Source organism: Myotis daubentonii, chromosome 2 (assembly GCF_963259705.1).
Source record: "Myotis daubentonii chromosome 2, mMyoDau2.1, whole genome shotgun sequence".
Classification (NCBI taxonomy): Eukaryota; Metazoa; Chordata; class Mammalia; order Chiroptera; family Vespertilionidae; genus Myotis; species Myotis daubentonii.
This window is the reverse complement of record NC_081841.1, coordinates 2376100-2480497: the sequence shown is the minus strand read 5'-3', so window position 1 is coordinate 2480497 and position 104398 is coordinate 2376100. Positions and strand designations below refer to the sequence as shown.

At 48.5% G+C, this 104398-nt stretch overlaps 3 protein-coding genes, 1 non-coding gene and 1 pseudogene across 8 annotated transcripts; 3 read left to right on the top strand and 2 right to left on the bottom strand.

Moving 5' to 3' along the window:
• Positions 1-1185: 1185 nt before the first annotated feature.
• On the top strand, positions 1186-28584 carry FAM118A (family with sequence similarity 118 member A). 5 transcript variants are annotated; one of them, XM_059681389.1, is made up of 9 exons: positions 1186-1210; positions 10405-10460; positions 11110-11362; positions 14542-14763; positions 17685-17813; positions 18768-19053; positions 20458-20487; positions 21229-21306; positions 25796-28584. In XM_059681389.1, exons 2-9 carry the CDS (start codon positions 10414-10416, stop codon positions 25813-25815), a joined length of 1065 nt encoding a protein of 354 aa, XP_059537372.1. In that variant the 5' UTR covers positions 1186-1210; positions 10405-10413; the 3' UTR covers positions 25816-28584. The 5 variants fall into 5 exon arrangements, with proteins under 5 accessions (XP_059537372.1, XP_059537373.1, XP_059537371.1 ...); XM_059681390.1 differs by having other exon boundaries at positions 1189-1210; positions 11107-11362; positions 14575-14763; XM_059681388.1 differs by having other exon boundaries at positions 1191-1210; positions 11107-11362.
• A 276-nt stretch (positions 28585-28860) lies between these two features.
• SMC1B (structural maintenance of chromosomes 1B) lies at positions 28861-89383 on the bottom strand. Its single transcript, XM_059681395.1, has 25 exons — positions 89275-89383; positions 87229-87417; positions 83237-83349; positions 82945-83148; positions 79841-80079; positions 78305-78560; positions 77247-77387; positions 71361-71443; positions 70586-70793; positions 68229-68414; positions 66622-66801; positions 61985-62131; positions 60558-60695; positions 60150-60266; positions 58529-58635; positions 50651-50792; positions 49643-49788; positions 43507-43660; positions 38513-38611; positions 36643-36799; positions 36014-36168; positions 34851-35002; positions 32634-32703; positions 30109-30219; positions 28861-28962 (listed from the first exon to the last, which is right to left on the bottom strand). Exons 1-25 carry the CDS (start codon positions 89381-89383, stop codon positions 28861-28863), a joined length of 3705 nt encoding a protein of 1234 aa, XP_059537378.1.
• Positions 76338-76444, bottom strand: LOC132228858 (U6 spliceosomal RNA). The gene has a single exon (XR_009451469.1). It is a non-coding gene; the product is annotated as a U6 spliceosomal RNA (small nuclear RNA).
• LOC132228841 (U4 spliceosomal RNA) lies at positions 76747-76900 on the top strand (annotated as a pseudogene).
• Positions 89384-89699: 316 nt separating the features above from the next.
• Positions 89700-103295, top strand: RIBC2 (RIB43A domain with coiled-coils 2). The gene is made up of 7 exons (XM_059680891.1): positions 89700-89832; positions 90605-90686; positions 92034-92378; positions 97703-97821; positions 100018-100245; positions 101720-101886; positions 103173-103295. The coding sequence occupies exons 1-7, from the start codon at positions 89719-89721 to the stop codon at positions 103249-103251; spliced, it is 1134 nt and encodes a 377-aa protein (XP_059536874.1). The 5' UTR covers positions 89700-89718; the 3' UTR covers positions 103252-103295.
• The last annotated feature ends 1103 nt before the right edge of the window (positions 103296-104398 follow it).

Sequence of the window (104398 nt, the reverse complement as noted above, 5' to 3'; positions counted from 1 at the left end):
ACGCCGACACCTACACCCTAGCATTCAGCAGCGTGTGACACACCCCCAGGCCAGTGCCCAGCGGGCCCTTATCTCCTCTGAGAATGCTCAAGGCGGCCAAGTGGCAGAGCCTCTCTCTCAGTAACTTTCCACAACCTGAGAGAAGCTTCCTCTCACTGGGACATGGGGGAGGGGCATTGTCCCTAGGGCGCCCCTTCTGCTGGCCTTGTCCTCCGTGGGCTGAGTTTTCGGGTGGAGGGGTGAGCCTTCCAGCCTGTGCTGGGGCTGAACTGATTAACCTCCAGCTCCACCACCTGGGATGTCCCGCCCGGGGCCCCAGTGCACCTGGCCTGGCCTCTGCCAGCACCTACCCCACAGGGCCATGCTTTCCGAGGTCCCTGCTGGGCCATGTCCCCTGCCGGTCTGGGTGCCGGCACTCAGCACGGAGCGGGTGATCATGAACTAAACTGTATTGCGTTTCAATCTTGCATCCAGGGCATGGCGAGCTGTATGCAGTGGTGGTTAAGTGTGGGGGCTGGGCACGGCACTGCCTGGGCAGCCTGGCAGGGCCTCAGTCTCCTTCTGTCAAGTTAGAATAAGGATGGCACCTTCCTCAGAGGGTTGTTCCCAGGACTAAATGAAGGAACACGTGCCAAGTGCAAAGGGAAGAGCCTGGCCCCACACAGGAAGCCCTGTTCTGCCTTGTGCATTCCGGAGCCACTGGCCCCCTCAGTGTCCTGGGCTCCAGGCCCCCCAAAGTTTACAGGCTGCTGAAACTGCCCAGCACAGCTCCCCTCACAAATGAGGGGGCGTCCGTGTGAGCTGGGGGATGTTAACAGCCAATTTATAAACGGGGCCGGGAAATGTGCTCAGGAGAGCGGAAACAATCCCGAGCTCTGCTGGCTGGGGCGGGCCAGGGCAGGAGGGCGGCCCAGGAACGCTGGGCAGAGGAAGTGGCTTTTGATCCTGAACAGGAAGGGCTGTTCCAGTGGCGGAGAAAGGGAGGAGGAGGCGACGGGGATGATAGGATCACTAGGGCACACTGACCCACGTGCCCGCCCGGTGCCAAGCCGGCTCATGTAGACCTCTCAGCCACCCCAGGAGGCGGGAGCTCGGGCACAGATGGGCGGGGCGACAGGTCAGAGGGCCTGACCCCATTATGAGCTTCGGAGGAAGAGTATTTGTGGACGAGGGCTGCACACTAGGAGGACACCCCGGCATTCATAAACAGGTGGGCACCCATCCTGCCCCGTTCTTGCTTCGGGGGACGCAGGTGTGGACTTGACGGACAAGACCCGGCTCTCACCGGAAGGGAGAGAGAAAACGAGTGTCCTGCATCCGGAGATAAGAACTCTGCAAGGAAGGAGCACGGGCTGCGGGAGGGGATCGGCGGTTCGAGGAGGGCAGGGGTCTTCGGGCAGCAGGGCGGCTCGGGTGCAGGAGGGCGGCGCGGGATGCTGCAGAGGGGCGCTCCCCATAGCAGCTGATGCCCGCCACGTCCCTGCCAGGCGCCCCCTTCTTTGCAGCTGAGGAGCCCCATTTGCACTGCCAGTGGAGGACGTGGGGCGCCCACGCAGGTTCAGAGGGCGGGGCCTCTTCGCCCGCGGGACCCACCTGCGCCTGTGCCCGAGGGAGCGGGGCCTCCCACGGGGGCGGGGCCGGCGGCTCGGGGCGGGGCGCGCGTTCTGGCCCCGCCCCCCGCAGGACCGTTGCTTTGGGGGCGGAACCTTCGCGTGGCGGGGGCGGGCGCGCGGGGGAAGGCTTTGTGGCGGCGCCGAGGCCCGCATCGTGGGAGTCGCAGCTCAGGGCGGCGCGGCGTCCGCTCCGCTGCCTCCCGGGTGCGCGCGCAGCCCCCGCCGCGCAGCCGCCCCCGCGGCCCCGCCCAGCGCCAGGCGTGCGGCCGCCGGGACCGCGGAGACCGGACCGCTGAGTTGGAGGCGGCGGCGGGGGCGCGATCTCCGACCTGCGTCCAGGCGGCGCCGCAGGTGAGAGGCGGGCGAGGCGCCCGTCGGGCTCCCTGACACTCCCGGGGTCCCCGGCCACCTCCGCGACCCCGGCGGACTCCGGTTCCCAACAGCCCCGCTCCCCTCCCCCGGGACACCCAGCCCCCAGCCTCCTCGGGGCCCGCCCCGGCTTCCTGGCCTGCCGGTCCCCGGCCACTCCGGCGCCTGCCGCTCTCAGGACTCCTCGCACCCCAGACCCGTAAGGCTTTTCCCCGGGACGACTTCCCACCACCGCAGGGCCCGGGGTCCCCCAGGACCCCCTTCCGGATGCGCTCAGGACCCCGAGACAGGCCTCCTCAGAACCCCCTGGACCGCGGGGGCCTGGGTGCCGCCCGTCCTGAGCGCCCGGCTCGCCCCCGCCCCCCACCTGCCCCAGGTTCCGGCCCGTGGGGCGCCCTCTCCACTCCGGCGGGTCCCAGGGCGGGTTTCTCAGCCCGAGGCCCCGGAGCGTGGGCGTGTGTGAGCAGCCGCGGGCGTTGTGAATTCCCGATGATAAAATACAGGCGGAGGCGCTAATAGGCCACCCGGTGACCCTTGGTTACCCCAGGAGCAGGGGCCGGGCTCCCCGCGCCCACATTCGCATCCGTGTTGACTGTTGCGGCGGCCGGAGCGGGGCGGTGTTTAACTTTTAATGCTCCTTGGCGTTGAGGAGCCGACGGGGCGGGGGAGGAAGCAGGTGAGGGACTGGCAGGTGAGGGTGCCTGGGGCTTGCCTTCATCTTTCCCTCCTGGCACTAACATTGTTTCAATGCCCGATGGTTCCCAGGACTTGGCGCTGGACTTAGAGGCGACTCAGTCCCTGCTCAGGGCCCCCTTGGGGGAGGGCGGGGAGGGGGAGGAAGCAAATAGGTAGTTTTTATATGATGATGACAGTGTAGCGGCCTGAACTCAGGGGGGAGGGGTGGGTTCTCAGAAGGCTGGCTGTTCAGGAGGAAGTGACAGGTAAGGGGCGGGCTGATGCCTGAAGGTTGCCAGGGCCATGCCAGGCCGAGGGGACAGGGTGGCACGGCAGGGAGGCAGCTACAAAGCAACCGGGTTTGGAAACCAAGAGGTATGTCTGGAGCATAGATCCATCCTGGGGCGAGGTGGCTGGAGCCATATGGTCTCCCGTATGGAAAGAGGTTCTCAGGGTGGAGTTAGAGGGGCTTTTAAAGGGCGGGGGAGGGGCAGCTTTGTTCCCGAGGCCCCCATGCCCTTGGATTTAAATATATTTTATTGATTTTTTTACAGAGAGGAAGGGAGAGGGATAGAGAGTTAGAAACATCGATCAGCTGCCTCCTGCACACCCCCTACTGGGGATGTGCCGGCAACCCAGGTACATGCCCTTGACCAGAATCGAACCTGGGACCCTTCAGTCCGAAGGCCAACGCTCTATCCACTGAGCCAAACCGGCCAGGGCGGCCCTTTCTGGAATAATGGCCTCTACCATCCCCTGAGCCAGTGACATTCCCTGGGCAGGGAAGGGAGAGGAGCTGGTCGGTGGAGGGGGTGAGGGAAGTGTTTCGAGGAGAGACCACAATGGGAGAAACTGGGAATCTGGCCCAGTGCAGGGTTTGAGGCGGGCGAGGGAGTCAAGACCAGAGCATGGAACCTTCTGGAAGCCTGGAAGGGCTTACGGTTTAAGGGAGGCCGTGGGAGGGTTTAGGGGGGAGTGAAGATGGTATTTGTGTTGTTGTTAATCCTCAACCAAGGATATTTTTCCATTGATTTTTAGAGAGAGTGCAAGGGAGGGGGAGAGACAGACAGAAACATCGATGTGAGAGAGAGACATCCATTGGTTGCCTCCTGCATGCGCCCCAACCAGGGCCGGGATCGAGCCTGCAACCGAGTTACGTGCCCTTGACTGGAAATGAACCCGGGACCCTTCAGTCCGCAGGCCGACCCTCTCTCCACTGAGCCAAGTAGGCTAGGGCGGCATTTGTGGTTTTGGACACTCACTGTCCGGGCGCAGGAGGACGGTTGGAGGGAGCAGGACCACGGAGAGGCGGCAGTGACCTGGGCAGGGCGCTGGCAGTGGGGCCTGGGCTTCCTCCGGCACAGCTACGCTTCAAGTCCAGACCCCCAGATGGGTGAGCTCTCTCCTGCCCGAGCCTGCGGAGTTCTGGGCATGGCCGCCGGAGCTTTCACCCTCGTGGTCTTCATGCCAAAGGGCAGGTGGTCCCCCAGGGCCGCCTCAGGGTGACCATCGGGTGTCCCAGGGAGCCCAGCACCCACACAGGAGGTGCAGGCGCCGCAGGGCTGGATGAGAGGCTGGTGCTCAGAAGCAGCAGGACCCTGAGGGTGTGGCCGGCGGGTCTGAGGGCGATGGAAAGCCCTTGGAAGGCAGACCTGCAGCGCGTCCGTCTGAAACGTCGCTCTGGAGGCAACGTGGGGCCAGAGGGCTGGAGGGACAGCTGGGGGGCCCGGAGCAGTGGCCGGGGGTGTGGCAGGGAGCCTTAGGAAGACAAAGCCGCAGGATGAGGTGGAAGTCTGGACTCGGGAGGGAGGGGGAGGCCAGGAGGGTGCTCACGGGAGACTGAGCTGATCAGGGGTCGGGCCTGCGCTCCTCGCGGCTTTCACGCGTGTAGAATGTGACTAGCGTGGCCGGGGAGCAGAATTTTCAAATGCAGAGGGTTTGGTGGGAAGCAGGCGGTTCTCGGCTTGTTCTTTTAATTGTCATCTCTTTTCTGCCTCCCACAGTCCTGTGAGGTGAAAGTATTATTCCTTTTGTGCAGATGAAAGAAGCAGGTCCGATGGTAGAGTGAGGGGTGTCGGGTCGGAGACCCCACTTCCTGCCCCCAGGAGCCTGAGGGTCTTGCCAGGAGCGAGCAGTCCGGAGGGCAGCCTTGCTCCCGCCCAGCCCCCCTGAGGTGTTCCCTCCTAAGGCCCGTGACAAACGCCAAGAGCAAACAAAACTGTCCGACTCCTCGACCTCTGACATCTTCCCACCGGCTTCTCTCAGGTTGTGGAACATGAATGGGTTAGGGCCTAACCGTTCGGCAGCAGGTGGAACTGCGGATCACCCCCACTGCGGGCGTGTTACTTTAGGGTGCGTGTTCCCGAGCAGTGGTGGAAGGTTCGGTGGTAAAGGCAGAAGCTAGGGCCGTGGGTGAGGTGTCGGAGGCACCGTGGACCAGGGAATGAGCGCCCAGCACAGTGCAAGTGACGGAACAGGAGTGAGTGGCCCCTAGTTCCGGGGGGACCTTGACCAAGTCACTGCCTCGGAACCTCAGTGTTCCTTCTGTAAGAGGCATTTGGCATCGCATGGTCTCCAGGATCCCTCCAGCTCCAGGAGGCTGTCCCTTTAAGTTGAGTCGGAGGTTTGCTTTCTAGAATCTAGACTCGAGCATCGCTGGTTTCCCGTGGGACGGATGAGTGCTGGCCTCTGAATTGTTGTGTTTGACCATTATTGGCTTATCGCTAGGAACACGTCTATTTGAATTATGCAACGTGTCGGAACTGATGGACAAACTGTAAAGCAGTTAATGATTTATCGGTTGGCAGGGTTCCCAGTAAAATGCCAAGTGTTTTGTGTGCCAGTCTGAGCTGCACCGACATCAGGAGGAAACGTGCGTGGCTGTTTCCGCAGCGGTTGGCCTCCGAGAGGGTTGAGTGGTGCGGCCAGGAGAGCGGTGGCAGAGGCCACTCCTAGGGTATGGAGAGGGTGGCTGGGAGGCCAGGCGTGTAAAATGCTCAGGACTTTCCCTTCACCCCAGTCAGGGCGCCAAGTGCCATCATTAATGTTGCTTTTTGAACTAAACTGTGACCTTTACATTTTTTATTCATAATTTTGTTATTTTCTTGGTTTGAGCATTTATGCCCAAGCAGCTCTGGAGGCACTGGTTTCAAGAAGCAAGTGAGCACATTGTGATTATTACAAAGTGAACATTCTCTCCGCCCGCATCGTAATTCATTGACTCAATAAAAGTGATTGGTTTAGTAGCATGTGTTCAAATTAAGGCTTTGTGTTTTCTGTAAATTGAAGGAGTTACATTTTATCAGAACTGTGGTTAAATTTTTTAAAAATTCATTTTCCACCTCCATTTATTCCCCCTATATCCTTTTGCACCCCTCCTCCCCCCACAAGTGGGTGCATTAACACGCAGTTCTAGTGACTGCGTGGGAAAGTGAGCGGCAGCGAGGGAGAGCGCTGGCTGCTGAGGCGGCCGCAGGAGCAGGTCAGCATTTATATGCAGCTCTGCGTCTGCCCCACAGCGCGCCAGTGGTGTGTGCAGCGGGCTTTCCATGTGACAGATTTGGAAACTGAGGTTCAGAGCGGCCTCCCGCGGGGAAGTGGCGGGGTTTCCTCGCCTCCAGACCTGTGCTCTTCCCCGTGGGGCCTGCGCTGCTTCCAGTGGAGAGGTTGCCGTCCCTGGCAGTTCTGGAAGCTTCCTGTGGTCCCTCTGCACCTGTTTCCCGCGCAGGTGCACCTACTCATGCTCATCGAACTCCCCTGAAACCATAACCACATCACAGGGGACGCTGGTGGTCGCAGGTGTGCTTGTCAGACGCACGTGAAGAGTTGCTCTTGTTGCCGTGATTTCTGCTCCTGTGGCCCCTCCCGAGTCGGAACCAGAGCGCCTCGAGGGCAGTTGTGGGGATACAACCAGAGGAATGGGGGGCATGGTGTGAGGGACCTGCAGTGTCAGTGTTTGGGGGGGCTGGGAAGTGCCTGCTCCATGGCTCCCAGGCTTCCAGACCTGCCAGGTGGTCCGAGTACAGTTGATGGGTTTTGGCCCCTTTAAAGACATTCCAGTCCTCAGGAAGGACACCGGTTACATGGATTACACTTAAACTGGTATCTCCAAGTCTCGGGTCTGCTGGGAGTAGCACATTTATACTACGTAGCAGTCCCTCATTTCTGATGTGGGTCACTATTGTTTTCTTGACACTTTTGTCTTCCTTCTCATCCTTCTAATCGTCATGGCTGTGGAGACGGGGGTGGCGAGTGCATCCGACACCCCCCAGGGCCTTAGCTGGTTGTAGGTTCTGTCCCTGGCTGGGGGGGGGTGGGGGGGGGCTGGGCTGTCAGCTCTGGTGCTGGGGCTCACCACTGGCTCACCCTCCCAGGAGGGCAGAGTTCCAGAGTGCAGGCTCTGGAGTCAGAGCTTATCAAACTCTTCGTTGTGCTGGTGGTGTTAATCCTCACCGAGGATATTTTTCCATTTTTAGAGAGAGTGAAAGGGAGGGGGGGAGGGAGGGAGAAACATTGATGTGAGAGAGACACATTGATTGGTTGCCTCCTGCATGCGCTCTGAACAGGCCTGGGAACAAACTTGCAACCCAGGCATGTGCCCTTGATTGGGAATCGAACCCACGGCCCTTCAGTGCCCAGGCTGACACCAGGGCAAAGCACTTATCAAACGCTTGCTTGCTTGCTGATATCCCATCGGCCAAAGAAGTCATATGACCAAGCCTAGAGTCAGTGGGTGAGGGGCCTATATAAGGGTATGGTTACCAGGGGGCGCAGTGGTGAGAGGGGAGGTCTTTAACAGGCTAGCACAGCGGGGTAGGGAGTGGAGGGCGGGGCTTGTTTTGCCAGCTGTAAATGACAGCTGGTGTTTGTAGTTTACTCTCTTATGCATCAGGACTCAGTTTGATGAGCATTTATTTAGTGCTGGATGCTGGGAATTCAAAGAATAAGGCAATCTCCGGATCCCGGAAGCTAGTTCATAAAATACTCCTAATCTCACAAGTGAAGCAGAAAGCGTCCTGCTAAGACTCACTTGGGCTTTTAGGTAACACGGGCAGGAGCCGCTCACGCGGGTCTGTGCCCGGGCCCATGCTGATGCGAGAAAGCGCCGCTGGGTCCTTGGGAAGAACTGGGCTGCTATGATGACTTGGCGTTGGCCCTGCAAGCTGTGGTGACAACGGAATCACCAAGGAAACCAAAAGATGCAGCTTCTGAAAGTCCCTGGAGGCGTTTGTTATGTTATCTGGAACCCGACTGGCCTAGAAGAGCTGGATGGGAGCACACTCGGCTCGCTGTGCGTCCAGAACTTCTAGGGTCCTGTGCTCGGGGCTTTGGGTGTCTCCTGCTTGGCCTTGTGTGCAAACGAGAGGTTTGGAGTGCTTTCTGGGGCGCGGAGATGCGGCTCTGGGATTGTGCTGCTGGAGAACAGGAAATGAGGTAATGTCTTGTAAGGTCCTGTTGCACGGACTTAAATGCCTAAATATGGGCAGCCGAGCCCTCACTGCAGGCGGAGCGGAGTGGAGCTGCGGGATAATCGGTGCTTCCAGGCGGCCCCTCAGCTGCCGGGAGAGTCCGTGCGAGCCCGGGAAGGTTCCGTGTGAGGCTGGGCCGGCTCCAGCCTTCAGCTCAGGCCCAGGGAGAGGTTGGAGCCCTTCCCCAGCAACCAGCTGGCGAAGCTCGCCGCAGAGCGAGAACTTGTTCTTTCGGGAAACTCTGAAATTACTTGATGAGGAGTTAAGGCCAGCCCATAAAAGTTTCCATTGTTCGTACCTTTTTGCAGATGTGTACGTGCAGTGTTCAGTTTTTCAGTGTGTCGCTATAACCATGGATATATGGAGGATCAAAAGCAGTTGAACAATAATTAAAAGAATTAGAGATTTTTATTTTTTAATTAATCAATTAATTTTTTTTAAATCAATCACCTGAAGGAAGATATATATATATATATATATATATATATATATATACACACACACATATATATGTATTTTTTTTTTACTGATTTTAGAGAGGGGAGGGAGGAGAGAAACATTGATGTGAGAAAGAAACATCTAGTGGTTGCCTCCCATACGTACCCTGACTCTGGATCAAATCTACAACCTAAGTATGTGCTCTGACCGAGAGTCAAAACCCATGTGACCCCTGGTGGGAGCGGGTGGCTAGGGCCCCGCACCTGCCTGGCTGCTACCGGGCAGCTGGCTGGCACCAGTGAGCCGTTTTCATTGCTGGGAACGGGTTCCTCACCCTGGGAGGGAGTCGCAGACGCCTGTTGGGGAAGCTCGGAGTCCTGCCCCTGGTGACACCTAGTGACGGTACAGGTACCCTCAGGGGGCACTTGCAGGCTCCGTGTGCTCTGAAGCGTAATGTGCTTAGAAACGGATCTTTGAAGATTGTTTTAGGTGACCTGATTCTAACTGAGGGAAAACAGATGACCCCCCTCCCCCCCCCCCCCCCCCCGTGCTGGTTAGGATACTGCGGAGAGGCGCTTACATACCCCGCTGCCCGCCGTCTGGAAAACAGCTTGGTGGCGCGAGCTGGCGTGTTTCACAGGCTCACGTCCTGTAACTCAGCAGTCCTGCCTCTCGGGAACTCCCCATGCATCCCTTCAAAAGGTGGGGACACTTCGTGCACAGGGTGGTGGCTAGAGTGTCAGGCAGCGTCCTGCATGAGGGTTGGAGGCTGGGGATGCAGATAAAGGAAATGAGGGCATGTCAGGGAGGCAGGGTTCCAGGGATGTGGCCGTACACTTACACCTATGCATCATGCTCCTAACATACAGGAAGTGCTGTGGTTCTAACGCATGGAAAGAGGAGGGTGTGAACAGTGGTCTCAGTGAGCGTGCAGTTAAAGTGCAATGTGTGGCGGGAACATGTACCTGTAATAACAGCTGTTGCTCGTGGTGGGATTCAGGGCTTTTTTTAGACGTTATTTTTCTGTATATTTTCTTGTTTCTGGTAAATAGTTCTGGAATTAGGGGGGATGGGATTCTGGGAAAATGATAGAACGTGGAGATAGTTTGGCAATGGCGACCTCGCTGGTTAAGGTCTTGTTTTGTGTAAGTGGAGAATTGACTGTTTATTGATTTCAGAGTGAGGAAGGGAGAGAGAGAGAGTGACAGACAGACAGACATTGATGTGAGAGAGAAACATCGATTGGTTGCCTCCCTTATGCGCCCCATCCGGAGATCAAATTTGCAACCCAGGTGTGTATGTGCCCTGTCTGGGAATTGAACCCGCTACCTTGTGGTGTATGGGATGGCACCCCAACCCTCTGAGCCATCCGGCCAGGGCTTGCCCTCTGACTGCGATGATGTCTTTGGACTGGATGTCAGTATGGCCACGGGGAGGCCTGGCATCTGGGAACTTGGTGAGGGTCGCGAGCCCCGGCAGATGCGGTGCCGGTGCCGGTGCCCGTGCCGGTGCGGGGAGCACACAGCTCCCGCCTGCACTGCGCTGCGCCTCGCTGGCTCTTCCTCCCGTGGAAGCTCTTCGGGAACAAGCCCTGGGGGGCAGCGTGAGGACCCAGCACCCCTCCCCAGGCGCTGCAGGCCGGCCCGCGTTCCCGTCCGGAGCAGAGGCCGGAGCCGCAGCCCGGGGGAGGGACGGTGGCGCAGGAGCCGCTGAGGCTTCTCAGGGGCCCAGTGTAAGCGAACGCCCGGGACCCCTGCTCATCCCCCTTCCCTCTTCCCCGCACTCACCACACAGCTCCATCTGGGAAATGGAAGTCGCTTCTGACTGACTTCTCTCTTCAGGGTTCACAGATGGATTCACTGGAAAAGACAACACACAGAAGTGAACGAAAGTCCAGGTAAATCAAGTGAACGCCACTGGTGCAGGTTGGTAGCTCTGTCACCCACAGCGGCGAGAGGGAGGGGAGAAGCTGGGTCTGACGGAGTCGCAGGGGCTGGTAAGCCTCCGCGTCAGCATCAGCAGTGCCCCGGGACGGGACGGGACCAGGACCTGGTCTCCCAGGAGCAGCAGGGTCAGGGGGCCCCGGCTCAGACGCTGTGACCGCGGGGGGCAGTCTGCCCTAGACCCAGGTTACGCCAGGGCGGAGGCGCTGCTCTTGCAAAGCGCGGGGATAGGTAAGTGGCAGAAAACCAGCGTTTGCCAGGATTTTCTGTCATGGGAAGCAGGGATCATTTCGCCGCCGTCATTGTTCCGAGCTCTTTGCGGCTTCGGAGAATTACATGGCTGTGCTTGTTGTTGAGAGGGCACATCACTTACCTGTGCGCCTAACCCTGGGACTCGAACAAGGTGCTGCTGCCCCACGTCCCCTGTGGGGTAAGGATGGAGCGTGCGGGACAGACGGAGAACACGGTGCTCCTGCTGCAGCAGCGGGGACGGGCGGCGTGCGTGTGCGTGTGCGTGTGCGCGTGCGTCCCCGAATGCGCTGCTTCTGTTGGGGCGCCGCCCTTTCACGCGGACTTTCCTTCTCTCCCTCCGGTTTTAAGCAGAAAGTTTTTAAAAAGCCTCATCCAGAAACAGCCGCAGGAGCTGCTGCTGGTGATCGGCACGGGCGTGAGCGCGGCCGCGGCCCCCGGCATCCCCGCCCTCTGCTCCTGGCGGAGCTGCCTGGAGGCCGTCATCGAGACCGCAGAGCAGCTGGACGTGCTGCACCCCGGGGACGCCGCCCAGTTCCGCAGGAAGGTGACGAAGGACCGGGACCTGCTGGTCGTTGCCCACGATCTGATCCGGAAGATGTCACCGGTGAGTGCTGCTCCGGTGTCCCGGGGTCACTTGGCTCTGGGCCAGGTGGTGAGTCTAGGTCTCACGTTCAGTGTCTACGAGCCTAGCGCCTACGTGTGTCTTGCTCAGAAGCGTCAGGCTGAGGAGCCGGGAATCTTCCCCTCCCTCAGAATCCCGCTCGAAGCAGTGACAGCCGGGGGCTCCTGACACAGCCCTGTTCCGTGGAGCCTGCCTGTGGGCTGTCGGGTGTCGTCTGGCTGCGCTGGGTCGAGCCTTGTGGTTTCCTGTCACTCAGTGAGGGGTTGCCTTGAGGTGCGCTTTGGGCCGGGGCTGGCCAGCCGCATCTCTGCAGTGACAGTGGTTCCTAGAAGCACTTCAAGGTGGGAGCAGTGCTGGCTCGTCTGCAGGTGGACGTGACCTGGTGGAGAGAAGCACTTGGTGCTGCAAGAGGTTGTGGCTGAGTGATGCCTGGAGTCGGGGTCGGTGCAGGAGTGGGGTCACCCTGCACAGGTGTGTGGCAGGTCACCATCACACGGGCCAGCTGCAGCGCAGGCGCAGACCTGGGAAGCAGACAGTGCAGGGCCAGGACAGGTCCTCTCCTCACTCGGTCTTTACTGGAGAAGCACAGCTGTCGTCTGGGAACTGGGTCAGGAGGAGGAAGGGGAGGAGGAGGAGAATGAGGCCCAGCACAGGAGCAAGTGGGGAAGGTTGGCCTTGGGAGCGTTTAGGCTGCCGTGGAAGGAGACCCCGCCACGGGCTTACGTGGGATTACACTTCGTTTCTCACATAGAAACCTGCAGGTAGCCCGACTGCGGAGCCCAGCTCCTTTTCCTGCTGCGCCAACAGGGACCACTTCCGTTTCCACCATGTTGGCTAGTGTCACGCGGCCACACCCATTTTTCCAGGGTCTGGGCAGCGTTCCCATTGGTGTCTGTGCTGGATGTGGGTGTTCTGTGATGAGCAGCGAGGTCCCAGGGCGGGTGGCCCTCCTGCTGCCTTTCTGTACGTGCAGCTCCATGGGCCCAGTGCTTGCACAGAGACTGGCCCGAGAAGCCCAGCGTGGTTCCTCGCTGGTCCTTTAGGGCCAGATGCCCGGCCTGTTGTGGGCAGAAGGGGGAGGGGTCAGTGGACTGAGAGGTGGCAGGGCTGCTGGGCAGACCTGCCCATCCAGGGGAGGGTGTGCACTTAAGGCGAGGCCAGGTGGGCTGCCACTTGTTTAGTCCGGGAGGTGAGCTTCAGTCTACTCTTCTCTTTACTTTTGAAAACTTGATAAAAAAGAGTTGTTGCCAGGCGAGTTCAGCAGGCTGAGAGCAGGCGAGGGCGGTGAGGAGCTGGGAGTCGGGGCTGGGATTTGCCAGGGAATTAGTTCCAGCAAAGCCAGGGCAGGGGGGCTGGAAGCTCCTCAAGGTAGTGGTTGTGGGATCTAAGCTGCTCCTGGGAGAAGCCTGGCAGCGAGGGAGGAAGGGACCAGGCCAGTGGGGGCAGCTGCCTGGCTGCAGGTCGGATGGGGTGGACGTCCTGGGAGCTGCCGGGGCTAGAGAGCGGGGCAGGTGGAGGGAGAGGCTGAGCAGAGGTTCTGGAAAGAGTAACGGTGAGGTTTGGGAGGTGGCCATGGTGGGATGGGACCAGCTCATGGCAGGAGAGAGATGGGGGCATGCCGAGACCTTGGTGCAGTAGGATCCCTCGGCACAAGCAGAAGGAAGTACAGTGGGGAGGCGACAGTGACCGGGAGCCACCCACACCCTCTGGATCAGGGAGTGGGAGAGCCAGTTTTCAGGTGGGCAAGGTGGTGAGGATGGAGGTGTGGGGCGTACTGAGGGCAGACCCCCCAGGAACAGTGGGAGGGTTTTCAGAATTGGGGTGGGGGTCAGAAAGGGGAGTGCCCAGATGTGCTGTGCCAGCACGGCCAAGGGTGAGCCTGAGGAGAGGCAGTGAAGGATTAAAGAAGAAAACAGAATACAGCTGGGGCTCGGTGGGTCTCCTGTGCTTGGATGAAGACACAGAAAAAAACCGAGCCTCCAAGCCGAGGCTTTATTTTATAGTCAGAGCACACAAAGCAAACACGGGAAGTGGTCAGCATGTTTACAATGTTGTTGTGCGTTTCACCTTGTTTTGGCAGCACTTGCTGCACCTCCCACAGCCCATTAGCTACCTGGGAAGGAACTAGGGAGGGCTGTAAGGTTAAGCTTACTTGTGCTAAGAGGGCTCTGCCCTCCAAGCTGGGACTTGTTTGTGGCCCTGACTTAGGTCAATCTGAGGCTTGACCCTATAGCCGCTCCCTACACCCGGAGCCACGGCCTAGGTGATGATCTGAGAGCCTGGTGACAGCTGACATCAGCGGGCTCGGAGGGCCGGGACAGAGGTGAATTCTGAGGGACAGCGGAAGCAGAGGCGATGGAGAGGCAGAGGGTGGGCGAGGGGGTCCGTGCCAATGCACAGCCCTGCTCCGTTGCCCATGGCTGCCCTGTGCAGGTGGCTGGCGAGGGCGCTCTTCCTGGGAGTGCATCCTCTTGGCTTCCGCCCCTGCTGAGCTGACCCTTCCCAGCGCAGCTCTTCCCAGGAGCCGTCTGTTTTCCTGTCGCCAGTTGCTTACTTCTCCTCCCACACCCGTCCCATGGGCTCCACTGCGGCAGCTCTTATCACGGCCACATGCATTCTCATCCTGCGGATCCTCCGCCGTGTGTGCCATTGAGACACACCATTCCCTAGACCCCAACGAAGGGAACACCCGTTGTGGGCAGCTCTCGGAGGGAAGGTCTTTCCCGTGGTCTTCAAGGCCCCACCTTGTCTGGTGCTGGGTCACCTCTGGCCGCACCTGCTGACAGCCCCTCACTCCTCTCCTGTGCAGCGGCTCCTTGCTCACCTTTGGACCCACCTGTGGTCTACCTTGGTGCCTGCACTTGTTCCCGCCTCCGGGGATACTCTCTCCAGAGGCCCCACTGCCAAATGCCCCTCATCACAGAGGCCCCCCTGCCTGCGACCCACCTACCCTGTGCCCCAGCAGCAGCTGCCCCTTTCCTCTTCTCCGCGTCACTTTCCCCAAAGCACTTAGCACCATTGATGTATCATGTGTTTGTAATTAACTGCGAGGTCAGGGTCCCCTTCCTCCTCCCTTCCCTCCCTCGCACCCAGAGTATTGCCGGGTGGGGCTCATGTTGCCGAGAGGTGATGTGGTTGTAACTCCGTCCACCTTTCTGTAGCGGACGGGCGACACCAAGCCCAACTTCTTCCAGGACTGCCTGATGGAGATCTTCGACAACCTGGAGCAGCACCTCCAGCACCCACAGGTGCTGCAGTCCATCCTCAGCCTGATGGACCGGGGCACCATGGTGCTGACCACCAACTACGACAACCTGCTGGAGATCTTCGGGCAGCAGCAGAACAGGCCCATGGAGTCCCTGGACCTGAAGGACAAGACCAAGGTGCAGGCTGAGGGTCCGGGCAGGAGTGGGCGGGCGGGAAAAGGCTGGGGGTAGGTGTGAGGTCCGTCTGCGAGAGGCCCTCAGCTGTCCGCTCCTGTCCACGGCGAGACACAGCCCCGCTTGGTCCGGACTGTGCGCCCGTCCCTTCGCAGGCAGCCGAGTGCAGGCCTTCGCCCTCCCTCCCCGGAGCTGCTCGGGGCTGCTCTTGTCTCTGCCTTCTGTCCTGCTGACCTGGGGTTTCTCTTCTGCGTTCATTCATTGATCGTAGGAAGTCGCTAAGGAAAGCAGAAGCATGCAGTCCTAGTGCTATGAGCTTTGGTTAATTTGTTTTTAAAAAACGCCACAAGGTGGGATTGCAATATATAGAAGTTATTATCCTAATCCCCTTTCCCCCCCAAATATTTTACTGTAAGCATTTTTCTGTCTTTGGCTTTCTAAATTTTTTAAATTAATTTTTTGCCTCTGAGATCATATTTCTTTGGGGCATGATCTCGCCATGGCTGCTGCTCTATATCCTTGGCTCTGGGGGTTCCGCTCAGCGAGTCTGCAGGTGGCTCTCCAGGCTGATGGTTGTAGAATTTAGTTGTAATTTATATGTGGTTGTGGGAGGAGGCGAGCAGTGTTTATCTACTCTGCCATCCTGACCAGAACTCCATTAAGCTGTTTTTAAAAGCATGACTTTAAAGGACAGTATAATTGTAAAACTAAAGTATAATTGTTACCTTTCCTCTCTTACTATTAGCATATTTTCACACTGATAAATAATGCTGCAATGAAAATCCTTATACTTCTATGCCTCTCTGTTTATTTCTTAGCATAAGTCCCTAGAAGAGGTTCGGGGTCAAAGGGTATGACCTTTTTTTGTTAATCCTCACCTGAGGGTATTTTTGATACTGTTTTTCAGAAAGAGTGTAAGGGAGGGAGGAGAGAGGGTGGGGAGAGACAGAGAGAGAAACACCGATATGAGGGGGACCCATCGACTGGTTGCCTCCCCCATGCACCCGGTCCAGGGGGTAGGGAGGGACCTGCCACCCAGGTATGTACCCTTGGTTGGGACTCGAACCCAAGACCCTTGGGTGCACCGCCGCCACTCTAACCACTGAACACGCTGGCCACGGCAGGGTGTGACTCTGTTAAAGATGGTGATATAGATTACTAAATGGTTTTCCAGCAAGGCTGCCCGTTTCTAGTCCCACCAGCTCCCTGTGGAGTGTAGGCAGGTCTCGCTTTACTGCGCTGGGCACGTTTGCGTTTTTACCAGTTGAAGGCAGGACCCCCCACCAGCAGAAAGAGGACGGCTCGCTTGTTGTGGCGCTCGCTTTACCGCGGCGCTGCGGAACCAAGCCCACAAAATGTCCGAGGGACGCCTGGTTCCCTTTCTCATGTCTTGCCAATACTAGTTATACTCAAAAACAAAATCCAGTACATTTCACCCACAGGACGGGTGAGCATTTGGCTTTTTTTTTTTTTTTTTTTAAATATATTTTATTGATTTTTTACAGAGAGGAAGGGAGAGGGATAGAGAGTTAGAAACATCGATGAGAGAGAAACATCGATCAGCTGCCTCCTGCACCCCCCCCACTGGGGATGTGCCCGCAACCAAGGCACATGCCCTTGACCGGAATCGAACCTGGGACCCTTGAGTCCGCAGGCCGATGCTCTATCCACTGAGCCAAACCGGTCAGGGCAACATTTGGCATTTTTGTTTTCCTTTTCACTCAGGTGGAGTGTAGCTTCATTGAGTGACTTCTCTTCTGGCAGCCGTGTCCTTTGGTGTGTGCTCACAAGTGTACTGGTCTGACTGGGAGCCAGTATTGCTGCTGTGTGGTCTGGTTCGCTTCATGGGGGACGGCCTGGGCCCCTCCACACGCAGGAAGCTAGAGGTCGCGACTCAGTCAGGCCTGAGTTGGCTGAGAGCGCGGCTCGCACCCGAGAGCTTCGCTTTGGGAGCCTTTCTCCCCAGCTGGGCCGAGACAGCAGCCGGGCGGCCGGGCACACGGGCCTGGGCACAGGCTGTCCGCCCCGCGCGGTGCAGCACAGCCTCCCGGTGCCCTTGCCCCTCTGGACAGACCACCTGCTGCGTCCCAGCCACCTGGTCCCACCGGGAGGCCTGCTCGCTGTGTAAAGGTGTCTCTGGGATAAATGAGATGGCAGGTGGCGGAGATGTGGCTGCCCATCTGCTTGTTCTGGGTCAGAGCTGTTACTGTCCGTCTGTCTGTCTGGGTTGTCAGTGGGGCCTGCTGCGGAGAAAGCCCTGGCATAGGCGGGAACGGACACGCCGCGTCTGTGAAGGACCGTTGCGCTGGACGTTGGGCGGACATCACGTAGGGCTCTTCCAGTGGTTTTCCCGTTCGCTTCTCTCTGGGTGGGCACGTCAGATGCCCAGCAGCCCCTGAAACGTCCCAGGGAACAAGGAAGCGAGGTCCTCCCGCCCCGGGTCCCTGGTCAGTCCCAGCGGCCATGGTGATCGCAGGCGTGGAGGGTGTTTTCCACCCGTCTCTGCCTCCAGAGCCTTCCTGATGCGATGGGACAGGAGTGACTGCGCCAGCAGCAGAGTTACTCTAGGCCTTAAAGGTATAAGCCAGTGGTCAGCAAACGGCGGCTCGCAAGCCACATGCGGCTCTTTGGCCCCTTGAGTGTGGCTCTTCCACAAAATGCCACGTGCGGGCACGCACATACAGTGCAATTGAAACTTCGTGGCCCATGCGCAGAAGACGGTATTTTGTGGAAGAGCCACACTCAAGGGGCCAAAGAGCCGCATGTGGCTCGTGAGCCGCAGTTTGCCGACCACTGGTATAGCAGTGCAGACACCTCACTCTTTCCAAGTAGGTGTGAAAGACCACGAATCCAGGTTAGGGGTTTCCCTCACGCCGTTTCCGGTGACACCAGCATCCTCCCTCTGTCGCTCCGATGTCTGGCAGGTCCTCCAGTGGGCACGAGGGCACATCAAGTATGGAGTGCTCCACATCCACGGCCTCTACACGGACCCCTGTGGGATGGTCCTGGACCCCTCGGGATACAAGGATGTCACGCAAGACCCGGAAGTGATGGTACGGCCCATGGGACTCTGCTGGCAGCCGCCTAGTTTCCAGACCTCCAGGCAGTCCTGCCCTTCGGGACCTCAGGCTGCGGGGACGGGCCTGCCTCCCGCCCTGTGTGGTCCGGGGCCCGGGCCTGCCATGCGCACAGGTGCTCAGAGGGCGCTTGGCGAGGGCTCCTTACAGCGGGTCCATCCTGACTCCGCCCCCAGCTGTCCTGTGCCGGCTCAGGGGCGCAGTTGAATTTCTTCCGGTTGATGTGCAGACCCTCAGGGTCTGTGATGCTGTTCTCTGGCCACGGCTCTCTCTGTCCATCTGCTCCTCCCTCTCTCCCTCTCTCCCTCTCTCCCTTTCTTCCTTTCATTTAAATATATATTTTTTGATTTCAGAGAGGAAGGGAGAGGGAGAGATAGAAACATCAGTGAGAGAGAAGCATTGATCGGCTGCCTCCTACACATCCCACACTGGGATCGGGCCCCACTGCAGGCCCGAGTGACTCCACGCAGTCTTTCTTTCCCTGTGCCCACTCCCCTGGGTCGCTGTCACTGGTCCCTCCTCAGCATTGCTGCCCTCACTCCCCAAACCCTATTCTCCTGACGCCAGCCTCCTGCCCCCCCAACGTTTCTGTCTATGATCCACTGAGACACGTTAATTCCAGGGTGTGGCATGTGCAGTTCTGAATGGCAACATTTCATGTCCTTATTTTGTGTTTTAAAATTGTATACGATTTTAGAAAATTTGCACTGAGTGGGCACTCAGCTCAGAATCGGTGGGCAGGGTGGGCTGCAGGCTGTGCTGACGTCGGTTCCTGTAACCTGGACGCTGCCTGGGGCCTGGAGACAGGCTGCCTCTGCCCGTTGCTCAGTGGCCCTGGGGCAGGCAGCCCGGAGCGGATGATTAGGAGCGCAGTGTGGGCCGCGTCCTGCTGAGCGCCAGCCGAGCGGCTCACGCCCCACTGTCTCCCAGGAGGTGTTCCAGAGCCTGTACCGCACCAGGTCCTTCCTGTTCGTGGGCTGCGGGGAGACCCTGCGCGACCAGATCTTCCAGGCGCTCTTCCTGTACTCGGTGCCCAACAAGGTGGACCTGGAGCACTACATGGTGGTGCTCAAGGAGAGCGAGGACCACTTCTTCAAGCACCAGGCCGACATGCTGCTGCACGGCATCAAGGTCGTGTCCTACGGGGCCTGCTTCGACCACTTCCCGGGGTACGTGCAGGACCTGGCCACGCAGATCTGCCGGCAGCGGAGCCCAGGTACGCAGCCTTCACTCTCCGCGTAAAACCACAGGCCCGCCAGCGTTTCCTTTTTTTTTTTTTTAGATATAATCTACACACCACAGAATAAAACGGAGATGTTTTTTGAGCTCTTATTTTACATACCATTAAATTCACCAGCTTTTAGTTATTTCCCCAAACTGTCCCCGTGTACTTTAATCATGGAGGACCGGGTGACAGTGCAGTCTGCGGGGCCGACAGCTGTGCGTGGAACCGCACACATCGGCTCAGGTGCAGAGGCCACGCTTCAAGGAGCTGCCCGGGACGGAAAGCACGGCCGGCACATGCTGCACGCCTGTCCTTCACAGAACGGCAGGCAGAGGGCGCCCAGGACGGCGGCTTCATTCAGATCCTGCCTTTCTGAGCTCGTTAACTGCCTCTCCTTGGCCCTTCTCCTGGGAGGTGCTCACCTGCTGGAGTGACCGAGGTTGCAGAGCGACTCCTACCTTGGTCAGCTCGACACAGGGCAGCTGCCGGCTTGGAGTCTTATAAATCATGGATGACGCGACTGGAAGAGTCTGTATCGGCTGTCCTTGAAGAGTAACAGGAGACGCAGGCCCCCACACGGCCTTGGGCGCAGCACGGGGACGGTGGCAGATGGGACCAGCTGTGAGGACTAGAGTCACTGAGACCATGGCGCCCTCCAGTACCTGAGTTCCCCCACCAGCCCTTTCTGTAAATAGCAAAGTGGGCCGCTTGAGGGTGTTGCCATTGTGCCCTGAGTCGAGCTGACCGATGGAAGAGCCGGTTTCTTACCGAGGAGCAGGGAGCTGCGCTGTGGCCCGTGGCCGTGAAGTTCACATGTGTGACCCTATTCCTGTTTACTCACGGTCCCCAGTGCGGCCAGCAGCTGATTATAGGTGTGGGCTGAGCTCAGAAGTGAACGATGTGCCTGGCTGCGGCCCAGGTGCTTTGAAGCTGGAATGGGGTCCTGGACTCAGCCGGGGAACCGTCCCCCTCCGGTGTCCCTGAGCAGGGCTCTGGTGGCTCTGGAGAGGGATGGCGTTCTCGCCACCTCTGCCCCTGACCGCCACCTCTCGCCTCCGCACACACAGGCCCCGGGCCCCGGGCACCAGGACCTGATGTGAGCCTGCATGCGCTCGGCTCCCGGAGCGCTGGGGGCCTTGCAATCTGTGCCTCGGGGACATCTGTACCTGGTTTGTGAGGTGCCTCTCCTGGCTGGGGAGGGTGGCACACGGTGAGGACAGGAACAGTGACCGCGGTGCCACCCCTGCCCCCTGCATCATGTGTGGTCCCTGCGAGGTGGAGAGCAAGGACCCTAACCAGCCTGGGGCTGACGGTGGTCACGGGCAGCAGCCTCACCGCCCCTGCAGCTGGAGGGGCGCACGTGCCTCCGTCTCTGACCGTTTTCCTTTCTTCCAGATGCCGACAGAGTGGACAGCACCACGCTGGGTAAGGCGCATCTTGGTTTTGCCGACACGTTCCATTGCCTTCCTGCTGCTATTTGTAAATCATAGACACGTCCTCACATTAAACACGGGCCTGAGAGGACACAGTAGTGCCGGGACAGGCCTGCCACCGGGAAGGGGCGACAGCGCCCCCCTCCGCCGGGAGCACAGTGTAGTGGAACACAGCCCGAGGACACTCCTGTCCCCCAGCCCGGCTCGGCATCAGCTGAGGGGTGGTCATGGCCCGTCCCCTTCAGAAGTTTAACTGCAAAGGTTCTAAGCTTTAGGAAATGTTCTATTTAACAAGTGTCCGAAATGCAAATGCTTTTTCTACTGCTCCACTCTGCCTGCCTCTGTCTATACACGAGGCTGCCCGCGGCCTCCTGGGGTGAGTGGGGCTCTGGCCTGCACGCTGGGCAGTTTGTGGGTCAGAAGAGGCTCAGCTGGGAGCGGGGCCTCCATGTGCAGCCCCCGCCTCCCTACCGCTGGGCTCAGCGGCCCAGACACGGATCTTCCGAGCGGTGGGCTCAGTTCAGGAAGAAAGCGGTTCGGGATCACAGCAGCTCAGGAATGACAGAGGGACATCTGTGTGCTCAGCTTCACGCTCCCCCGAGTCTGTGCGGGACACGCTGTGTGTGTCTCCCTTCCACGGCCTCCAGGGCCGCCTCCTGAGCCCCTGGCTGAGCGGGCGTGGCCTCCGTGGAGGGCGTGGAGCAGCAGCTTTCTAACCAGCGTCTCCTCGCAGGGAGCGGGTGCCAGGACTGCGCCAAGAGGAAGCTGGAGGAGAACGGAATTGAAGCTTCTAAGCAGCTCCGGCCCTCAGGTACCCAGGCTTCCTGTGGGCCCCAGGGGGCCTGCCTGTGGGTGCGGCCGGCGCTGCTGCTCACTGCCCTTGTCCGGGAGGAGGGAAGAGAGATGCCTGTCACTCCAACTGCCCGAGGGACCCACTCCAGACACTTCTGTTCATTTACATTAACGTGTTGCTGAAAAAAATACGTAGAGAACGTGAGGTCAGCAGTGAATGTTCACACGTATCCCATCCGGTTCCAGACGCAGAGCAGTGTTGGGAACCCCCCCCCCCTTTTCAGTCACCCCACCACCACCCAAGGGTGACTGCTGTCTTAGGCGCCCAGGTTTCCCGTCGAAGAGGGTCTGGTGCAGGGGTGGGCAAACTTTTTGACTCGAGGGCCACAATGGGTTCTTAAACTGGACCGGAGGCCGGAACAAAAGCATGGATGGAGTGTTTGTGTGAACTAATATAAATTCAAAGTAAACATCATTACATAAAAGGGTACGGTCTTTTTTTTTTTTTAGTTTTATTCATTTCAAACGGGCCAGATCCAGCGGGCCGTAGTTTGCCCACGGCTGGTCTGGTGCTGAATTCCATGAGGGTGTTTTTCTGGATTCTTATGTATGCCCTGCTCCATTTCCCCGTCTCTTCATTCTGGAACAATCTGTGGCTTCCTTGGTTATGCCCGTCTTCTTCCCCCTCTTGGATTCACACTGCTGATTTCTTTCTTTCTTTTTTTTTTTTTTAAATTAAATCTTTATTGTTCAGATTATTACATTTGTTCCTCTTCTTTCCCCCATAACTCCCCTCCTTCCAGTTCCCACCCCACCCTCCGCCCTCACTCCCCACCCACTGTCCTCATCCATAGGTGCACGATTTTTGTCCAGTCTCTTCCCGCATCTCCCACACCCCTTTCCCCCCCAAGAATAGTCAGTCGATTCCGTCTATGTCCCTGATTCTATTATAACCCCCAGATCATTCTGTTCATCAGATTATTTATTCACTTGATTTTTAGATTCACTTGTTGATAGATGTGTATTTGTTGTTCATAATTTGTATCTTTACCTTTTTCTTCTTCTTTCTCTTCTTAAAGGATACCTTTCAGCATTTCATATAATACTGGTTTGGTGGTGGTGAACTCCTTTAGCTTTTCCTTATCTGTGAAGCTCTTTATCTGACCTTCAGTTCTGAATGATAGCTTCGCTGGATAAAGTAATCTTGGTTGTAGGTTCTTGGCATTCATCACTTTGAATATTTCTTGCCACTCCCTTCTGGCCTGCAAAGTTTCTGTTGCGAAATCAGCTGACAGTCGTATGGGTACTCCCTTGTAGGTAACTGAGTTTCTTTCTCTTGCTGTTTTTAAGATTCTCTCTTTGTCTTTTGCTTTTGGCATTTTAATTATGATGTGTCTTGGTGTGGTCCTCTTTGGATTCCTATTGTTTGGGGTTCTCTGCACTTCCTGGACTTGTAAGTCTATTTCTTTCACCAGGTAGGGGAAGTTTTCTGTCATTATTTCTTCAAATAGGTTTTCAGTATTTTGCCCTCTCTCTTCTTCTAGTACCCCTATAATTCTGATGTTGGTACGCTTGAAGTTGTCCCAGAGGCTCCTTACACTATCTTCATATTTTCGGATTCTTTTTTCATTTTGCTTTTCCGGTTGGGTGTTTTTTGCTTCTTCGCATTTCAAATCTTTGACTTGATTCTTGCGCTCCTCTGGTCTGCTGTTGGGAGTCTGTATAATATTCTTTATTTCAGTCAATGTATGCTTAATTTCTAGTTGGTCCTTTATCACAACCTCGAGGGTCTCACTAGATTTCTTGAGGATCGCACTACATTTATCGGCGGTTTCTAGGAAGTTCTTGGAAAACCTTAAAAGTGTGGTTTTGAACTCTATATCCCGTAGTTTGCTTTCCTCCATGTCTGTCATTTGTGACCTGTTTCTTTGTCTCGGCATTTTTTATGCTTCCCTGTGTTGATAAAGTGGTTTTCTGTGCTAAGTGTCTTCTAGGGCCCGGTGGCTCAGCCTCCCGTTACCTGAGGTAGACACTCTTGTTGCACCCCTTTGTGGGCTTTGTGCACAGTCTTGTTGTAGTTAAGCTTTGATTGTTGTAGGTAACACTGGGAGGATTTGACCTCCAGGCCAATTGGCTGTGAGAATCAGCTGTGTCTACGGTGGGAGAACTTCTGTGCTGAAGACACCCTTATGGGGCAAGACTTGCTTCAGTGGGGCTTTGGTGCTCACTGAGTCTGCCCCCTGAGTATGTCCCTTATGGATCTGCGGAGTTATAATTGGATGGCCCCACTCTGACCACTGGGAACACTGGCTCTTGGATCTAAGGAGGTGCTAATCTAGCCTTTGCCTGAGGCTACCCTGCAGAAGCCAGTTGTAAAGCAATGCAAGTTGCCCTGGGGCCTTGGGCAGCTGCAGTTTGTTAAGTAATTTTCAGATTACAAAGGGCCAGGCCTTTCATATGCAAAAGTTTCCATGCACATGCACAGCTTGGGCGGGGTGGAGCCCCAGGGGATCAACTGGGAGGGCGGAGCAAGCAGTATGGCTGCTCTCAGTCCTGTCCTCAGAGGCCCCGGCAATCGCTGTGTGTGCCTCTGAGAGAAAGCTGCCCTGGAGTTCTAACCGATGCCAGACAGTCCCGTTTCTCCCGTATGAGTCTGGGTCCCCAGAGACTTGCCCGGAACTGGAGCTCAGAGCCTGAGACTCCCTCCCGATTGAAAAAGACAATCGTGACCTCAGCCGCCAGCCCTCTCCGCATGCACCTCCGCACCTTTGTATTTCACTTCCGCACCGCACCTCCTCTGAGTCTCGGGATGCTTTTCTCTTTCCTTCTAGTTGTAGAATTTCCACTCAGCCAGCCTTCCTGTGGTTCTGGATGTTGTCCGTTCCGTCTTTTAGTTGTATTTTTGAAGTGGTTGTGCGAGGCAGCAATCTCCGGTGTTTACCTATGCTGCCATCTTGGTTCTCTCCCACTGCTGATTTCTACTGTCCACTCCTGTAACGTCTTCGTTTTCATTTTGTCTCCATTTTTTTAAAATCTTTCTGCGAGATTTCCACAGTTACCTTCTAGCCTCTGGGTTCAGTGATTCTGACAGCGTGGTGGCTAGTTTCCAGGTGCTCTTGTGTTCTGAGTTGTTCTGCCTCAGCATCTGTTAATTTAGGACTGTGATACCATCTCAGGTCTCTAAGAAAGCAGAGGCTTCCTTCGGTACCTGACTCGCTCCATCTCTGAAAACCCCATTGGTGCGAGGGTTTTCAGGTAACAGTTTATTTCTTATTACTTCATAAGGAATTTCAGTAAAACACTCTAAACACCACACAGTAACCCACAGGAACTTCTGGAGCTCCACAGCATGTGCCCTGTCAGTTGCCTATTTATTTCACATTTAAACTCCCCCCGGGTATGTTTGAGCCACACTGCGACACTGCATTTCCTTCTACAACACAGGGACCACGTACTGTTGAATAGTCTGTTGTAGATGTAAAGGCTCATACTGATGCAAATGAGGAAGTCACCAAGCACGGCAGTTGTTGACATTGGCTGCTTGCAGGGTGGGTGGTGGCCCGAGGTAGGACTGGTGGCTGGAGAGTGGACGGTCTTCTGTCCCTTGGGGGGTGGAGGAGAGCGGGCGCTGGGGACCTCGTGGAGGACAGTAGCGGCTCCCATGGCCTCTCCTCGATTTGGTACACATTCAGGGCACTTAGTAGAACGTCACTGTGCGGCCGCTAGAGGGAGCGTTCCTCCGTGATAGCATTTTGGATAAATTCTTTGTGGTCTTATGGGTTGTGAATTCAGCTCGTGGAGACTGAATAAAATCAAACAAGACTAGTGTCTTCAAGTTGTGTCCTTGTGGCCAGTGTTCCTTTCCTGCGGCGTCTTCAGGGCCGCAGATGTGAGAGAGGCTGGCCCAGAGGTGGTCTCGCCGGACCGTGGGTTTCTGCTGCTGTTGTGAACACACAGCCTTTCTCGCGTAGGGGGCACTCGGAGCGGGGTGCTGCAGGCGGCAGGCTTTCTGCTGGTGGACAGGGTGTGAGCTGGCAGCGTCCACAGCCTGCTTCTCCCAGCAGCTTCTGCCCGGCAGGCCTTGGTCTCTTTCTTGCAGGAAGCTGGCCTGTCCTGCGTGCGGGTGAGTCCCAGGTTCATCTTCGCGCTGCGGGCCATCCTGCGCAGGCGGGAGAGCTGAGGGGGAGCTGTGGGCTCCCCTTGCCACAGCCGCCTCCGTCTGCACTTGACCAGGCGCCATCACATGTGCTGACACCGCCTCTGCCCCTACGGAGGGAGGAGCACCCACGTTCACGGGCCGTTTCCACGGCTCTTACAAAGCCCAGTGCCCCCGGGGTGCTTCCAGCACAAAGCCATTTCTGGACAGTGGCTACTGCTCCCAGCATGGAGGCATTTTCTGAGTCTTCAGCACATGAGAAAAACAAAGTTTTCTGGAATAGAAATCCTAAGGCAAATACTTTTTCGAGCTGAACCTCACATCTTGTATTCCTTTCTTTTTGTTTAAACAGATGATGCTGGCGCATCTTGAAATCTTTAAAACCGACAAATCTGCAACTTGAAAACCAGCCTTCTGTGACCACAGTGCCGTAGCGGACGATGAGGAATGTTCGAAGACTCGCACGGACCTCTCACTTCTAACCGTCATGTACCCCACGAGAGCCCTGTGGGGTGTGGCTGCGGAGTAGGGGGGACAGTCCCACTGTGTGTCTAACTGCTCGGGGTGAAGTGCACACCTCAGGTATCCTCCGTGAGGACTGGCGGACAACTACCTCAGGGCCCGATGGCGGGAAGGGAGGGGCCTGGTGCCCCGGGCTCCCCGACACACCCGTGGTCAGGTGGGCTTCCTAATAAAGGGGACAGTGGAGACTACAAGCAACAGTAGTTGCCAAAGAGAAAAGAAACTAGACTCTTAAATTTTATAATTTTTATGCGGAAACATGTTACCATAGAAAAAACTTTTAAGGTATGTTTGTTACGTTGTTAGTAAAGAATGTTCGAGGTGTTGAATCTGCCAGTGAGAGTGATGCGTCTTTTAAAAGAATGGCTGGATCAGTAGGGCTTCTTTGGAATGCCGTAATTGTAGTAACTTAGTTCCAAAGAACGGCTGGTCCGTCCCTGAGGCGTTAGAGCATCCTCACGAAGAACCAGAGGCCTCTTCTTTTTTAGAGAGAGAGGGAGGCAGGGAGAAGCATCGATTGGTTGCCTTCCATTAGTATGTTTAATAGGGATTAACCCTCAACCTTCTGCACAGGATGGTGCTCTAACCCACTGAGCCGCCGGAGAGGGCAGAGGGCCTTTCCAGTGGTGCAGTGCAGGGCGGTGCAAGTCCGCCTTGAGGCTGATAACTGAGAAGTTACAAGTGGAGCAGAGCAGGTTTTAAACTTGCAGTTAGAGTATCAATCCCAAGCTTTCCAAGTCTCTCACCTCCCAACGTTCTCTGCCATGGCACCTGACGGGGCAGTGTGAGGCAGGCAGGCCTGGGGAAGGGGCTGCCGCACCTGTGTCTTGCTTCCCCACTGGCAGGTGCTCAGCTGCCGGCAGTGCTGGGGCAGAGGGCGCAGAGGGTGTGGTGGGTGGTTGCTCTGTGACTGTGGCAAAGGCCCTGCTCAGTCCGCTTTAGAGGCTGCCTACTTCCATGTGACACTTCTTGCCAAGCATGGACACTCCCCACTGGTGGCGCCGGAACTCCCACAGGCACAAAGAACTAGAAATGTTAGGTTGGGACGTGTACGTAGAGATGAGCTGGACCTGCTAAGACCTTTGTCTGCTTTCAAAAGCATGAAAATCAAATCCTTTATGCTACTCTGGTTATAAAACTTTCACTTCAACTCTGTGTGCTCAACTTTTCTCCAGTTATGACAAGGCTTGTTTTAATTTATTCAATGAGGATTTTTACCATGAGTTGCCACTCAACTGTGAAATCAAGTGATAACTTGAATGTATTTAGTGTTTGAAAAGCAAACATTAGACATTGTTTTTTTAAGGACTCACAAAGTGCAATCAGGGATGAATGTGTGAAGGTTGGGCAGACATGGGAGAGTGACGTGGAAGGAGGGAAGCCTGGAAAAGCGAGGCAGGGCCCCGCTCAGGACCAGCTCCAAGTGCTACTCCGAGTGCCACGCTGGGGCGGAGGCCTTGCCGTGAGGAGTGAGCCTGTCTGTAGTCAGTTCTGCCGTAACCCTTATGTAAAATGCAGACTTAAAACAACATGACTGATGAATGAGGAACAATTTGCGCACACCTGCTTTGTGTATGTAAGGCTCTGTCCGTGGGAAACTAGGTCATCTACCCTTCCACCACTGGACCCGACGATGCCCACTACACAAGCCGACTTCTGGGCATTTTCAAGATAAAGTGCCATGTGTGCTACAATATTTGTGTGGTTCTTAACTATGTAATATGTGTAAACTAGCTGTTATCTGGTTCCTATTTTGTTCTTGGAGTGTGGTGTTCCAACTCGTGTCCTGTTGCGTGGTGGTTTGCATAGAAGGTGGTTTCAGGAACGCGAGGATGCTGCCTGAGGACCTGCCGCCTGAGTCCAAGTTATGAGAATGGGCAGCCCAGGAAGAGGAAGGGGCCACAGCTCTGATGGCACTGAAGGGACATGACAGTGTTAAGCTGATGTCTTTGAAGGCAGGAAAGTCGGAGATTGAGGTGCTATTGCCGGCACTGAAACAAGGAACACAGGGAGACCGAGTGGTCTCTGTTCTCCAGTTCACAGAGCTGTGAGCAGGGAGCAAGGCTGTGACTTCACGTCTGGCACAGTGCGTCCTGTTTATATGCGACGTGAGTGTAGTTTGAAAGCGAGTCCGCTACTTCAGGAGCTACTCCTTGGTGGCACCTGGGCCCACGCAGTCTCCACTAGACCAGTAGCACCTCCGCATGCTCCATTCTGTCCTGAGATGGACTGTCTTTCCCACCTGGAACAATGCACTGAAATGGCAAAGTCAGTTGTTACTTGGGAAAGTCTGCTCATTTCCTTCTGAACAGAAATTACATTTAGAAAATGCAGATTGCATTGAAGTGGACTTAATTCAGTTTCACCTTAAAATTTTTGTTTATGAAACTGTAATTTGGAAACATTTGAAATTAGAGTATTTTTATTGATATTTTCATACATCAGTTCCTCTGAAATAATTTCTCAAAACCCAGGTTCAACACCCTATAACTAGGGTATTCAGAAACCAAGACTATCCTTTAAACATTCCTTAAGTGGACAAGGCAAGACCAGAGGGAAGAGGATGTAGAATTCAAAATTTTTCTGGCTGGGCTTCAAAATGGAACCTGAAACTATGGTTAACAAAATTGTACCTTTTTTTTTTTAAATCGTTCAAAGCTAACTCTTCCAGGAAACTTTCCCTACAGGAGCGGGGCCTAAACACGCCTAACAGAAGTGAGCAGCAGCTCCTTTGCTGGTAACGGTTCAGCTTTCTCAGACGGCACACAGGCTGGCTGCCTCCAGAAGTTGGTTACTCAACAGTTTGAACACTAGAGTGAGAATTGAACAGTGATGACCTGACCACAGCTATCTCTCCGCTCTGAGAGCCGGCAGCTGCGCCGGGGCACTCGGACCCTAGCGGGACTCTCGCTGTCTCCTGCTGCCTTCTTCGCCTTCAGTGTCTGGATACTGAGAAAGATCTAAAGTCAGAACTCGGCTGAACATGTAGTCATCGTGCTGAAATGAAGAGCAGACAGCTAAGTTAGTCCTTCTACGAAGGAAAAGGTGCTATTAAGCCTAAAACAAGAGCCAGTAGTGAATTTGGACTTGCATTTGAAAGGAAACGTATGGTATGGCCACCTCATAAGGTATCAGTGGCTTGCATTTACATCAGCTTTATTAGCTCATTTCTGTATTACCTGGACAGGGTATCAGGATGTGCCACGCCAAAATATGGCTCTGGCATGTGGGCTGTTGGAGCTACTGAGATGCAGGAAAAGCTCTAAACACTGGCCACAAGTCCTGCTTTTCTAAATTCACACCTTCCCTACTCTAACGACTGCTGTCAATGAAAGGCACCTATGTGATCTGCAGAGCACACGTGGCTTGGTCACCATGCTTTCCTGGTCACCTGTCACCTCTGCTCCCCCTCCCCCTGCTCCTTTCCGCACTTCAGCCTGAGACTGGAGAGGAGCCCAAGTTCTAGCTACCCCTTTGGGTTACTCAGCCATGATGCTCCTGCTTGCTTTTCTGTCTTGCCAGTCTGATTTCCAGGCCCAGCCAGAGCCGCTGAGGTGGGCAGACTGTTTAGATTGTTTTCCTCCCTTACCCTGTGTGAGAATTTTCATTTCTCTACTGCAGCACATCTCCAGTGGTCCCCTAACAATTTGTAGGTACAGGAAGGGAAATTTTTATCTTAGCATCTCATTGTCCAAAAACGGAACGATCAGAAATCCTCCATTACCTCGAGTATTTTGAATAGCTTAAGAAAGATTTGTTCACTTCTAAAAGTTACTATACAACTTGGAACTTTCAGTCAATTTCTTTGCTTTTCCCTCTGGTATTTTTGGAAGATAAATGGTTCCTTATTAGTTCTACCACAATACATTTGCTTTTGCCTAAAACATTCAAACATTACAGAAATAGGAATACAGTATTACAGCTTACTTTGTGTAAATATGCTGTTATTTTATAAAGAAAATTCTGTAATTTTCAATTTGCCTTTTCAGATCTTAAATCTTTGTACTGTCACAGAAAAATACCTGAAGTTACTTTTAATCTTATTTAATTAAAAAATAATGTAAGCCTGTAGTTATCACTGCAGAAACCCAGCAGTATCTCCAGTCTCCAGGAAGAAAGGACGGGAAGGGTGCTCATCTTTACCTCTGGGTAGATGCCGATCAGGGCGTCAGCCTTGGCATAGAACTCCTCCTTGAGGGAGATGATTATCATCTGAAACTGTTCTTGAGTCTGCTCTTTGATGTAACTTGCTACCTGGTAGGAAGGAAAAAGCACACATTTCACCAGTGATCCTGCAGGTCTGTTTGCCCGTTTAGGTGACAGGAACTTACTTGCTTCCCTGGTAATTTGGTAAACCCACTCCAACCACAGAAATAGCTCAAAGTCTAAAATAAGAGGTTAGGAAAGATACCTCTAAACCTATGATCTAAAACTTTAAGAATATTTTTAAGGATAAAACTCTGCCTTATCTACAATATGGTATAAAGCAAGCCTTTATTAACAGTATAAGAACTACCACTCAGATATTTTATGAGGGTGAAGAAGGGCTGGTATTTAAACTTCCAACTTCCTATTTTGCCAACTCAAAGCCTGAAAGAGGGAAACCATGGCAATGACGTATTCATGACCCAGTCATGTGGGGAGAGGTGGTTTCTTCAGGAAGGTCAGTTCCCAGGACCGAGCAGAACAGGATAGTCTGCACAGAAATGGGTGTTAGTGAGCACCTGCTCAGAGCCTGGAGGGTGGTGACCTAGGACCCAAGCCACAGCTCACTGAGACGCTTCCAGCTCCCGCTCTCCCTGCCTGGAGGGGGCTTCTCCGTGTGCCCTGGTCCCGGCTGCACCCGCGATGCTAAGGACGATACTAAGGACGCAGCACCGGAGGCAGGAATGGCGAGCTTCAGGGAGGAGTGAGTCACTAGGGAGCTGAACCCTGAGGGGGGAAACTGCTTTTGACTCAGAGAAGGAACTCCCACTTGAGGGGCACAGTAGTCATCCGATGCAGGACTGAGTCCCAGGATACTGGCTGGATAGAAGAGGAGGGAGGGTGCAAAGACGCAGGGCGTGCGTTTTGCCTGCGAAGTTGCCTGGGTAAGGGTTGGGCAGCCTGATCACAAGCAGCGGTGGAGCTGCTGCTTAGCTGTTCATACTACAAAACTGCCCCGAGTGCGCAGTGGGGTGCCAGGAGCGCACACCCCTAAGGGAAACTGGGAGCAAAGAGGCTTTTAATACACAGGATAGGTGGTGACAGGTCTTATGTTAGACCTAGTACCTGGGGATACCATGAATACATCTGAATTCTGCAAGAAGATACGGACATCCTAATGCCACTGAGAAGATGCAGCCCACCAAAGTAAGGTGTCCCCTCACCCCCGGAACAGAAGAGGGGACACAAAGTGCCCAAATGCATTAAAGGGGCGATTTCTCCCAAATGAGTCAGGCCTGGGGTCCAGGTAGCTGATGCGGACTGGTTGGCCTTCGGACTGGTTGGCATTCGAGGTGTTCTGTGTTCCTAGCATTCTCTCCGACAGTCTGGCAGGGCACAGCATGTGGCTCTTGCCTGTCCTCCACAAGGTCCAGGGACCAGTGTATGGGTCTGAAGTTGTGCTGTTCTATGTCCACTGTGACATGTCCAGAGAGCAGGCTCCCAGAGAGGTGGGTTAGACGAGTGTCCCTTGGGAATGCTGAGAGGCAACCTTCATGCCACTCGAAGGTGCCTCAGACTGTAGCTCCTGGAAGTCCTAACTCCCAAGCCTTCCAGACTCGGAAGAGAAGTCGGGGAGGTCAGCTTCAGAGACTCAGAACCTGAGTGGCACCCCAAGATCAGATGCATCTCTCAAAGGGGGACTCTCTAAGGACTAAGGTGTAAACCAGTTTACAAATGAATAATGAGAAACACATCGGTCGGCAGGACCAGGGCAGCCTCCTGGTCCATCAGCAGCTGTAAATGCAAAGCCCAGACATTTCTGGAGGAAAAACACGCCTGGAAGGAGAAGCAGGAGTCTCGTCATCTACCAGAAGTGGGTTTTCTCTGCAGGAAGGAGTCTGCGGGCCAGAGGGACCCGTCCCCTGGGGTGTGATGGGTCCTGCCAGTATTTGCCTCTGTCCTTCGGCCATGCGTCCATGGTTGAACCACTCTCATGTCAAGAAGTGTGGCCTGAGAGCCTCTCCAGGTGGCTGTGTGTCTGCACTGGTCATCAAGGCTGACCTCAGACTGGACTCTCAAGAGCTAGCTGTTCCCTTAGTTCCCTCGTTGTCTTAAATACTGAAAACATGATTCTGCACAAGTGCAGCCACTGGATAAATGTTCATAAATATAATGGGGGGGGGGGTACAGTTTTGAACTTCAATTCTGAAATTTTAGTTAGAGATGTTAGTTTTGGACTATATTAAACTGATTTGGTCCTGTTTGCCATGGGACCTATTAGTGACTCTAAGGTCCCAACCTCTAGATCAGGAGAGGCCTGCACCGCAATCTTCCCTCAACTCCATGCAGATTCCCCAACTCTGAGGCTCCCCTACGTCTTGAATGGAACTCCCCTGAACCATGTTGCTTGTAGATACTGAATTTGAATTTGATTTCTAACCAACAGTTACCAAACAATTTTTGCTCAGGGTACACTGAATTCCAGGCGTCCTGTTGGAAATTAAATGCAGAAAGAAACTCACTTTGCCGATGTTCGTATTGTCCAGGGCTGCATCCACTTCATCCAGAACGAAGAATGGAGCAGGCCGGAAACTGGAAGAAATGAGAGGTTACCACTTCCCATTTGTTTACAAAGACTCGGAGGAGAGGATTAACCAGATGCAGATACATCCTCTTGGATGCTGGTGTCTAGGTCACCAATGAGCTGCACATTGCTAAATCCAATGGTCAATTCTCAGGCCGTGTTCCAAGGGTCCTTTGCAGGTAGTACCTGGGGTGGTGCTCCGGCCTGTTCCTCTGATGTCAAGGGTGACAGGGTCTCTCCCTCCCCCCTCCCCTTTACTCACTGCCCCTTCCCAGTCTGGCCTGCGAACTCCTAGTCTCTCTATTGAACACTGCTGGTGCCCGTGCCCAGGGGGCTCAGTGCTCAGTGCTCCTCTATCTAATTAGCTCCCTGGGTGGTTTCACCTGATCCCAAGGTTGTGACTCCACGTGTGGATGGCTCCCACACTTCTGAGAGTTCTGATCTCCTGAACCAGTGGTTCTCAGCCTTGGCTGCACATTAGAATCACCTGGGAATCTTTTTAAAATCCTGACTTCTGGGCCTCATCCTCCAGAAATTCTGTTTCTTTGTTATGGGGTGAGGCCACATTAGTAACAAAGAAACAGAATTTCTGAAGGATGAGGCCCAGAAGTCAGGATTTTAAAAAGATTCCCAGGTGACTCTAATGTGCAGCCAAGGTTGAGAACCACGAACTCTCACTGCACACATTTAACAGCTTCCTCAGCGATTCACACGGTGTCTGATAAACAGCTCAAACTCATCCAAAATCAAACGCCTCACCTGCCTGTCCAAACCGAATCCCTCTGTGGTGTCCCTGTCCTCAGTTAATGGCAGCTGTTTCACTCCAGCTGACTAGGCCAGAACCCTTGGAGCCATCCTGACTCCTCCATGCCCCATGCTTGTCTCTGATGACCCTTCTGCTCTCACCCTGGTCCAACACTAGTTCCCTAACATGCCTGACACTGCTGCACAGTCTCTCCTCCAGAGGCCAGGCTCACTCTGGCCATACAGGGCCTTTGCACTTGCTGATTGTTATGTCTACATTCTTGCTCCCCTAATTCCTTTGTATTTTTGCTCAATTGTTACCTTCTCAAAGAGGCCTTCCCGGATGACTCTCTTTAATATTGCAAACCCTTCCCTACTACTATCTCCATTCCTTGCTTTAATTTTTCTCCCTATAGCATTTGCTATTTGTCATAGTCTCACATTAGAGAATTCATTTGTTAATACACCTTATTTATCAACTGTCTTCCCGCCTAGAATGAAGTTATCTTTGAGATGGATTTTGCTTTGTTCTCTGCTCTATGCTTATCTGTTGAATAAGTGGGTGGTGGTGGTGGGGGGGTGATACCTAGAAATCATCTTATTCTGGCAAGATTTACTCAACACAAGCTCCCAGTTAGACCCTGCTCGGCTTTCCCTAAGCCCCCTGCACTAATGGCATTTCTTTCCTGTAACGGCCTATTCCTCTTCCTTCTTGAGATCAATAAAAACCAGCTGCAGAACTTCCATGCCATTCTTCTTGACATGAGACAGAGGCAGCATCGTCTCCTGAGATCTTCGCCTCGTGCTCTGGATGCTGAAAGTTAATTGCCTTCATGTTGGCTAACTTTTCCTTGATTGATTTTATGAACAGTGCCACCATCAGTGGAAATGAGAGGTGAAACATTTTTTTCAGAAGAAACACTTTGCTTAACATTCTTTACTAAACAGCAGATCTCCAAATGTGGACCAGGAAAATAATATACAAGTTGGGTGTTTTTGTTTGATTGGAGTTTGTTATTGTTTTTCTTGCAATTCTGATGTCACATCTGGCTATTCCAAATATTTATTTTTCTTCCTTCTTTCTATAAATCTAAAATATCAGTAGCTACTGATAATAGAAATTTAATAAAAATCTGTTAAAGACTGAATTTTCTCTTAGATTATCTGTCTAAATTGTTATAGACGTAAAACATCACCTGAATTGTCTGGCTGGAGAAAACAGTTTTGTATTCACATACTGTTAAACACAACTAAAGACAAGCAATTAACAGGATTCTGTAGGACAAGCATGTCAAACTCAAAGGCTAACATGAGCCAAATAAACGAGGCCTGCGGCGCGACATGCCTGCTGTCGGAGGTCCATTTGGTTTCTGTGCTGATACAAAAGCCCCACAGCTCACGGTGACCTCACCTGTGCACAGCGAACAGGAGCGCCAGAGCTGCCACACATTTTTCTCCCCCTGACAAGTTGTCCATCGGCATGAACCGTTTGCCGGGGGCCACACAGTTATAGCCGATTCCCTCCAAGTAAGGCTCTTCTGGGTTCTCGGGGCTAAGAAATGCCTGAAACACATGTTACTTAATTAGCAAAATCAGAAAAGCAATTAGTATATTTTAACTTGGATTTGCAACAGGCTTAACTGCAAAAATATTGGTTAGGTTTTCCTCCATTTTTGGGGAAAAATATCAATGCCTATAAATAATGTATTTAGCTCTACATGCAGTCACAGGCAACAGGGTTGTCTGGGTGGGAGAAGAGGAAAAGCATTCCAGCACACACGAAGAATCAGGCCTTCCACACTGCCGTACAAGCCACAGCAGCACATGCCAGTCTTTAAAAAGTCTTCATTCAGTTCACTCACTGGTCCATTCATTAACCATTTATAGAACACCTATTTGGGGCCATGTACTGTAGACTCCGATGAATCCTGCCCTCAAAGAGTTAATGGGACTTTTACAGCCCTGCTTTACTGAAACTAAGTACATTATTTCTGGTTGAAATTCTAAATATCCGCTCTAGGATCAGCTCTCAGGCATAAAGGAACATCATGAGACAGAGTAAAAGCAGATCCCTAAGACCCAATCCACATCTTTATTCCACATTCAACTCCATAGTATTTGCTGTGGATTTCGACAACGGAAGGCGTGCTTCCAGCAGAAACCACCATTACAATGGACATAACTGGATTGGAATCCAACCTTTGGTTCTTCCCTTCCCTTTGTTACTCAGGTCACCTTCGTAAGCCCAGATCAGCCCTTTACCAAGATCCTCTGCATGACCCTGCCTCACTTCAGTTCTAGAAAATTAAATTAGGACCAGACAACAATTCGAGAAGTAAAGGGAACTTGGAAACCAAATGATTGAACCCACTCATTCTGCAGGGGAAGAAGCAGGCTGGCGATGCTAGAGTGGGGGACCGAGCACAGGCCATTATGATAACCAGTCTTCATCGGCTGACTTCGTCCTGTCAGTGGGTCACTCAAATAATGTGGTGGGAATTTGTTTCCCATCAGAAAAAAAGCACTACCAATAACAAAGTTTTTACTAACATTTTGGGGTAAAAAGATACATACTTGGGCACTGTTGTTTCTGCAGAGCTTCTTGTAGATTTGATCAATTGAGACTGAGATGTGCTCAAAACACTGGCTGAAAAGATCATATCTCCTTTTTTTCACCTGTTCAAACTCTTGCCTACACATTCTGGCTTCCTTTCTGCTGGCCTCAAAAGCTAAGAGAGAATCAGTGTTGTTTACTGTAGAGACCGTGGAGGGACTTCTCTTCAACTTTAAAGCATAAGTTATTTTTTAAATTAGATTTTGATTGTCTTGAATAAAATCTACATGGAAAATAACTCAATTATTAACTCCATGAATATGGCTCTTATAACTGACAAGCCCTTTTTCTGATAGGGAGAATTTTAAAATAATGACAAGTTCTAATACAGTATCTAATATGCCTATTATGCTAATATGAAATATATTACCTGCTCGAAAATAACCAATAAACTTGTTTTTTAATTAAAGCAGAACACTTTTCAAAGGGGAAGCAATTAGTGATTCAGTATTGAAAGTACATATTAATATAAGACAACAAAGAAAAATATACATATAAAAACAAATGTACAATCCAGGGTGGGGTTGCTGAGAAGTGTTATAGAAATCAAAACCCAAACCCCCAGGAGTATGATGTTGCTAAAGTTCACCATCTGTGGACTCCTGAAACCTGTCTCGGACAGTCTTTAGGTTCTCCAAGGCTCTGAGGTTCGGGGCTGCTGTCCTCAACAGGACTTCTTCTTGCGAGGCTACTTGTTGCAGAAGGAGTTTAAGGTGGGCCTCAACTTCCTTATCAGATTGTAGAGCCTGTTATTGGCAGCGAAGAGCAACAATTAGCATGCCTTCTAGATCCCAACTGCTAAGGGATCAGGCACAGAGCCCTGTGGGGTCTGACCCTGTCGCCCGCCCTCCCACACGGCCCTCTCCAGGCTGACATTCAGGTGCACTGTTTGTGCCCTCTCATTGGCTTCAGTTGGTGTTACAGACACTGCTCTCTTGGAATGTGCTTCACCCCCATATTAACCTGTCTAGAAAGCAACAATGCAGCTATCACCTTCATTTACTCTTTCTTTAAAAGTACTGACCATCTATTAGACACCGAGGATGCAACAATACAAACTTGCCCTTCAGGAGCGCTCGCTCTCTCTCTCTCTCTCTCTCTCTCTCTCTCTCTCTCTCTCTCTCTCTCTCACACACACACACACACACACACAGACACACGGCATCTACAGCATGTGGGACTCCAGCAGGCCAGCACGGGGACCGAGGGGCAGGGAGGGCCATCCCACCCACCTGGAGGGGATCATGAAAGCTGAAAGCCAAACAACAAAGAGCACTAGCTTGAGCGAGGAGGAAAGGGAGAAGGTGGTGGTGCAGGCCTGACCTTCTAGGAAAATGAGCTTCACCCCTCAGAGGGGGTGGTGAATATATGATAAAGATGACAATTTATTGGGAAAAGAATTATTTGAAAAACGTTGAGTAAATTGCTTAACTTAGGTACCTTTTTAAAAATAGATTATTTCATACCATATACTAAAATCAATTCCAGATGAATTAAAACGATAAACAGGAAAAAATATATTTATTCAATAATGAAGTAGGCAGGACTTTCTAAATAATAAAGCACTAAGTAGACTATAGGAAAGACAAAAGCTTTTTTCTGATTGCCTGAAGATACCACAGTACGATCAGAGCCCAACAAATGTAACAAAACATATGAAGAACACATGAAATGAAAAGCCGTGGACACTGCTCTCTGCGTCCCTGCATTCACCATTTCTGCCTTTCTCGCAAGCCCACGGGACCATTTCTCCCTCATGGGTCCATGTACCTGGGGTGGGGGTGGGAGGGAGGTGACTGGTCAGGAATGAACATGTGTCCCAATTCAGGCCACTGTGATGAGGGGCCACTTGCTGCAGCTTTGCAGGAAAAGCCTCCTTAATGGTAAGAACAGCGCCACTGCAAAGGCCTCTCCCCCTGAAGGTCCTGGTTTTGGCCGGAAGCCAACAATGGCTGCAGTCACTTTGCCCTCCTGAGAGCATCAGCCTCAGGACAGCCAGACACCAAGAGCAGATTGCACACGCCCACAGGTGGCTGAGAGCGCAGAGCTCCCCTGGTCTGTGCTCCGCAGCTGGGAAGGACGCCACCTACTGGGCACTGCCTGGGACCTGCCAGGGGACAGTGAGGATGCTGGAGCACGTTGGCTCCTTTTGTCCACTGCAGGACTTTTCAGACTTTCATGCTCATGGTGAATCTCCAAGAAGGGGGGAGCCTTTCAGAAAGCTGGTGACCGAGAAACCTTTCTTCTTTGGCAAGAGTTTCATGGTACAGTGTCCTACACAACACTCGCTGAGAGATGCTGATACACACATTTAAAATGTAACCTATCTACACGATTTCTTCATAAACCATTAGGAAACCTACCCCCTCCAGCACTTATGCTCCATGGACTAAAACTTATTCTGCTTTATTTAAATTTTCAATATACTGTTGGTCAGACAACGGAAACCTTCTGATTACCTTCAAGTCCTCTCTCAGGGAGCTGTAGTCTATCTCAATGGCTGCTTCTCTTTCATAGATGTCCATTGTGGCCTGGCTACTTTCCGCTTCAGTTCCCAGCTGAAAAACACAGGAGACCTTTCCTTGTTACCGGAAATGGCCGTCTCCGCTCATCTGTCTGCTCCCGTTGACTGTTGCCTCACTCGGAGTAGAAGTGGAAATCTTGACGATGCCGCAGGGCCACGCAGGCCTGGCCCCAGCCGTCCGTGCCAGTCTCCCTGCGCCCACTCTGCTCCGGCCGCACAGGGCAGGCGCACAGCCACCCAGGCCGGCCCACTGACCTCCACCTGGACAACAGTCTCTGAGATGTCTGTGTCCCTTCGCCACTCACCTACTTACCAACTACCTTTGCTTGGGCCACCAACAGCCTCTCCATCTAAGATGCAAACCTCCCCCCACTAATGCTCTCGACTCTTTCCTGCTGTTTTTTTGACCTGCACCCACCATGAGTGCTTCATGTTTACCGTTTTGTGTGTGTGCCGACCTGTCCCCCACTCGCATGTGGAGGAAGGGATTCAGGCACATGTGTTCACTGTGACTGCCTAGTGCAACCCCTGGCGACACTTGTTTCAGTTTCAACACGTATTAGCCTCGGAAGGAAGGAAGGAAGGAAGGAAGGAAGGAAGGAAGGAAGGAAGGAAGGAAGGAAGGAAGGAAGGAAGGAAGGAAGGAAAGGAAAGGAAAGAAGGAACACAGAAATGAGCACTTATTCAGCTGCAGGCTTCCTGTCGGTGTAACGCTGACACCAAACACCAAGATTCACAAATTAAGAGAGAAAACCTGTGTCACCATTTCTTTCTAGCTATTCTCTTAAAAACAAATGAGACTATTTTGGGAATTATGCCTACATTTGATGTAATATATGCTAAAACAGTTCACATAGAAGTTGAACCTGAATACAAAATGTGATACTGAATCCCTGAATCTCTCCATTCCATTTATGTAATTTGACATCGAATTTTGTATTCAACGTCCATGAGTCACCTGGTGACTTGCTACTCAAACCCTGGTCATGGGCCAGCACAGCGAGCCTCACCGGCAGCCGTGAGAACTGCAGACTCCTGCGCAACAAGAGCCCGGCTGCTTTAGGCCCCAGAAGATTCAGAACCAGTGATCTGGTGTGGGCTCCCACGTGAGCATCTCCTGTGAGAACCTGGCAGGGGCAGGTAGCTCTCTCTGCGTCTGAACACCTCGAGGGGAAGGGCCACCTCAGGCTCTCCCTCAGAGTGTGTGACAATCACTCCGGCCCAGGGCCCCTGCTCACCCTCTGCAGGACGGTTCCCGCCGCGTGCCTTTGCTGTCCCGGGCTCTACACAATACCTTGTGCAGCGTCCCCATCACACGCCACTACCAGACGACGTCCTGACGACATTTCAATCAGGGACTCGCCATGACAGGCCGCCCATCTTTCTAGTAGAAAGTTCCCCAGCTGCAGAAACCCGACTCTGGCCTCCACCAGGGCCCGTGTGACCCTGCTTCGGCGCTAAGACCTTCCGCGGGAGGCCTGGGCCTCCTCACTGCCGGGCCACGTTGCCCTCACAAAGCAGCATGCTTCACCAAGGGAGCGCAGAACTCCGGTGCGGCCTGACCGGCACAAAGTGGAACAAAACTACCCCTTTTTCTTTTTAGATAATAATTCAGTATTAGTCCAGCTTAAGGTCTTCACACCTCACTGAACATGAAGGTGTTTCAAGCTAACACAGCAGTAAATAACTCCACATCCTGGCGGGCAAGGTGGAGAATGACTGGAGGTTTGCCAACTGAAAGAGCAACAGGACCCACAGCGCTCACTCAGCAGTCAGTCCCTAAGTCGGCTTCCTCCTCCCCTGCTCCGTAACGAACCTCTTCTAAAATGACCCTGCATTTATTTTTATTTTTTAAAAAATATTTTATTGATTTTTTTTTTTTAATAGAGAGGAAGGGAGAGGGATAGAGAGTTAGAAACATCAATGAGAGAGAAACATCGATCAGCTGCCTCCTGCATGCCTCCAACTGGGGACGTGCCGCAACCAAGGTACCTGCCCTTGACCGGAATCAAACCCGGACCCTTCAGTCCGCAGGCTGACGCTCTATCCACTGAGCCAAACCAGTCAGGGCATGACCCTGCCTTTAAACAGACTTTCTATTGCTTCCCATCTGCTTCTGTTAGCAGACCCATCCTTTCCCTCTCTGCACCCGTAAGAGTGGACACATGACCCATAAGGAGCCAGAATTCCTCCCCAGGACGTTTCTGAGGTCAGGAAAGCCTTCCTTCCCTCTGGTCAGAGCTCGTGGATTCAGCTGCAGCCTATGGGGAAACTGACCTGAGAGAATAAAGCCAATAGATGCCGAGCCAGAATGAGTTCTTGACGGTGTTCAAATTCCTGGACTGAGTCATGCATGAGACCACTTCCCCTCTAGCCCTATCCATTCACTTCCCCCACCCCCAAAGCCATTTGAAGTGGGTTTACCAGGTGTACCGGTTAATAATGGTGGGTTTTGTAATCAAAGAAAACACGATCATTTCAAGAGAAACATCAAAAGTGCTTTATTTAAAGTAATGTCGATTGCTAGCTACACAACTCCCCCATCTTTCAGGTAACTTGTTGGATACCGTCCCAATAGAACTTCCCTTGTTTTGAGCAAACCATTCAGAGACCCAATTCTCCACTTCTTCATACGTTTTGAAGTGCTGCTCAGAAAGTGCATGCGCCATCGATTAGAACAATGGTTCTCAACCTTCTGGCCCTTTAAATACAGCTCCTCATGTTGTGACCCAACCATAAAATTATTTTCGTTGCTACTTCATAACTGTAATGTTGCTACTGTTATGAATCGTAATGTAAATATCTGATATGCAGGATGGTCTTAGGTGACCCCTGTGAAAGGGTTGTTTGACTGCCAAAGGGGTCTCGACCCACAGGTTGAGAACCGCTAGATTAGAACAAGTGGTCATCTGAAGGAGCAAGGTCTGGTGAATAAAGCGGGTGGGTTAATACTTCCCAGGCAAGATCTTTTAACGTGTCTTTAGCTGGTTTTGAAGTGTGTGATGGTGCGTTATCATGAAGCAAAATTACTTTGCCGTGCCTTCTGGCACATTCTGGTCGTTTCATGATCAAAGTATGGTTCAAATTGATTCTTTGTTGTCGGTAGCGATCAGTATTAACAGTTTCACCTGGTTTTAGAAGCTCATAATACACCACACCTTCCTGATCCCCCCAAACGCAGAGCATTGTCTTCTTTCCAAAGCGATCTGGCCTTGCAGTCAATATTAATGGTTGACCTGGATCAACCCATGATTTTGTGCATTTGGGATTCTCAAAATAAATCCACTTTTCATTGCCAGTCACCATCTGAAGCAAAAAAGACTTTCTTTCGTGCCGTTGAAGCAACATTTTACTGATGGCTTCAGTTTTCCATTTGTGTTTCATTCAGTTGATGTGGCACCCATTTTTCCTTCCTTTAAAATCTTTCCCATTGGGTGTAAACGATAGGAAATTGTTTGCCGAGCAACGTTTAATCTTTCTGCAAGTTGTTTTTGAGTTTGCAATGCATCTTCATCCAATAATGCTTGTAATTGTTGGTCTTCAAGCTTTTTCGGTTGACCTGGACTTCTTTGTCTTTCACATTGAAATCATCACATTTAAAGCGTTTAAATCAGCGCTCACAAGTATCTTGAGATGGAGCATGCTCACCATAAGCTTCCCGAAGTATATGATAACTTTTCCTTCAAAATAAAGTAATGAATTAAAACTTCCCACAAATGCTCTTTTTTTGGCACAAAATTCGACATTTTTTAAGCGTAAAAATATCTATGATGTTAACACCTTCAGAAAGTTTGACATATGAAGTTTTGAAGCTTGTTGTCAATACAACAAAATAGCATACATATCAAATCGCATATATATCAACATATGTGTAACTCCATCTATTGAAAAAATCCGCATTATTAACTGGTACACCTGGTATGTCATTTGTGGCCAGAACTTATTTTCTCCTTTCCTTACCTCCTGTCTAAAATGTGACCTCTGCTAAAATAGAGAAAAAGACTCGGAGTATATTAGCACATCAGATTTATGCTAGAAGAAGTGGTCAGTGTTAGCAAGAGAAGTATGGTTTTAGAGATGCTTCATTCTGAAGGTTCCAAACGATGGAGGCCTCTTCTGGAGCGGAAGGCTGGGTGGAACCGAAGGGACTTTTTCTGAGGGCAGAGCAGAAGGGGAGGGATGTGGAAAGCAGAACAGAGAAGTGGTTCACTAACATAGTAAGAACTCAGAGATGACTTGAGAGGCAAAACAAATAACTATTCTTGGCATCTTCTGGATTAGCTAATATTAAGATAGTCTTTCTGAACTACACAGTCATACCTTTCCTAACATGGGAGACAGAACTAAGGGTGCATACTTCCAATGAACCTAGAGTGATTCAAATACAGTGAGAAAAAAAGCAAACCCATGTCCACTAGTAGACCTTGCTTTATCTTCTGATTCCTTGGGGGTCCATCCTTGCTCCCCTGCCCTCTCATACGTGCATGGATTCAGAGAGGCATGTTCTTGTGAGAACCACCTTGAGTTGTTGGTGAAGGTGCACATGCAATGCTACCGAGTGCAGGGAACTGCCCTGCGGTGGCCTGCGTGCTGCCTGCAGTCCCCTGGGCACCTCCCCAAAGGACCCAAATTCCAACAGCGTTAACTCTCCCATTTCTCTTGGGCATCTCTACACAGGTCAGAAACTTGGGTCCATCGTGGGCTAAAGGACCTGGATGAGCAAGAGACAGGGGAGAGCTGCACCAAGTTCCTGGTCCTCGGGAGTGATGATCGATGGTTCTCTCTGTCCTGGAGGAGGAGGTCTTCCCTGCCTGCAAAGGGGCTTTAGAGCACAGGGACAGTCCGCAGAGCTGGGACCCACTAAGCAGCGCAAGGCATGACAGTAAGTTCGACACAATGTACTCATTCAGAAAGCACTGGCTAGAATACCTCTACTTCAATGATGTCATCTAGGGACCCCAACAGAAGAAGGATTTCAATGTCTTGAACTTTGCAATCAAGCAGCATATTATGCTTCTCTAGCCGTTTCTGTTCCAGAGAAGACTGAACGATCACAACTTCTTTTTGCCGTTTTCCCACTTCCCTGCAAATAGATATGAAAACGTGATTACGTTTCACTCGTCACGTAAAGTTGCACCAAAAAAGAAAACTGTGTTATAAGCTTACATGAAATTATTTTTTTCTACGAATGCTGTAAGTTCTCAAGCGATCTCACTGACCCTAATGTGATTAGTTAACCCAAGGGAGACTATTCAATAATGAGTATTCTTCCTTCAATCAGGCTAGCAACAGTACTGTTTTTTCTGCTTACTTTAATTCTAAATCTGTACAAATTTTCAAGCTGCATTTCTATTTATGTATTAAACTGGATTTAATGGGGTGACATTGGTTAATACAATTACATAGGTTTCAGGTGTACAATTCTATAATACTCGTCTGTATAACTATTCTGTGTGCTCATCACCCCAATCAAGCTGCATTTTTCCCTGAATATACGCTCTACTAGAGGCCCAGTGCATGAGATTTGTGCACGGGGCAGGGGGGTGGTCCCTCAGCCTGGCCTGTGCCCTCTTGCAGGGACCCCTTGGGGGATGTCCACAGTCGAACATCCTTAGCACTGCCGTGGAGTGGGAGAGGCTCCCGCCACAGCAGCTGTGCTTGCCAGCTGTGAGCCGGGCCTCTGGATGAGCGGCATTCCTCCTGTGGGAGCGCACTGACCACCAGGGGCAGCTCCTGCGTTGAGAGTCTTCCCCCTGGTGGTCAGTGCATGTCATAGCCATTTGGTCAATTTGCATATTAGCCTTTTATTATACAGGATTTTTCTTTTTTTTGTTTGTTTGTTAATCTTTGCCTGAGGATATTTTTTTCCATTGATTTTTAGGAAGAGTAGAAGAGAGAGGGAAAGAGAAACATCGATGTGACCGAAACACATCGATTGATTGCCTCCTGCACAAGCCCTAACTAACCAGGGCCTGGACCAGGGAGGAGCCTGCAACTGAGGTCCATGCCCTTGACCAGAATCGAACCCGGGACCTTTGGGCCTCAGGCTGATGCTCTATCCACTGGGCCAAACAGGCTAGGGCTAAGCTCTACATTTTAGAACCTCAAACCAAGAAAGTCTCTTAGCGAGAGAAATCTCTTGCCAATTAAGTCCCTGCACAGCTAACAGTCTGAACTTTTTTACTACCACCACTAATGTAATGCTTTCTGTAGTTTTAAAAATATTTTTTATTGATTTCAGAGAGGATGGGAGAGGGAAAGAGAGATAGAAACATCAATAATGAAAGAGAATCATCAATCTGCTGCTTCCTGCACACCCCCTACCAGGGATTGAGCCCGAAACCTGGGCATGTGCCCTTGACTGGACTGGACTCAAACTCAGGACCCTTCAGTCCACAGGCCGACGCTCTCTCCACTGAGCCATGCTGGCCAGGTGTGCCTTCTGTCTTAAATAAGGCCTTGGAAATTTTACCAGCTGAAACAATGTATGATTTTAAAGAGAAGCTAGAAACAGAACCAGATAATGAAATAAGAATTATATGGTTTTCAAGAATATGACAATTAACGAAAATGTGGTTCTGTTTAAACTTAAAAAAAAATCAAGAGTAAACAAACTTTCACTGCAATCAAGAATCTTAGACAAAAACCTTTTTGTCTCTATCTTGTTGGATGAAAAAGAGGCCACACACTAAACCTGACAAGCTCAGAGGAGGCCTTACAAAATCAGACTGAAAGTAACTTACGGTTTTTATGCGGGCTGTGAATGAATTCACAACTTAAAGAAGCGATGCAGAGAGGAAGTTTATTTTACTTTTTCTGAAGGGAAAGGACAGGTGTATTGCTAATCAAGACAAGGGCAAAGAACAAAAGGCTGGTCCTCTTTTTAAAGCCTTGGCTGCTGTTGCTAGGTGACGAGGAGGATTTGGGGACTGAAATAGAGCAGGCATCAGGCATGAGTCTTTGTTAGTTTTTCAGGAGACAGTCCAGGCAGATGTGCTAGGGAGGTGTCTTACTAGTATTTTCTCAAAGCCTGTAAAATATGCTTAGAGCAAAAGTTATAAAGAGTTTAAAAGAGGCTTGTTTGAAGAGGAGGAGGGAAGGGAACTTTCTACCAATTATCCCAGAGTTGTAAAAAAACCGAACCAGCAAGGAGGGGATGCAAGAATGTACTAGTAGACTTGAGAGTAATATATCTTGTCTTGCAGTTTGAATAGAGGGGCTATTTGAATTAGAGGAGCTAATAATCTTGAGTTTAATTACCAGGTGTTTTTTATAAATTGTGGACGGCCACAGCAAAGCAAAAGAAAGGCCTCCCCCCGCCCCCCCCCCCCCCGGGTCCTTACAGTAACCATACAGGATGGTCTAAACATAAAATCCCAAACAAACGGGGAATCATGGCAGGTAGTCACCACCGAGGCCTACAGTGTCCTTGATAAAAGTCAATCTTTACCTTAAATGAGCCTGTCTTGTCATTTCACATCTAAGACAGCACCCCCTTGGAATGTCAGAATATTCCTTTTCCAGACCCCTCAGGGTACAATCTCCCACCAGAGCATGAGACCAGAGAACCCCTCATTGTTATCTTGTTGCCCACATACCATCTCTGTGTTGTAAATGTTAAATATTAACTGCCCTCTACCCACCAATGTAAAAGTATGTGTCTCTCCTTTGACTTTTTATTAATCTCAGATATTTCCTTGCTTTGCTTTTTCCCACACCTTAATGCAGGAGTCCTCAAACTTTTTAAACAGGGGGCCAGTTCACTGTCCCTCAGACCGTTGGAGGGCCGGACTATAGTTTAAATACAATATTTGTATTTGCATGTGGCCCACGGGCCGTAGTTTGAGGACCCCTGCCTTAATCTACCTCCAATGAATTTTATGTAACCCTCTTATGTCTCCTCTGATTCATATGTATAAAATAAGCTGTAAAACCACTATTTTCTGGAGCATTTTTCTCAATCCGTTCAGATTTCACTTTCCGGCAATTGTCATCAATTTGGCTCAAATATTGTGTCAATCATGACGGAAAGTCGATGTCATGGTAGTGCAACAAAGCCAAGTGATTCAAAGTGCTATTGCCTGCCGGGAGCCGGTCCATGCTTGCTGTTTCAAGGGACTTGGCATATATGGCATACTGTTCTTAATATGTTTGCTCACCTTCTTGGCACTATGTGTTTTAACCAAGGTCTCCTCTCTGAGAAAGGTTGTTTCCCCAGGTAGGGATTTTCCCCTGAAGTTAGGGAGGGAATAAAACCCCTCAACTAAGTGCCAGGCGGGTAATTAATCACTTTAACTACTAACAATCATGCTTAAGCTACATAATCTTTACTCCCTGGAATGGAGATAAGAAACGCCCTAACCTTTGTAATAGAGATTGACAGGATTAGAATCAACTGGTATAAATACAGATGCAACAAGACAACAACAGACAGAATTTAGAACACAGGACTTAGGAGACAGGGCTTGGAAGACAGGACCAAGAGAGACAGAGCCTAGGCACAGAACCTACACAGAACGTTCTCTAGAGACAGAAGAACTTCGCTGGCGAGAGCATGCCGGAGGATCCTGGAGAGGGACTGGCCTCGGAGCCTAGAGACAGAGCCTAGCGGGAGAACATGGCAAGGGATCCTGGACTGAACCTGACTACAGAGATTGGCAGGAGAACCTGACTGGAACCTGGACACTGAACCTGACTGGAGAGCCTAGACAGAACCTGGCTGGAGAACCTAGCGAGGGAACATGGCTACAGAACCTCGCTGGAGATCCGAAGCAGAACCTCTCTGGAGATCCGGGCTAGAGATCCTGGCTAGGTTGCTGATCAACTGAACACTGTCCCCGTGTCATTCCTTCTTCGCCGACTCCGTCCACACCTTTGGGGACCCCTGGACCCGCTGGGGCTGGACCCCGGCATATGGCGCCCGAACAGGGACCCCTAGGTAAGCGCCCTGCACTCGGGACGGATCGGACTCCACCGTAGGAAGAGGGTGGATAGTCTTCGCCGACTCCGTCCACACCTTTGGGAACCCCTGGAACAGGATTCCCTTAGGTAAGCCCCCCCATTGAGAACCCCACACTCGGGACGGATAGGACTCCACCGTAGGAAGAGGGTGGATAGTCTTCGCCGACTCCGTCCACACCTTTGGGAACCCCTGGAAAAGGATTCCCCTAGGTAAGCCCTCCCCCATTGAGAACCCCCACACTCGGGACGGATAGGACTCCACCAGGGTACTGCAGACCCCCCTATAGACGATAAGTAGGGTAAGAAGGTGGATAGTACAGAATTTAGATTGAGAAGATGTGCCATACTGAGTCCAAAGAAAGAAGACTCTGTATTGATCTTTAGATTAAGAAGATGTGCCATACTGAGTCTAAAGAAATAAGACTCTGTATTGATCTTTTAACACACATGCTTGCTAGCAGAGGAATTAAGGTTACTCCCAGTCAGACAGAACGTTTTGTACAAGAAATATGTCCATGCTTTTCTGAAGAAGGAAAGGTGCCGGAAAGGTAAATGTAGAGGCATGGGAGAAGGTAGGCCCAAGGAGCCTTATCCTTAACCCCACTGCAGCCTTTCCACCCCAGGAAAGTGCAGGATTGGCAAGCTCTCCCTGGGGTGATAGATCAGGACTCAGGTAATAGCGGAAAGCGCCAATCCTACTCTTAAAATGGATACAAGAGAGCATTTCAGGTTTTTCTTTTTAATGCCTGCTTTTAAAAAATAAAAAAGGGGGAATTTGCCGGGAGCCGGTCCATGCTTGCTGTTTCAAGGGACTTGGCATATATGGCATACTGTTCTTAATATGTTTGCTCACCTTCTTGGCACTATGTGTTTTAACCAAGGTCTCCTCTCTGAGAAAGGTTGTTTCCCCAGGTAGGGATTTTCCCCTGAAGTTAGGGAGGGAATAAAACCCCTCAACTAAGTGCCAGGCGGGTAATTAATCACTTTAACTACTAACAATCATGCTTAAGCTACATAATCTTTACTCCCTGGAATGGAGATAAGAAACGCCCTAACCTTTGTAATAGAGATTGACAGGATTAGAATCAACTGGTATAAATACAGATGCAACAAGACAACAACAGACAGAATTTAGAACACAGGACTTAGGAGACAGGGCTTGGAAGACAGGACCAAGAGAGACAGAGCCTAGGCACAGAACCTACACAGAACGTTCTCTAGAGACAGAAGAACTTCGCTGGCGAGAGCATGCCGGAGGATCCTGGAGAGGGACTGGCCTCGGAGCCTAGAGACAGAGCCTAGCGGGAGAACATGGCAAGGGATCCTGGACTGAACCTGACTACAGAGATTGGCAGGAGAACCTGACTGGAACCTGGACACTGAACCTGACTGGAGAGCCTAGACAGAACCTGGCTGGAGAACCTAGCGAGGGAACATGGCTACAGAACCTCGCTGGAGATCCGAAGCAGAACCTCTCTGGAGATCCGGGCTAGAGATCCTGGCTAGGTTGCTGATCAACTGAACACTGTCCCCGTGTCATTCCTTCTTCGCCGACTCCGTCCACACCTTTGGGGACCCCTGGACCCGCTGGGGTTGGACCCCGGCAATTGCCATCATCATGGCAAATACACATGCTGATCAGGTGCTGGTACTGTTCTGAGAGTCATGTAAACAATCACTCACTTAGTCCTACTACTGAGATAGGCACTATTCTCCCCATTTTACTGACGAGGAAATGAGGCGCAGTATTTGGTGGAGATGGACATGCAGCCATGTAGCCATAGCCCTCACCTGTTATGCTGTGACACACACAGACTAGAGGAGACTCTACATCAGGAAAACTCCAATGTCAAGAGGAATGTAGGGTAAGGGACTCTATACAGCTCCATGTTTTCATCCGCCTAAAAGAACTGCTCACTCAACAGCTAAGCATCTCTCTTGGTTTTCCCCTAAATTAGAATGTTTGAAAGGTGTGATGTAGGACCATAAGTAACAAAGGACACATATTCAAATAATAAAACTTCCTATAATAAATGTCAAATTCATAGTACACATCTTTAAAACTCTGGCTATGGCCTTTCAATCTGATAAAATTCTTAATTACCTGTCAACAGCCAAGAACTTCTTCCGCTCCTCTTCCGTGTGAGCGTGGGCTTTCTCAACATTAGAATTCTGGGCGGCAAATGCGTCCTGCAGTTGCTGCCGCTTCCCCATGAGCTCATCCACAGCCTGCAGACAAGTTTCTTCAACCTGGATGGAGATGATTTGCGTTGTAGATTTACCATCTTTTACATCAATGTCAATAGCTCTTCTTTTTTTAAATAGCTCATCTTCTTATCAATAAAGTCAAACCAGTCATTCTGAGATCCACCCTTACCCTGTGTGATTCCTGAGGCTCTCTCATGGAAGGGGCCCCTCACTGTACACTTCCTGGAAATTGGGGATCACGGTCCTGCCTTTGTCCTTCACTTCGGATTCAGTCCTCACTACCTGCCACCGGATTTCTCTCCCCGTTGTCTGGGAAATGTTCATGCTGCTACGAACTCTTAATTAGCAAACTAGACAGAGAGAGACTTTACTCTGTTAACTAAATACATAAATTTTACTTTCATCACTTCCTCCTTCCAGACTCTCTGGGGCTTCAAGGATATCATCCCTCTGGCTCTCTTCATAGCAGTACTATGTGACCTTATTCCAGAATCCCATCCCTGCTCCACTGCCTTCCTCTCTGCCTGGGAGTCTCAACCACTCATATATGGTTCTAGTTTACCCCACAACCCAGCCTGGCCTTCCCATTATCTATGCGCTCTTTACCCGACAGAAATTGCTATCTAGATGTCACATGATAACTCAAGCCCCACAGGTCCAGAATTTTCTCTCCTTAACCTGCTTTTCCTATCCACCAGTTGCCCAAGTTAGGACCAGTCATTTGTGGCCTCTCCTCTCCCACTTCAACATCTAATAATACGTGAAGCTGTGCCCATTTTACTTCAAGTTATTTCTCAAATCTGCCCCCCGCACCCCAACTCTCTGTAAGACTTAGGAGCACAACAAGATGCATTCAATGGAGGAAGTAATTATTTTAATGACGAGACACTTCATTATTAATTACCTTCTTCAGGTTATCAATGTCTTCTCTACCTTTCTGGATAGTTTCTTTTAATGTGTTGATCTTATTTAGTTTCTTCTTCAGCTGATTGCGACTATATTCTAGTTGAATATTAAGCCTAGTTTTTTGTTTTTCAAATTCTAACCTAGAGTAGTAAAGTCAAACGTTATAAGTGGCAAATATAGTCCTTTAATTCACTGTTTATTATGGAAAATTTCAAACAAATACAAAAGCAGGAGGAGTACTATAATGAATTCCCATATAGCTACCATCCAACTTTAGTAATTATCAATTCATGGCTAATATGACCCCACTCATCACTCCCTCCCCTCATGGATTACTTGAAGCAAATTTCATACATATGTAATTTCATCTGTAAATGTTTTAGTATGTATTTCTGAAAGTGAAGTGATTTTTAATGCATAACCATACACTATTAGAGATAAAAATGATGACAATTCCTTAAATATCAGATTGTTATCATTGGCAAATTTCCCAAGTCTCACTATTTTAAAACTGGTTTGTGTGAATCAGTAGCCATACATTGCATACAATATGTTTAAGTCTTTTATATAGGTTTCCTTCCCTTTTCTCTTTTAAGTTACAATTTTGTACTTATCCTTATTTAGTCAGTCATTTGTAATAGCTATTTATTCAGAAACTCCCAAACTTGGAATTTAAGAACGTGTTCCTTCCTTATGCACTACCGTATTACACAGGTCCTCCTTCCCGCCCCCACCCTCTTCCAGCCGGCCCCCTGCACTCCCTACTTTACCAGAGTGATAAAGTCCTCTAAAGAACCCCCCTATCACAATAGTGCACCCTTTCCATCCTCTCTCCCTCTAATATCCTGCTAACAGAGTCATTCGTTCAAGAAACATGTTAAGCACTACGTGTATCATAGATACAACTGATACAAAGACAACAACAAAAACAACTGTAATGACAAAAACAAGTACTATTTAATGACAGGTTATAAATGCTCTTGCATGAAGTAACTCACTTAAGTTGTCTGACCTTCTGAGACAGGTAATAAATGCCACTGTCCCTATTTAACTGACAAACCAAGGCACAGAGGTAAGCCTCTCGCCCCAGGCTACCCACTTAGGAAGTGAGGGAGCCAGCAGGACACGTTATGCAGGGACAGCAGACTCCCTGCGCTTAGCCACTGCCCGTAGGAGTGGCTGAGAACAAACTCTGAGGTTATTTCTGCTTCGGCAGGAAGACATACAGGCTGCACACAGGGAAACACTGCTTTCCTGGGCTTTGGGACTCCACACTACTCTGGCTTTCCTTCCCCCTCACTCGCTGCTCCTTGAATGGTTCCTTCTCTTCTGATCAATTTGTCAACATCGCCTGGGATCTCTTTTCTACCTACATTCATTCACTTTTGATCTGATCCAGTCACATGACTCAAATGCCATCGGTATGCCAATAATTTCCACCTTTATACGTCCAGACTGGACCTCTCCCAGGAGCTCTTAACTGTCCATTTGACTGCCTGCTCTACATCTCCGATTGGATGGCAGCGGCATCCTGGGACACATAATGGATAATCTACTAAAAGCAATAAGTTTTAGTAAGTTATTAGATGTTAGACAATCTAAAATTTAATACCATTTTCTATATCAGTACAAGACAACCAGAAAAATATCATACAAACAGATACTATTCACAAGAGAGAAAAACTAAAAATCTAGAAGTTAACTGAACAAGAACATTCATATTTCTATGGAAAATAACTTTAAAATTATAATGAAGAAAATGATGATCAGAATAAGTGAAGAGACATTCTATGTTGTTAGTAAGAGGACTTAATATACTGAAGATGTTCTCCTTAAATAAATCTATAAATCCAGCCCTAGCCAGACAGAGCGTCGGCCTATGAACTGAAAGGTCACAGGTTTGATTCCGGTCAAGGGCACATGCCCGGGTTGTGGGCTAGATCCCCAATGGGGTACTTGCAGGAGGCAGCCGATCCACCATGATTCTCTCTCATTATGGATGTTTCTATCTCTCTCTCCCTCTTCCTTCCTCTCTGAAATTAATAAAAATATTTTAAAAATCTATAAATCCAATGCAATCTCAATCAGTTGATCAGTGTCATTCTGATAGACCAAGGTTGTATGTTCGATCGTCAATCAGGGAACATACAGGAATCAACCAATGGCCCTGGCCAGCTTTGCTCAGTGGTTAGAGCATTGGCCCAAGGACCAAAAGGTCATGGGATTGATTCCCAGTCAAGGGCACATACCTGGGTTACAGGTTCAGTTCCTAGCATGGTCGGGGGTGGGATGCCTGAAGGAGGCAACCAATTGATGTGTGTCTCTTACATCAATGTTTCTCTCTCTTCCTCATTTTCTCCCTTCCACTCTCTAAAATCAATGGAAAAATACCGTCAAGAAGGATTAAAAACAACAAAAAGTCAATCAATGACTGCATAAATAAGTAGAACACAAATTAATGTTTCTCTTTTGTCCTTCTCTTTCTAAACAAACCCAATCAACAAAAAAATTCCAAAAAATTCATGAAGTAAAAACTGAGAGAAATTGGATGAAGAATGACAGGCTTGAAAGCATAGCTGGAAGTTCAGCACTCCCCTCAGTGACTGGGAGAACTAGACAGCCGAGGACGCGAGCAACATGAACCGACACAACTGCCACTCAGAGAACACCCCATCCAACAGCAGAATGAACGTTTTTCTCAAGTGTACAAAGACATTTATTAAGATAGAATACATGCTGAGAAATCAAGCCTCAGTCAACGTAAAAGGACTGAAACAATGTGGAATATTTTCCTATCACATGTAATTAAAATAAAATCAATAACAGAAAAATATCTGAATCCACCCAATATCTTAAACAACATGCTTCTAAACATCCCATGAGTCATAGAAAGAAATCACAAGGAATATTAGAAAATATTCTGAGTAGAATGAAAATGAAAATACAACATACCAGAAGTAGTATGATGTAGCTTTAGGAGTACTTAGTGAGAAATATATAGCTTAAAATGCTAATTAATATAAAAAGAAGAAAAGTCTAAAATACATTATGTAAGCTTCTATCTTAAAACCTAGAAAAAGAAGAGTAAATTAAACCCAAATAAATAGAAGGAAATAATAAAGTTAAGAGCAGAAAGCAACACTATAAAAAGACAAACCATAGTGAAAATCAATAAAGCCAAGAACTGGTCTTAGAAAAAAATTAATAAAATTAACACACTTCTAGCTAGACATTAAGAAGAAAAGAAAGGAGACAAATCACCAATATCAGAAATGAAAGAGCGAACATCAGTACAAATCCGAGACATTAAAATGGATAAAAGGAAATATTATTTAATGACTTTATGTTTATGAATTTGACAACTTGGATGATACGCAAATTCCCTGAAAGACACAAACTACCAAAGCTCACTCAAGAAAAACCATATCCTGAATAGCTCTATATCTATTAATAAGATGGAATTTGTAATTAAAAAACCTTCCCACATGTCCTGGCCCATGTGGCCCAGTGGTAGTGTCTGCCTGCGCACCGAAGGGTCATGGTTTCTATTCTTGGTCGAGGACATGTACCTGGGTTACAGTTCGCTCCCTGCCCATCAGGGCAAGTGCAGGAGTCAACCAGTTGATGTGTCTCTCACACTGCTGTCTGTCTGTCTGTCTGTCTGTCTCCCCCTCCCTCCCTTCTACTCTCTGAAAAAGCAATGGAAAAAAACATCCTCAGGTGAGGACTAACAAAAACAAACAAACAAAAACACCAAAAAAACCTCCAACAAAGAAAGGTGGATGGCCCTAGGGCAGTGGTTCTCAACCTTCTGGCCCTTTAAATACAGTTCCTCATATTGTGGTGACCCCCAACCATAAAATTATTTTTGTTGCTACTTCATCACTGTAATGTTGCTACTGTTATGAATCATAATGTAAATATCTGATACGCAGGATGGTCTTAGGCAACCCCTGTGAAAGGGTCGTTCAACCACCAAAGGGGTCGCGACCCATAGGTTGAGAACCACTGCCCTAGGGCTTCCCTTGCAAGTTTTATCAAACATTTAGGTAAGAAATATTCTTCTACAGAAACTCTCCCAGAAAAAAATACAGAGGAGAACACTTCCTGACTAATTTTATGGTCTGGCATTACCCTGATACAAAAACGCGACAAAGACATTGAAATAGGGCAACGTACTCATGAATGTAGATGCAAAAATTCTTTTTTTTAATATATTTTTTATTGATTAAGATATTACATATGTGTCCTTATCCCCACATTACCCCCTACCCGCCCCCCCTCACCCCCCCGCGCTCATGCCCTCACCCCCCTGTTGTCCGTGTCCATTGGTTAGGCCTATATGCTTGCATGTAAGTCCTTTGGTTGATCTTTCCCCCTTACCCCCACCCTCCCCTACCTTCCCTCCAAGGCCTGACAGTCCAATCAATGCCTCTCCGTCTCTGGATCAGTCCTTGTTCATCAGTTTATGTTGTTCATTATATTCCACAAATGAGTGAGATCATGTGGTGTTTATCCTTCTCTGACTGGCTTATTTCACTTAGCATAATGCTCTCCAGTTCCATCCATGCTGTGGCAAATGGTAAGAGTTCCTTTTTCTTCTTCCTCTTCTTAAAGAATACCTTTCAGCATTTCATATAATGCTGGTTTGGTGGTGATGAACTCCTTTAGCCTTTTCTTATCTGTGAAGCTCTTTATCTGACCTTCAATTCTGAATGATAGCTTTGCTGGATAAAGTAATCTTGGTTGTAGGTTCTTGCTGTTCATCACTTTGAATATTTCTTGCCAGTCCCTTCTGGCCTGCATGGGTATTCCCTTCTAGGTAACTGAGTTTCTTTCTCTTGCTGCTTTTAAGATTCTCTCTTTTGCTGGGGTCCAACCCCAGCAGGTCCAGGGGTCCCCAAAGGTATGGACGGAGTCGGCGAAGAAGGAATGACACGGAGACAGCGTTCAGTTGATCAGCAGCCTAGCCAGGATCTCTAGCCAGGATCTCCAGCCAAGTTCTGGTCTGGATCTCCAGCGGAGTTCTGGTGTTTATTGTCTTGTTACATCCGTATTTATACCAGTTGATTTTAATCCTGTCAATTTCTATTGCAAAGGTTAGGGCGTTTCTTATCTCCATTCCAGGGAGTAAAGATTATGTAGCTTAAGCATGATTGTTTGTAGTTAAAGTGATTAACTACCCACCTGGCACTTAGTTAAGGAGTTTTATCCCCTCCCTGACATCAGGGAAAAATCCCTACCTGGGGAAACAACCTTTCTCGGAGAGGTGACCTTGGTTAAAACACATAGTGCCAAGAAGGTGAGCAAACATATTAAGAACAGTATGCCATATATGCCAGGTCCCTTGAAACAGCAAGGATGGACCGGCTCCCAGCACTCTTTGTCTTTTGCTCTTGGCATTTTAATTATGATGTGTCTTGGTGTGGTCCTCTTTGGATTCCTTTTGTTTGGGGTTCTCTACGCTTCCTGGACTTGTAAGTCTATTTCTTTCACCAGGTAGGGGAAGTTTTCTGTCATTATTTCTTCAAATAGATTTTCAATATTTTGCCCTCTCTCTTCTTCTAGTACCCCTATAATTTTGATGTTGGTACGCTTGAAGTTGTCCCAGAGGCTCCTTACACTATCTTCATATTTTTGGATTCTTTTTTCTTTTTCAGTTGGGTATTTTTTGTTTCTTCATATTTCAAATCTTTGACTTGATTCTTGGGATCCTCTTGTCTGCTGTTGGATCTCTGTATATTATTCTTTCTTTCAGTCAGTGTATGCTTAATTTCTAGTTGGTCTTTTTTCATATCCTCCAGGGTCTCACTAAATTTATCGGCGGTTTCCATAAAATTCTTGAAAAACCTTATAAACGTGGTCTTGAACTCTATATCCAGTCGTTTGCTTTCCTCCATTTCTGTCATTTGTGACCTGTTTCTTTGTCTCTGCATTTTTTATGCTTCCCTGTGTTGGTAGAGTGGTTTTGTGTGCTAGGTGTCCTGTAGGGCCCAGTGGCTCAGCCTCCCCAGTTACCTGAGGTGGACACTCTTGGTGCACCCCCTTGTGGGCTTTGTGCACAGTCTTGTTGTAGTTATGCCTTGATTGTTGTAGGATCACTGGGAGGAATTGACCTCCAGGCCAACTGGCAGTGAGAATCAGCTGTGTGTGCAGTGGGAGAACTTCTGTGCTGAAGACACCCTTCTAGGGCAAGACTTGCTTCAGTGGGGCTTTGGTGCTCACTGAGTCTGCGCCCTGAGTGTGTCCCTTATGGATCTGAGGAGTTGTAATCTGGATGGTCCCCCTCTGACCACTGGGTACACTGGCTCTTGGATCTCTAAGGAGGTGCTAAATTAGCCTCTGCCTGAGGTTACCCAGCAGGAGCTACGAAGAGAACTGCAGATTCCCCTTCCTTTTCGGGGGTTTGGAGGTGCCCAGATGAGGCCCAGCTGTGAAGCAATGCCAGCTGCTGTGGGGCCTTGGCCTTCTCTTGGAAGTTCTGGGTCTATCTGGCCCAGCTGCAGTTTGTTAGGTAATTTTCAGGTTGCAAAAGGCCAGGGCATTCATATGCAAAAGCCTCTGCCGAAGCCTGGGTGGGGCGGGGTCTCAGGGAATCAAAGGGCAGAGCAAGCAGCTATGGCGGATCCTGAGCCCTGCTCTAAGGGGCCCCCCGTCTCAGTGTCCCGGTAATTGCTGCAAGCACCTCTGAGGGAAAGCCGCCCTCAAGTTCCGAGTTCTGCCTGCTCCCAGACAGTCCAGTTTCTCCTCGTATGAGTCCTGGGTCCCCAGAGACTTCCCGGAACTAGAGTTCAGAGCAGTCGGGAGCTTGTGACTCCCTCCCGATTCAAAAAGACAGCTGCGTCCTCAGGTGCCAGCCCCTTTCCGCGAGCGCTCCAGCCTCCGTACATCTGCACTTTACTTCCGCAGCTCCTCTGAGTCTCTGTGTGCTTTTCTTTTTTCCTTCTAGTTGTAGAATTTCCACTCAGCCAGCCTTCCTGTAGTTCTGGATGATGTCTGTTTTGTCTTTTCGTTGTATTTTTGAAGTTGTTGTGGGAGGCAGCAATTTCCGGTGTTTACCTATGCCGCCATCTTTGTTTCTCGATGCAAAAATTCTTAACAAAATTTTAGCAAATCAAATCCAAAAACATTTAAAAAGGATAATACAAAACCAAGTGGGTTCATTCTAGTTGTGCAAAGTTGGTTTAACATTCTAAAGTCAAACAATGTCATTTACAATATTAATAACCAACCCCCCCAAACCCAACCATATACTCCTTTCAATAGAGGGCAGAAAAAGTAACTGACAATCTCAACACTCCTTCCTGATAAAACATCTCAGCAAACTAGAATTAGAAGAGAACTTTGACTTCCATACAAAGATGCATTTCTCCCTCTCTGTACTATCAAACAGTGTAATTACTGAAGGTTTTCTTAAACATTAACTGTTGAAGTTTCTTGTGTCTTAAAGTTTGCTGGGATGATTCCTCTGTGAAACCATATGTCCTGGTGAATTTGGGGATGGGGTGGGTAGAAGTTTTTTACTTTCTTTTCCTATGGTAACTGGCCTCCTTAGAATTTTCTATCTTAATAATATATTATTTCTTGCAAATTATCATTTTATCTACATATATAAATATTCACAGAGAACTAAGTAAATTAGTGTCTTATTATTCTTTTGATAAGCACTGTTATTATGTTCCCGTTCTTTTATTTTGCATATTTGTGTTCTCTTTCAAAAATTATGAAATGAAAGAACTAGATCTCTTTATAAGAACATGAGTAATTACTAGCTATTTCTTGATACACTGAAATAAATACCTCAGGCATCCCTTGAATTATGAAATAATAGTTATTTATATATGTGTACTTTGCTCAACATTTTAAACAAAAATACCTTTTTTGATCAATTTCTTGTTGCTGTTTAACATGTTTTTTCTCAAATTCACGAATATTTTCCACACCAATTTCTTCACAGAAGTGTTGAAAAATATCATCTTCAACCTTTTACATGATTTCAAAACAACTGGTTTAATAATCAATTTTAAGAAAGTATACAGACAATGCTTAAATCTAAATTTTCCTCTCTAAGGATTTCCTGGATTAGGCAAAAAACTAATCCCAACAAGCATTATTGTACTCTTTGGAGCCTGTGCTTTCTTGTTCTTCAACTCCATAAACTACGCCCATCTATTTTCAAGTTTCTTATTCTAAAAATTAAATAAGAATGCACAAAAGTAGTTCTATTAAGAGTTTTGGCTTCATGAAGTGTTTAAAATGAAAAACATTTCAATTATATTAGCCACACCAAAATGTAATATTATATATAAATAAAATATTCTTTTTACGAACAATACCACCGTGTCTTAGGCAGAATAAAGCCTGACTAGAGAAGAGAATTAAGACCCAAAAAGATTTGGAAAAACTAGAATAAGCCAAATCCAACAAAATAACATTTAACTTCAATATCTTTAAAGCCCTGCATGTATGTAAAATTATACAACAAACAGACCTATTTTTACAGCAAGACCTGTTTAAAACTTTCAGATTTTAGTTGAATATAAATGAAATATGAATGTGACTGATGGGTGCAATGGTGAGCTATGATTACACAGTAGGTCATCCAAACCATGGAAGTGACAGCTCTGTGTGGTGCCCCAGGCACTCTGTCCTGCTCAGACAGCACTTTGACATTATGCTTTGTTCTGGGCATTGACAAACAACAGAGCACCCAAGAGGATGGTTACCAGAACTGGCTTAACCTGGAAAAGCGACATTAAGGAGCTATGCAAGTATGGCTTCAAATCATGTGATAAAACGTAGAACTAAAAGCAATGGGTGAAAATTACTGAGTGATGGTGTGATGAACAACTTTCTAGGGATCAAAGAGAAGCCACAGGGAAATGAACTAAATCAGAAAGTTCCTATTAAGAAGCAGAGGCTAGATGACCAAAGCTTTGTTTCCCCAGAGCCAACCACGGTGCCTGGCAAATACAATAAATGTTCCGGAAATAATTACTGAGCGAATCTTTTGGTTTAAATCCTCACTCAAGGATATGTTTTATTGATTTTTAGAGAGAGTAGAAGGGGGAGAAGGAGAAGGAGAGAGAGAAACATTGATGTGAGAGAAACACAGATTGGTTGCCTCCCATACCAGTGATTAAACCTAAAACCTTCTGGTGTTATGGAATGATGTTCCAACCAACTGAGCCACCGGACTAAATAAGTAATCTTAAATGATAACTCAAATGACAAAGTTCTTTCTTCCTGATGTTAATGGCAGTGGGAGAGAGAAAGAGGCGGTAACTACAATGAGCAAGGAAAGGTTGGAGAGCAGAGAGAGTAAGTATGCACTGGTCATTGTCCCCTGAGATGGGCAACAGTGGTTCTCAAAAGACCAAGAAAATCAATTTTGCAAACCAGTAAAACTTAGTACATATTCAAGAAGCTCTAAATCTGGCATCTGGTCTAGAGCTACGTTCTACATGCCACTTAGTAATAAATATATCATTCATGACCTTGTCTATCTTTTCTTGAAATTCTTCAATCCTTTGTTGCCACTTTTTGACTGCTTCATTCAACATAGAACATCGAGAGTCAATATTTAGTAGTTCACTTTGTAGCTGAGATTGCTCCTAATTACAAGAAAAAAAAATCTTTTTTAGCATGGCTATTTTAGCTTTATATAGTGAAGCAAAACATGTGATAGGTATCTTTTAGAATAAAAGGGGAATCCATGAGGTAGGATAAATTCAGGTACAATTGTATAAGATTAACAACCATAAAAATAAAGTAACTAAAGGACTATAATATAATCTCAAATCATGAAGTAGAGTGTAAAATTACATGGTGCTACCGAAATGTAACGCCTGAAACTCCATGTGCTGGCTCTAATGTCCATAGAACTTTAGGTAAGTCTCTCTTACCCGCTGACAGGCAGCAAGGTGCTTTTTCTTCATCATCTCTAGTTCACTTTGCGAGTATTTGAGTCGTGTATGAGTTCCTTGTACTAGAGCCTGTATTTGTTTTAAATCTGCTTCCTTGCGAAGCATCTTCATTAAATCCTAAAGAGGAAGAGAAACATAGAGAACATTTTACAGCAGAAAAAGCACTTGCACTTTTCCAAGTGCTTTCATAAGTCATAATGTCACTGACTTTTTACAGATAGCCACAGCCACATTCCCTCTTCCCTGCTTCTGGCCTGTTCAGAATATAAGCCATCTGGAGTAACCAAGAAGCCATACAGCATCATCAAACTTACCGCATCACTCACGCTTCCTAACAGGAAGCAGGAATGAAAATGGCGGAGTGGGGACTGCGGGTTCCGCTCAGGCACATGGATAGGACCGTGCGACACACTGCGCCTGGCTTTTAGTGCACCCTTACCTTTCTGCTTGCCTCATCCACTCCCTTCTCCCTTCACTTACCCTCTTTACTCAACCAAATTAGCTGCCTAGTGTATGCTCTTCTGTATTTTACTCCAAGGCCTTACATTAACATGTATATACATATCTACCTATGTTTTTTTCTTATTTTTCAAATTAAAAATCATATTGAACATGCATTCCTGCCTCTTGCTTCTCTCATTCAATTACTCACAAAAGTCAACTTAGATAAAGCTCTAAATTCATTCTTTTAATAGTCGCGTATTATTCCAGAGTGAGTCTGTACCAAAATTATTTAACTATTCCCTAAATAAGGGGCATTCACTTTGTTTCCAGGGTTTTGCGACCACAAACAATGCTGCAACAACATCCTTGAATGTCTGCCTTTACTATAAGCACTGGTGCTCCTATTTCCATGCAATCAATTCCCCAGGGTGAGATTGATGGGTCAAATGTATTCACGTTCTTAATAGCTGGTACCAAGCACTTTCCCCAAGCCTATGATAATTTACATTTCTATAAATAATGTATGAGCTCACGTTTCTTTACATCTCCACCAGCATAGATATTTTTCCAAGTCTCTTTGATAGGTATGAAGTAATCTTAATTTAATTACTATTCATCTGAGTACTCTATTCTATATTGAGCATTGTTTCATGTGCACTAGCCATATGGAGTTCTTTCTCTGAACTGTTTAATCCTATCTTTTGCCCAGGTGTTTCTATCATAATGTCGTTATTCATGTCAATTTGTAAGAAGTTCTTTGATAGTACAGAACCTACAGTATTCATTTTAAACTTTAAGAAAACATATACAATGGCTCTTTCTCCTTATTAAAATTTTTTTTAGCATTCAAGTAGTTTAATTTATCTGGAATTTATTTTTGTATGTTATAATATAGGGCAAATTAGTTTAAAAAACATAATTATTCTACTTAGTATTCTATAACTTTTATAATGTGGATTTACCTTTAATTCTTGCATTAGATGGGTTCTTCTATCTCTTAAATTCTTTATCTCTTTCTCATCCCAGCATCGAGCCTTGTATTTTAAGTCACTTGAACCTCCAGAGATCACCCCAGATTTTAAAAATAATGTTCCATCAAGAGCCACTGTCTGTAAAATTAAAAATATTTTACCTTGGAGAAATGTACATGAAGAAGATAAAAGTAGGACATAATAAGGCAATTATTACAGCTGAGAATTTTTAGATAAGAAAAACCACATAAAAATCTCTAGCATATGAAAAGACACCAACCAATAAACCACAAATACAAAACCCTGTTTTACTCAGGCTCAAAGCAATTCTAGGCAACAAATTAGAAATTAAAAAGGTTCAAAATAAAATGTATATTAGTTCCAAACATATTCAATATTGAGAAGAAAAAACCAAGGATACTTGTATCTAATATCAAATAGTTTGCATTATATAATGCTGTCTTTTGAAGATTTTGAAATCACACGTCAATGGCATATTTGGCTCAATGAATAAATCTTATGCATACATCATTTCACATACATGTGAGTTTATCTATGTGAAGTTCCTAAGAAGTACAACTGGTAGAATTGCCCATCATAGAGCTGATACTAACTCACACTATCACAGTAGTGAATGGCATAGCCTCTCTCCATGAAGTGCTGTCAAACTTTTTGATGTGGATCAATCTGAGGTGAAAATACTATTTTGGTGCACCTTTATTGGGCATTTTCCATATTTTAAGTAAGGATGAGTGCCGGGAGCCGGTCCATGCTTGCTGTTTCAAGGGACCTGGCATATATGGCATACTGTTCTTAATATGTTTGCTCACCTTCTTGGCACTATGTGTTTTAACCAAGGTCACCTCTCCGAGAAAGGTTGTTTCCCCAGGTAGGGATTTTCCCCTGAAGTTAGGGAGGGAATAAAACCTCTCAACTAAGTGCCAGGCGGGTAGTTAATCACTTTAACTACTAACAATCATGCTTAAGCTACATAATCTTTACTCCCTGGAATGGAGATAAGAAACGCCCTAACCTTTGGAATAGAGATTGATAGGATTGGAATCAACTGGTATAAATACAGATGCAACAAGACAACAACAGAGAATTCAGAAGACAGAAAGAGACAGGACGAAGAAGAGAGAACCTACAGACAGAACCTACACAGAACCTACAGACAGAAGAACTTCGCTGGAGAGAACATGGCAAAAGATCCTGGACTGAACCTGACTACAGAAATATGTCAAGAGAACCTGACTAGAACCTGGTGACCGAAGCTGGCTGGAGATCTCAGACAGAACCTGGCTGGAGAACCTAGCGAGGGAACATGGCTACAGAACCTGGCTGGAGATCCTAAGCAGAACCTCTCTGGAGATCCGAAACAGAACTTTGCTGGAGATCCGGGCTAGAGATCCTGGCTAAGCTGCTGATCAACTGAACGCTGTCTCCGTGTCATTCCTTCTTCGCCGACTCCGTCCACACCTTTGGGGACCCCTGGACCCGCTGGTGTTGGACCCCGGCAGATGAGTTTTCATATTTAAGAGCAATTATATTTCCTTTTATAAAATTTGTTCATATCCTTTGTCCATGTTTATTTTTATTCATTTTCTGATTAATTTATAGGAAAATTTGATCTTTACTATGAGCTGCAAGTATTTTCCCTGGTTGCCATGTCTTTTTTATTTTATTCATGGTGGGTTTGGCCATGCAAAAATGTTTTATGTTTATGTGAATTTATCCATCTTTTCCATAGATTTTGGGATTTTTATCATATTGCAAAGGCCTTACTCTCTCTGCAATTTAGAAAAAATTCCCATGGTTTTTCTTAGTACCTTTATAGTTTAATTTTTACACTTTTCTAATCCATCTGGAAAGCAATCTGACATAAGGTGTGAAGTCTAGATTCAACTATATTTTATGCCAGATGGTATCCAGTTTTCCAACTTTCTGTACCTTGCATTTTTATTCTCTCTTGTTTATTAATGTGTATAATTTTTGAAAAAAAGATCTTTTCACAAATTATCCAGCTAGTTAATGACATTTTTCTGGATTTTTTCTTTTTGCTATACCATATTAACACATTGTATGCGGGAAACGTGTTTACACGTTTTACGTATTTATACGTTCTACCGGTGTAGTAGAGCGCGGGACACATATTAATACGTTTTTTATAGACTAGCGGTAGAATGCGGGAAATGTATAAATATGTAAACTAAAGTTATCGTAATTTTACTGAATGTTGCCATTTGCGCAAAAAATTAGCAAAAATGGCCCGCGCCACCTGTTAGCGCACGATAAAAACTACCCACAAACAATGTGTTAAAAAGATAATATAAATAGATCTTCCTATATATATTTTATTTAAAGTAACAGCCATCCAGTCTATCGGAAGAGAAAGCAAATAATTGTTGTTTTTGTGGTGACGGGGAATAGATGGAAGCACATGTATTTAAAGAAATTCCAGCCCGAGTCAGTTTGGCTCAGCTAGAGCCTTGGCCTGAGGACTGAAGGGTCCCAGGTTCAATTTTAGTCAAGGGCACATGCCTGGGTTGCGGGGCTTGATCCCCAGTAGGGGGCGTGCATTCTCTCATCATTGATGTTTCTATCTCTCTCCCTCTCCCTTCCTCTCTGAAATCAATAAAAATATATTAAAAAACAGAAATTCCAGATTTAAATATTTTGTTACATAAAATTTAAAAAATTGAATTATCATAAAAATCTTGTTGACCAAATGATAGCAAGCAGAATTACTATAATTTATATGAGTAGCTTATATATACTACATGTTGTTTAGAAACTAACCAAAATGTTATTTGGTGATGTCACTTGCAGTATTTGAATAAAGAAAATTCTAAAACATGATATCAAGTCTATGAAAAGATATGAAGTCCATGAAAAACCAAAGGAACAAATTGAAGACATATATCTGTGAAAATGTGACATCTAGTCAAAGGTTTTACATATCCTAAAGCACAGAGAAAATTCCTGAAGTGGCATAACAATAATAGGGAGGAGATAAGGTCTCTGTAATATACTTAGGACACAAAATACAAAGCTGATTACAATTTTGAAATAACGGTAAGAACAAGATGTAGCCTAAAGGGGAAAGGCATCTGATGTGAACAGATATAAACCATTAATATCTGTTAAATGAAGGAAGGAATAAACAGTCTTCATGTGAGTTCTTTAAAATGTGAGTTCCTCACAAATCTTCAAAAATCAATTTTACAAAATATATTTTACAAACATACAAAAATAAAATGTAACATATTTAATTAGGTAGCAAAATAAGGAAGATATCTTAGTAGCTCATTTATTCCATCTGCTTAAATTTAATATGTAGAAATCAATGACAGTGATTCCTTAGACTGTGATGACATTATCATTAAAATTATTACTGATAGGAGTACTAAAACATGTGAGAAGTTATTTATGTTAGCCAGTCAATAAAAAACTAAAAATTACTATCTTTCATAATAATAGCCTGTTTTGTGTTAACTTGCAATAGTGGGCATTCCAGATCAAATATTTTAATTCACTAGTAAATAAAAAAATGACTACAATTTCTTGAGAGTTATTTGCAAGGCACTATAGTATTTTGAATGTTATTACTTAAGTTAACCCATATAACTCTATGTAATAGGTACTGTTATTTCCCCAATTTTAGATGAGAAAACTAAAATTAGAGGTTTAGAAACTTGTCTAAAGTCACATAATTAATTCCTAAGCAGCATCACTGGTTTTGCTTCATGGCTTATGCCCCACGGCACTATGTAAGCTTCATCAGGGATATACTAGTAGTTTTAAAAAAATGTATGTCAGATAATCTGAGAAATGAAACATTGTTAACGAAATACACACTCTATTCAACTGAGACTAAAACAATATTTACTTTTAAAACCAAAATTTCCTTGAAAGATATTTAGTACTCATTTTAATTGTGCCATTTCTATAACTTCAAATGTGTTAAAACCTTGAATGTGTAAGAATTCTCCCATTAAACTATGGAAGAATTAACCCAGAATATAAAATAAGCACCTGAAAATTTTCCTGATACTCAGAAACACATGTACTACACATTTAAATGCAGGGCATATCGAGATTCAGCTAGAACATATATTGCATCTGAGCAAAAAAAAAATAAACTGCCTTGAAGGTATTATTACAATAAATCTAATTTCCAAAATATAATTTATGATATAGGGAAATGCTACAGAAGTGAATTTTTGAAAACTCAACTAAGCACTATAAAAACTATGGAAGCCATAACCATCTTAGGTTCTATGTTAGTTTTCCTTATTAAAAGTCATATGAAAGCCGAAGCCGGTTTGGCTCAGTGGATAGAGCGTCGGCCTGCGGACTGAAGGGTCCCGGGTTCGATTCCGGTCAGGGGCATGTACTTGGGTTGCGGGCACAACCCCAGTGGGGAGTGTGCAGGAGGCAGCTGATCGATGTTTCTCTCTCATCGATGTTTCTAACTCTCTATCTCTCTCCCTTCCTCTCTGTAAAAAATCAATAAAAAATATATTTAAAAAAAAAGTCATATGAAAGCATATAATAATATTTGTGTAGTATATTAGTCTTATACATATTGCTTCAGATTACCCAAAAGTACAATGTAAGCATCTTACTTTCCGTCTTTCAGGTCCATCAAAGGCGATGTGCCTTGCTTCCTCCACAGTCTCACAGACAAGGCCATTTCCACACACAAACTGAATTACTTTCTTCAGCTGAGGAAACTGAGTCTTTATGACATCAATCACCATTTTACAGCCTTTAATCTCCCGCAACCTTTCATTAATTGGCTTGACCTAAAAAGTTTAAAAAGCACTTATTAGATACACTGAAATAAAAAACCAAGTACAGTACTCAGTACATTCTTTCTCAAAAAGCATAAATAAGCGTGACAGTAAGAGATTAACAGTATACACAATAAAAGTTTGACACGAACCTGTCACACTGTATCCCACCATTAGCTCATGTACTATTCTTAAAAAATATACTTCGTCAGCCCTAGCCAGTTGCTCAGTGGATAGAGCACCAGCCTGCAGACTGGAAGGGTCCAGGTTAGAATTCGGTCAAGTACACATACCTTGGTTGCAGGCTCAAGGCAAAGGCAAAGAATGTGTTTCTGTCTGTCTCTCCCACTCCCATTCTCTCTCTCTCTCTAAAAAAAAAAAAATCAATAGAAAAATATCCTTGGGTGAGGATTAAATTTAAAAAAATACACTTCATCAAAGTCCAGAAGATAAAATTTCCAGATTCAACTCCATCACTAGCCAGCTGGGACAAAGTAATGCAGGATAAGTACTCCATGCTTTCAAAATCAATAAAATCTAGTGAGAGATAAACCTGTGTGTGTGTGTCAGAAGTGGCACAGCATTGTGGCGCTCAAAAAATCCCTGAGAGCTAATTAGGAGCAGGGCTGAGATTCATACTCAGGTCAGTCCTAGTCTAGGGCATGTGCTCTTGACCACTGCCTTCGGTTCAGGTTCTAGAAGGCAGGACCAACAGAACATTTTCTTTAGTAGCCACGAAAAAAAATCAACGAAGGATATAAATCTTAAAAAAAAAAAGTATTGCAGAGAGAGAGAGAGAGAGAGAGAGAGAGAGAGAGATTTGTTGTTCCACTTATTTATGCATTCATTGGTTGCTTCTTGTAATGCCCTGACCGTAGCTGGAACCTGCAACCTTGGCATATTGATCAGGGCAATGCTCTACCAACTGAGCTACCCGGCCAGGAAGAGAATATCAGTCTTGACAATGACAGAGTTCCTGCCTCAGGATTCAGACTCTCGATACCCCAAGGCCTCTCAACACATGCCCAAGGCTCCACATTCACCTGCTCTACCAAGACTGATGCATATTACTGGATCACTGATGCATTTTTACCGCTGAGACTCTGGTTGGCATTTCTCCAACACACCTTATGTCTTATCCATCTCTTACACTTTGCTATTGAATAAAAACATTGCTGTCTAGTAGGCTAAAACAATGTCCTCAAAAGCATCAAGGCAGAGTTATGGCAAACCAGCTATGGAAGAAATGGTATGAAGTCAGAAAGGACAGCACCCACTTGATGTTATTCCTGGCCTGCCAATACATTAACACCAGCCATCTGAACGACTGGCTGGCATCCAGGCTGATTTTTTCTATCACTACCATAGTTTTAGGCAATAAAGACATACTTTAAACAAGATTTATCACTACTAAATGCTAAACATTATCAATTTCTTACATCAATGTAATCTAGAGCAAGGAATGTCTCAGGTTCGGCTCTTTCCTCCTTCAGAAATCGAATACAATCTCTTGCTACTTTTTCAGAGGTTACAATAATGGCCACTATGTACCGGCCAAAAAGCTTAGTGACAGCCAGCTGGTACTTCTTATGAATAGGATGACACAGGTCAAGCAGTCTTCCAAACTTAGCAGGTTTCAAAAAAGGAGAGCAAAAAATACATTCATGAGGAACATATAATTCATTGTTTTCTAATATAACAAAGCAGCATAAACCAAAGACTAATTTGATAAAATTATAAACATCAGATTTTCATGGAGTCTCATTCAAATGGACATAAGTTTTATTATGAAATATTCATTTAGGTATGTTATATTTCACTTAAGAATAATGAGGAGGAGCTAGCCTTACCAAGGTGTTAAAATATTTTTGCAAAGCCACAGTAATTAAATGGTATTCATCCATTCCCTCATTTACTAAATAAGAATTAGGAGGACCCCTCATTTCATCACCACATGCAGGTACTGAGCTAGGCACTGGGTAAACATTACTGAACAAAGCAGATACATTCTGACCTCACAGAGCTATCTGTCTAGTAGGGAAGAAAGATATGAATAATCAATTATTAGACACATGTACAGAATAGACTTATAATAAACACTGTGGTAAAGCACAGAACACTCTGAGAATGTATTACATGTAGGTTGACCTGAGATGTCAGGGATGGCTCCCCACAAAGAAGTGCTATTTGAGATCTGAAGGAAGGTCAAGAATTGATTAGATTCAATTCAATAAGTTTTCTTAAAAATGTCAGAACATCAACCATACGATATCAATGCTTCCTAGACTATCTGAAGATTCAATTTTATGTCTTAGACTCTTTTTTCATTTGCTTGGTTCTACTTCAGGAATACTAATTTCTTTATGATAGATCATGATTGTTGTTAATACTTGGTATCCTGCTCTTTTTTTTCTTCTCCTTTCACCTTGACTATTAAAAATTCTTGCAGCACACTAGTTAAAAACTGCTGACCTAGAGAGTACTATGCTAAGTGAAATAAGCCAGTCAGAGAAAGACAAATACCATATGCTCTCACTTGTAAGTGGAATCTAATGAACAAAATAAACAAACAAAATAGAGACAGACACATAGAGACCAGACTGGCAGCTGTCAACCAGGAGGGGTCTGAGGGGCTGGGCAAAACAGGTGAAGCGATTAAATAAACAAAAAACCAAACCTCATAGACACAGACAACAGTACGGTTATTTCTGTGGGGGCAGGTGGAAGATGATAAAAGGGGCATAAATGGTGATGAAAGGAGACTAAACTTTGGGTGGTGAGCAAACCATGCAATCTGCAGATGATGTATGGTAGAACTGTACATTGGAAACCTATATAATTTTATTGACCAATGTAACCCCAGTAAGTTCAATAATAAAAATAAATGCTTTAAAAGGATATACTTCAATTTTTAAAAAAATATCCTGGACGATTACCATTTTCTGAAGTTTATGGCATTAGATGTATATGAGCCCTTGTTGGCCCAGTTTTTTTTTTTTTTAACTAGTTTTTGTCATTTTGTTTGATACTGGGGGAAGGATTCTGTGACCAAGACTTACTCCTTCATCATTATCCTGAAGTCAAGACCAACAATTAAAAGTCAGGAAGTAAAAAAGGATGGTATAAAGGAGAAGCTGGGGTGGCCAGAGATAGGAGGAAAATCATGAGACTGGTATCATAGAAGCCAATGGGCAGGGGTTTCAAAACAGTGCAAGTGGTTAACAGCGTCAAATGCTGAAAACAGGCCATCATGAAATAAGGACTGGGCAGTGAACACTGGTTTTAGAGACCAAAGTGTGAAATGCCAGACCCCAATACCAAAGGAAATAATTTTGTGAAGTTGACACTCTAAGCAACAAGATTAGATATTGCTGTATTTGGGCTAATGAAATATACTAGCAAAACTGAATGCAGGTCAGATTTAGTAAATAAAAGTTCATTGTTACAAAAGTATATCAATGATGTCTACTGAAAATATAAAAAACAAACACAGGAAGAGGTGTAAGGCTGTGTGCTTTGGGGAGAGAAACTACTTCATGGCAACCAAGTCCTTGGGGATACTGGCCATAACTTGGACTTTCTGGTGATGTGCTCATGGAAAGGTTCCTCCCCCAAATTACTTATTTACAGATACCACTGGATGTTATTTTCATCTTTACCCCAAATATTTACTATAGTTTAAAAATAAATAATAAAACAAAGATTTCTGAAATAATTTTTCTTTCAAATAATAACATTTTAAATCCCAAATAAGAAAGCTTAGCCTTTTTGTTTAAATTAACTGTGCATCTGTTACCACAGCGTCTGGGTAAAGTCTTTGAAGGTTTTCCAGAATCTCTGCTCTCTTTTGCTGGCGTTTTCCCTCATGGGTATCAATCCCAGCATTCTGCAGTTCACTTCTAATAAGACTCATCTCTTCATTAATTTCCGCAATTCTTGATTTTGTTTTTTCAATTTCATCCACTAGTATTTCCTCTTGCTGTTTTTTCTCTTTCAAGCAATCCCTACATAATAATAGCAAAAATAAATTATATAGCAAAAAGTAAAACAAAAATTTATAAATTACAAGATACAATATACTTAGGTCTGGCATTGCAGGGGAATGGAATAGTGCTCTATCAATTTTAAGTGATGAAAAATGCAATAAAATAAACCTAGCACCAAACTTGGGCAAAAGAGATTTTAATCATTCTTTAATGATTCAAAAGATACATATTTCTGGATATTGAAAAAGTAAAGACAGAGCAATATAACCAGAACAATCATCATGGGCTTAATAAATGCCAATTTAAAAAATTCTTAGTGGGAGAATACGTAGATTGTACTAGCTTTCATGACATAACTTTCATTTTAAAATGTTAATACCAAAAGAGAGTTTTAAGTTTCACTACTGATAAACATTTATATTTTCAAAACTTAAATATTTTATTTATGTACTGAAGTATAATTTTTTATTATATACACTGGAAGAGTGAAAACATGATACAATGAAAGCATTTACTTGATGAATATACCACAAATAAACCAGACCCTTGAACTATGACAGCTGCAAAACCTTTAACAATACCCACATGCATGTTTTTGTGTACTCCTCCAACTTCTCTATTCGCTTTTTATGATCTTCTATTTGTTCTTTTACTTGTTTTAGATTTTCCTAAATTAGGAAATGAAACCTAAAATCAATTACAGCAACTCCAAACAAATAAAATTGATTATTTTTCACTATCTGCTTAGAACTTACTGTAATATCCTTAGTTGTTCTGAATTTGAAATATATCAAATATAACCACATGAAAATACTCATAAGAGCAAATTTTAATTGTGAAAAGGCAGGATGGTGTAGAGCTTTGAGGTTATAAGAATCAGGATTCAAATCCTGGCTCCACCCTTTACTAAATATCTGATCTCTACAAAGTTTACTGTGGTAAACTCAAACTCCCTCCAAGGGTATTATTTTCAAACTAGAGGCCTGATGCATGAAATTCGTGCAAGGGGCTTGGCCCTTGCCGCCACAGTGGCCGCCTCTGCCTCAGCCCCCGCCACCACAGTGGCTTTGTCCAGAAGGACGTCTGGTCTAATTAGCATATTACACTTTTATTATTATAGACTAGAGGCCCGGTGCACAAAAATTTGTGCACTCGGGGTTGGGAGAGGAGGTCCCTCAGCCTGGCCTGTGCCCTCTCACAGTCTGGGACCCATCAGGAGATAAGGACCTGCTAGTTTAGGCCTGCTCCCGGGTGGCAGAGGGCAGGCCTAATCCTAGGTGTAACCCCTGGTCGGGCTCAGAGCAGGGCCCATTGGGGGGTTGGGGCACCACCCCCTGGCACACTCAAGGCAGGGTCCATAGGGAGGTTGCAGCGCCACTCCTGTCATGCACAGAGCAGGGCCGATCAGAGGGTTGGAGCTCCGCACCCTGTCACACTGATCCCGGTGCTGGGAAGCCTCCCTGCTCCGCTGATCCCAGGGCCAGGACGCCTCTCGGCTCCCCTGATCCCTGGCCCGGAGGCCTCTCGGCTCCGCTGATCACGGGGCCGGGAGGCCTCTGGACTCCGCTGATCACCGGGCCGGGAGGACTCTGGACTCCGCTGATCACAGGGGCCGGGAGGCCTCTCGGCTCCGCTGATCGCGGGGCCTCCAACTCCGCTGATCACCGGGGCTGGGAGGCCTCTCGGCTCCGCTGATCACCGGGGCCGGGAAGCCTCTCGGCTCCGCTGATCACCGGGGCCGGAAGGCCTCTCAGCTCCGCTGATCACTGGGACCGGGAGGCATCTCGGATCCACTGATCACCGGGGCCGGGAGGCCTCTCGGATCCACTGATCACCGGGGCCGGGAGGCCTCTCGGATCCGCTGATCACCGGGGCCGGGAGGCCTCTCGACTCTGCTGATCCCAGGCCCTGAGGCCTCTCTGCCCTGCTGCTTCAGGGCTGTTTGGCTTGCTCTGCTTGGAGCCTGAGTATGCAAATTAACCGCCATCTTTTAGCTTCTATAATTAAAACATTGTATCTTTTGGAGTTGTTGCTTCAGGAGCTCAGAGCCCCGCAGCTGCGGGGATCCTTGACTTTCTCCATCGCTGGGGCAACCAAGCCTCCTATTCTCAGCTGCCTGGCTGCCGGCCGCCATCTTGGCTGACAGTTAATTTGCATATCTCGCTGATTAGCCAATGAAAAAGGTATCGGTTGTACGCCAATTACCATTTTTCTCTTTTATTAGTATAGGATGATATACAGTTCTTTAATTTTTCACATATCTGAAATTTTTTTAAAAAATATATTTTATTGATGTTTTTACAGAGAGGAAGGGAGAGGGACAGAGAGTCAGAAACATCGATGAGAGAGAAACATTGATCAGCTGCCTCCTGCACACCCCAACTGGGGATGTATCCGCAACCAAGGTACATGCCCTTGACCAGAATCGAACCTGGGACCTTTCAGTCCGCAGGCCAACGCTCTATGCACTGAGCCAAACCGGTTAAGGCTGAAATTTTTTTAGTTAAAATATTTTAAATTAGTACCAAACTGAGATGGAGTAAATAGGTCATCCACAGAGAAATAAAAGAACAATGAAACAACAATAGAATCTAATCTTAAATGTGCAACTTAATTAACAACTAAAAGAAACTAAATCTCAGAAAAATAAAAACTAGGTGTCCCTCTCTGAGCAATTAAGGGAAATATTATCCTGCATTATAAAATTAGTTCATAAATAAAAAGATGCCATTTGGTAATGTTATAATATAGTATAAATTGAGTATTTCACAAGAATATCAATAATTTCTCCTGGGACTTCTCCTTTAATATAAACTATCTGTGCTTTGTTATATATAATGAATTTTTTAAAATTTATTTTTCAGTTACAGTTTACATTCACTATGATTCTGTATTAGTTTCAGGTGCAGAGCGAAGTTGTTAGGAAATCATGTACTTTACAGAGTAGTCCCCCCGCACTGCTTCAAGTACCCACCTGGCCTCATACATACGCATCCCAATATCACTGACCATATTCCCTGTGCTGCAAACGATTCATGCAATAAACACTTATTTGCTGGCTAACACGGCTAGGACGTAGCGATACAAACAACAGGACACCTGAAAGGATGCCGGATGGCGGGGGGGGGGACATCTGTAATACTTTCAACAAGGACACAGTCTCTGCTCTCACGGACCAATGTCTCGTGGGAGAGACAGATAACTGATAAGTCATCCCAGCAGAGTGGCTGAGTGCTATACTAGCACAGGACATAGAAGGCAACTCTAGGCAATGGGAGGAGGCTTCACAGAAGTCCTGCTCCATTCCCATTATCACTAAATCTAAGGGCAGTGGTAGTCTCCAATCAGCTTCATGTCTTTAACCTCTCCCGTCTAATTCCTCTTGTGCACCACACAGCAAGATTAATCTTACTCCACTACTAAGTAATGTAAAACCGGGAGTGTAGAAAAGTCAGAAACAAGCCTTTTTCAGTCTACCACACCCGGAAAAAGAAGAAATATGAAAGCTTTTAAGTGGAAAGGAACAAACACATTCTATGAAGATGCTTATCTCACTGTATTCATGTATCACACAAATTCACTGAACAAACGACTCTGTTAGGTGCCAGAGCTGTAAAAATAAGCAAGACATCCTTCATTTTTCTCTAGGACGCAAACATCTTAAAATTAGAGCTCCCCTATTGAAATTTTAATATCTCACTTAAGAATTCCATGCAAAGAGAAAAAAACAAGGTTACTTAACAAAGAACACAAAATTTAGTCAACTAGGAAACCTGCCCCTGCCTAGGCTTGTGTCATGCCAGATGGGTTTCTTTGTGGCAATTACTTCACTGGGCAGATGCGTCTCTGAGGGATCACTCCCTGTTATACAAAGAGCCTGGAATAAACGTCAGACATGCTTTGGTTGAGGAATAGCTTTCCTGGAGGAAACGTGAAAGACCAGGGCCATCATCCCACAGGGAGGGGGCCAGGGACTGGGTGCTCTGCTGGACACATAATGGGGGAAATCAGTCTGCTGGGTAGCAGGCATTCTGCATTTGAGATGCCAGCTGATAGTGCTAGTGTCTGGAAAACCAACCACTGCGCAGCACCTAGCCATCTGGTATCTGTGGGAAATTATGCCCCCTCCTGTCCAGGGAGGGAGTCAGGGAACTGAGTATGAGTACAGATTTCTCCATCTTTCTCCACCTCAATCTATTTCTTCTCCTGTTAGTGTTTTCATATTCAAAAGACAACAGCAATTCAACCAAAACGTACTGACATGTACTAAGTACAAAATTTATAATGGACACTATTATGAATCCTGCCTTTAAGAAGCTTCCAGTCTAACCCTAACCAGTTTGGCTCAGTGGATAGAGTGTTGGCCTGCAGACTCAAGGGTCCCAGGTTCGATTCCGGTCAAGGGCATGTACCTTGGTTGCGGGCACATCCCCAGTAGGGGTTGTGCAGGAGGAGGCAGCTGATCGATGTTTCTCACTCTCTATCCCTCTCCCTTCCTCTCTGTAAAAAAAACAATAAAAATATATTTTTAAAGAAGCTTCCAGTCTAGTAAAGCTGTACCAACTAACTGTGCTTTTCCTTCAATTGGATAAAATTCTTTAGATATAGATTAAGAATAATGAGTGATTAGATGCAGAAGAAATTATTCTCAGTTTGTTTGTTTTTTTGGTGGGGTAGGGAGAAAAGGCAGGCTAGGTAAGGCTTTGTGCTGTGGTAACCATAGAATTTAACATGTAGCGATAAGTAAGTTTTTTCAAAATTAGCATGCACAAAGGCAAACGTGTGCAATGAGAATTTGTAACAATCAGTGTACAATTTTATAATGTAATACAAATTATTCAACTGGTTTAAAATTAATTACTGCTATGTTACTATATTTCCTGATTTTAAAATTTATTTGAATCCTCACTCGAGGATATATTCATGGATATTAGGGAGGAAGGGGGAGACAGGGAGAGAACACCAATGTGAGAGAAACAAATCTGTAACCTTGGCTTGTGCCGACTGGGGATCAAACCCACACCTTTTGGCGTACGAGACAATGCTTCAACCAATCCACAAGGCCAAGGCCTTTTTTCTTAATTTTTAAAAAATTAATTTTAAAGAGGGGAAGGGAGAGGAAGAGGGAGAGGGAGAGACAAACATCGATGTGAAAGAAAAACATCAGTTGCCTCCCATACACACCCCGACTGGGGACCAAACCCACAACCTGGGTATGTGCCTGACCGGGAATCAAGCCCTCAGTCTCAGCGTACAGGGCAGTGATCTAATAAACTGAGACACGCCAGCCAGAGGACATTCTTCTCCTCCACAAAAGTCCTTTCTTCTATTCATACGATTATCATATACTACACCAGTGATGGCGAACCTATGACACACGTGTCAGAGGTGAGACGCGAACTCATTTTTTTGATTGATTTTTCTTTGTTAAATGGCATTTAAATATATAAAATAAATATCAAAAATATAAATCTTTGTTTTACTATGGTTGCAAATATCAAAAAATTTTATATGTGACACGGCACCAGAGTTAAGTTAGGGTTTTTCTTTTCTCTTTTTTTTTTTAATATGGAACGCTTCACGAATTTGCGTGTCATCCTTGCGCAGGGGCCATGCTAATCTTCTCTGTATCGTTCCAATCTTAGTATATGTGCTGCCGAAGCGAGCACAAGTTAGGGTTTTTCAAAATGCTGACACGACGAACTCAAAAGGTTCGCCATCACTGTACTACACCATGAGGCATTAGAGGGAAAGATCAGATCTTGGTGTAGTATCACACTCCTTTTCATTTTATTCCACCTGCCCATCACTATGAGGTAGACATACCTCTCCTCACTGTACAAATGCAAAAACCAAAGTCCAGACAAGTTAAATAATTTAATTACCAAGATCACACAGGTCAGTAAATAACAAGGCTAGCTGGAAGCCAGGTCTGTCTTACTCTAAGGCAGACCATTAAAATGCTATTTTGAGCTTTGCGCGTTGGCAGTATCGTAGCCAATGAGGTTTATCTGAGGCGGGACTATTGCTAACTGAAAAAAAAAAATGCTATTTTGATGGCCACTTCCCATGTAGACTATGACACTCCTCTTGGGCAATGGCCTTAATGTTTCCAAATAATTGTGCATTCACCTCTATTTGATACTTAATTGTGTCTTCCCTTTATGTATCCTCCTCCTAACCTCACCGGACTGTATGATACATGTAAGAACAGAGGCTATATCACCTGCCCATCCCTATCGCTATACAGAGGCACAGAGAATGCTGACAGATTGTACGAATGGAGGCACTGTCTATACTTTAGACCTACAGTGGCACCTATATGACAAGCAGCATAACAGGTAACCAACAATTTGTTTATTAATCGCTTATGTATGATGTAAATCCACTTCTATATTGAAAAGCTAATATAAAAAGCTAGTAACATTTCACTGAAAATATTTGTAAATCATGAGAGTCCAAACCAAGTACCTGAGCTTCTCCATGCCTCCTCTTTTCAAACGCCAATCTTTCCTTATCGGCCTTGTGTTCCCACTGCATTTTTTCCAGTGGTTGGGTCAGTGTAGCCACCTTCTTCCTTACTTGTTCCTTAAGTTCTTTATAACGATCCAGCTGTGTAAAGAGCATTTGAACATTGCTAACTCAAAGAAGCATGAGAGGGAAGTCTTTATGTGATATCCTTTATTAACGTAATTACTAACAGATATTTAATCTCATCAAAAAGTGTTTTACATAAATTAGATCAGAATTGGCCATCTTCTCCAGATAAATGTGAACATTAAATGAATGTTTTACTTAAAACAGTTTAGATACATCAATAAGATATTCAAAATCTACTCTAGCAGGTCTCTGTAAGAAATCCTTAAAAGAGAAAGGAGATTAAACCTCATTAAATCCAAAAGAGGAACTCAGAGAAAATTATGTACTTTTCCTATTTACGTAGTCACAAAATTTGAGTACCTATATTGTAACGTTAGACTATTATAAAGGTAATGAGAAAGATAAGTGATAAAAATTTAGTGGAATGTTTAAAAACTCTGAATTACAAGTTTTTGATATCTACCATCAATTTATTGTACGTAAATTTTATATACTACATTGGATATTAATTCATCACTTAATATTTTAAATCACATTAAGTAATCAATTTCCCTGTCAATTGTGATCATCTCTTCAAAGCCATATGTATCTGACTTTTAAGTTTTTATAATATTCATAAGTTATTTTAAAAACACAAGAATTACCTAACACTTATTACAAAATGATATATATAATCATCTTGAAGTATTTTCTATGACTTTAATAAACTCAAAAATGCTATAATGCCATTTAATCTTTTAAAGAAAAATAGCCTAAAGATTAAATTTAGATTCCATATACAGGCTGCAAATTTTAAATCCTCATAATTTAGATTCTGAGGACAATCTCTTAAAGGATCAGAAAGAGAGGTCATTCTTCAAACTTTTTTTCTAATTAAAAGAAGTTCAAAGACTAGAAACGAAAGATTTCCCATGTGCTGAATTTTTCACCTGACTGGCTTCTAATTCAATGTCTCGCACTTTCTGTAGGACTTCTTCCGATTGCTTTTCAAAACTTTTCCATGCAACATCTAGATCAACCAGCTCTGTCTCTAGGGCTTTTATGTCATCTTCCTGTTTAGAACATTGTTTTTCACTGTCCTTCACGGATTTCTTAGCCACATCTAATTTCTTAAGATGGTGAGAAGTGTTTTCTTTGGCTTTAATATATTGGGGCCTCTTCTGATTTAAAAGTGCTTCAAGAGATCTAAAAAGAAAAATCAAGTCTGCTTTAAAGGAACTTAAATGTTGTGATAAATAAAGGGAAGAAGTTCTTTTGACCAGATCACACATTTAAAAACAAATTCTAAAAACTCACTTTCAGAGACTGTAAGCAGAGCAGTCGTTGCCAGAGTTAGGAGGGTTGAATAGGTGAAGCACAGGGGAATTTTTTGAGTGGTAAATACTCTATATGACACTGTAATGGTGGACACAAGACATCACACGTCTGTAAAAACCTACAGAACTTTATAGCACCAAGAGTGTACTTTAATGTATGCAAATTTAAAAAATCACTCAGAGGAGGCCAAGACATCCTAGATGGAATATAGAAAGCGGCAAAAGAATCTAACTGTATTTCATATGCATTAAACCACCTTACTGAAGGGGTGGGGATAAAAAGTGCCAGCCTAAGTAACTTTAGAAATGAGTGGCGTCTGCGAAGCTAAAAGCAAAAAAAACTGTACATAAGCATCCTACTCTAGTTGATAAGGCTGCTGCCTAGGAGGGTATGATGTACAATTCCAATGCTGCCGTACGTGATTCCTAGAATTGAACAATTGAGCAAATGCTGGCATCTTGTGAAAGGCAGGTTTCTCACTGTTGGAGTGGGAGGTTGTAGATGGGCAAGAAAAGGTCAATATCTAAAGTGATGTCAAGTTGATATGATGAATCATTAGGTAGATATGTCATATAACATATGGTCTGTGGACATCCCTGATACATATAACATGATGGGAATGGCATTTTACTCCTGTGGTTTTCTTTCCCAAATTCATAAACCCTGTCTAATTGTGAAAAACCTATCAGACAAATCCCAATTAAGGAACACTGTGCAAAAGAACCCTGAACAATACTCAAAACTGTCAAGGTCATCACAAACAAAGAAAGTATGAAAAACTGTCACAGGCAAGAGGAGTCTATGGAGATGTGATCACTAAATGTAATATGGCATTCTGGATTTTATAAAAGGACAATAGGTAAAAACTAAGAAAATATGAATAAAGTATGGACTTCAGTTAATAGTAATATATCTGCATTGGTTCACTAAATCTGACGAATGTATCATACTCATAGTGTAAGATGTAAGTAGGAGAAACCAAGTGTGGGGAATATGGGAACTCTGTCCTCTATAATTTTTCTGTACATCTAAAGTATTCCAAAGTAAAAAACTTAAAATAATCAACTTTCAAAACATCACTTTTATTTTTATTTTCTCTATTGATCTACATAAAATCCAACTGTTAATAATTATTTTTAAAGACTCACTTTAATTCTTTTTCTGTTTGTTGCAGCTGTCTAGTTAGCATCCCATGCTCCTTTTTCTTGGCTTTCACTGTGTTTTCATGATGAGAAAGAGATTCTTTTGTGTCACTCAAATTCCTATTCACATTCTCTAACTCAGTGTTCAGCAAATGAATTTGTCTCTCATTATGATATAGCTTGAAAAGCTGCAGTTGAATCTTATTTATTTTAAGTTCTTCAAGGAGAGTCTGGTAACGTTCTGCCTATAAAACAGTAAAATCAACAACAGTTAAAAGGAAGCATATTTAAGTTGACTTTTCATAAACTCAGCTATAATGCCAACGAATAATTTCATGTGATATACACACATGTAAAAATATTAAGAAACAAAAAAAAATCACTAATAAGGAACACATCTACCTCTCATTTATTTCTTTAAATATTTTTTAATTGCCTACTATGTACCAGGCCCTGTTCTTTGTGCTGGGTATACAGTGAAGAACAAAATAGAAATAGTCCCTGGTCTTTAAAGTTTAAAATATAGTTATTCTAATAGGGGGGGAGGGTGAAGAGGAGTCATTGAGTAAACAAATAAACAAGATATCATATAGCAATATATGCTATAAAAGAAACAAAATAGAGTAATGCAATAGCATCAGAGAGTGGGTGCTAATTTAGATTGGGGGCATGGACAGCAAATGCCTGACAGAGAATGGCTTTTTATGAAAACTTGAATGAGAGAGTATTTGCCATGCAAAAATCGGGCATAAAATCACCTAGGCAGAGGAGATGGCAAAAGCTCGGCTAGAATGGAGTGTGGGTGTTCAATAAATACTACAGGTCAATGTGGTAGGAGAGTAGAGGAAGTTCAGGCTGAGAGGTGAATAGGGGCCAGATCAGAAGGCTGGGTGGGAGGCTAGATTCTTGGTGTAGGGGGAAGCACTGCACTGGAAGAGGTTCTATGCCAGAGGAAGACAGAATCTGATTTGCATTTTAAAAAGATCACTCTAAACACACATAAGTATCAACCATACATGCGGTACTCTACTAGGCATTGTGAAGGGTACCAAGAAAATACCACAGAACAGCATTTGCAAAGTGTGGCCATTGTTTCGTAGGGATCCCCCCCCCACACACACTATTTTAGGGAGTCCCTGAGGTCAAACTATTTTCAAAGTAATACTAAAACTTGCCTTTTTCATTGTGTTTATATCTGCACTGATTGATGGCGCAAAAGCCAATGATGAATAAAGCTGCTAGGCCTTGACACAAATAAGATTTACTACAGAAACAGATGTGAGAATTCATGTCTTTTATTAAGCTAGATATTAAGATTACAAAAATGTAAAAACAATGTTACAGTTCTAATTATTTAGTTTTAGGGAAAAAAAGCAGTTTTCTGGTGGGAATGTAAACTGGTACAGCCACTATGGAAACAGTACGGTGGTTCCTGAAAAAATTAAGAACAGTTACCACATGGCCCAGCATCCCTCTTCTGTGTATCTACCCGAAAAATTAAAAACCATTTATTTGCAAAGATATATGCATCCTTATGTTCACTGCAGCATCATTCACGGTGGCCAAGACATGGAAACAACCAGTGTCCCTCAATAGATGACTGAATGAAGAAGATGTGCTATACACAAATCCCCTATGGACTACTACTCAACTAGCTGTAAGAAAAGATGAAAAACTGCCATTTGCAACAACATGGATGTACCTTGAGAATATTATCCTAAGTGAAATAAATCAGAAAAAGCTAAGAACCATATAGTTTCACTCATATGTGGGATATAAAATGAAACTCATAGACAGACAACAGAATGTTAGTTATCAGGGGGAAATGAGTAGGGCAGTAGCAGTGGGTAAAGAGGGCCTATTATATGGCGATGGAAGATGATTTGACTTTGGGTGGTGGGCACACAATGCAATATACAGAATCCTATATGATCCCAATAACCAATGTCACCGAAATAAAAAAATGCAGTTTTTTCACTAAAATATTATTTATGTTAACATATAATACATTACTTATACATTGATCATTAAAATATATATTTTAAGTTTCCCAGTTTTAATTTCAAATACAATACTGGTAGATAGTTATAACCCACATGAACAGAAACTCTGCAGTCGCCAATAATTTTTTTTAATTCTCACCCGAGGATATGTTGTTTTTTTAATTGATCTTAGAGAGAGAGGAAGGGGGAGAGGGAGAGACAGAGAAAATCTATGTGAGACAGAAACATCCATTGGTCGCTTCCCATATGCACCCTAACTGGAGATAGAACCTGCAGCCTTTTGGTGTGTGGGATGACACTCCAACCAACTGAGCAACCTGGCCAGGGCCCCAGTGATTTTTGAGAACATAAGGGAAAAAGAAGCAGAAGTTTGAAAGCCACTGCCGTGTAAGGCATAAACTCTTCACGCTTACTATTAGTTCAGGTGGCCCTATTTAAGAAAACACACACACCCAAATGGTGAAAAACATACTGAAAGGCTTATTTTTTTTTAAATATGTTTTTATTGATTTTTAGAGAGAGGAAGGGAGAGGAAGAGATACAAACATCGATGAATCAATTGGCTGTCTCCTGCATGCCCCCTACTTGAGATCCAGCCGCAACCCTGGCATGTGCCAACCAGGCATTGAACTGGTGACCTCATAGTGCATGAGATGACACTCAACCACTGAGCCACTCCAGCCATGCTCAAAAGGCTTATCTTTAATGAATATTGGGCTTTATTTGTCTTATCTACACTAATAAAAGAGAAAGATGCAAATTGACTGTACCTTCACAATGCCCACCAGCCAATCAGGAGTATGCAAATTAACCCAACAAAGATGGCGAGTTAATTTGCATATGCAGGCACTGAGCGGCCGGGGTGTTCCACACTGCCCCAGCCGCTCCGGGCCTCTGGGCAGCGTGGAAAGGCGGAAAGGCGGCTCCAGCTGGAGCGAAGGCGGTGTCAGCAGCCAGGGGAAGGAGGCCCATTTTTGCACGAATCTTCATGCATGGGGCCTCTAGTAGTATTAAAAGAGTCTCATTAGTAACCCCAAGCCAATATCTAGCAATTCTGACAGTTTTTGTATCCAACAGTAAATTGGTTACATCTTCATGACACCTTACCTCATCTTTCTCTAATTTTGCATGTTTGCGCTCTGCAGCTATGTTTTTTCTTTTATTAAAATTAAACTGTGCATCCTCTTCAGCTTTCTGTAACTTTCTTTTCTTTTCCTCATATTCTCCTATAAGCTCTCCTGAAGTGCTGATTTCCTCAAAAAACTGGGTTCTTTCTTTGGGTTTTTTCATTGAAATCGACTCTACAGTTCCCTTTTAAAAACAGTAAAGCACACCAACATGTAAAATATAGTGATGGTTTTTCAAAATCATGAATCAAATAAACTTTACAACTACTTACTTGAAAAACTAGACAGTTCCGTGCTTTGATTATTATACCTATCTTTTCCAACTCTGCTATATAAGTGGAACGACTCACAGGATTATCATCAAAACGAAATTCTGAGCATCCTCCTAAAGTAAATAAAGGCTGTTATAGGAAGTATAAATATCTGACACATATCAACTGCTGAAAGTTTTATAAAATTATTTTTCTTATTGAAATGCCAGTTATGCAATAACATACATGTTAATACATGCATTTAGTCAGTCAACAAATACTGTATACTACATACCAATGAGTTCCCTACAGCAGTAAACAAAACAGACAAAAGTCTGACCTCAAAGAACTTATATCCCAGTAATGGAAACAGACAAAAACAAGATATGTAAGTAAAATAAATATGAAAGAAATTGGTAAGTGCTATGAGTTAAGTAAAATAGAGTCGGGAAGAAGGTATGAAAGTTTCTGTATGCTGGAGTCACGCATTTGCAATTTTAAATAGGATGGTGCTATGGTCTGAATGTTTGTGTCCCTCCTAAATTCATGTTGAAATTCTCACCCCCAAAAGTGATGATATCAGTAGGTAGGGCCTTTGGGAGGTGATTAGGTCATGATGGTGGAGCCCTCATGAATAGTATAGGTGCTCTTTTTTTGTTTGTTTGTTAATCCTAACCCAAGATTATATTTTTTCCCATTGATATTTTTAGAAAGCGTGGAAGGGAGGGAAGTGGGGGGAGAGAGAGAAACACTGATGTGAGAGGGACACATCAATTAGCTGCCTCCTGTACTTGCCCTGACCAGGGCTAGGGATTGAACCTGCAACTCAGGCATGTGCCCTTGTCTGGGAATTGAAACCGTGACCCTTCAGTGCATGGGCCAACATTCTAACCATTGAGTACACCGCCAGAGCTAGTATAAGTGCTCTTATAAAAGAAGTCCCATAGAGCTCCCTGTCCCTTCCACTATGTAAGAATTCAATAAGAAGTCTGCAACCTGGAAGAGAGCGCTCATCATCATGACCATGCTGGCACCTGATCTCAGACATCCTGCCTCCAGAACTATGAAAAAAAAACTATTATTTTGTGTAAGCTACCCATTTTGTGATATTTTGTTATAGCAGCCCAAATGGACTAAGACAGATGGGCAAGGAACAAGAACAAAGCTGGAGACTTCACACTTCCTGATTTGAAAATATATTACAAAGCTACAGTAATCAAAACAGTATGGTACTGGCATCAAAACAGACATATAGAACAATAGAACAGAATAGTGTCCAGGAAGAAATCTGTTACATCTACGGTCAACTGATCATCAACAAGGGAACCAAGACATATAATGGGGGAAAGATGGTCTCCTCAATAAACAGTGTTGGGAAAACTGTGTATCTACATGCAAATAAAATGAAACTGAACCCTTAGCTCACACTACATATGAAAATTAACTCAAAATGGATTAAAGACTTAACGTAATACCTGAAACTGTAAAACTAATAGAAGAAAACACAGGTGAAAGGCTTTTTGACTTTGATCTGGTCAGTAATTTTTTGCATCTATCAAAAGCACAAGCAACAAAAGCAAAAATAGATAAATGGGATTGTATCAAAATAAAAAACGTCTGCCCAGAAAAGGAAACAACCTACAGAGTGTAAAACAAAATCAATGACATGGGAGAAAATCTTTTCAAACCACATATATGACAAGGGGTTAATATCCAAAATATATAAGGAACTCATACAATTCAGTAGCAAAAAACCAAAGTATTATAACCCAATTTAAAATGAGAAAAGAACCTGAATAGACATTTCTCAAAAGATTATATGCAAATGGCGAACAGGTATATGAAAAGGTGCTCAATATCAGGAAAGATTAGGAAAATGCAAATCAAAACTACAATGATATCACCTCGAACCTGTTCCAATAAAAAAGACAAATGTGAGAATGTGAAGAAAAGGAGAACTCTGTATATTGTTGGTGGGAATATAAATTGGTACAGCCATTATAGAAAGCCATATGAAGATTCTTCAAAATTAAAAACAGAACTACCTGCCCTAACTGGTTTGGCTCAGTAGATAGAGCGTCGGCCTGCAGACTGAAGGGTCCCAGGTTCGATTCTGGTCAAGGGCACATGCCCAGGTTGTGGGCTCGATCCCCAGTAGGGGGCGTGCAGGACGCAGCCGATCAATGATTCTCTCTCATCATTGATGTTTCTATCTCTCTCTCCCTCTCCCTTCCTCTCTGAAATCAATAAAAAATATATTAACAAAACAAAACAAAACAGAACTACCTTGTGATCAAGCAATCCCTTCTGAGTATATATTCAAAGAAAATAAAATCAGTACCTTGAAGAGCTATCAGTACTCCCATATTATTGAAGTATTATTCACAATAGCTAATAATCTAAATGTCTATCAGTGGGTAAGTAGAGAAAACACGAAAATATTATTCAACCTAAAAAAAGAAGGACATTTTGCCATTTGCAATTTCACAGAGGAATCCAGAGGGCATTATGCTAAGTGAAACAAACCATGCACAGAAAGAAAAATACTGCATGACCTTACTTATATGTGGAATTTAAAATAGTCAAAACTCACAGAAGCAGAGCATAGAATGGTGACTGCCAGGGCTGGGGGAGAGGAAAATGGGGAGCTGGTCAAGGAATACAGAGTTGGTAAGATGCAAGATGCTAAGCTCTGGAGATCTATTGTACAGCAATGTGACTACAGTTAACAATACGGTATTGCACACTTTAAACTGGCTAAGAGGGCAGACCTTAGTGTTCTCACCATACACACACAAAAGAAAACAGTAACCAGGTGAGGTGATACATATGTTAATTAGGTTGATTATGTCACCTATTTCACAATGTATATTAAAACATCAAGTTGTATAGCTTAGCCGAAACCGGTTTGGCTCAGTGGATAGAGCGTCGGCCTGCGGACCGAAGGGTCCCGGGTTCGATTCCGGTCAAGGGCATGTACCTGTGTTGCGGGCACATCCCCGGTAGGAGATGTGCAGGAGGCAGGTGATCGATGTTTCTCTCTCATCGATGTTTCTAGCTATCTCTCTCTCTCCCTTCCTCTCTGTGAAAAATCAATAAAATATATTTAAAAAAAAAAGTTGTATAGCTTAAATATATACATATTTTATCAATTATACCTTAATAAAATGGGAAAAACAAATGTATGGTGGTTTATTAAATGAATAGAGTAGACTAAGGAATCCTTACTGAGATGGGAAACTTTTGAGTAAAAACCGAAAGAGAGAAAACCAATGAAGATATTTAGGTAATAAAGTGGTGAAATGCTTAAATTAGACATTAAGGTACAAGTATATAAGTATTTCTAAAATTACCTGTGATTAAATTTGGGGAAAGTTAATAAAATAGTATTTATACATTAGAATATTAAAACCAAGTTCTAGTAGGCCAGAATGAAAATAGCAACAACAAACCCACCAAGAAACACTTTTATAGAGGCTCTGTAAACTCCTTCTACATGCATGTATATATATGTAAGCATACATATATATACATATATATGTATATATATACATATATATGTATATATATATATATAGTTTACTCAGGAAACAGGATTTCATGAATAAATCACAAAATACAAATTCAAATGTTTCACTGAAGTTGCTTTCAATGGTAGATCTTTCTATACAAACCAAAAATGTGCAAATAATTAGTTCACCATTAAAAAAACAAGATAAATATACATAAATAACCCCAGGAAGGACTTTTATAACTTCTCTATCTTTAAGGTGGGCTCTCCTCTATTTTAACCTAATAACCAGGTACAAAAATGCTATTTGACAATGGAGAAGTTTGAACAAATATATCTGCTTAAAGAAGAGTCCCAGTGGAGAACCAAACAGGTTCTATTACTTCCGAGAATTGTTATCCAAGAGAAAAAAAGTCTAGTTCACTATGCTAGTTGAACAGGTAATCTGCCTTAACTCTGGAAACCTCAAATAACTCATAAGCAAACATCTACAAAAATATACCTCGAATAATTCTTGTAAATGTTTTCTCTTCTCCATTTTCCTCCACATACACGATTTTTACACTTGCAAAAGAAGAAACAGGCCTTCCAATATGTGCTCCATGAATAAGTTCTTGAATATGTTTCACTCTTAAATTAGCTGTTTTCTCTCCCATGACAAAACTAAGTGCATCCATGACATTAGATTTTCCTGGGGACAAAAAGAGGGGAAAGGAGAGGAGAGAGAGGAGTTATTCATTCTTAATGATAAAAACAAAAACACCCCACCTTGCCCAGAGGCAAAGAAACCAGGCCACCAAGGGAAGTGAAATACAGCCAGCGCACGTCTGAATAGCACTGTCTTGTCTACATTAAAATCGCATGTGACTGGTTCCCTCCACGCGGCCATGGTGGAGTCTTAAGCGGCCTACATTTACGAGGCTTAATATGTAGATCTAAACCCAACTCTCTCCCATTTTTAAGCATCATGCCACGGCAAATCATTTAACTCCCCCAATTTCCGTGATACCCTTTTTATAAATGTTGACTGTCACATCTTTAAACGGGTAACTATATCCAGGGTTTCTCCCCGGGCGCTGGACGAAGGCTGCTGGAAGGTTTGTGATCGGTAGGAGCTGGTGGCCAAGAAAAACTACAGCGCAAGTCCGAGCCGACCGCACCTGCCGGGCCTGCTGCCCCTGGGGGTTTGGATTGGGGGGGGGGGGATGGGGCGGTGGATTTGGGGAGGTTTCCACCCCTTTCTGGTAAGAAGGTCTCCCTGTGCCTACACGACTTGTGTAAACATAACGGCTGTCTGGACGGTTCAGCGACTCCACAGGTTTCATAGAATCTGACAGGCGTTCAGTGAACACAAGCAGCACGCGGCTCACGGAGTGAGTCAGGGAGGAGGGACACGGCGCCCAGCGCTTCGGGGAACCCCGCGGCCAGCGCCCCAACAGCCCGCGACCGGCTTCGCGGGGGGCCCGGCTTCCGGGGACGGGGTCCAGGCAGGACCTGGAAAGGCGTTTCCGCAATGACCTTCCGATAGGTTAGCTCACAGTGCGCGGTTCCTCATTAGGAAAAGCTCTGGCTTTTGGAAACCAGGTGCACCACTCAGACCCCCGCCGGTCCCGGCCCTGGGCCCGTAGGGACCACGGGCAGCCGGCGGGGGGCGGAGAGCACCGGGGCGGACCAGCGGGCACGAGGGCACGAGGGCCTTTATCCCGCGGCAGCGGCGCCCACTGAACCGCCTGCTCACGCGTGTGCGCGGAGGCGACCACCCTGTGCCCCTCGCACCAGCGCGCGAGCCGGGAGCCCGCGCTGCAAAGCCCACGGCCACCGCCCGCCGGTCCCTCGGCTCCCTCAGCGGCCGAAAGGCGGCAACGCCCCCTCATGAGGGCCAAGGACGGGGCCCGGGACTGGGCCAAAGCGCAGCGAACTGCGTCAGCACCGCCACGGCCGCGGGACAAGGACTTCCGGCCCCGCTGCGGCGTCTCTGGGAGAGAGGGGGGCTGCGCAGGTGCCGGGGCGGAGGGCAGCCCGCGGACCCACCCGGGCAGGAGCCGGGCCAAAGCCAGGCCGCGGACCCGGGGGTGGGGGTGAGGGGCCCGGGGGTGGGGTGGGGAGGCGGTCGAGGGGGGGGGTCCAGGCCTGGTGGACCCTGGGGTGGGAGTGGGGTCCGGCGGGCCCTGGGGTGGGGGTGGGGGACCCGGCGGTCCCTGAGGTAGGGTAGGTCCGGGGGACCCTGGGGTGGGGGTGGGGGGGCGGTCGAGCGGGGTCCAGGCCTGGTGAGCCTGGGGGTGGGAGTGGGGTCCGGCGGGCCCTGGGGTGGGGCGAGGCCAGTGTTGGGCCCGGAGCGCTGTTGAAGGCCCACAGAACCATGGGGTGGGGGTGGGAGGGCGCGGTCGGGGTGCCGGGCGGGCGGTCGGCGGGGGTCCGAGACGGAGAGAAGACGGGGCTTGCGGGCGGCAGGGGCCCGAGTCCGGGCCGAGCGGCCACCCTCAGGTCCCCTCAGGCCACATGAGGCCCGGCGCCGCGGGCGGGCGGCGGGGGCCCGGGTCCCAGTTACCGGAGCCGTTGGGGCCGATGATGCAGGTGAACCTCCTGAAAGGGCCGATGACCTGGCGGCCTCGCCAGGACTTGAAGTTCTCCACGAGCAGCAGCTCCAAACGGCCCATGGCTGCGCCCTCCGCGCCTCCGCGGCGTCCTCACACGCGGGGCGGGAAAAGCGCGGGAAAGCCTTCACGGCATCTCGCGATAGGAGAGCGAGAACACGGCGAGTGCCGCCGTTCCTTAGCAACTGGGCTGTTTACGTTGCCGAGGTAACGCGGCCCCGGGACGCGGTCGCAGGAGGCTGTGTGCGAAGCCTGGGGAGCAGGCTCACACCCGGCGGCTCACCGCCTAGGGAGCCAGCCTCCATCGCTCGGTCGGGCTGCAGTTTGGTTTTCTGTGGTCTTCTCTTTTTAACTCGTGCGTTTGAAAGGCTCTCAGAGCTTCTTGAGGACTCCCGGTCATGGATATAGTGCAGCCCAACGACCTGGAGCAGGCCTTCTGCGTGGCCAGGAGGAGACATGCGGAGCTGTGCAGGCAGAACCAGATCTTCGACGCCAGGAACAGGATCCTGGGGGTAGGACGCTCGCTTGTCCCCACAGGGAAAGGGGCCCGGAGGGAACGTGGAGGGGCAGGTGGGAGCGAGAGGTAGGCGTGGGAGAGAGGAAGAGATGCATCCCTCGAGTGAAACTTGATCCAGGCGCAGCTGCAGACGGCAGCAGGCTGAGGATATATTGACTTTGCTGAGGATGAGAGAAACTTTAACAGAACAGTTATACTCCCTCCCACTTGCCAGACAGGCAAACGGAGTCCTGCAGTGGGAGGGAGCCGCTCGGAGTTTGTGGCCAAGTGGAGGCTAGAATGGGGCTCTCCTCTCTCCGAGCCAGATTTTCTACATTGTCAGGGGTTCCTTTCAGTCCGTCCATTTGACAAAATTCCTATTTTGTGGCAAGCCTGAACTGGGCCCAGGAGATGAGGAATAAGGCAATTCTTGACCTTCAGGGTTTATGGCCCAGTGGAGGAGGCAGACATTAAAATAAATGGTCACATTAAAATGTAGTGAAGGAGGGGAACACAGACTGGGGCTGGAAGAGGGAATCAGAGAGGGCTTCCCAGAGGAGGTGATGCCTAAGCAGTGTTGTGGGGATGAGTATCTGTTAACTAAGGTAAGCTCTGAGGGAAGTTAAGAGGACAGGTTGAAGAACCAACTATAAGGAAAGGCATTCAGGTATGAAAAGACCTGGTGTGAAACTAAGACAGTGGGGTGAGGATAAAGAGATAAGTAAGATTGTTAATAACGGGTTGCATTTATCTAGTTTTAACTCCTCTTCCCTCGTTTTCCATTCCAGGGAGATACAAAAACCTGGGATATTCAGGTGTGTGAGCGGAAGATAAAAGAAGCAACTGAGAAAGCCAGGCACGAAACGTTTGGTGAGCGTTTCCTAAACGTCTGTCCAGCAGGGTAGGGCTGCATGCCTTCGACACCAGCCCTCACTCTTCACCTGTGTGAGAGCTGGTCCTTTTTACTCTCTTCCTCCTTTTAAAATTTCACAATTGCTTGTGCCCAACTTAATGCACTGATTCTTCCTCTGTTAAAAGAAAAACAGCTATTGAATCCTGTGTGTGTTCTAAAAAATACATTTTGAGGATAAATGTGTTTTCCAAAAAAAACACACCAACTGGATATGAAAAACCTTAAGCACACACACACACTCTTCCGAGAGTTCAAGACCTTCTGCCGGGGACAGCCCTTTACACCAGATGACACACTCAGACCCCCAGCTCGCACCCCCAAGCTGAGTCAGAACCAGACATAGTTCAAATGATAGTGTTCTTGCTTTTAGTTTCAAGCAGCATTCTCATCATGTGCAACACTTTCAGTTTATTTCATAAAGCACTGTAAGAGTTTTTAAAATAGGAAGACGAGGGGGCCCCATATTCTTACAGAACTCCCATATGTACATATGTAATAAATTTGGTTATTTTTTCCTGTTAAAAAAAATGAAAAAAAGCAGGGTACAAAATTTTATATACAATGGGTACTCGATTACGTTTTTAAATATATGGAAGACATGCTTAGAAAAAGAAAGTAAATAGGCCAAATGTTGTAATGTTGGAGTGATTAAATTAAGAGTGAAGTTTATTTTCTTTATACAGTTCTATGTTTTTTAATGTTTTCCCTTTTATGTTTTTAGTTTAAAAATAAGTCAAACTTACAAAAATGATGTGACACATACACATGCACCCACCACTAGATTAGATGTTACCTTTTTGCCAAATGGGCTTTAGATATATTTTAAGAATGATTTTTGAAAATATATGTATATTCCCCACCCTGTCATTCTTTTCTTCCTCCCCCTTTAAAATAACTGGTGTAATATTGAATAGATCCTTTGCGACCTTTAAAAATATTTAATTTTGTATTTTTTAAAATCCTCACTGAAGGGTATGTTTTTATTGATTTGGGTTTTTTTTTTTGAGAGAGAGAGAGGAAGGGGGAGGAGAGAGAGAGAAACATCAATGTGAGAGAAAAACATCAATTGGTTGCGTCCCATATGAGCCCCGACCAGGGTTCGCACCCGAAATCTAGGAGTGTACCCAGACCAGGCATCGGACTCAAAACCTTTGTACGTTCAGGATTCTAATCTTTGAATGGATGTTACGTTTTTGGGGGGTTGTATTCCTTTTAGAATCACTAAAAATTATTTTTTTAAGGTGGAATCCAATTGATTTTTCCCACTGAATCTTAAGCTTATGGATAACCTATGTCTCTTCTAGCTGCTGAACTGAGGCACAATGACAAAATGATGTGCATATTAGAGAGCCGGGAAAGAAGGGGGCGGAGACATCTCTGCAAAGCTCTCCGCGACTTCCAGCAGAGCTTCCAGAAGCCGGAGACTCGGCGGGAATTCGACCTTTCGGACCCCCTCGCCCGCAGGAGAGAGTTCCCCGCGCGGCAGGGAGACAACGATGCGCGGAATACAGTGTCGGGGATGCAGAGGTTCATGGGAGAGGATTTAAACTTCCACGCGAGGCAGAGATTCCAACAGGAACAAAACAGAGAATGGTTCCTGCAGCAGCAGAGGGAGTGGCAGAAAGCCCGGGCCGACCAGAAACGTGCAGGTGATTTCAGTGCGCTCTTAGCAAATCAACTCCCACTTTCGTTTTGTTTTATGTAAGTTTTATGATGTATTGCTTGGGCCGTGGAGGGCGAGAGACGTGAGAGCCTCTGGTCCAGGGCGGAAACCTCTCCAGCCACACGGCAGTCATGCAGGAAACCCTTCAGCTCCTGTGGGTGCTGGGCCCCTCGAAGCTCAAAACCAGCCCCTGCCCTCGGGCTGCTCACAGTCTGCGGGGAGACCGGGGGCCTCCCTGGGTCCGGCCTCTGTCAGGGCGGGTCCGCACCTGGCCTTGCTCCTCTGTCCACGGGGAGTTCTCGCACTTGCCCAGCCCCAGCCCCAAGTCGCCTTGACTCTTGCGTTTCCCTCACATGCTACATGCAGTCCAACAGAAGTCACCCAGGTCTCACTGCCTTTCACCGCCTCTGCCATCGGCACTCTGAGCTGTCAGCTGTCTCAGCTGGAGTGCTGCCGTGGCCTCTGCCGGTCTCCCTGCTGCTGCCCTTGTCCCCTTGGGACCTCGTCTCTTCAGCCCGGCCGCCAGGACGATCCTGCTAAAAGCTAAGCTAGCGCCTTTGCTCACCGTCTTCCAATAGCTTCACATTTCACTCAGTAAAAACCAGGTCTATTTCAAGGACCAACAAGGCCTTCAGTCTGACTGTATCTTCTACGAGGCCGCCCCTCATTCATCTCATCCTTGCCACACCGGTTTCCTTCCTACTCCTAGAATGTACGTGTGTCAGGCTCATTTCTGCCTCAGGACCTTTGCACCTACGGTCCCCTCTGTCTGGAAACATATTTCCCCAGATATTTGCACGGTTGCCTCTCTCCTCCTTCAAGTCTTTGCTAAAATGTTGTCTTACCAGTGAGGGCTCCACTGACCACTATTATAAAGGGCAACCCCGTACTCTCCCCCCCCCCCCACCCCACGCTCCCTGTCCCTTTCCTTGCTGTATTTTCCCCACCGCATTGCCCAGTGACATGCTGTCTGGCTATGTATTTGTCATCCCTCTCCCCAGTGTCATCTCTTAAGCGCCATGAAGGCAGGGGATCGTGTCTTTTATCCACTGCTCCTTCCTGAGTGCCTGGCACGTGGGTAAATACCTGTTGACATGACCACTCACAGGTGCTCCATTTGTCCGTCGCTGGCTGAGCCTTTGTCTCAGCCTTGGACTTGGTCCTCGAGCTGGACCCCAGACATCTCAGCGCGCACCTCACACCATCCTGGAAACACACCCTGCATTTCTCCTGGACTCGCTCCTCCCTCCACCTTCCTCCCTTTCTCATGTCACCTCCTTCCCTTAGTCAAACCAGAGGCCTGGGCGTCCTCTGGACCCCGTCTTGTCTCCAGGGCAACCTCAGCTTCTGTCCCTTCTTACCACCTGCAGATACTTTGGACTGTCCACATCTCCCATCCCACTGTCGCTGCGGTGCAAGCCCCACCTTTTGTATCTGCACGGACCAGGCTTTCTAGTTCCCCCTTCTTTCTTGCTCCTCTCTGGCCCATTCTCAACACAGCAGTCAGAGAGCTGCTTTCTAAACAGCGTCAAGTGAACAGTGTCCCCCCTCGTCCCTCCAGCCCAGCTTAAACCCTCTAATGGCTTCCCATTACATACGGTATAAAATGCCAAGTCTGCCCCTAGCCTACAGAGCCCTGCATGCTGGGCCCCTGCCCAGCCCTCCGATGTCACCCCACTCACTGTGTCCCAGCCACTCTGGCTGATGTGCACTTCTGGGTCCCGACAAATGCTTCCCCACTTCCAAACCTCTGCACCCGGCTCCCTGCGTCCCTCAGGACTGAGCTCAGGTGCCACCTCCTCCTAGAAGCTCTCTGACTCCCACCGTCCACCCGCCTGTCAGGTGCTCCCCACATCTCCCTCCCAGTGAGTGGCCTTTCCCTCCCGCAGGTGCTCCCCACACCTCCCTCCCAGTGGCCTTTCCCTCCCCCGGTGCTCCCCACACCTCCCTCCCAGTGGCCTTTCCCTCCCCCGGTGCTCCCCACACCTCCCTCCCAGTGGCCTTTCCCTCCCCCGGTGCTCCCCCCACCTCCCCTCCCAGTGAGTGGCCTTTCCCTCCCCCGGTGCTCCCCACACCTCCCCTCCCAGTGAGTGGCCTTTCCCTCCTGCAGGTGCTCCCCACATCTCCCTCCCAGTGGCCTTTCCCTCCCCCGGTGCTCCCCCCACCTCCCCCCCAGTGGCCTTTCCCTCCCCCGGTGCTCCCCACACCTCCCCCCCAGTGGCCTTTCCCTCCCGCAGGTGCTCCCCACACCTCCCTCCCAGTGAGTGGCCTTTCCCTCCCCCGGTGCTCCCCACACCTCCCTCCCAGTGGCCTTTCCCTCCCCCGGTGCTCCCCACACCTCCCCTCCCAGTGGCCTTTCCCTCCCCCGGTGCTCCCCACACCTCCCCTCCCAGTGGCCTTTCCCTCCCCCGGTGCTCCCCACACCTCCCTCCCAGTGGCCTTTCCCTCCCCCGGTGCTCCCCACACCTCCCCTCCCAGTGGCCTTTCCCTCCCCCGGTGCTCCCCACACCTCCCTCCCAGTGGCCTTTCCCTCCCCCGGTGCTCCCCACACCTCCCCTCCCAGTGGCCTTTCCCTCCCCCGGTGCTCCCCACACCTCCCTCCCAGTGGCCTTTCCCTCCCCCAGTGCTCCCCCCACCTCCCCTCCCAGTGGCCTTTCCCTCCCCCGGTGCTCCCCCCACCTCCCCTCCCAGTGAGTGGCCTTTCCCTCCTGCAGGTGCTCCCCATATCTCCCTCCCAGTGGCCTTTCCCTCCCCCAGTGCTCCCCACACCTCCCCTCCCAGTGAGTGGCCTTTCCCTCCCGCAGGTGCTCCCCACACCTCCCTCCCAGTGGCCTTTCCCTCCCCCAGGTGCTCCCCACACCTCCCCTCCCAGTGGCCTTTCCCTCCCCCAGTGCTCCCCACACCTCCCCTCCCAGTGAGTGGCCTTTCCCTCCCCCAGGTGCTCCCCACATCTCCCTCCCAGTGGCCTTTCCCTCCCCCGGTGCTCCCCACATCTCCCTCCCAGTGGCCTTTCCCTCCCCCAGTGCTCCCCACACCTCCCCTCCCAGTGAGTGGCCTTTCCCTCCCCCAGGTGCTCCCCACACCTCCCCTCCCAGTGGCCTTTCCCTCCCCCAGTGCTCCCCACACCTCCCCTCCCAGTGAGTGGCCTTTCCCTCCCCCAGGTGCTCCCCACACCTCCCCTCCCAGTGGCCTTTCCCTCCCCTCGGTAGCACTGAAACAGTCTGCAGTGATGCGTCTATTTCGGGTTTGCTTGTTTGTCATCTGGCTCATCTCCTGGACTGTAAGCTCCCGGGAGGCACCACTCCATCCGGGGTTCCCAGCAGGGTGTGGGCTGGCCCAGGTAAGGCTCGCCATACTTCTATGTTAAATGAACGGCCAGGGTAACGCAAGGTGAGAGGTGAAGCTGAAGGTGAGCAGAGGCCAGAATTCACCACGGAAGAGTTTGGTCTTTTTTCCTTTAAATGGGATTTTTGGGGATTTTTGGGGTGACACTGGTTAATTCAGCTGTAGAGGTTTCAGGCTGCAGGTGTATAACCCATCACCTCTATCTTGGTCTTTGTTTTTGGAGATGGACAGGAGGCCCCAGGCACAAACGCCGTACGAAGAACCTTCTTTATTACTGACTTTTTAAACGTAACAACCCTTCAAAGTAGGGCCGCCCTGCCCCCAGGAGAGGCCGGAGGCTCAGGTCGGGTGGTGAGCAGGTCAGGTGGGCAGAGCTGGGAGGCCCGGGCTGGGCTAGGAGACTGACTGACCCAGTGCTTTACGTTGCGCCGTTTGGACGCTCGACTTTTGACCCCCGCTCCTTCTTGTCCTCCTCGCTGTCCAAGTGCTTCTGCCCTGACCTCCCTCTGCGGAGCCCCAGCTGGTTCCCATGGCAGAGCTCCTTTTCGCTGGGCTCCACTATCCCTCGCGGTTGTAAGGATGTAGGGGCCTGAGAAGTCGTGGAGGGCAAGGAAACCACTGCTCCCTGTCCCAGGACCACAGCCCACATGACCAATCCACGGCAGGCATTACCAATCCACGGCAGGCATTGCCAATCCACAGCCGATACTACCAATCCACGGCAGACATTACCAATCCACAGCGACGTTACCAATCCACGGCAGGCATTGCCAATCCACGGCAGGCATTGCCAATCCACGGCAGACACTGCCAGTCCACGGCAGGCATTACCAATCCACAGCTGATACTACCAATCCACGGCAGGCATTGCCAATCCATGGCAGATAGTGCCAATCCACGGCAGGCATTGCCAATCCACAGCCTATACTACCAATCCACAGCAGACATTACCAATTCACGGCAGACATTACCAATCCACAGCGACATTACCAATCCACGGCAGGCATTGCCAATTCACGGCAGGCATTGCCAATCCACGGCAGACACTGCCAATCCACGGAAGGCATTGCCAATCCACGGCAGGCATTGCCAATCCACAGCCTATACTACCAATCCACAGCAGACATTACCAATCCACGGCAGACACTGTCAATTCACGGCAGGCATTGCCAATCCACAACCGACACTACCAATCCACGGCAGACATTGCCAATCCACGGCAGACAGTGCCAATGCACAGTAGCGACTGCTGACCCTTCCATCCAGGCGCTGACCTAGAGCTTTACTTGAACTCGGTCCTGGGGCTCCCTGCAGCCCGAGGCATCTGGGTTCGGTGGATGTGGGTGGATAGGAGCGGACACGGGGCTCCCAGCAGCCCGAGGCATCTGGGTTCGGTGGATGCGGGTGGATAGGAGCGGACACGGGGCTCCCAGCAGCCCGAGGCATCTGGGTTCGGTGGATGCGGGTGGATAGGAGCGGACACGGGGCTCCCAGCAGCCCGAGGCATCTGGGTTCTGTGGATGCGGGCGGATAGGAGCGGACACGGGGCTCCCTGCAGCCCGAGGCAGCTCGGTGGATGTGGGCGGATAGGAGCGGACACGGGGCTCCCAGCAGCCCGAGGCATCTGGGTTCGGTGGATGCGGGTGGATAGGAGCGGACACGGGGCTCCCAGCAGCCCGAGGCATCTGGGTTCTGTGGATGCGGGCGGATAGGAGCGGACACGGGGCTCCCTGCAGCCCGAGGCATCTGGGTTCTGTGGATGCGGGCGGATAGGAGCGGACACGGGGCTCCCTGCAGCCCGAGGCATCTGGGTTCTGTGGATGCGGGCGGATAGGAGCGGACACGGGGCTCCCTGCAGCCCGAGGCATCTGGGTTCTGTGGATGCGGGCGGATAGGAGCGGACACCGGTCAGCCCGCGCACCGGGAGGGACGCGGGGCGCAGCCCTGACTGCGTGCTTGCTCCAGAGGACCTGTACACGGAGGCCAGGCTGCAGTTCGACCAGACGGCCCAGGACTTACAGCATCGGGAACGCGCCACCAGGAGGGCGGTCTCCGCAGCTGTGAAACAATTCAACAAGACCCAGGTAACCCGCGCCCGGGGCGGGGAGGACCGGCACCCACCGCTCCACCGGGCGCCAGGCTCCCTGGTCCCGGGCTCAGTCCGTCCTCTGGGCCACATCACGAACCGGAACCCTGCCATGGGGGGGTGGGAGGGTGGGGGGCACCAGCCACAGAAACCGCTGAGCTCCAGCCCCGGCTCCTGAGCTCTGAATCTGGGTGTGAAAGCGCAAACCAGCGGCGAGTGGGGTGGGGTCAGTTCCCCTTTCTCAGCCTCAGGTGCGTCTCTAATACGAGGACAGTGACCTCTGCCCCAGGGGTGCCAGCGGGCACTGCCCTGCCGCCGTCTGGTTTCGGTTCTTCTTCACCAGCCTCAGAGTCGCTCCTCACCAGGGGCAGGTGCACAGCACTCAGGAGCGGGGGCCACTGTGCCGATGAGGGTGCTCCCTGGGCGGTCTCCTGACCGGCCCCTGCTCCCGGGGCTCTGCCGGACCCTCACAGCACCCTCTCCCGCCCGCCATGCGGAGGGGCTTCAGGTTCTCTGGTCCTTTGGAAATTAGACTTCCCTCCAGGTTTTCTTTTTTCTTTAATTGATTTCAGAGAGGAAGGGAGAGGGAGAGAGAGAAACATCAGTGATGAGAGAGAATCACTGATCAGCTGCCTCCTGCACTCCCCCTACTGGGAGTTGGGGGTGGAGCTTAAACCCGGGCATGTGCCTTTGACCAGAATTGAACCTGGGACCCTTCAGTCTGCAGGCCGACGCTCTATCCACTGAGCAACACAGGCCAGGGCCAGGTGCCTGTATTCCTTGACCGGATGAGCTGCTTGAGCAGACAGCGGTCTGCACAGTGGAGCGTGGGAGATGGTCCCTGCAGAGGAGGCGGAGAACCGGAGCGCTGCTCACCTGGCTTCCCACCCTCCTCATTTTTATCTGCTGTTTGGTTAATCCTCACCCTATGAGATTTTTTTCAATGATTTTCAGAGAGAGTGGGAGGGGGGCGGGGAGAGAAGAGAAGGAGACACACATCAATGTGAGAGAAACACATCAGTGGGTCGCCTCCAGGAGATGCCCCAACCGGGGTGGGGATCAGACCTGCAACCCAGGGACGTGCCCTTGGCCTGAAATGGAACCCGAGACTCTTCAGTGTGTGGGCCGCCGCTCTAACTACTGAGCCATGCTGGCCAGGGCAACCTCCTCATTGTTTTATACATGTGTGTGCGCACACGTGAGAATGAGTTATGAAGCACATGCTATTTTTACGGCCTAATAGTACCATTTTGTAAGTGTGAGGTCGTGGGATTAAACCAGGTATGCACGTCACGTGTTGGAACCTCCGGCCTGTTGTCAGACTCATCAGCATGGCCTTTGTTTTAAATCCTGGCCACAGGCAGCTGCCCTCATTCGTTACTGTGTTCAACAGCCCTGCAGAGGGCGGGGCCAGCCCAGCGTCGCTGATAGAGTCTTGGGGGGGCTGACTTCCTAGGGACACGCAGCGCTGATCTGACCGGAGACGGGCCTTCCCGACCCAGCGAGCCCAGTGTCTGATCAGCCTTCCGTGCGAGGCAGGTGCTCACGCGGTGCCATCCAGCTGCCCCCTCATGGGCGCCCAGGCGTGCCCGCACCCTGCAGAGAGCACGCCTGCCCATCGCTAGGGGACCCGGTAACGCTGGGGAACGGCCAGTCCACCTCCTGACTTGGCAGAGAAATGGCTGCAGCCGGAGAGGGAGGTGGCTGGCGCCAGGTCGCAGGCCCAGGCCGTCCCCGCCTTCGCCACCCTCGTGAGCAGGGGTTTGGCCAGGAGTTTCCTGGCTGCACCGGGAGCCCTGAGGTGACCGTGTGTTTCTCCCTTTAAGTCACTGCTGTTGCCAGTCCCTCTGGGTGTTCCTTGTGGCCTGCGGGCACATCGGGGTGACCAGGGCCACATCGGGGTGACCAGGCCCAGGGCGGGGCACAGAGCGGCCGTGAGTGAGGCCCGGCCAAGGTGAGGATGGCCTTCCCAGGGAGGCGGCAGAACAGCGCGAAGAACCGAAGCAACTCTGCACACGGCCAGCAGGTGGCGCTCCGCTCCGCCCAGCCCGCAGGCCGGCGCGGGTAGCAGGTCCCCTGAGCGCATTCTCCCTACTGGCGCCCGGAGATGGAGATGGGCCGGCGCCTCCCCCTGGGGTCGCTCAGAGCGTCTTCCCTGATGTCTCCCCCTCCCCCGTCCCCCCCCCCCCCCCAGGCCTCGGAGTTGGCGGAGAGGAAAAGTCTGGAGAAAAAACAAGAACTAGAGGACGACCTGGCCCACATCTCCAACCTGCTGCGCGGGGACCTGCTCTCCGAGGACCCGCAGCAGGCGGCCAGCTCCTTCGGGCCCCACCGCGTGGTCCCCGACCGCTGGAAGGGCATGAGCCAGGCCCAGCTGGGGCACATCCGCCTGGCGCAGCAGCAGCAGATGCAGGAGAAGCTGGTGCTGCCCCAGACCCCCCTCCCGCCCCCTCTCTCAGTCCCACATCCCCCTCCCCCTCCCCTTTCCCTTCCCCCTCCCTCCCCTGCCCCCTCCCTCTCTCCCACAGCCCCCTCCCCCTCCCTCCCCTGCCCCCTCCCTCCCGGGGCCAGTCACAGCTGCCCTCAAGGGGGTGTATGTTGCAGCAGGGGTGGTGACAAGGGCCAGGTGCTCGGGTGGTGGGTGCTGGGGAGGAAAGTGAGGCTGGGAGCGGGGCTGCTGGGCCCAGCGGGTCACCGGGTCCTGAGGAGTGACATAGGAACGGAGACCTGAGTGGGGGGAGCGCGAGCGAGCCAGGCAGGTGAGCGGCCAGGGCCAGCGCCACTCCCGCTGCCCAGCCGCCTGGCGGAAGGCCGGCCACTGTCCTGAAAGCAGCAATTTGCACTGATTTCCAATTTTCGTGAAAAACCAGCAAACAGAAATCAAAAAAGGGAAAAAGCACACATTAAGTCTCACCACTCAGAACACCCTGCCCGCAGCCCGCAGCCCGCAGCCCCTCTGCAGGGATCTGGGTGAGGAAGGCATCTGAGCCAGGGCTCAGGGGCCCGGGCGTAGCCTCAGGGTGCAGGTGGGGAAACAGGTTCACGGTGGCAGCCAACTCACTCGCCCTGCAGGCGGCCAAGCCAGGCCCCAGCCTGCCTTTGGATCCCTGGGTGAGGGCCTGGGCCCTGGTGGCTGCCCACCTCCCCTGCTCCTCTGGTGGGAGGAGGCCCTGTGCTGAGCCCAGGAGGGAAGGAGGGCTCGGCTGCAGGCCCAGCCCCTCCCTTCTGCGGGCGGAGCTGAGGCAGTAACTCTCAGGTTGGCGGGTGACACTGCCCACGCGTAGGGGTTGACCCCCCCCCAGCTGCATTCACGCCCTTTCCTCTCCTAAGAGACAGTGGGTTTTAGAGAAGGTCTGGAAGGCAATGAGGAATGAGCAGACAGCCCCGGCTGGTGTGGCTCAGTGGATAGGGCATCGGCCTGCGGACGGAAGGGTCCCGGGTTCGATTCCTGTCAAGGGCACGGACCTTGGTTGCAGGCTCCTCCCCGGGCCTGGGCCCTGGTCATGGCTCGTGGAGGAGGCATGTGTCTCTCACATTGATCTCTCTCCCGCTTTCTCTAAAAAGCCATGGGAAAATGACCTCGGGTGAGGATTTAAAAAAAAAAAAGGAGCTAAGATGCAGAAATTTACCTGAGATCATGAACTCATTGTAGCATCAGAAGGTTCTAGAAGCGACCAGGTGGTCCCAGTGTTCAGCCAGGAGCAGAGCCTGCCCACTCGTGTGCCCAGTGCCTCCAAGTGTGGGACGGGGCCGGGCCACCTGGGTTTGTATGGGGGGTCTCCTCTGCCTGCCCACCAGAGCCTCAGTTTCCCCATCTGTAAAATGAGAGGCCGGTTCTCCCAGCCCGTTCCCCGGGCCCTCTGTGGGGACAGGTGGTGAGAGTCACCTCTCTCCAGAGGCTCCAGGAGGAAGAGCGCCAGCGAGACGCCGACTGGGACCGGCAGAGGGTCGAGAGGGCCCGTGCCGAGGTGCTGTGCGAGCGGCAGCAGGGGCGGCGGCAGCGCGACCTGCGCAGAGCCCTGGACGGCAGCAACCGCAGCCTGGCCGCGGAGCAGCTCCGGCAGTGCGTGCTGGGGCTGGCAGGCTGGGGTACCAGGCGCGGGGGGCGGGGGGGATGCTGACCGGCAGGGCCATGGAGCAGCTCCGGCAGTGCGTGCTGGGGCTGGCAGGGCTGGGGTACCAGGCGGGAGGGGGGGGGGGATGCTGACCGGCAGGGCCATGGAGCAGCTCTGTGCTTCCCTGGGCTCCTGTCCCCCACCCCACCCCCTGCCCCAGATCTCTCCCACCCAGAGGGTCCGGGGCCTTGGTGCATCCTTCACAGGAAGCCCCGTGGTGGTGGTGGTGGTGGTGGTGGCGGCAGCGGCTTGGCTCTGGCACGGCCTCCTGGCGAAGAATGCCAACAGAAAGGGGGGCAGGCCCAGAGCGAAGAAGCCAGAAATTAAGGGCTTGGCAAGCACGGGTCCCCACAGACCAGGGGACTGCGATGCCATCCAGTGGGCACCAGTGGGCATCCTGCAGACACCCTCAATGGGCTCCTCGCCTGGGCCTGGGACCCCCAGCGGCTGGCACACGGGCGCTGGTGATGGGTACTCGGAGGGCGCCAGGAGTCCCTGGCAGGGGGGGGGAGCCTGAGACGTGGAGGAGACGGTGCCCGCCGCCCACTGCGGGGAGCGCTGCCCTGGGCACACACAGGCCCCAGGGTGGCTCCGGGTCCCGGCGGCCGGCTGTCAGCGCCGGTCAGCAGGGAACTCTGTCACCAAACCCACAGTGCGATTACTTGTGTGTCTGTCCACCCACCACGCTCCTGCCTGGAACTCAGAAGGGGCCCGCCTGTATTTCTCCAGTCAGACGTGCGGCACCTGTTTGCCTGTGGGTCCCCCTGTCACTCCTGTGACTAAAGGGGCGTAAAGCCATGGTCTGAAGAAGTCTGGGGCGAGCAGACGCTCCCCAGTCACGCTGTGGAGATGGGACCCTGGAACCAGGAGGGTCCGCAGTCTAGACGCTCCGCGGTGACGAGATGCAGCGAGGCATCCTGGGACAACAAGCGGGTGGGCTCTGCCTAGCTGGTGCTCAGTGGTTAGCGCATCAGCCCTCAGGCTGGAAGGTCACAGGTTGGATCCCTGTCCCTGTCCGGTCGGGGCGCGTGCAGGAGGCAACCAACCGGTGTGTCTCTCACATCGGTGTTTCTCTCTGTCTCTCCCCCTCCTTTCCGCGCTCTCTAAAAATCAAGGGAAAGATATTCTCGGGTGAGGATTAACAGCCAGAAGTGGGCGGCCCTCCGCGATATCACAGAAAGGCAGGCGAGGGCGCCAGGCCTTTGCTGACGGCTTCTCCTCGTTTTATGATCAGGAGAAACTACATGAAGGAAGTCTGTACCAACCACGCCACGGACGACTACTTCACGCAGTTCAACACCAGGAGTCGATGAGAAAGACACCCCCCCGCACCCCCCCGCCCCCGTCATTCATGTATAAACGCCGTCACCTGGAAGAAAATACACTCGCCCTGCCGGAGGCTCGCTTGGTTGGAGGGTGGTCCGGTACCCCAAAAGGTTGCAGGTGTGACTAACGGTCAGGGAATACACCTAGGTTGAGGGTTCGACCCCTGATCAATGCTTCTCGTTGTTTTTCTCTCTCTCCCTTCCTCTCTCTCCAAAAATAAACACACACACACACACACACACATATCCTCAGGGGGGATAAAAACAAACCCTACTTGGCCCACAAGTCCCCTAACTTCACCTCCACTGTGGACCAAGCATCTGCTACCCTCCCCCCGCGTTTCCCCAGGGGCGGGAGCTGGGGTCAGTGTGGCTCAGAGCATCCAGAGGGGCGCTGTGGAGCCCCGGACGGGTGGGTGTGGCCCCTCAGGACCATCGAGAGAGAGAGAGAGAGAGAGAGAGAGAGAGAGAGAGAGAGAGAGAGAGAGGTGGCATTGGCCTCAGGGCTCCCGCTCGGCCGCTGCCGAGCCAGCGCGTGCAGGCCCGCTCGCTGGGGAACCGGCTCCTTGGGGAACCGAAGCCGCGGGCGCCCTCCCCCCCCCCCCCCCCCCCGCAGCCAGGGGTGGGCTGGACTCCTCACGCCCCCAGGGGCGGAGCCTGAGACACGTGTTGAGTGGGTGGCCAAGCTCACGCCTTGGGCAGTGGGACCTGGGGTGGAGCCCAGGGAGTCTGCTCCCCCCCCCCCACCTCACCCCACTCCGCTGGCTCCTGGGAACAGACCCCAAACAGGAGTGGCTTCAGCAAAACAAGTTTATTGTTTTTGTAAAATCCCACGGTGAGCGGTGCCACCCAGGAAGGCCCCAGCTGCCACCCTCAGGCCACACTGGGGCAGCAGGGAGGAGGAAAGGGGTCCGCGTGCTCCCCGCTGGAGGCCTGGCGGGAAAGCGTGTCCCCTCCGCTCCCATCCACCGGCAGGCGTTCAGCCCCGTGGCCGCCCCCGCTGCATGGGGGCTGGGAGACCAGCTGGCCAGCCTGCGGGTGGGCAGTGATTCTATAATGGGGTGAAAGATGGGCGAATACATAGCAGGGGGCAGCTAGCCACGGGCTAGCCCTGGAGAGCGACCTGGAATTTGCC

Bases quoted from the DNA above. Each gene is read 5' to 3' on its own strand.
- FAM118A (XM_059681388.1), top strand. From the start codon at position 10,414: ATGGATTCACTGGAAAAGACAACACACAGAAGTGAACGAAAGTCCAG. The intron at 14,764-17,684 runs GTGCAGGCTGAG...GATGTCTGGCAG, and splicing joins ACCTGAAGGACAAGACCAAG to GTCCTCCAGTGGGCACGAGG. The intron at 19,054-20,457 runs GTACGCAGCCTT...CCTTTCTTCCAG, and splicing joins CTGCCGGCAGCGGAGCCCAG to ATGCCGACAGAGTGGACAGC.
- SMC1B (XM_059681395.1), bottom strand. From the start codon at position 89,383: ATGGGCCGTTTGGAGCTGCTGCTCGTGGAGAACTTCAAGTCCTGGCGA. The intron at 83,149-83,236 runs GTAAGTAGTTGT...TGTTTTTAAAAG, and splicing joins GGAACTGTCTAGTTTTTCAA to GGAACTGTAGAGTCGATTTC. The intron at 43,661-49,642 runs GTAATTAAGAAT...ATCTATTTGCAG, and splicing joins AAGTTCTTGGCTGTTGACAG to GGAAGTGGGAAAACGGCAAA.
- RIBC2 (XM_059680891.1), top strand. From the start codon at position 89,719: ATGGATATAGTGCAGCCCAACGACCTGGAGCAGGCCTTCTGCGTGGCC. The intron at 97,822-100,017 runs GTAACCCGCGCC...CCCCCCCCCCAG, and splicing joins AACAATTCAACAAGACCCAG to GCCTCGGAGTTGGCGGAGAG. The intron at 101,887-103,172 runs GTGCGTGCTGGG...TTTTATGATCAG, and splicing joins GCCGCGGAGCAGCTCCGGCA to GAGAAACTACATGAAGGAAG.